General features: G+C 43.4%; 1 protein-coding gene across 1 annotated transcript; it reads right to left on the bottom strand.

Annotated features, from left to right (window-relative positions):
- Positions 1-53,630: 53,630 nt before the first annotated feature.
- LOC126267530 (UDP-glycosyltransferase UGT5-like) lies at positions 53,631-114,068 on the bottom strand. The gene is made up of 6 exons (XM_049972830.1): positions 113,851-114,068; positions 102,506-102,752; positions 80,977-81,557; positions 71,169-71,391; positions 59,874-60,093; positions 53,631-54,814 (listed from the first exon to the last, which is right to left on the bottom strand). The coding sequence occupies exons 1-6, from the start codon at positions 113,854-113,856 to the stop codon at positions 54,505-54,507; spliced, it is 1,587 nt and encodes a 528-aa protein (XP_049828787.1). The 5' UTR covers positions 113,857-114,068; the 3' UTR covers positions 53,631-54,504.
- Positions 114,069-144,179: the final 30,111 nt, after the last annotated feature.

Genomic DNA, 144,179 nt, shown 5'->3' with positions numbered 1-144,179 from the left:
GCACCGCCACTTCCCAGCAAATTAGGGACACTGTTGCTCCTGGGGTATCGGCGAGGACCATTCGCAATCGTCTCCATGAAGCTGGGCTACGGTCCCGCACACCGTTAGGCCGTCTTCCGCTCACGCCCCAACATCGTGAAGCCCGCCTCCAGTGGTGTTGCGACAGGCGTGAATGGAGGGACGAATGGAGACGTGTCGTCTTCAGCGATGAGAGTCACTTCTGCCTTGGTGCCAATGATGGTCGTATGCGTGTTTGGCGCCGTGCAGGTGAGCGCCACAATCAGGACTGCATATGACCGAGGCACATAGGGCCAACACCCTGCATCATGGTGTGGGGAGCGATCTCCTACACTGGCCGTACACCTCTGGTGATCGTCGAGGGGACACTGAATAGTGCACGGTACATCCAAACCGTCATCGAACCCATCGTTCTACCATTCCCAGACTCCCAATCACAAGTATTTATTCAGCATGGACGTCAACGAAGACACCGCCTTTTTCGATACCATGAAAAGTGAAAAGTTCTCAACATGTTAACAGTATTTGTTTTTCCAATCCATTGTATTGCCTCCATACTACACACTGTGTGTTACGTCAACCAATAGTTAAGAACTACTCAAACTCGGTACCAACCAATTAATTTTTTTCCGTATTTTTTCGCCATGTCACGGAATGTTTCTCAACGGTTCCCTCTATTTTCATGCTTCGACACACTTTCACGTTCCTATGGTTGGTTTCAGGATAGCTGTCGAACGTCCAAAGATAATTTGTGGTGAGTACACAGAAATTCCTATCATTCGCTTCCCGGCTGTCATCCGATGCTGATTGAAAATTTAACGTGTAACTGTCGCATTTGCTGATAGCCTGAGGTGTTAGTTTTTATATCTGTGTCCGTTCTCTCAGCTGCTGGTATGTAAATTGTTCTTTGTGGACTTTGCATGAGAAGTTTATTTTCTCTTGTCAATTAGAAAATACGAATTGTGCAGAAGAGGAACTATGGTTTAGTTCTTCTTCCAGTTTTCTTCGTAATACTGTGAATCAAAGTTCCAAATTATTATTTTTAGTATTCCATGTCATTCACTAACTTAGACTCGTTTCAGTCTTCCTTGGTTCGACCTCAATATGATACTCATGTGGTGTTTCATCTCGTTCACTTGGATCACTGAGTGAACTTTTTGTAACAGTGCAGCAATCACATTGGTATGATAGCCATGACCTTACAGGATTCTGCTGAGGTTTTATTTTTGAAACGGTGGTAGGCTGGTATACTTTAACTGTAAATTTAATAGTACTCACATTTGTAGCTGAAAGCAATGTTGCATTTACGGAGACGTACTGAAGAGTAATGCCTTCGATTCTTTTATGAGAATACTCTTTAATTTATGCATAAATCAATGGTTGTCAACATTCCCCATATGGATTACATATTTATTTCTCATCACAGAGCCCTGGCAGCGAACTCATTTCTCCCAACGAGAGACCAGTTTGTCGATACCGTCACTAAACAAGCACCTCTGCTTGCTCACTTTAACACTGTCCAAGTGAAGGCCTCGAAAGGGTTCGTTAGGTTTTTGAAGCAAATTAAAATTGGATGGAGCCATGTCCGGACTGTGTGGAGGCTGGTCGATGACAGTGAAGCCAAAGTGTCGAATTGTTGCAGATGTTGCAGCGCTCGTGTGTGGTATGGCAGTGTCCTGCTCAAGGACAGGGTGTTCCATGTGTGGACGAACGCTCAGAACTCTAAACTTGATTACAGCACGCTGTTCTCAGGCAGCGGCATGCTTTGGTTACACACTGCCACGTTACACGGTATTATTCGGAGACCTCTAGCGGCAAAAAGCTGCAACTTGTGTTAATGAAGCGGAAATATCGAGCGAGTAATATCCATGTGATGTAATATCTAAACTTATACGGAGAACAGAATTAAAAAATCGGTTGCGTTACTTCCCAACATGCCACCGTAAAACTAAACGTTTTCATCAGTAATCCGATCTGTCATAGTCGGTAGAATAACTTTGCTTCTTTGTTCACATAATTAGGTTGAGGACACTAAAGGATACGTAGGAAACAAAACAGTTCATACATCACTGTCTGAATTGCAACGATAACGCCAGCAAAAAAAAAAAAAAATAGGCCGTGAGGTGGTCACATTCACCTCAGCTTAGACCCTGAGAAGTGTTAATGTAGTGATGTTAGTTTTCCATTCTTTTAGTGTTGGCTATACGTGAATTTTAAACATATTTATTACGAAGGAACATCCTGATCTCGATTCCATATGCCACAAGTTTCTGGTCTCCAACCTCTGTTATGTTGCTGTACCGACTTGGTCCAAATTGTGGAGGAAAGTGGTGCATTGTCATGACTTACGTCGTAGTCCCGTGTTAGGAGGCACCGACGTGGATGTGAAAAGTCGACAGCGAGAGTAAATTCTAGACATACCGAAGCGAAGATTGGACCAGAGGGAATGAAAAGTTTGTTCACCGCAGGGCAAAACAGCTGCCCTGTAATACGAAAAATCTTAAACTAACGCAAAATGGTTCTACAGTTAATTGCCAGTTATGAGTGATACCAGAAACGAAATGGTTCTACGATCGAATGCCAGTTATATAAATATATTCTATATCTACATGCCTGGCAGAGAAGTTTCATCAAGTTCATCAAGAGAACTTTACCATCAATCCAATTGTAGTGCATAACAATAAACATAACAATAAATAATCAACTGTTTTCAATACTACCGGCGCCAATAACGAACAGCCGACCAGTACGTAGTGAAGTTCCTGCAAATAGCACAAAACAAACAGGACTGTATAGTATGATCGCAGCAATAGGAAATTTTCTGAAACCTGCTCACCAGGTTGATTCCTTTTTGGAAGACTGGGATCTATTGTAAGTGGTAACCGATCGCACTCCTCTACTCGGCGATTCTTTTGCTCCCCGTACAGTCGCCGTTCCACCTCCCGCTTGCGTTTCCGCTTAGGCTCCGCTTAGGTGTCGCTCACTAGACCACACTCTGCTCTGGAGGCACCCACTCAGCTTGTCCCTCACTATCGACGTCATGGTCGTGTTGCCAGGTGGAGCCAGACAGAGAACCCTCTCTACGACTCCAGTACACCTGTAAAAGGCTCGCAAGTAAGCTTTCTTGTACGGCACACGCGAATCTGTTGCTGAGTAACAACCAAAGCGTTTAGGCACTAACAATATCCATAAGGACCGACACGGACCAATTTCCGCCAAAACTAAAACACCTCCATGGTGAGATCTATAAACTTGTAAGTAGCATTTTAAATGGGGTGAGTAGTTCCGCTATCTTCCAAAACCCACAAAATGGAGTAACAGTTTACTTGAATTTTTGGTCGGCTTTCCCTTGTGCACCAAAATTCTTAATAGAAACCATGTCTGCAATATTCAGTTTGGTAGGGCTCACATCCCAGTTGTAACGCTCCGCATCTCTTTGATTATTAAACTTCGCTCGTCTTAAATTATCTGTAATGGCTTCAACGGTCTGCTGTTGCGAAGACCAAAGAACGGACAGAATAAGCCATCATTAAACACACTGGGATCGCATTAAGGGCATCATAAGTATCAGTATTAAATGCTAGGTTCTACCAAGGAATAGGTCTAGCCCATTTTGTCTGAGTTTGTGTATTATTAGAGGACACGACGATTCATCCTTTCAGAGCAAGAAGGTTTAGGGTAATAAGGAATGGTTGTAATATGAAATATATTCAATTGTGAAAGAAAAATCTGTTAAATTCTATTAATAAGTAGTAATGCTGTGTTACTAGGGCCTCCCATCGGGTAGGCCGTTAGCCTGGAGCAAGTCTTTCGATTTGACTCCACTAGGGTGACTTGAGCGTCGTTAGGGATTAAATGGTGATGATTAGGACAACACAACACCCAGTCCCTGAGCTGAGAAAATCTCCGACCCAGCAGGGAATCGAACCCGGGCCTTTAGGACTGACATTCCGTCGCGCTGACCACTTTTTTTTTTATTGAACACACGGAGTGTACATACGTATATACACACAAGCAACAGTTCTTCAAGGTACCAGTTAAACATATACAATTGAGTTAGGTAAACAAATTATTAGAATAACATTAAATACAACAAAATATAACATATCCTGTTTTCTTTTTCTTACTTTCCTTTTTTTTAATAATTTGTATTGAACAAACTAAAAGTACATATATATTCACTAAGCAAGAGCTCTTCAAGGTACCGTACAATTTAAGCATACACAAATGACTGTTAGTTAAGCAAAAAAATAAATTAATTAATTAAAAAGGAAAACTTTAAATACAACAAAATATAACATATTCTGTCTTCTTCCTTTTTAATTTTTTTTTATTTGTTCGATGCATGGGAACGTGGATAAGGGTGTTGCATCATGTGACAGGTAGGCATGGTACACCCCAACTTTGAGGGGGTCAAGGAAGACGCTGCGGATATAACCGGCAAAAGTTTGTCGGTAAGATGGTTTTCAGTGAGGGTGCTATGCGCGGTCACAACTTTGTACCAGAAGTCAAGGACTGTATGCGGACCACTTTGGAAGAGGTATTCTAAAGCCTGTCCTCGAAACCAGAAGAGGGTATGGTGCTAAGCAAGAGGGTAGTGAAATGTCTCAGACAACAACAGGAAATCCGGGGTTACCGTCGTTGGCGGGGCACGGAGATAAAAGTCCACGATTCGTTGGATGAGGAGCCATACGGTTTATTTCAGGGGGCACCTAAGACGGTGCTCGTCGGTGTCTTCGAGCTGACAGTCAGGGCAGAGTGGGGAGGTGGCCAGTCCTATGCGATAAAGTCGACTGTTAGTCGGGAATTTTCCATAAACTAAAACATACCAGAGTGCAGACACAGACGACGGTAAAAAGGGTGCATGCACATACCCCCAAACCGTGCGCCAGTTAATGTCAGGATGCCGTAGCACCATGGGGTCGCAAGGGTTGGACAGCATAAACAAACGATAATAATCTTTTGTACGGGGAGGACGGGCGACTGGAAGATCGGCCCGAACGTAGCTGAGTTCTATGAAACAATTGGCGACGTGGTACAATAATGGAGAAATAGGTGCCACATTGATCGGTGGATCGAGAGAAGCTGGTCGGAGGATATCTAAGAGACTGCGTGTTAAGGACGGAACCGTCCCCTGCCAGTGCCGCAACAGAGTGTGGACAAAGAGTGCAGAAGATCGTGCCCGCACGTTGACGAGTCCGAGGCCACCTTTTGCAGGAGCAATGTTAAAGTGCTGTAGCGGACTTTGAAAAGTGCCCCTGCTGACACGAAATATCCAAAGGCTGATTGGATGCGGCGGCCATGGAGTAACGGCATTGCGAGGATTTGGGCGACGTGTACCAGTTTAGGGGCGACATACATGTTGACATAGGACACACGTTGGAGTTGGTTCAAGTTACGGTGCACTTGACCGCGCACATGGTGCCGAATCGACTGCAAAAGCCGCCGGTATGCCAGGGCCACTGTGCGGTGTGTGGAGCTCGTAAATTCGATACCCAAGTAACGAAGGGTGGTACTGACTGGGAGTGGGTTCGGCACCATAGCCGGGAGGCCGCGCCCATTGTGCATCATAGTCGATTTACGGACATTAAGAATGCTACCAGAAAGACGTCCATACTGGTGGGTCCATTGGATGGCGTCATTGAGTTCCGTCGAGGAGTAGGTGAGAAAGAGGAGATCGTCCGCATAACTCCTACAGTGAAAGGTGTAGTCACGCAAAGTGAGGCCCTGCGGTCTAGAGGTAAGTCCAGTGATGAGGGGCTCAAGTGCAATGGCATATAGTAAAGTAGATCCACTCGGCTACCGGTGGCGGACTTAAATTCTATTGAAACAAAAGCAGGTGCAGTGTCAGTCACCAGAGACTTAGGTGCCCCAAATATGGAAAAGATGTTAGTGAGAAGGCTAATCGTAGGTCCTTCTGATACTCCTCCAGTAGGGACTATCCACAAGGAACGCAAGGTGGCATCAATGACGACAAGTACAAATTTATAACCATTCTGCATACAAAGCAGTGCCTCTACTTAATCGATGAACACATTGACCACTGGTTTCTAAGCCCATTGGAATGAAGGAAATCCTTCGTGTGTTGGAATCTGGTTGACACACTTACAAACTTCACACTGATTCACAAATCTCCTCACGTCTTCGATTAGGGATGGTCAAGTGAGATGTGCCTTAACTTTCTGAGTGGTCTTATATATTCTCACGTGCCATCTCAGCACCGAATTGTGGAAATATTTGAAAATTTTTCGATCACCAACTTCCATGGAAGGCAGTTTTCCAAACACTAATCCACACAGGTGAGATGGCAAAGCAAGCCCTTTAGTAAACAGTAACCAGGCACTTCCTCCACAGCACTAAGTCGCAGTCTCACCCAATGGTTTCTATGGTCCTGTTCTCCTAATCCCTATATTTAGGTCGTTGAAACTCAGTTCGGCTCAGTATAACATTAGATGTTTTACTTGGGGGACCAGCGACAGTACATGGTTCACATGTTTGAGATGCTCCAAAAATGTGTAACTATATATCACAATTTCGTCCATATCATTATAACCAAATTTAAATTCCATATCCCCCAAAACAGAATCCTAGAAAGAAAAGGCACCGGGAGATGAAACAAAGGAACCCGATAAGACTCATGCAAGTTACTATCACCACAAAAGACGATACGAGCTTGCTCGTGAATTCTGCCACAGCACTAATATCCAGGGAGTTGAAGACTAGTTATAAGATTTCTGAATCAGGTTGCCTTAGGAAATACAAAGGCTTTATGACATCCTTCCCAGTCGAATCAGTGCATGGAGCACAGAGGGGGCGCAACGTAATTGTGATGAATGTCTTAAATGTGCTAAGTTTTATACAAATGTGATACTTCAGAGCGCTTCTCTTTGCGTCAGGCATATGTGTGTGTGTGTGTTTGTGTGTGTGTGTGTGTGTGTGTGTGTGTGTGTGTGTGTGTTTGTGTGTGGCGGCGTTGCTGGGTTAAAATTGGCGTAACTGCTTACTGCTTCTTTAGTCGTACAGTCAGCCACAAAAGTTCCACCTACCTCAGTACGGCGTCTGGTCACCAACCCGCTTCTCTGCAACATAGCTGCTGTTCTGACGATGTTAAAAGCAGCGTTGAACGAAAACATCGTCAGTACTTACGTTAGCACTGTCCGCATTGACTCTGTAGCTAAATGTCGTGTAAATATGTTATGACAATTTTCTGGTGGAGGGCGATTGTTTCATCTCTGTCAAATTCGGCATATAGTTCTTTGATTGCTTTAGATGCCAAATCAAACAGGTTCTATCAGCACGCATTTAAAACTAACAGCTAATATCACTGTTCTAATCTCACAGCTCATACCACCTAGTATACACGCAAGACAACCAGAAATGTACCAAAGTTCCACCCGTATTGTTACGCGATTTTATAGATTATACTCAGCTACAACATGCTCCTTACACTCAGTCCTTTTCAGTGGATTTCTTCAAAAGAAGTTGCTCGCCAACTATTCAGTAAACGATTACGAAATATACCACGCTGAATTCAACACTAATTCCTTCACAAAGCTCTAATTTTCACAATCTGTCCGTAAATGCATCTGCTTTCACGGCGATATAAACCGAACGCGAAGCAGCAGTACTTTTTTCGGACACATTCAGCATGATCTGAGCGTCCGGCAGCGAGACTACGGCTGCCTCAGTGCCGTTGCTCACAGCGCATGTACTACTTGACTTATTGGTTGATCAAATGAACAGCCAGTCAGATCGATCTTTCAAGATTATATTCGCACCTAAACTGTTTTAGTGTTATCAACATTCACAGATGCCTTTACGTCATTTTATGCTGCAAACAATAATAAAATTTTCCACCACACCAAACGAAACGAAAGCTAATCTTGTGATAACTTTAGAAAAACATTACTCTACAAATAACTACTCTAGCTGCCTGCTTACAAAAACAAGCACACTTGGACATACGTCATCAGCAAGAAAGGGGAATTACAGCTTTCGCTACACACTTTCCCATGACCAAGTTACATAATGTTTGATATTGAATCTCTACGTATGTCCCGCATACACACTCATTTATTTACACAACAAAACAAATAGTTATTAAATGAATATTTATTCTTACTGAATTCTCTGTTACGAAAACGGAAAAAGTGAAAGTTATTTAAGTATAAAAATTCAGACATACTTACCTAACATTTTGTAAATTTTAGTAATGATTCGAACTGATAGCAAAGAACAAACTGTTATCCATACGAACTGAATTATCTTACTAGTGTCGGTTTTTGGTATTTTCGATAATTTTCTCTAACTTTGAATGTATCGCATCCAGAAAACTGAGATTCTGAAACCAGCTAATCCTAAATATACAGTTTGTTTTTCTAAATTGAATAAGATTTAGTGTAGTTTATTTAGATTTTTAAGGCTTTGAATATTCTGTCACTGGAACAGACACAAGTAGCTAGTGACAGGTTCGAGGGAATCACGCAGAGATACAAGCGACTGTCACCTCAGCGACTCCAAAGCTACGATCCCGTGCAGCAAGGTAGCTTACTGCAATAAAATGCTGTTGGAGTTTAACTCGCGACGTTACATAGTGTGTGTGTGTGTGTGTGTGTGTGTGTGTGTGTGTGTGTGTGTGTGTGTGTCGGACAGAGAGAGAGAGAGAGAGAGTTTTGAAATGTTATTCTTTCTTTTATTCTAAAAACAAACAACACATCACAATTTTTTATGTTTTGGCCAAAACGGTTTCAATAATTTTAAAACGAGTCGTTCTTCCGTAAGATGTATATGCATTTTAAAAATGCTTGGTTGAATAGAGGGTTGTTGGTAGCACTAACAGCAGAGCCCCCTCCTCCCCCCCCCCCCACCCCCTGGATCCCCAATGTAAGGTGAAGCTCTTGTTGGATGAAAATTGGAATTTCGAATTCTGACTGAAGATGTCTCCTCATTTCGTTTTAGTACGCCTGAGTTTGAAACGAAATGTCAAAATCATCAGCTTATTCTGGAATAGATACTTAGATAAAATTCCTTTACAGACGCGGCTTTTTAGTTACTACACGTAAGTGTAATTTATTAGATTCCTTGATGTTAACGTGAAAGCTGTTAATGAATCTCACGACCAGAAGTCATCAATAAAATTGTGGGCAGACACATAAAATGTAATACAGTTGTGTGTATTGTACTGCTTCATTGTATATCTCCACTGAAGTAAGTATATCAGATGACGACACTGGAAGCCTCTAAATCGATTACGCTATCATAAAATTAAGAGTATATAATTCCGGTATGATGCGATTAGTCTTACTTTTTTCTTGAAGTATCTGAAGCATATCTGATAAGGCTTTAGTAGAATTAGTTGCTGAAGACAAGTAGAGAATTATTATCGAGAGCACAACTTAAAGAGTGGCTTAGAAATAAAGTGATACGGCTGAGGACCCAGAACGAGTTTTGCAAAGGTGTTGGCCATCAGGCGGACGACAGGGTTTCCGATACGGGCCCGTACAGAGAGCGCAGAACGACTGGAGCGTGTGGTGCTGTGGCACATCACCGGGAACACTTGTTGCTGCGGCCGCATCTACACGCCACCTGTGGGGCATTAGTCTGGTGCTCTCCTGCTGTGATGCTGTGCTATTCTGTTCTCAGGCAGGGGCAACCGTGCCAGCAGGTAATGGGCGCCTCGACGGACTATCACGGTGTTCCACTGGTCGCAGTATTTTGTTGTCGTTTTCTGCAGGAAGGTTGGCTACCTCTTTGGTTCTTTGTATGGCTGGGCAGACATGATATTTGGTCCCTCTGGCGGAATGTAGAGTATCTGTTAGCTCCCTGAACGGACGAGGTGTGACCTGTGAACGGGGTGCGGGCTTGTTGACTGTGCATCGCGCGAGGCGAGGCCGGCAGCAGTGTAGGGAGCCGCCTGGACGTTTTAAAATGGGTGGCACATTCGTGTTGAGCGTGCAGAGGCGGCTGCTGGAAATTGTGTGTTTTTTCTTTTTTATATACACGCAAGTAACGGTGGTCGGCTTGTGGCTAAACGATTTGTCTATCAGGTGCTGAAAGCGTCTGCTTTGGTTTTTGTGCACTTGTTTAACCGCAGACGCCAAGCAGTTTTCTTGACTGGAACCTTGTAACTTGTTATTTGTACTGCCCATTCCCAGTGACCGGTGGTGGTGGGGGGGGTATTGATTTGGTTTATTACATGTTGATGTGCCCTGTCTTCAAGAACGAACTGTTTCAGGTGACCGGTTGGGTAGTTGCTAATTTCGATACACATGACTAGAGACGGTGTTACATGCAGTTGCATATTTGGCTCCTATTCACCGGTTATTGCATATTTTAACTAATAGCTAGTGACGATGTATATTTTAGTTCTATGTTTACAATATTTTAAAAATTCTGACGGGCGATTCTCTAGCACGGTCTAGTTTCGATGTATCGCAGATGGACAGCGACCTAGAACTGCGTGCAATCGCTAACCGAGAGCCCACTGCCTAGAGAAATAGTTACACAAGAGGAACAGGAACAGGCAGGCAGAGTCAATGCTCCTGCGCCCGCGCCCTAGGTTAATCCCCTCCGCTGCCATACCGTACGCGTCGGCAACAACTTTAACCACGCAAGCTTTCAGTCTCACGTCCATTGTTTCAGTTTGGATAGCTGTTTACTTGCATGAAGTTGAACATGTGCCTTTACCTCGTGAAACAGTGGTAACTCGTCCGGGTACGTTGGTCGATGCTGTGTTTCTTACAATGAACATTTGGAGGGCATTAGAGGGGTGGTAAACGACATCGATAGTGCAGAGGCTTTGCAGTTTGCCAGTGCACGGAAGCTTTTAATAGTTCCGGTATTAAAAAAGGACATAGCTATGATTAGCACTCATTTTCCCCATTTACCTAATGTTTTAAAAAGCTTGAAATTCAAGCTTTGGCGTTGATTGAATCTGTTCACTTAATGAATAAAATTATTCTGATGACCACCTCATTGCTGGAGGTATTCCTAAGATAATTTTTAAAAAATTGTAAACATTTAAGCAATAACCCAGGCTTTGAACACTTGTGCAAAACTGAAGGTTTTATTAATGGGATGGGTGAAAATTTACAAGAAACAATAAGTGCCAATATAGCACCCAAATTTAAATATTGCCCAGTTATCTCAGTTGATATAGAACAGTCCTTTTCTGCTTACAAAAATGTTTTGAATGATACAAGACAATCTTACTACCAAACATGTGGAAGAATACGTGGTCGTTTGTGTTGACAATAGTAGAAAAATACAAAGTTAATTGTAAATATTGCTTTTGTCCAATAGTATTAATTAAGAGTTAATGCTGTTTAAAAATATTCATGATTGTATGTTGTTTTTTAAATGTAAAATTTTTGTGATTTTGTGGGTGTCCTTCTGCGTTCGACATATCTCGAAGCTGGTCCTGTAGAGAGCGATTGCTTCGCTGCGACTCACTCACATCGCATCCACTTGTTACCGACAACAATAGCCAAGAAGGAACAATTCTTGAAACATCGTATGCGTCCCTGTTTTGCAAACGTTTTGGCAGCCCTTGGGTGGCCTGAGCAAGGCATGTAATCGAGAGTTTCTGTCTTTCTGCATCTTCTACACGTCCGAACAACATCTGTTTATTTCACTCTTAGGCGCCCTGATAGTTCCGTTGTTGAGAGCCCCTCCTGTTACAAAGTAAGAACGCGGACGCGATCGAACCACGGTATTAACCGTCTAGGCATGGTTGAACTACAGACAACATGAGCAGTGTATCTGCTTCCTGGTGGAATGACTGGAATTTATCGGCTGTCGTACGCGCTGCGTCTAATAGGCGCTGCTCATGAATGCTTGTTTACATGTTTGGGCGGGTTTAGTGACATCTCTGAACAGTCAGCGGTACTGTGTCTGACACAATATCCACAGTGAAAGTGTTCTGGGAATCGGGAAGATGAACGTTTTTGATGTGTGTATAATGCACGCAGTAACTACCATGTTTTTTTAATATTTGATCTTGGATTTTCAGACACTATTCATGCATTTTAAGCATTTTTCATGCATATTTGCATGCATATTTTAAGTTTTTTTAATGATGGATATAATCTTGTCTCTACACATTGCACTGTCAAGTCAAAAAGCTGAATAGCCACCATTTGCAGCACAGACTGCTGCGACACCCGCAGCGAGAGGGTCAGTGAGGTTTCGGAAAGTAGCGACAGGGCTGTGGGGCGATGCCGGTTTCAGTGCCGTAGACAGCTGCTCTAGCATTCTCGATTGAGGATGCATGGTGCGTACTGCCTGATCGTGGTTGTCCCACAGGATCCCATCTGCGTTTTAACCCGGAGAGTTTTGTGGTCACAGGGGTAAGGTAAAAGCATCCTGATGCTCTTCGAGCCTAGCATTTACTCTGAAAACTGTGTGAGGCGTTTCATTGTCTTGCTCGTAGATGCCATCGTGCTGTGGAAAAGTAAACTGCATGTGGGAGTGGACACGGTCCCTTAGGATAGATACGCGCTTGTAACTGACCCATCGTGCCTTCCACAACGTGTAGATTACCCAGAGAATCCCTCCGGCCTGAATCCTTCCGACGATTCTTGCAATGTGTTTGCTTTCGGACGTTTCACGTCGATCACGCCAACGGTCATCCTTCGTCTGAAACGTCAAGCTGGCGTACTGGCGTGCTAATTCCAGCCTTCATCACTGGTAAGCAGCAGTCAGCGTGAGTGCATGAACCAGGCGTATGCTGTAGAGGCCCATAGGCGTCCAGATCCGCTGAACGGTCGTTTCAGAGACACTACTGGTATCACCTTGATTATTCTGGGCAGTGAGTTGCTTAACAGTTCCACGTCTCTTCCCGTACACACACACACACACACACACACACACACACACACCTGGGCACGCGCCGTTCGCCCTCTCATCTATCGTTCATGATGCACTACAGTTGCCTCGGCGCCAGTTTTCGAAAGCGCAGTTTTAAAGTCAACGGAATACTTTGATCACGGCGCCACGTAAACAGCTTACAAACTTAGCTGTTTCAGAAATGCTCTCTCCCTGGCCCGAAAGCCAATGGTCATGTCCTTCCGCTTCCGCATTGCGTCAACGATTGCACTGTTTTCCACATTCCCCAACACCTTCTACGAGGGCTTTTCAGAAAGTAGGGAACGTTTCCGTCTGACGCCCTAGGCGCCAGCTGATCGCGTATATTTTGGTATGTGCGTGCTCGGCAGCTCAGTCATCCCAAGGAATCGGACGGCGAAATACTTGAGGGTCACCCTAGACCGCAGGCTCACCTGGAAGCATCACATCCGTGATGTGAAAGGGAGAGCAATAGGGCGCCTTCGCACCCTGTACCCGCTGCTAAACACGCAGTCGTCATTGCCACAGCAACACGGCTTCACGCTATACCTGACATTCGTCCGCTCACTGTTAGAGTATGCGGCCGTGGTCTGGAGGAAAGCCACAGGTGCTCACATTGAGACGCTGCAGCGGATGGAGAACCGCGCCCTGAAGACAGCTGTGCTTCTCGACGCACCAACTCCACGAGGACACCGGTATCCTGCCTCTCACCAAGAAGTTCTACGAGAAAGCGGTCCACTCCCGCATCCGGCTCATCCATGTACTGGCCCGAACAACATCACAGGCCAGCCACGCATTGGCCTGACATGCTGAGGGATTAAGTTTTACTAATCCCCCATCAGAGTGCGTCTATCCTTTTTCAGGCTCCACCAGCAGGGACAAATCAACAAGAATTGTAAGATCTATTTTCTCCCCCGTAGGAACCGCAGGAATGACTAACTTTTTTCTCTAGACTGCATCATGTAGAGCCAAGGACAGGCTCGCCATTTCAGCGTCAGCGTCGGCAGCTCAGTCGGCATCCATCCGTGACAGCAGGAACGTCTCTACGCGTCTGTTTTTTTCGGTATTCTAATTTGAAATGTGCGCTGCAATCGAAAATCCCGCCAGTTGTTAGGTGCGGTCTGTGATACGGTTTTCGTTGGCAAAGAACCTAAAACCTATAGAAATTTATCGTGAGCTGTGCGAAGTGTACGGAAATAACGTAATGAGTGAATGTTCCGTGCGTTCGGTTTAAAAATGGCCGAACCAACGTTCATGATGAAGAAGAGTGGACGCCCAAGCACTGTGAGTGACGATCGTGTCGCTAAAGTTGACGGAACGATGCCTGAAAACCGTCGCTTCGCAATAACGGAGCTTCAGCTATCTGTTCCACGAGTTTCACGGACTTTGTTGTTTGAAATTGAGGATCAAAAGCTAGGCTATCTAAACATTCATGGTGGTGTCTGTTTGTTCTATATCGTGTCTCCCTACCACTTTCGCGCAACGACGCTCTGAGCGTGTTTTTTAGGGAATTGACTAGTTTGAACCAGGGACATGTTGCTGGTGAGGAGACGCCAGACCACACATGACTTGAAGATTTCAGAAGAGTTCAGTGAGACTAGCGATGATATAACCAAATACTAAATGATCTCAGCGTCAGCTCCACTGCACTCCCTGTAAAAGAATCTTAATACTAACTAAATTTAGTGGAAGGGGTTCAAGGCTTTCCTATTTTTAGTTAGCTAGTAAAATAACGTCGAAAAAGCAGTTAAGTTTACCATTGGAAATTTTATTCTACTCACAAAACACCATTTATAAATTGCACTATTGATAAAAGGAAATGTTTTAATACAGGACGGTAAAAACCAACTGCGTTCAACAAAAATGTGAACGAATATTCCCTCAATGGGTTTCCAAGTTCTACAATGGATCGAAGGATGACCTATGCCATATCACGTCTATAATCTAGGTTTAAATTAAGTTTCACAAAAGAGAAAAATATCAAAATGGTCTACAGTGACCCACAATTATCTTTAATTACTTATCTAACTTGTCGTAAATTAGAGTGGCTGATGTGGCTTCTCAATAACTATATAACAGAAAAATCATCGCGTTTCAGATTTTTACTTCAAGTGGCTTGAGCTTTAATTGACGATTGACAGTAGTATTACGCAAAAAGGAGGTGTAACAGATGAGACTTCTGCAGTTCTGAGTGAAGCTTTATGCGCTGTTATGCGGCATCGCGTGCGTTCATTACCTTGTCGGTGTTCGTCAGGGTGGCGGCGGCCGGCGCAGCAGCCATCCAGCTCGCCGACTCGGAACTAACTCTCCCCTAACTTCTCCGTACTACAATTTACCGAAGTTGGTTTTAAAAAAAAACTATTTGGCTGTGTTTTTATCTGACCAATCAGGGTCTCAATTTTAACCTTAAGCTCCGCCTACAAAACTTCTGTTTATCCAATGAGAAACGTTATACTTTTCGTGGTTGGGCAATGTTTTTAAAGTTTGCAACATAACAGAGACACGAAAAAGTCTCACGCTAAAACCTGCAGCTAGTGTGGTCCTTTTAGCGTTATCGTAAGATCTATACTGTCCTTCTGGAGGGCTCTATCTTTTAACATGGCCTGGGGGATGGTCCTAATGTAACAGAGACGCGAAAAAGTCCCACGCTAAAACTTGCGTATGGTAGTGGCCCTTTTTGTGTTATCGTAAGATCTATACTGTTTTTCTAGAGGGCTCTAGCTTTTAACATTGGCTGGGCGGTGGTACTTGACGTAACAGAGACGCGAAAAAGTCTCACGCTAAAACCTACGGGTGGTGTGGCCCGAGTCGTTAGCTGGCTACGTGGGTGTCCAGTCCGTCTCTTATCGCAGGGCCTTCTAGCTTAACACGGTTCTGCTCTCGGCTTCTGTTCTCGATCCTCCCCTCGGTACTGCGTCTGTCTTACGGTTGGGAGGTATGACATGCATTTAGCCATTCTTGTGTTAGTCTGTGATATTCCATTTGCTCACTCGTTCCTCGTATTAATTTGGTTAATTTAATGTCACGATTTATTCGGAGCTATGTGACATACTACTGGATTTGCTTTTCATCTCAGGGTTTTCATGGAAGGTGTTGGATTTGCCTGGCACTTAACAGCTACCACAAATTTTATGCGCGATCGGTTCCCAAAGTGGTTACAGAGCACCATAAAGAACAGCGAATAGGGGCAACACAGATATTTCTGGAGACCTACCACAAACATGGTGATTCGTTACTGGATCGAGGTGTAACCGGTGATGAGACTTGGGTGAAACACGTCAGTTGCGAGACAATATTACAGTCCGTGCAGTGGGGACACACAAGGACCCACCAGAAACCAAGAAAATGTTTGCAAACCTTGTCAGTAAGGAATTTGGTGGCGACAGTGTTTTGCAAGAGACAAGGTGTGTTTCTTATTGATTTTCTCGTACGTGGAGCAACAATAAATTCTACCCGGTACTGTCAAACTTTGCACAGCCTTAGAAGAGCAGTTCAAAACAAACACCGAGGAAAGATGACGTCCAAAATATTGTTTTTCCACCACAATGCCCGACCTCACACGGCAAACCGCACTAAAGAACTCCTTAATCCATTCCAATGAGTAATTTTCCCTCACCTGCCCTACAGCCCCAATCTTGCACAAAGGCACTTCCACTTGTTTCCCAAGATGAAGAACTGGCTTTCAACGTGGCACTTCTATGACGACGCGAAACGGGCGGGCTTGACTCACTGGCAGAAGTCTCAAATGGCAGAATTTTGCGACGAAGGTCTTTCAAAGCTTGTCCACTGTTATGATAAGAGCCTCAATGTGTTTGGTGACTATGTGGAAATGTAGTATGTCAGTAGTTCTTTCAGGTATATATAAGAAAATGTACTTCTTGTACATAGTTTGTTTTTACTGCCAAAACGTTCCCTACGTTCTGAATAGCCCTCGTATATACCCATCACAGCTAGTGTTCTCTACTAATGTCAGACATAGGCGGTAGTCTCATTAACGTGAGTGGGCAGTGCATACGCACACATGGTGTTTAGATAAAAATGATAATATAGACAAACTGGTCGCTGGCTGGGAGACATGTGTTGGTTGCCAGGATGGATGTATTACAGACGCCAGGTTGTGGGAAACATTGTCGGGGATCCTAACCCAGACCCTACCAATCTCGTTATAAAAGGACGGCTTTTCAGCATATGATTTTCAATGTTGTGAATTCCACAAAGTTTCGTTTTAGTATAATTAAGCTGTGCTTTAAAAAGTGCTCTGGTAAGAGTGATGCTTTAGTGCTAATTCTCCATATAACGACCTAAAATGATTTATTACGTTAAATTTTCTAAAATATGTTTCACTAAAAATGCCAGTTCGTTACTGCTAACTCAACTCATTCAGTGGATAAAATCCTACTGCCCAATATGACCACAACGGTTCTGTAAGTTTCCAGACTCTGATGTTCGTAAGTTACAAGGTGAATGTGAGAAACTAATATCCAATCAGTATGTTGTTTTAGCAGAAAAAAATTTCAGCTTTGCAAGTGCAACTGTTCCTTGTATATTAAGCGATTACGATCCTTTGCATTCGAATGCTGCACTTAGACACACACAAATAAAGCGTACTAATTACTGCGCTGGCAAACACTCCGTTACAGTCTAGCACGCTGGTTTATTGATTCTACGCACTGTTGTTCCACTAAGTTCTTCACATATAATGGTTCTTCTCATCTGTTATTACCATTCTAGCCCAACATGCTTTGGATGTCTAAACCACCTGTTCCTCTGAAACATGGCATTGAGTTGGAGAAATCTTACCTTTGCAGACATTTTCTTGGTTTCTGGTGGGTCCTTGCGTGCCCCCACTGCACGGACTGTAATTTTGTCTCTGAGGGGCAACAGTATTTCTGGAACCACAACATGACACCACTACCACCAAGCTGTCTGGGAGTGAAGGTGGCTATACTGTCCGTGACAGGTATGTCATTTATTTTTACCCTCTGTTTTCCGCCCCACCCACTATTAGTGCACTGTTCTCTTTTGTAAAACCCTTACATAATGTTCCGTAGTCCTTAGTCAGCTGATTGATGCATGGACTTCGTTCCAGTTCGATAGAGGTGTAGCACACTTCACCCAACATCTGCAAATGATATTCTAAACATGGTCCATGGCAACTACCTAGCAGCAGGAAGATTGTTTCAAAAATATTGCACACCCCTAGGATTTCTGATCGTTGCTGAAGTGCGCTATACATTTCCTACTTCTAGTCGTACCTGAGGCTTTTCTCCACTTAATTCCAGTTGTCGTAGACAGATGGTTTACGTGTTTTTGAACGTATGCAATCGCTTCATCGTTTTCCTTGAAATTTTCTGATCACCTTCGTCCTCTCTATTTCCCTTGATCCTCCTTTGATCCTGAGAAGTTTCTTCCTTGCTGTATTGAACTATGTATGAGGCGGACTGGTTTTTCTGTCATCCTCTTCTGTTTTCCTGTTGCACGTAATTCCAAGTGGAACCTCTTCAGGTCTGTCAGTACCATTTATTCTCCGACAACTGCTTTTCGTGCACGCCATAGTCTAAATAGAATCTTTACTACCATTTCCTGTGATTGTGTCCAAAAGAATTCACAAACTGAATCCTTAGGAGAGATAAAAGGAGATTAAACTGTGAAGAGCACTTATTACTCTAGTGTTATCATATCTCTACATCTACGAGATCGTGCTTGAAAGTAATACCTCCGAGTTTTTTATGGGAAAATTTTTAAAGTTTTTCGGATGAATCTAAGTTTATTAGCACTCTATGTCTCTTTCTCCATTTATTTCTCTACCTTCAACAGCCGGAGGCTGTGGTAGTGTGTGTGTGTGTGTGTGTGTGTGTGTGTGTGTGTGTGTGTGTGTGTGTGTGTGTGTTGGCTATTTTCGACTAAGGCCTTGTTGGCCGAAACTTCACTTCCTGACAGACTTTGCTATGTGTCTATCTCCGTTTCAGCATCTCATCTATATGGCGGGTAGCAACGATTCTTTTTTTACGAATGTTGCAGTCCATACTGGATTTTTCATTGTTTGGGTTTGTTTATTTCTCAACATAGTCACTTTGGTGACCAACAAATGTGTCCGAGCAAGGGATCAGTTTGCTGACACCTCCACTGTAGAATGTTTGACTTTGCTTGCTCCGCATCTTCACTATCACAGTGAAGTCCTCGAAGATGGTGTTTAGGTTCTGGAATCAGATGAAAATCTGATGGGGCGAGGTCGGGACTGTAAGGAGGATGGTCGATGATAGTGAACGCAAGACTTCGGATTGATGTTGCAGTGTTCGTTGGCCGTTGCCATGCTGAAAAAGGGGGTGCTCAGTGTGTGGAAGAACTTTTAGAATTCCCGAATTCAGTTTTTTGAAGGTTTCTCACACACCGCCATAGTGATGTCACACACACCAAGTTACGCGCTACAATTCGGATCCGTCTAGCGGAAGAGGGTTTCTGCTCTTAATCACCCAAGTGTGGTCGACCAAGTAATATGCATGACATGTAATCTCGCAGCTGCTAGTGTAAACAGAATAAAAAGTTCCGAGGCACTGCTTTTCAGTGCGCCCTCGTACATCTGCATGATTACTCTGCAATGCACATTCAAGTGCCTGGCAGAGGCTTCTTCGGACGACTTTCAGTCCATTTCTCTACCATTTCACTCCCTAAAGGCACGAAGGAAAAATAAACAATCTTTCTCTTCGAGCTCTGATTTCTTTTATTACGATGACCATTTCTCCCTTTGTAGGTTGGCGAAAATAAAGTATTGTGAAATTCAGGAGAGGAACTTGGTGATTCCAATTTTTTGCAAAAATCTCGCCACAACGAAATACGCCTTTGTTGTAGTGACTGGCACCCCAGCTCGCTTTTCATATCTGTGAAACTCTCTACCTATTTTGTGATAGTGCAAAACGAGCAGTCCTCCTTTGAATTTTTCGATGTCCTCCATCACTTCTATCTGGTGAGGATCCTTTACCGCGCAGCAGTTGTGTAGCAGAGAACACACAAGTGTAGTGTAGGCGGTCTCTTCAGTAGTTAATTAAGATTAAAGGAACGTTAAGTACGGGAGATATTACACATTATCAAGCGATAAAGGATGATAAATTACAAAGTTAAAAAATAAATTGAAAAGTTCACTCACGAGAACTTAGACGTTATAAAACTTAGAACTTGAAAAAGAAACTGTTTTAGAACTTCTCAATTTAGGCGAGTGAATTCTACAAAAGTTTTTTTTTTTTACATTCTAATGTTTCATCTGTTATGGGTTGATAATGCATAACACATACCTCTCGTTTTTTATGTTCCCTTAATCTTAATTACAGATCTCACGATACCAGTAGTCGAAATTACGTTGTACAAAAAAACAAAATGTATTAAACGCTCTACACGGTTTAATTCACAAAATATTCACAACGTCGCGATCTTGCGACATACGAAAGTTAATAACCTGTAGAGCACACAGCTGTCTCAATAAGAGATGCAATACGAAGTCAAGTTCTACGTCAGAGGCTTACAGCATGGCAGGAAAGTGTGCAACGCCAAAAATAATGTGGATATGTTTGTCACATCACGAATGGACGGCGTATAAGGAGTGGTGAATAAAGAAATGTATCAAACGATATAAACTGCTCTATTCACAAAAAGAAAATTTTCTTTGCCTCATACCCTGGCAAAGTACGTGAAACAAGGCCTTGTGCCAATTTCAGCTCTGTTCGGGACAGCTGTTTCAAGATACACGTTTACTCCGCCGTGCGAAAACTGACCTTACATTTATTTCTTTGATCTCCAGAAAACTTCGCGGTGTGCCGTAATGGGAGTACTGCATTGTTTTGACTACATTTTACGACGTAAGGAGCACTCTTATGGTAAGGGTGAAATTTAATGTTTGATGTCAAGAGGACGATGAGCTAATTACAATGGGAGCACAAGCGCATATAGACAGACATGTGTTGGGAAGGGGGTCGTTTGCTTTTCAGAGGAACCATCCAGACATTTTCTTAAGCGGTTTCGATAAATCACGGGAAACCTAAACCAGGTTGGTCAAGCAGTCATTTGGACTACAGTCCTCTCAAATGATACGCTCAGCCGTTTCACTCAGAACAGACAGCGCAGTTCCGGTTTCCAGTCAGATCGTGACGTATATTAACACTGTCAGCTCGTCCTTTTTCATTCCATTCTCTTCCTTTTCCGCTTGTTCCTACTGATGGACAACACTGTAAATGTATTATTCGTAGCCGTATTCGAATTCCTTGAAAACGATATTCCTCTGAAGCAGCGCCGGCCATGGCTTGCTAAAATTCACAGAGGGCTGAGTGCGGGGGCCGTTCGCTGCTGGAAGTACTCCGAACAGCGCGGCATTCCGGTGAGTACCAAGCTGTGCTCTTTTCCGGCCGACAACTCTCTTCATTTTGGCATAATCGTGCTGTCAGCACCGTTTACCATTTGCTACTTGTTCTTGGTATGTAGAACGTTCACTGTTTTCAGAAGACGAGGCAATATAGCAATTTATTGTGAGAAGACATTAAAAATGAATGAGAGTGACAGAAGAGGGGGGATGAGGATTCTCAGTATGTGTTAAGCAATCGCATAAGCGACGGATACTGCAAATCTGCTACCAAACGGTATTAGAATAGTGTGCAGAAATAATATAAATATATAGTTGACAAAGAAAGAGCAAACATTTACAAGAGTCGGCAGGTCGGACTTGTTTCTGAGTACATCAAGAAAAACTTTGTGCTAAATATGCATATGCAGAACACAGAGAGACTGGTGGTACGAGTAGTAAAATTTGTCAAGTCGCCCGGATTAATCCACTGTCAGTTGCAAGGGTTTCCGGTAGAACTGAACGATGATTATGGAGACTTCATATATTGCTGCAAGTACGCTGTTTGAGCCAAGAGGCATACCTGGAACGATTTTCTCGGTTTAAAACTCGGAGTTCTTCAATTTATGACGGAAGAGGAATGTAGAAACGAAAATTAGATCTGGGATAAATTGCTGAACTCGCATTTTAAATGCACTTAGTTGCACACTGTCCACACTAAGACACGGCAGGGTGGGAAGCAGCGTCTTTATGACATGATGGGGACGCATTTAAAAAGAAGATCGCCTTCTAGAAGGGACACAGTGTGACATACATAGTTCATTTCCCTTAGCTCATTACCGTTCAACAAAGTGCGAAGTTTGAAGAATTCGTTGTTGCATTCAAATAATTACAAGGATAGTTTTCTAAAAATTTTGGAGAGACTGTCCATCTCGCACCAGTTATCGAGATGATTTGGAGACAGTTTGCCTTTTCTGTTGAAAGCGGTCCTGTGCATGTGCAGATGTATCTAACTGACCAGCAAGGTGATTCTCGTTTCAGTGACAAATCCTTTTACTTTAAAACTGCCCTGCAAGTCTCCACCGTTTTTCTCAGGTAGAGTTTCCACCTCTCCACAATGAGTTCGTAAAAGTGCTACAACATTTCGATCGACATATGTGTGTAAAAGATCTTTTTTCGGTTTTCAGACTAAATGAGTCGATTACAAGGGGAATTCGGTGCGAAGTTCTGTCATAGTGGCTGCATCTCTCAATAGGTCAACAGTTTTAACCAGATAAGAATTACTTTGCCGGCCGGAGTGGCCGAGCGGCTCTAGGCGCTACAGTCTGGAACCGCACGACCCCTACGGTCGCAGGTTCGAATACTGCCTCGAGCATGGATGTGTGTGCTGTCCTTAGGTTAGTTAGGCTTAAGTAGTTCTAGGGGACTGATGACAACAGCAGTTAAGTCCCACAGTGCTCAGAGCCATCTGAACCATTAAGAATTGCTTTGTGTCGTCAATGCACCAAAAATAATTACGTAAGTCCGAAAATCTGTTTTTGATCTATGTTATTCAGAAACGTAGTGAAGTGCGACGGCATTGCCCTTTAAATGCGACAAATTCGCAGTTTCCCCCTCCCCTCCTCTCCAAGCGCTCAAACAGCTTGTCGTGGTGGTGGAAGAAAGACGCAGTGAGGCTAAGCGCTATGGAAGTAGTACCACGACATTGCCTGCGAGCTGAAATCTTGCCTGCTCCTGCTCTGAATACTCCTCTCACAGTATGGCTGTGCAGTGGCCGTCAGTGTGGCGGCCGCAATCTGAGGCCAGGCAGGCGCTGAAGTGTCCCTGCGAAGTTGTAGAGAGGCCACATTGACATAAAGAATGCCTCTTGCCTAACTCTAGATCGACACTAGTTACATATGTCCAAGCCGCGATGCTGCTGATGTGGCAGTGACACTGCCGACGCAGCGTCATGTGGTGGCCACACTGTCGCACTGGTGACCTCGATTACATCACGTCCGAGTGCTGACATTGTGCCGCTTCGGGTCTACATGGTCATAATAGATGTCCTGTCACACGCGGGGGGGGGGGGGGGGGGGGGGGGCTTGGGCGACCATAAATACCGCCTGTCCTGGCAAGGCAGTACCTGTCATCGTCCGAAGTCAGCTCCAAGAAGTACTCGACGACGGTCGTCAACCTCACATGGGCCATACGGCCTTCTGGTACTACACTCCGCCTCCGCTAGCTCTGGAACTTCAAGCTGCCGCTAGGCCTGATGCTGCCAGGAGTCGAACTGGTGTCTTCCAGATACAGGCTAGATGCTGACTGACTTCGACCATATACAGGGCGCCTGCTTATGGATGCACAGTTCACACACGGACATGCCTATGTCCGAACCCCTGCGAGTACACTGTCTGCTACCGTAGCTGTTCATCGCCGGCCGTGGTGACCGAGCGGTTCTCGGCGCTACAGTCTGGAACCGCGTGACCACTACGGTCGCAGGTTCGAATCCTGCCTCGGGCATGGATGATGTCCTTAGGTTAGTTAGATTTAAGTAGTTCTACGTTCTAGGGGACTGCTGACTTCAGAAGTTAAGTCCCATAGTGCTTAGAGCCATTTGAACCACTTTTGAGCTGTGTTCATCCATGTGCCACTCATGCTGTATCGTAAGTTGACGTCAATTGCTCAACTCCACACTCTGATACTACCAGCATGCCCTCCATAGAATGTTAACGGGTCACGTACCTGCAACGAACAGCTTGACCGACTTACTACGGAACCTGCTGTCGCTGTCATTCTGCCGCCTTCCGAGACCTGCCGTACCTCTACAGTCGCAGAGGTACCGACATCGTGACTTCATATGAAGCTGGTATTTGTACAGATACCATTGGTGATCTAGCAGCTCTCTAAGAATGAAATTATAGTGAAATCCAGACCTTTACCTGCTTACAGGCGTTGATAAACATCAACGCAGAAAGTTGAAATGTCTGTGCTCCGGCCGGGACTCGAACACGTGACCTCCTGCTCACGTGGCAGACGCTCTGTCGGACTGAGCCATCGATGGCACAGAGGATACTGCAACTGCAGGAACTTATCTCTGGCACGCTCCACGTGAGACCCACACTTCCAGCTTACTGTCTACACGCTATATTTGTAGTGCCCCAGCCCACTATACTCATTTGTCGCGGCAGGCAGTCTACCGATTCCCGTAAGAGTTTGAGCAATGTGAGTGCATCCGCACTGAAGATCATTGGTCGGTAAGCGTTATCTATCGGGCATGTCCGAAAGAACAGATACCATCTTTATATAGAGAAGTCCCTGCAGTTGCAGTATCCCCTGTGTCCTCGATGGCTCAGTCCGACGGAGTGTCTGCCATGCAAGCAGGGGATCCCGGGTTCGATTACCGGTCCGTGCTCACATTTTTCAGCTGTCCCCGTTGATATTTATTAACGCCTGTAAGCAGCTTAAGGCCTGGATTTCATTATAATTCCATTCGTGACCTCATCGCTGCGGGGCTGCCGAGAGAGGCGGCGCAGTGGTTAGCAACTGAAATCGCATTCTGGAGAAGGATGGTTCAAACCCACGTCGGCCAATATTGTTTTAGGTTTTCCCTGATTTTCCTGTGATAGGTCGCAGCTGACTTCCTTCCCCAACCTTCGCTAAGCCGTAGGGATCGATGACCTCGCTGTTTGGTCCCCTCCCCAGAATCATCCAACCAACCAGCAGGTAGAGTGTGGTGATTCTGTGAACCGGCTGCATCCTTAGGCCGCGTGCAGAGCTGAGCACACGTGACTGTCCAGGGCCAGCCTCTACATCGGGCGCTGGAGCACCGAGATGTGGCTCCCACTTCTGTGCTGCTTGTAATGAATAAGTGGGCTGTGGCCTGTGGCCTCGCTGCTTCTGTGGCTTTACCTTGGCCGTCCACCTGGCTCTTTATACTGGCTGTCGCGCCAAACATGCTGCACCGTCATCGTGACGTGCAACGAGGTCATCAGTACCCAAGAAATCGTAACGTCTCCAACAGCATTATTAATCACGACCCTTGCTGCTGTCAATACACAATTTCTTCAATCATATCGTTTTTCCCGTCTGATTTGCAACAATGTTTTGCAGCATCACGTTTCCTAGTTTTACAGTAAGCCCTTACCAACTGTTGGGGCAATCAGACTAATTTCTCTATTTTAGATTCGTATTGTCACTGAAATTCTTTTAGTGAAATTCAAGCGAATGCCCGAGAATATTACATAACTTTCGAAATGCCGAACTGTCTAACACAGCAATGTCGTAAAAACATGCCATATTGAGAGAAAATGGACACAGCTTGCACAAATGAAAGAAAGGTTGTAAGATATAAGAGCGTGACATGCACCTTGTTTTATAATTAAGCCTTTGTACAAGAATTGATAATGGGGTAATGCTCCTGTTTCCAATCGATTTCCTCGAGTTATTCAGTAGATATGTTAATCATTGCCTCTGTAATATGTTGTTTGTATCAGGCACACTTAAACAGTAGTCTTTCTATATTATCTGGTACTAAGCTGATGATAAAAGAACTATCCTGATGCACAGTTCACAGCTCTCACTGACCCAGATTATCTCCGGTAGACAATGACTTTCTCGGAAAATTTGCATTCATTTCTGCAGTATCTCGTGTAGCGTCTAATATGATTAGATTGAAATTAAAGTGAGGCTCATCGGTTACGAAAATTTACTGCTAATGGGCACACAACGACATAACGACAGTTTTTCTTAGTGGTAATAGTGGATCCTCTAGTGTCATTAGAAACTTTCGTTTCGGTCATCAGTTTACCGACGGGTCTTATGCGATCCGCCACGACTTATTCCTCTAAGTGATTCAAAAGATATAACCAGAGTTTAAATAAAATGGATGTTTATTTAGTCGGTGACTGATTTCGGGCTACGCCCAGTCTCAAGCCAAACAATATTTGCCAAGTACAATGCCGTCAGAACAACAGTAAGCAAAGTGCGTGTGACCCAAACTAGGGTTCCCCTACGCTAACCTTTTCATCTCTGGCTTACGACCGGAACGAGTGGCCTCGATTATTTGTTAGACGTTCCTAAATCTCTCTCTCTCCCTGCAGTTTTGTCGTCTAGCATTCTAAGTTATTCCCTAATACTTTAGCATATACCCTATCATCCTGTTCATTGCTTTAGTCAGTTATTTTTGTTCCTTGCAATTTATGCGGAGTACCTCACAGTATCCTATCGGTATAATTTATTACCAACAGCCATCCGTAACACCACATTTAAACCTTTTAGATTATCTCCTGCATTCGATTTTTCGACATTCTATGATTTACTACGACAGAGTGCTGTGCTCTTAATGTACATTATCGTAGTTTATTCCCCAAATTATGCACACTTTTTTTGTAAGCAGATTTACATAAGCAAGAGAAGACATTTTACCTGTAACATTTTGCTTTCGATCTACTCCTTGCTTGGTCCGTCAGATGTTATTTTGCTCCCAAGGAAGCAGAGGTCCTTCGTTCACTACAATGTTCATAATTTTGATTTAAAGTTAGTCGTTGATCTCATTTTTTTTCTACTTCTGCCACTAACACAGGTCAGTGGGTGATGTAAAATGAATTATGAAGGTACACACCAGTACTCCTCGCCGAAGCAACGTAACCAATTTCAGCGCATAATTGAATTCGAACTATACAGATTGATCAGCCTCCTAGAAAAGTGTGTGTCAAACGAGCTCATCTCTCAGTTTCAATGGTGCTCGGTTTTCATACCGATGCATAAAAAAGCTGACTGCCTGTGGTTTATTAAAGTTAGTCAGTTGTATAGCACTGATGTGCTCTATATCCAGCTCATTACGGGCTGTATAAATTCTCTCATGGGACAAGTGAGAATCAAAGATATAGAACTCATTGAAATGATGATTAAAAGCTCACGCTCACACGAACGGTTGCTCTGATACACTGCGTTAAGTGATGATTGTGTTCTGCTGCACCGTACGGCCATGACCACTCTCGTAGGAATAATAAAACGATAAGGCACTTCACAAACAAGGTGACACGTGAGCAGCGTCGCATAGCAGAAATGAACACCTTAGCTTCGCTGCTAGAAGCACAACGCATGACTCAACTGTGTTAGCTCTGTGGTGGAATTACGTTACTCGACGTCACAGGTAAGACTACGGCTAAGATACACCGCGAGCGTAAGCTTCTGTATTGGAAATATAGTCTGTGCAGTTCCACACGTAGATGATTTTACTTTGATGTTGAAACTTCTTCGATATAGACCACACTACGTACCACTACGAAGAGGATGTGCACTACAGAATTACCACAGATATTATTTGTAATTTCACGGATCAGTGGTAGCTACTGGATTCTTACGACAACGGACGTGACTATCAAATCATCTACACGGTTCGTACGAATCACTACCACCAAACATGATCTTAGCCTCAACGGACAAGAAATCAGATACTCGACATCGCCACTCACAGCAACGGAACAGAAACTTCCAGTGTGCGATTCTAATAGACGAATAGACGAAAACGCCGCTCGCCAAACAATGGCGCAACATAAATGTTCAGTTCTTTTGTAAAAAAAAAAGTACGAGCTATCGTGCTCATAATACTATAAGAATACTAAGAATATTTTTCCAATTCAAAACCACAACCAAATTATGTAGAAGAAGCTAATTGCAAAGTTATTGTTTGCCGTTTTAAATAATATTTATTTTAGGTACAATTTCAGAGATATAATTTACTCTCTTGTTTAATTAACGTTATTAATCAGAGATGACTTGTGTACATAGCAACCACTCTACAATAATATCGTTGCATAATTTTAACACCAATGTATTAATTCATTTAAAAATTCTCAAACTCTCGAAAATGAATAAATTATCTTTTGTTTCAACAGTTAATTATGTTCCCCTTCAAATAAAATTCTGGAGATAATTTGTTTCGTTTAGAACTTAAGAAAGAAAGAAATAATTCCTCTCTTTGGAAGTTAACAAATCTGAACTGATATTCCTATTTCTTTGGGAATTAGTATCTCTGATTTTTATGACGTTGCAGACTTTTCTTTATCTAATTTTTAACTTCTTTTTACTACTTTGCAATATTTACAAATAAAATTGAACTTTACTTTTAAAATTCCCTTGGAAACTAAATATAGGGCACATGAGAGACTTCGGACACTATTTATATTTATTAAATGGAAACTTTTCTGTTTTTGAAGCTTCTGTTTTTATTGTCTTGTTTTCTTTCGTGTACAGATACAAGTCATCTGTGATTTCACGATTTCACAAGACCCTCTAAGAGGAAAAGTAGGAAACAAAAATCCTTGGTGTCACCGCCACTTTGGAAATGCTTCGACTTTAAAATAGACATAAAATTAATCCCACCTCAGGAGTTAGCATTCTGCGGTCCGACTACTATCGAAATAATTTTAAGCAGCGCTCGCACGGTAGGAGAGACAATTAGCGTGTCCTCAATAACAGTGGTTCTGGCTTTGTCGTTTAGGATTTTATAGGAAAAGCTACTAACTTGGAGACCGCGCGTGCAAATCTGCTACTAACTTAAATTGGTGCTCAGTGTATCACAAAGAACCGTAGGACGTCCGTTCTCCTAATTTCAAAGGCAACACAGTGCGTGTATCTATACAGAGATTTCCTGATATTAACTGAAATACATCGACGCTCACAATGAAGTCACAAAATAAGCCTGAACCCAATGTCGCAAAGTCTCACCTCAAAATCCACTAATACAAAAACACAGAGGCACTATTTCCTCAGCACGCGCTTTCTCCACTTTCAAATTCAAATAATGACGTCACGTATTTCGCACAACAAAATGGAAAATCTCCAATTTAACCGAGAAACAGATCGCCTAAAAACGACTGGCTTTCAAGCTACACTTCGTTCAGTAACTGTTTTGGTATAAAATCACCAACCACGAGAACCAACCCAAAACTACAATATACCACAGCCACTGCTACTACCTCACACAAAATTCTAAGGTCCCCACAAATCAATCACTTGACGCTTTTCGTCTCACAAGGTGAGATCAAAATCATCACAGATTGACGTAAATATATTTCAAACAAGCTGAATGACAGTACCGTTTGACTCAAAACACTCCAGAGCCTTACCCGATTCGGGCTGACGTTACTCCGGTCACAAACCAACAACGACTAAATGAATTTTTCAAGGGACAAACCAAGAACCATTTACGATGAACAACCATAGCCCGCTAATTCTCACTTTTTACAATAATTGGTTTTTCTTTGTTCCTGTCGTTGGACTCGTGCAGTAGCCAGCTGCAGCGACTATGTCTTCGTGCGTAGTAAACTCCTCGACTTTCACCGGATTCTGCAGCTCATATTTTCAGACGACAAACTCTATAAAATTTTACAAAAATTCATATAAGAACACATCCAAATCAACTAATTAAACCCTCATTTCCTTTCATAACAGCAAATAATGATAATAAAATGAGGTGACACTTGCTAGTAATACCGATTTAACGCAAAACAAGTTCTGGCGCACTACAATTGTGCATGCGTCAAAGTCGACCTAAAGGAGGCTCAATATCGGACCAAGAATTCCTTTCAAGTTCCACACTATCTGTACCACAGATAACATTAGTACCTTTTGGCGGAACAGTGTGAAAATGCAGAAAATGACATACATTAGTCGTCAACTACAAAACATCTTAATTCAATGTACTTGACTTTTGGAATTGTTTCCCGAAAGGCATCGTGTGCAAAATATTGCATGCCAGGAGAAAATACATTTTAATTAGAGCCAGTTTTCAACCATTTCTTTAGGAGTGCAACGGATATCTATGTCAGCATTGGGCTAATGTGAAATCTGTAAAGAGTTCTTTGCACTATCAAGTAAAAGTAAAACATTTATACACCATCAAACGATTGTATATGCAACTAATGCTTGTCTTGTGTTCTTCAATAATACATGTACGAGGACTGCTGGAGAACGGAAGTAAATCTTTTGATGACGAACCTACCAAGTTAGTTTTCGTTAAGAAATACATCCCTCACTTCAACATTTCAGGTGCAGATCAGACTACAATAATTTTTCTAATATTGACCATTCTTCTCTGTCACCTGTACCATTTCGAAAATCTTACACGGTTTTTAATACCGCATTTTTCCGTACGAATTACGAAACAGAATTTCCCCATCCACACTTCCCCAGTATTGCCGTGAGGGGTTTCCGTGGAGTTCGCAGGTGGCGCGTTCGGTCGCAAAGTGGTCGGTATGTTTTTCCGTCTGCTCCATCCGGAATCCAATAAAGCTACGAGTGAAGGGGAGCCACCATGTTTTTCGTGTGGGCGGCTAGAGTCTGGAAATTGTTACGACGTCCCCTTCCACCGTGTGGAGATGAGGAGTAGGAACAGGGGGGAAGTAAATGACGAAAGACGTCCACCCGCTGCACACGGGCTAATAGACATACGCTATAATCCGAGAAGAAACAGTGTTACAGCAAGCAAAAATCGAAACGATTACTTCACATGGTTCTGAAGCACTCTGAGAACGTGTTTGTTTTTCGTTTGGCAGTAAGACAATAATTTCATAAATTTAGTGGAAAATCAATAAATGTATCAATGAGATATGGTAACGGTTACATTGATTTTCACAAGATAGCAGTCGAATTTTTACATAATTATAATTGCCTTTGTGGGACTAATATTACACATCATCTACGCTTTACAGTAACTGAGCATAGAGAGCACAAAGATTCAGTTCATTTTCATAATATGTAGTATCAGCAGTATTATTCGTTTTGTGGCCTTATGTTAGAAGGGTAGTTTTATGCAGGTCTTCACGCTATTCTCTCCTGTGCAAGCCTCTACATCTCCGAGTAACTACCGTAATCTACATCCTTTTGAAACTTCTTTCTGGATTTATGTCAGGGTTTCCCTTTATGGTTTTTATCCCCCTTTCCCCCCCTCCCACACACACACACACACACACACACACACACTTCAGTCCAAGACTAAACTCATAATTCCTGTTTGTCTCAGGATATGTTCTCTCAACCATTCCTTTCTTTTAGTCAGGCAGTGCCATAATTTCTTCCCCGAATACCAATCATTACCTCATTAGTTACGCGATCTGCCCATCTAATCTACAGGTTGCGTTCTCTTTATGCCGGAACTGTTTATGGTCCACGTTTCATTTCCATAGTAAGCTACACTCTAATCTAGTGCCTTCAGAGGACACATTCTAAAACTTAAATTTTTATTCCATCTTAGCAAATGTCTCTTCTCCAAAAACGCGTGTTTCTTTTCATTGCCCGCCTATATATATATATATATTTTTCATCCTCTCTATTTCGTCCATTATCAGATATTTTACTGTCCACGTAGCAAATGTCATCTACTTTTAGTCTCTCATTTCTCAATCTAACTCCAACATCATCACCTAATTTAATTCTCTACGTTCCTTTAGCTTTCCTTTTCTTTTGCTCGTACTCATTTTATAACCTTTTTTTCAAGACACTATCCACTCAGCTGAAGTGCTCTTTCAAGTATTCTGCCATCTCTAAGGGTATAACAATGTCATCGACAAACCTGAAAATTTTAATTTCTTTGCTCTGATTGAAAGATCCCTTTACAATATTTTTCTGAGTTTTATTCACAAGATGTTGAGTGCAGATAAAATTGGAGATAACCTCTTCTTCACTCCTGCTTCCTTTTCATAGCCTTCTATGTTTACAACAGCAGTTTGGTTTGTCTATGGGCTGTAGTTAACCTTATCTTTTTTTTTATTCGTGATGCCTTCCTAACTTCAAAGAATGTGTTCCAGCCAACGTGGTAGAATGCTTTAAAACTACAAATGATATAAACGTACGTAAACCATCATCTAAGTTAAGTCCTTGTACCATAGACGCCTAGCATATTACTGCATTTCTCCGGAATCCAAAGTGCTCTAGTCCGAAGACTGCGTCAGTTTTCGTATTATTTTGTAAATAATTCATATCAGTATTTTGCAACCTTGACTTATCAAAGTACCATATTTGGAACTGTAATTATTACATTCGTTGGTATTTCGCGTTTATCGTGTATCTTGCAGACCTCAGTAACTGCAAGAATGTTGTTATATTCTAGGAGACTTGTTTGGAGTCAGGTAAGTACTGCAGTTATTAGGTCAGGCTGTTCAGTGCATTACACACACTCTCACAGACTACTACCAAAGTGAATTTTCTTGGTGCCAGACCAGTGACAACTTTGCTCGGAGAGTTTTTAGTTTTTTAAGATATTTATGCCAAATTTATTCACGCTTTGTCTTTTTATTTGACTTGTACTATCAGCGGAGAAGCCGACAGTGGTTCAGAGCCCTCTCCTGCCCTTCATGTGGTAAACTACCCTCAAATGTGGCAGAATCAGCTATGATTGACGGCATGAGGTTGCAGAAGGCAATGGAAACCACTGCGTTAAAGACGCTTAACGTGTGTCAATAGGACATGTGGCCTGTAGTTGAAAAAGTATAATGATCTCTCCATTACCTGAAGATTCCGGAACAGTCCCTCATTCGCATCTCCGGGAGGAGACCGCCAAGCTGCAGGTGACCATGAAAAAAAATTGAGTAACCAACGAAAGTATAACGTTCTACGAGCCGGGGAGTGGCATGTCAGAAGTTTGAAAACGTATAAAGCTAGAAAATCTAAACTGGAAACCTCTGAGTTTAGATATAGTGGAGGTCAGTGAAGTGAATTGGAAAGAAGAAAAGGATTTCTGTTCAGATTAGTACAGAGTAATATCAACAGCAGCAGAAAATGGTATAATAGGATCTGGATTCCTTATTAATCGGAAGGTAGAAGTTAGGACAGAGTTAGCTACTGTACACAGTTCAGTGATAGGTTTGTTCTCATCAGAATCGACAGGAAAACAACACTGACAACAATAGATTTGGTGTACATGCCGATATCGCAAGTCGACTGAATGGATAATTCAGTACGTAAAGAGAGATGAAGATGGCGGAATGGAACGTGGTTATAGGGGAAGCAGTAGAAAGAAGGGTTATGGAAGGATTTGAGGTTGGTACAAGGAATGAGAGGAGAAATACCAATTGAGATCTGCAATAAATTTTCTGCTAGTAATCGCGAATAATCTGTTCAAGTATCGCAAGGGGAGGAAGTATACTTGGAAAATGCTGTGAGATGCAAAAGAAATGGACATCTCTGGAAAAGGCAATCGCGGAAGTCAGGTAGAAAAACTTATGAGTAAAGAAAGTAATAGTGAAGAAACTGTGGGTAATAAACGAAATACTTAAGTTGATCGATGAAACAAAAAGGAAAAATTGATAAATGCAGCAATACCAGATACATGTGAATGTAATAAGCAGAAAGTGCAGAGAAGCTAAGGCGAAATGCATGCATGAAAAATGTGAAGAAATCTAAAAAGATATGATTGTCGGAAGGAATGACTCAGCCTACAGGAAAGTCAAAACAGTATTCGGTGAATTTAAAATCAAGGGGGGTAACATTAAGGATGCAAGCGGAAATCCACTATTAAATGCAGAGGAGAGAGCGAATGGATTTAAAGAGTACTTTCAAGGCCTATAGGTGACGGACCTGCCTGAAGGCGTAATAGAAAGGGAAGTATGAGTTAATAAGGAACAGCTAGTGGACCAATTATCAGCATCAAATTTTGAAACGGCTTTGTTGGACGTAAGGTCAAATGAGGCAGATGAAGCGGGCAAAATGCCATAAGAATTTCTAAATCCACTGTGGGCAGTGGCAACGAAACGGCTATTCACGTTGGTGTGTAAAAAGCATGAGTTTGGCGATATACCATAAGAGTTTCAAAATACCATGACAATTTCGAAGATTATAAGGTAAGTACGAGAATCAGCTTAACAGCTCGTGTATGCAAGTTCCTAACAAGAATAATATACAGAAAAATGGAAAAGAGGATTGAGAATCGGTTAAATGACAACCACTTTGGCTTCACGAAAGACCAGAACCACAATCCTGATGTATAGTGGAGCAAGATGTTCGAAATTCTGACAAAGACAGGGGTAAGCTATAGCGAAAGACGGTTAATGTGCAATGTGTTCAAAACCCAAGAGAGAAATATAAGAGTGGAAGACCACAAACGAAGTCATCGGATTAAAATATTGTTAAGGCTTTCGTGGCCACTTGTTGACAAACTGCCTATTAGCTTCTGTCTGAGGTTCTTCGGCCGACGTTTATCTAATGATTTTTTTTTGACGTTTCGCCAGAACGAGTGGCTGGCATTGTCAAAGCTTCACCCTCCATTGCCGGTGGTGAACTGCCAATAGGCAGTTTGTCATCGGATTAATTCTGGTGTAAGACAGGGATGTAGTCTTTTGCCACCACTGTTGAATACATACGTCGAAGAAACAGTGACGGAAATAAAAGCCAGGTGCAAGAGTGGAATAATAATTCGAGGTGAAATACCAATGATAAGATGACACGGTTATTCTCAGTGGAAGTGAAGAAGAATTATAGGATTCTTTGAATGGAATTAACAATCTAATGGGAACAGAATACGGGTTGAGAGTAAATCGAAGAAAGACGAAAGTAATGAAAAGTAGTTGAAATGAGAACAGCGAGAAATATATCAGAACTGGTGATCACAAAATAGATGAATTTAAGGGATTCCGCTGCCAGGAAGCAAAATAATCCATGACGGAAGGAAAAAGGACATAGAAACCAGACTGACACTGGAAGAAATGGGCGTTCTGGATCAAGATAGATCTATTTGCATCGAAACAAGGGCCATAATTTGAGGAAGAAACGTGGACTATGGGAAAACCGGGAAAAAAGAGAATCGGGGAATTTGAGTTGTAGTGTCACAGAATAATGTCCAAAATTAGATGGACTGATAACGGGAGGAATGAGAATGTTCTCAGGAGAATCGGCGAGGAAAGGATTGTATGGAAAGCACTGGGGAGAAGAAGGGACTGGATGGTAGGACATCAGTTAATATATCACGGCATAAACACTGTAACAGTGATGAATGAAAAACTGTTGTGAAAGTCAATTATAAACAGTGCAGCGCAGGAAATAACGCAAAATGCCAAAAACTGCAGATGTGAAACGAAACCTGTCGACACCAGAAACTGCTAGCAAGTGCAGAATATGTAAAGAAACACTAATGCCACAGAGGATGGTTCATAAATAAAAGCGAAACGACATGAGGTTTGTGAATTCAGCAATACTTCGCTCACATTTCTTTCCATTATTCGCAGGCCCGAAACTGTCTGCTTACAAGGAAACTCTCACTCGAACACGCGTCGGTCGATTCTCTGACTATCGATTTCATTTACTGTAGAATAAAACACAGCTAACAAAGATATGTGTAATGTTCATGTATTGCAGTTATATACAAAGAGAAGGAAAAAGTGAAAGGAAAGGAAAACAAAAGGAAAAACAATGCCTCTCAGAATTAGCAATTAATGAGGATTAATCTGTAAATGACAGAATATTTTAAATTCGTCGTTGGTTTGACTGATTAAAAAAGGTTTGTGGTGAAAGTGTTTAACCCACAGATTTTTTACACTTTTGGTGAACTGACTTTAAGGTCTGTCATCTGTGTTATGTTAACCTGTCAAGTCTTCAGTTTCCGAGATATCATACGCTTGCTGTACTAGTTGGGGTGCAGCATGGCTCATACCAATGGATTCGCCAGTTGTGGAGTGTCTGAACTCATTAAAGCGGGGGCGGTGATAAAAAAGGTAGTTGAAGATCACATTTTACAGATCTTACACGTTTACGGTCTATAATTTTTGCGTTATGGATAACATCTGTTGGACTTATTTTTCATATTTTCATGCACTAAAATGCTGTGGCATTGTATTTAGAGACATCTAGTCGTTAAAAAAGAAGTGTTTGTTCCACAGATCCTATATTATGTGGTGTTCACTGCAGAATCCCTTGTCTGCAGGCAGGTTATCAAACAGTTGGGCATTCAGACAACAGCTTCAATGTACATTTACTCCCTTATGATTTTTGCTGTCAGCGATCTGTCGCAATTTGGGAACGACGACATTATTCGTAAGTATAATAGTAGGAGAAATGACTCATGATATCCACGAGTCATCGTACATAAACAATGATGTGTGTGTGGGGGGGGGGGGGGGGGGGGAGAGGGGGGTGCCCGCAGAGAGAGGCTTACTGTATATAAGTGTATCAGAAAACATCTTTTTCTTACACCTATAAATTACTTTTACATATGATAATGTCATTCTTCTCCTTATTATTATTATTATTATTATTATTATTGGCGTCACCAGCTATAGTAGAAGGTCTTTGGAGGAGTCATTAATTGGTTTTCTGAAAATGGGCTTGCTCTAAGCTTTGAGAAAACACAGTAAATCCAATTTTCTACAGCAAAAAGTACAGTTCCATTAATAAATATAACACATCAACAGAAGTCAGTAGATGGGATAGAGTATACCAAGTTTTTTTGTGTACATACAGATGAGAATCTTAATTGGAAAATTCACATTTTGGGTCTTCTAAATTAAGTAGGTTCAGCAACTATTGCAATCAGAATAATTGCCAATTTTGAGGATATAGAAATTAGTACACTAACATACTTTGCGTACTTTCACTCTCTGATGTCGTACGGAATGGTATTTTAGAATAACTCAACATTTAGACAGAATGTATTCACTGCTTGAAAAAAAAGTGGTTAGAATAATATGTGGGGTTCATAGTCACACGTCTCGTAGGCATCTACATTTGCTCATTAATGAAACTGTTCTCAACAATATTGGCCAGTTTAAAAACAACAGTGACATTTATGATTTCAATATCATAAAAGAGAAAGACTTACACTATCCTTTACTAATCCTATCTTTGTCACAGAAAAAGGTAATATATGCTGCCATAAAAATGTTTTGGCAAATTATCAAATGAAATAAAATGTCTGACAGACAGCAATAATAGCTTCAATAATAAATGGCAATCATATCTCTTTGACAACTCCTTCTATATCATATATGAATTCTTAAATAGGAATAAATAAATTAAAGAAGTACTGACGTTATTAACTTTATTAGTTCACAGTTAGTTTTATTTGCTCACATTGTCAGTAAAGCCATTCAGATAACTTTAATACTATTTGTCTTATTAAAATTGTTATTTATTAGGTAACTATGACGTGAGAAACGTACTGTATGTGTGAAACCCTGGTACGATGAAAGCAAGTGTGTGGTGGCCTTAATCAGATAAGGATAAGTAAATAAATAAATAAAATGAAAATAGATTGATCAGTGTAGCCTAAGACATTCATTCAGTAAATCCAGTTCCTGGCGTCATTCTTTTCACTGAATTATGGCTTCATTGCCAAAGCTTTGTTCCACTTTTCGAGGTCGTGTTGGGGGACGTAACTAAGCCCAAAGTGCACATACGGCTACGCCAGGATTCTGTAGGTCTGTAGGTCTGTTATGATGTGGGAAGAGTTATTTTAGAGTTACAATACTACGTCTGAGTGATAAACTTGATTATGTGCTGACCATATACCTAGAGAAACTCATATGCAGGTAATATTGAGGCTTTGTATTTATTTGTTATGAAATAACGAGTTAGGAAATACAAATTGCTTGTTGTCTTCTTATACAGAAACTGAGAAATATCATTTGCTTTCACAGTAAACAATAAAAGCCCGAACGTACAACAACAAAAATCTATCAGAATAACGACATATGTCGTCAATGCTACAGATCGCTCATTGAATATATATTCCTTTTTCTTTAATTAAGGCAGCACGTAATGGAAGTATATCCATTCTCAAAACATTTTACGGCATTTCCTTAAGCAAAGCATTATAGGCTCACAGGAAACATATTAGTCACGTATAGACGAATGTTTAAACCTACAAAGCTGGCGCAACGATCGAGTCAAACGCTCAACCGCGCGCATATTGCCTTTATGTTTCAAGCGGAAATTGTACGGACACATGGCAAATGGAAGGACGTGCCAGAGTATCAAAAAGCGACAATCGTGTTTGACCGTGTCCATGACCTGGCGGAGTCTGAAGTCGCTGGATTTTTTGCTGTTTTACGGTGGACTCTTCAACGTGTATATAAACAGTGGTACCACTCACGTGGCCACGAAACACGTCAGAGTGGTCGTCGGAAAAATATTCTGGCTTAGAGGGACCGGAGGCACGTTTCACGAGTTGTGAATCAAAATAGTTTGCAGACACGACAGGAACTGCTGCAGGCAGTGAATGAAGGGCAATCGCATACGGCTAGCGAGAGAAAATGGGGACAAGAGCTGATGCAATGAACATTTGGAATCGGTCACCTCGGAAGAGGCCATTGCACACACAGGCACATAAAAACGGCAACAGCGAAGTTCATGACTGTTTTTGCTGAACAATTCTATACAATATTAGATCTGGATAGTTCTGTAAAGTCACCTAACTTGAACCCCCATGGAAAATCTATGCCGAATCAAATCGGCTCCAAGACTTATATTTATTGGTTGTACCTGAGATTGTCAGAAGAAGGAGAATATGACCATACATATATTCTCAACCCTCCGGTTGCGCGCCTAATGTCACCAGCGATGGAGTGTATTGCAACGGTTTCGCAATAACACAAGGTTACAGCATTGATAACGCATGAAAACCGCTTGAGTTATACTTTTCATGAAAAAGCATCTGCTGGAGAATTAATTTTTTTTTTTAAATTGCCAACATAACGTACAGTTGGAAACATTACAATGTGATGACTAGTTTCAAGCGGCTAAGCAACCATCTACACATGGTGGGAAAAAATTAACGCTATTTCCATTCTTTGCTTGTTCTCAGAACTGAAGATGATTAGTCGAATAAAATGGTCAACACATTTTAATGTATTGTACTGTACGCAGTCTGGACAGCTACATAAAGATTATAAATAAAACCTCAATATTAAAACAGCTATATCGATAGGGATGGTAAAATAGCAAACACATTGACACAACGATATAATCTCTTCATTTAATTTGTTTCACTGCGTTTTGGAGCCCAGCGTTGACAGAATAGTTTATTCCACATTTCTATCATTTCGTGAACTCATAACATTTTGTCGCCCAATGTGGGACGATGTCGTTTTTGTTGTGGTCTTCCGTCCCGAGACTGGTTTGACGCAGCTCTCCATGTTACTCTACCCTGTGCCAGCTTCTTCATCTCCCAGTACTTGAAGCAACCTACATCCTTCTGAATCTGCTTAGTGTATTCATCTCTTGGACTCCTTCTACGATTTTTACCCTCCAATGCTAAATTTGTGATCCCTTGATGCCTCAAAACATGTCCTACCTACCGATCCCTTCTTCTTGTCAAGTTGTGCCACAACCTCCTCTTCGCCACAATTATATCAATACCTCCTCATTAGTTTTGTGATCTACCTATTAAATCTTCAGCATTCTTCTGTAGCATCACATTTCGAAAGCTTCTATTCTCTTCTTGTCCAAACTATTTATTGCCCATGTTTAACTTCCATACACGGCTACACTACATACAAATACTTTCAGAAACGACTTCCTGACACTTAAATCTATACTCGATGTTAACAAATTTCTCTTCTTCAGAAACACTTTCCTTGCCATTGCCAGTCTACATTTAATATCTTCTCTTCTTCGACCATCATCAGTTATTTTGCTCCCCCAATAGCAAAACTGCTTTACTGCTTTAAGTGTCTCATTTCTTAGTCTAATTCCCTCAGCGTGATCCGAGTTAATTCGACTACATTACATTATCCTCGTTTTGGTTTTGTTGATGTTCATCTTATATCCTCATTTAAACGCACTGTCCATTCAGTTCAACTGCTCTTCCACGTCCTTTACTGTCTTTGACAGAACTGCAATGTCATCGGCGAACGTCAAAGTTTTTATTTCTTCTACATGGATTTTAATACCTACTCCGAACTTTTCTTTTGTTTCCTTTACTCCTTGCTTAATATACAGATTGAATAACATCGCGGAGAGGCTACATCCCTTTCTCACTCCCTTCCCAACCACTGCTTCCCTTTCATACCTCTCGACTCCTATAACTCCCATCTCGTTTCTGTACAAATTGTAAATATCCTTTCGCTCCCTGAATTTTCCCCCTGCCACTTTTAGAATTTAAAAGAGAGTATTCCAGTCAACATTGCAAAAGCTTTCTCTAAGTCTACAAATGCTAGAAACGTAGGTTTGCCTTTCCTTAATCTGTCTCCTAAGTTAAGTCGTCAGGTCAGTATTGCCTCACGCATTCCATCATTGGAATTATTATATTCTTCTTGAAGTGTGAGGGTATTTCGCCTGTCTCACATATCTTGCTCACCAGATGGTAGAGTTTTGTCAGGACTGGCTCTCCCAAGGCCGTCAGTAGTTCTAATGGAATGTTGTCCACTACCGGGGCTTGTTTCGGCTCAGGTCTTTCAGTGCTCAGTTAAACTCTTCACGCTGTATCTTATCTCGCATTTCATCTTCATCTGCATTCTCTTACATTTCCATAATATTGTCCTCAAGTACATCACCCTTGTGTAGACCCTCTTATTGTGTTTCACAAGAACGATATTTTCTAAATCCGTGTCCACTGTGTGTCAATAAACCGTTCTCTTCGAGGTAATTCATAGTGTTCGAACACAAAATGTGTTCTAAAATGCTGATGCATATGGACATTATTGATATGTATCTATAATTTAGCGGATTACTCGTACTGCCTTTCTTGAATACTGCTGTGCGTGCTTGTGTCTGGATATACGGTCATCCTAGTTAATGGTTGCTCGAAACACTGACTGGTCCGAGCACGAGACTCACGATCCGACCCACACGTCACTGTTAAGCACTAATGAAGGACTGGGTCCCTTACTTCAATTGGATTGCACATGATTCATTAAGGTCAATCCAACACATTTATTTGAAATAACATAAATGAAATTACATTTGAATGTATCTGACATTAAACAGGAATAAAAATACAATTTCAGTATCAGCTGATTTAATGCGTGAAGAGCGAGTTAAGCCAATAACCAGGTAAGCTAAACAAGTCACCGTATTGTAAAAGAAAAAAACAAACAAAACTGAATCAATACAAGCCACTGACAAATATCCAAAAAACCTTACAATACAACTCTAAAGAATAAACTGAATCAATACACGCCACTGACAAATATCCAAATAACCTTACAACACTACTCTAAAGAATAAACTGAAGTGGGGAGCAGTCACTCACTCGACAGAACACTTCAAAATGGGTTCAATAACACAGCTGCATGCCCCAGAAAACAACAAGACATTAAATACACTTCGTTTGACGATTAACACATACTCATGAACATTACGCCACTGCTGTTTGAACTGCAGTGTCCCAAAGAAACAGACGCTTATTCTGAAAGAACAATTTTTTATATGTTTAAATTACAGCAGTAAGGAATTCCAAATCTTTCCCCCAGCCCCAGCACACGTGTGCTTGCAGCCGAGCCACAGCTCCGCCAGTCTCAGCGGCCGCCCCACACCGACTGCGTCTCGCCGTCCCGCGCGGCCCAGCCGGAAACGCACAGACGCTGATGCCCGGGGACGCGCCAAAGGTAACAAGCCGAGAGCTGATGATGACCAGCGATATGGCTCACTGACTCAAAGCAGGTTAGTATGACCTATGGGGTACATTGACGTGGCCTTGTGTGGGAGACGTATTGTAGTTATCGAAGCCACCATTACAGGTGTGGACTCCATAAACATTATGATAAATAGACCGCATGCACTCTATGATTCATGATGTCTTCCCCAGTGGTCCCTATAAGAAGGGCAGATACATGCTACAAAGGTTCGAGGACCACACTGATGTCTTGGCAAACAAATTCGCCTAATGTAGGACCAATGTAAGAGATTTTGGACACTATCGGGTGACAGTCCCCAGAGATCAGGGATTACAATATGTCAGGATGACAGAGAGATAAGGTTTGGGAGAGAGGGATGACTGATGTCGAAGCATGCAGAGAGACATAGACATGTATGTCATTGTCTTTCTTACATCTACATCTACATCCATACTCCGCAAGCTACCTGATGGTGCGTGGCGGAGGGTACATTGAATATCTTTATCGGTTCTCCCTTCTATTACAGTCTCGTATTGTTCGTGGAAAGAAGGGTTGTCGGTATGCCTCTGTACAGGCTGTACGCACTCTGATTTTATCCTCATGGTGTCTTCGCGAGATATACCTAGGAGAGAGCAATATACTGCTTGATTCCTCGGTGAAGGTATGTTCCCGAAACTTCAACAAAAGCCCGTACCGAGCTACTGAGTGTCTCTCTTGCAGAGTCTTCCACTCTGTAATGCTTCCGTGACTATTAAATGATCCCGTAACGAAGCGCGCTGCTCTCCGTTGGATCTTCTCTATCTCTTCTATCAACCCTATCTGGTACGGATCCCACACTGCTGAGCAGTATTCAAGCAGATAGCTTACAAGCGTACTGTAACCTACTTCCTTTCTTTTCGAATTGCATTTCCTTAGGACTCTCTCAGTGAATCTCAGTCTGCCATCTGCTTTACCGGCGATCAACGTTATATGGCCAATCCATTTTAAATCACTCGTAATGCCTACTCCCAGATAATTTATGGAATTAACTGCTACCAGTTGCTGACCTGCTATATTGTAGCTAAATGATAAGGGATCTATCTTTCATTGCATTCGCAGCACATTACACTCGTCTACATTGAGATTCAATTGCCATTCCCAGCACCATGCATCAATTCACTGTAGATCCCCCTGCATTTCAGTACAATTTTCCAATGTTACAACCTCTCGATGTACTACAGCGTCTTCCGCAAAAAGCCTCGTGAACGTCCGATGCTATCGACAAGGTCATTTAATGTATATTGAGAATAGCAACGGTCCTACGACACTCCCCTGCGGCACACCTGAAATCACCCTTACTTCGGAAGACTTCTCTCCAATGAGAACGACACGCTGCCTTCAGTTATCTAGGAACTCTTCAATCCAACCACACAATTGGTCTGATAGTCCATGTGGTGTTACCCTGTTCATTGAACGACTGTGGGGAAGGTTCACATCGGAGGTGCACAGCCGGCCTTGCGCTGAACTCGTCGATGACGGCGCGCAGCGTGCGTGGGTCAGGGTCGACGAGAGTGGCGGTATCTGTAGCTTCAGCGTCTCGTTGTCCAGCCTCGCGGACGTGGCGGTCCTACTCGCGCTACGGCTAAGTGACCACCGCGTGCGTTAATTGCGCCCGTCGCTGAGAGCGTGGCTGCCTGCTCCCTCAAGCGCGACTTGCGGACGCCATGCAGAGGGGGAGGGAAGCAGCCGACCGCCGTCGTCGCACTCAGCTGCAGCAGCTCCCGCAGTCCCCCAGCCCAGTGCTCACAGACAGCTCTGCCGTGGTGCTTGCAGCCACCTTCAGCGGGCCGGTCGGCCGCCGATTAGCATCACCAAAATGTTCATAATATTCTACTACCACAAGGGTATTCTGCAAATCACATTTAACTGCTTGGCAGAGGGTTCATCGAACCATCTTCACAATTCTCTACCATTCCAATCTCGTTTAGCGCGTGGGAGGAATGAACACCTATGTCTTTCCGTACGAGCTCTGATTTCCTTTATTTTATCTTGGTGATCGTTCCTCCCCATGTAGAACACTGTCAACAAAATATTTTTGCATTCGGAAGAGAAAGTTGGTGACTTAAATTTCGGAAATACACTCCTGGAAATGGAAAAAAGAACACATTGACACCGGTGTGTCAGACCCACCATACTTGCTCCGGACACTGCGAGAGGGCTGTACAAGCAATGATCACACGCACGGCAATGCGGACACACCAGAAACCGCGGTGTTGGCCGTCGAATGGCGCTAGCTGCGCTGCATTTGTGCACCGCCGCCGTCAGTGTCAGCCAGTTTGCCGTGGCATACGGAGCTCCATCGCAGTCTTTAACACTGGTAGCATGCCGCGACAGCGTGGAACGTGAACCGTATGTGCAGTTGAAGGACTTTGAGCGAGGGTGTATAGTGGGCATGCGGGAGGCCGTGTGGACGTACTGAAGAACTGCTCAACACGTGGGGCGTGAGGTCTCCACAGTACATTGATGTTGTCGCCAGTGGTCGGCGGAAGGTGCACGTGTCCGTCGACCTGGGACCGGACCGCAGCGACGCACGGATGCACGCCAAGACCGTAGGATCCTACACAGTGCCGTAGGGGACCGCAACGCCACTTCCCAGCAAATTAGGGACACTGTTGCTCCTGGGGTATCGGCGAGGACCATTCGCAACCGTCTCCATGAAGCTGGGCTACGGTCCCGCACACCGTTAGGCCGTCTTCCGCTCACGCCCCAACATTGTGCAGCCCGCCTCCAGTGGTGTCGCGACAGGCGTGAATGGAGGGACGAATGGAGACGTGTCGTCTTCAGCGATGAGAGTCGCTTCTGCCTTGGTGCCAATGATGGTCGTATGCGTGTTTGGCGCCGTGCAGGTGAGCGCCACAATCAGGACTGCATACGACTAAGGCACACAGGGCCAACACCTGGCATCATGGTGTGGGGAGCGATCTCCTACACTGGCCGTACACCTCTGGTGATCGTCGAGGGGACACTGAATAGTGCACGGTACATCCAAACCGTCATCGAATCCATCGTTCTACCATTCCTAGACCGGCAAGGGAACTTGCTGTTCCAACAGGACAATGCACGTCCGCATGTATCCCGTGCCACGCAACGTGCTCTAGAAGGTGTAAGTCAACTACCCTGGCCAGCAAGATCTCCGGATCTGTCCCTCATTGAGCATGTTTGGGACTGGATGAAGCGTCGTCTCACGCGTTCTGCACGTCCAGCACGAACGCTGGTCCAACTGAGGCGCCAGGTGGAAATGGCATGGCAAGCCGTTCCACACGACTACATCCAGCACCTCTACGATCGTCTCTTGGGAGAATAGCAGCCTGCATTGCTGCGAAAGGTGGATATACACTGTACTAGTGCCGACATTGTGCATGCTCTGTTGCCTGTGTCTATGTGCCTGTGATTCTGTCAGTGTGATCATGTGATGTATCTGACCCCAGGAATGTGTCAATAAAGTTTCCCCTTCCTGGGACAATGAATTCACGGTGTTCTTATTTCAATTTCCAGGAGTGTAGATCTTGCCGCGACGAAAAACGTCTTTGCATTAATGAATTCCATCCCAACTCTCGTATCACATCTGGCACACTCTCTCCCCTATTACGTGATAATCCAAATGAGCTGGCCTTTGTTGCACCCTTTCGATGTCCTCCGTCAATCCCACCTGGTAAGGATCCCACACCGCGCAGCAATATTCTAACAGAGGACGAACGAGTCTAGTGCAAGCTGTCTCTTTAGTGGACTTGTTGCATCTTCTGAGTGTCCTGCCAATGAAACGTAACCTTTGGCTTGCCTTCCCCACAATATTATCTATGTGGTCTTTCCAACTGAAGTTGTTCGTAATTTTTACACCCAGGTACTTAGTTGAATTCCAACGGATATCTTTTGGAACTCATGTGGATCACCTCACACTTTTCGTTCTTTAGCGTCAACTGCCACTTGCCACACCATACAGCAATCTTTTCTAAATCGCTTTGCAACTGACACTCGTCTTCCGATGACCTTACTAGACGGAAAATTACAGCATCATCTGCGAACAACCTAAGAGAACTGCTCAGATTGTCAAACAGGTCATTTATATGGATCAGGAAGAGCAGAGGTCCCAGGACGCTTCCCTGGGGAACACCTGATATCACTTCAGTTTTACTCGATGATTTGCCTACCATCACTACGAACTGCGACCTTCCTAAAAGGAAATCACGAATCCAGTCGCACAGCTGAGACGATACCCCATAGGCGTGCAGCTTGATTAGAAGTCGTGTGTGAGGAACGGTGTCAAAAGCTTTCCAGAAAGCTAGAAATACGTAATGAACTTGATTTCCCCTGTGGACAGCGGCCATTACTTCGTGCAAATAAAGAGCAATACACAAGAACGATGTTTTCTGAAACCATGCTGATTACATATCAATAAATCGTTCCCTTCGAGATGATTTATAATGTTTGAATACAGTATACGCTCCAAACCCTTCTGCAAACAGACGTCATTTATATAGGTCTGTAGTTTGATGGATTACTCCTACTGCCCTTCTTCAACACTGGTGCGACCTGCGCACTTTTCCAATCTGTAGGTACAGATCTATCGGTGAGCGAGCGGTTGTATATGACTACTAAGTAGGGAGGTATTGTATCTACATCTACATCCATACTCCGCAAGCCACCTAACGGTGTGTGGCGGAGGGTACATTGAGTACCTCTACCGGTTTTCCCTTCTATTACAGCCCCGTATTCTTCTTGGAAAGAATGGTTGCCGGTATGCCTCTGTACGGGCAGTAATCTCTCTGATTTTATCCTCATGGTGTCTTCGCGAGATATACGTAGGAGGGAGCAATATACTGCTTGACTCTTCGGTGAAGGTATGTTCTCGAAACTTCAACAAAAGCCCGTACCGAGCTACTGAGCGTCTCTCCTGCAGAGTCTTCCACTGGAGTTTATCTATCATCTCCGTAACACTTTCGCGATTACTAAATGATCCTGTAACGAAGCGCGCTGCTCTCCGTTGGATCTCTTCTATCAACCCTATCTGGTACGGATCCCACACTGCTGAGCAGTATTCAAGCAGTGGGCGAACAAGCGTACTGTAACCTACTTCTTTGTTTTCGGATTGCATTTCCTTATGATTCTTCCTATGAATCTCAATCTGTCATCTGCTTTACCGACGATCAGCCTTATATGATAATTCCATTTTAAATCACTCCTAATACGTACTCCCATTTCATTTATGGAATTAACTGCTTCCAGTTACTGACCAGCTATATTGTAGATAAACGATACGGAATATTTATTTCGATGTATTCGCAGCACATTACACTTGTCTACATTGAGATTCAATTGCCATTCCCAGCACCACGCGTCAATTCACTGTAGATCCTCCTGCATTTCAGTACAATTTTACATTGTTACCACCTCTCGATATACCACAGCATCATCCGCAAAAAGCCTCAGTGAACTTCCGATGTCATCCACAAGATCATTTATGTGTATTGTGAATAGCAACGGTCCTATGACACTCCCCTGTGGCACACCTGAAATCACTCTTACTTCGGAAGACTTCTCTCCATTGAAAATGATATGCTGCGTTCTGTTATCTAGGAACTCTTCAATCCAATAACACTATTGGTCTGATAGTCCATATACTCTTACTTTGTTCTTTAAACGACTGTGGGGAACTGTATCAGCGTATTCTGAAAGGAACCTATTCGATATAAAATCTGAACCTGAAGATTTGCCCGTATCAAGCGATTTGAGTTGCTTCGCAACCCCTGAGGCATCTACTTCTAAGAAACTCATGCTAGCAGCTGTTCGTGTTTCAAATTCTGGAATATTCCATTCGTATTCCCTGGTTAAGGAATTTCGGAAAAGTGCGTTCAATAACTCCGCTTTAGCGGCGCAGTCGTCGGTAACAGTACCATCGGCACTGCGCAGCGAAGGTATTGACTGTGTCTTGACGCTTCTTTACTTTACATACGGCCAGAAATTCTTCGGATTTTCTACCAAATTTCGAGACAATGTTTCGATGTGGAACCTATTAAAGGCATCTCGCATTGAGGTCAGTGCCAAATTTCGCGCGTCTGTAAATTTTAATCAATCTTCGGGATTTCGCGTTCTTCTGAAATTCAAATAAAATAAAGGATCCTTCTTTCTATGTATTCGCAATACATTACATTTGTCTACTTTAAGGGTCAGTTGCCACTCCCTGCACCAAGTGCCTATCCGCTGCAGATCTTCCTGCATTTCGTTACAATTTTCTAATGCTGCAACTTCTCTGTAATCTACAGCATCATCCGCGAAATGCCGCATGGAACTTCCGACACTATCTACTAGGTCATTTATGTATATCGTGAAAAGTAATGGTCCCATAGCACTCCCCTGTGACACGCCAGAGGTTACTTTAACGTCTGTGGGCGTCTCTACACTGAGAACAACATGCTGTGTTCTGTTTGCTAAAAACTGTTCAAGACAGCCACACAGCTGCTCTGATATTCCGTAGGTTCTTACGTTTTTTATGTGCGAATCGGTCCCTTAACTACTGCCTTCCAGCCATAGCTGCGTGAAATTTACAAGAATTCCCCAAATCTACGGCTGTACTTATTCGTGGCGTAGCACCGCACCCTCAAACGACCAGCCTTTAACGTGCAGCAATTGTGTAACGTTTAAGTAGACACCTGGGGCCATATATCTCCAGAAACCAACCAAGGATTTCCGCAGGGTTCGCAGGAGAACTTGTGTAAAGTATGGAAGGTAGGAGACGAGACACTGGCAGAAGTAAAGCTGTGAGTACCGGGCGTGAGTCGTGCTTCGGTAGCTCAGATGGATGAGCACTTGACCGCGAAAGGCAAAGGTCCCCAGTTCGAGTCTCGGTCGGACACACAGTTTTAATTTGCCAGGAAGTTCCATTCAAGGATTTGTCAAAAGGCTGCTGTACTGCGTTCCAAAGTTGGATCAACACACCACTGAGTTAGGTGGCCACAAGATGTTGGATCGGCAGTGTACGCCAGTCTGTGACTCGCCCAGTGGGTACGGGAGCAGAAGAAACAAGCTGCGGAAGCAGACTGGGGTAAGAGTGACGATACAGTTGAAGTCTCCATGCGGACGTGTGTGAGCAGCCGGCCGGAGTGGGTACGGCCCAGACTGGCAGGGCAGGCGTCGCGGCGCTAATGGGTGGCGCGAGGCGGCGCCTCTGGCGTCGGCGGTGGCGTCGCTCCCCGGATTTCCCTAATGGGCGCCGGCGCGAGAGCGACCCTTTCTCAGGGCAGGGCAATCTCCGGCGGAGCTGCTCTTCGCCGCCATTCAGACACCTAGCGTTCCTCTGCTGGCGTCTGTGGCTGTGAGCTCTCTATACGGCCGGAGGCTGCACGTTAACATCCAGGAAGGCCCCATCACGAGCCAGGATCTCCTCTCTAGAGATGAGAATTATACGCGCTAGAGGTACTCCCTCGACGACTCGAGCCCTCAGCGACCTAGCGGGCTACATTAATAGGGCCAGTTTTCGCTGTCAAGAGTGGTGCGTCATAACAACACTGGTCTAATTAGTAAACACTGACACATTTAACAAGATATAGTGTTGTGTACATAGTTCCTCGTAGTCAGTGCGTACACAACTTTCCCACCAGAGCGACCCCCGCTAAGCACAACAGCGCAGGCGCAGCGCTCGTCCGTCTCCGCACTATGAGATGGCGCTGCCATAGAGACGGACCAAATTCTGCTTCCGCCGATCCGCATATTGTTATGTAACGCAGCCAATGAGATTGCTGCTAATGTAGAACCATTTCTCCTCGCCCATCACACTCACGCAGTGGTACCTGAACGCTTGAGGTATTATAACGAGCTACAGACCTCCGATTAGTCAGTCTGCATTAGTCTGCATTAGTCTGCATTAGTCTGTACCAGTCTATAGTCAAGTTTCAGTCTGCCCCTAATAAGATTATCATACTCCTGTACATAGCCATGAAGATAAATGTATACACACTTTTGTCAAGTATCAGAGATATATGAGAATAAGATTAACGTACCAAGACCAAAGGAACTTCAGACTGTCAATTGTAAATAGCAACCAGAAACAAGTTAATTTATTTTTATGCTTGTTATTATTTTAATAAATGTGTGTGAAAATTAATCAAGTTCTGTTCAAAGTTGGTCACTGACAATCTGCTATTCTAAGAGTGCAAATAGCAATCTATCGTCTGACCTAACGGCAGAAGATAAACAGGCCACAATAAGACCACGAGACATATTACTGACAGCCACATACTTCACTAGAGCGACAAGTCAAATAATCTGATGGTGTGTGTACCGAAGATCTTACAGTACGCACATCACATATAGATATCAGGGAAGAAAAATTGTCCATACAACCAGCTGTAAGTTCATAAACACACCATACAAAGTCTTTTCCGTTACCTGTGACTTCATTACCATAAGCAATTAAATTCGGAGCCGCTGCATAGTACGCCGAAAATCCATTTTATGGATTTTACTGATAACAACGATGATTGAGACATTCTTACAATCCGTTTCTGTGATCACAGAGTTCAGCTGTGCTAAAACTACTGTTCCACTCATCAAATAATAAGCCAAAACATTTATTCGAGGTCCATGGTTTATTAGCAAACACAATTCACAGACCTTACTGTTCAGTATAAGAACCCCCGCTCATATATTTTTACTGCTACCTATATAATTGTGGTACGCCTTGAGAACAATAAAGTGCAGGGAACCTTAACGACCTAAATCAACGTCAGGTCGGTACTGTGTATGGCTTCCCTCAAAAATCCGTATACGGACATGCCTCTCTCCACCAGATTAGGGGACGTGAGGTTACAAAACTGAAGAATAAATATGCACTTCATAGTAGAATTAAGCTTCCCCGTGCCATGAACCATTTTTATTCATGATACTTTTAATATGAAACACATTTTCACTTGTATGTCCAGTCTGAGAGCAAATATTTGAGTCAGATGTTGCTTCCACGACTCGTTCTGCGTCGTAGCAAAAAGAAATAAGCGCAATTTTTATGAACTTTAGAACGACTGTCAAATGATATTTAAAGTGTCTCATCTTAAAGGAACAATGTATTGATTCCAAAACTGGTCTCAGATTTTGCGAGACCGCCATATTTACAAAGTTAAGAGGAATCCCACATTATGCAAAAACAGAGATCATGTCTGATGGGGTAGCCACAATCAGTGGATTTTGTGGTGTCACCGCCAGACACCACACTTGCTAGGTAGTAGCCTTAAAATCGGCCTCGGTCCGTTAGTATACGTCGGACCCGCGTGTCGCCACTATCAGTGATTGCATACCGAGCGCCGCTACATGGCACGTCTAGAGAGACTTCCTAGCACTCGCCCCAGTTGTACAGCCGACTTTGCTAGCGATGGTTCACTGACTTCTTCGCTCTCATTTGCCGAGACGATAGTTAGCATAGCCTTCAGCTACGTTATTTGCTACGACCTAGCAAGGCGCCAGTATCAGTTATTATTGATATTGAATCATGTACCGTCAATACCGACGTTCGTCATTAATGGATTAAAGTTAAATATTCCACCAGCTACGTCCGTTGTTTCTCAATTCTAATTTCCTTGCCCTGTTCCAGACCCCACGTCAGCCTGCGTGAGCTAAATCGCGCGCCTTTCGGCCTCCTCTTGTAACACGGTGATGGCTCTCCTGCCAACCACAACAGTTTTACAATATTACTCATAATCCATCTTGATTACAAAATGTTTATTCATATGACCAGTTTCGGTTCCTCTAGAACCATCTTCAGATGTGATATTTCGGTTACATGAGTAACCTGTCCACACACAGCAACCTTCACATGCTGCGTTTTTACGTGAAGGTTGCTGTGTCTGGACCGGTTACTCGTGCAGCTGGATGTATGCACGCAATCCTGTGAAGCCGGAAGTGTCATCTTGGAAGACGGGAGAATGCACAGCAAACGCACAATAAAGGTATAAAATAAACGGCAGCATTGGGCATCGAATATGGTAAAATAATCCTACTGGTTCATGGTGAAATGTGACCTGAATTAGTCGGCCGACATCACGGTACAAAAAGAACCACTGAAACACGACAGAACCACTCCTGGGCTAAACTACAGCCTCCAGACACTGGGGGTTAAACACATTAATTGTGATGTCGGAGCACACCACATCTCGATGAATTTAAAATACGACAAACTGGAATTTTACGGAACCACACTACGCGTTTTCACTCAGCTTTTGTCCAGCTTTTATGTTTTTTATCCAAATGAAAATGTGCGGTTTTAAATCTCACTCAGAGCATTTACGTTTAGTGCGCTGCCCGAGTCTAAATGTCCGTTGCAAGCAGATGCTCTCGGAATATTCTCTCGGAGACTGGCTCACCTGTGGTGGTTAAGATTTTAAAAAGAAAATAATGGAGCTACTTATATAATTGAAAAGAATGGAGATTAAGAACATGGCAAAATTTCACCAAAAATCAAAGGAGCATTGGCAAACGATAACTAATTACACATCGCAAGTACTTACACAAATTGTGCAACTGATTTTGCCTCAGTCAGTAGGTTTATATCATTTTTAGCAAATTCGAAGAAGTCACTGCATGAATAAGGAAAATTCATGGCAACTTGCAGTTCAGATTTGATTAGGTTTGTGGTACTCCTACTCCTTACATCTGTCCACTTATTATTCATAAGAGAAAATACTCCCTCGTTGTCAGCATTAGTTTCTGATGTAGTCATAACATAATTCACCAGCTTACCCAAGTTTTCAAAACTCACAATTTTTTATTTCAAAGTAGTTAAAACTGTTATTCATTTCTGACTAAGAGACTCTAAATAGACTGCACATTTAATTGCACCATTACAACTACACAGTTTCTCATATAATTCACCTTCAATCACACAATCCAGATTGACACATTTCACAACTTTGTACATGCCATTAAATGTTATTTCCCTTTTTAGACACTTTGAGATTAAGCGCTTTAAAGTATCATCAAATCTGTTAACTAAGTAAGAATTTATAGAATCACTGAATTCAAATTTCAAATTTCAGTCAAGAACAGTGGCTAACAAATTATGAGTACCACTACCAAACAATCTGCCTTACAACTTCAAGAGATTCCACAATACTAAGGTTGGAATTCGCCAATTGCTTTGCTCTTTGAATGAAAACATTTCAAATATTCACAAAGAAACTAATATTAGCCTGAATAGTTGTGTCTATTTCTGTATTTTCATTGCAAAAATACTTTATGAAAACTTTAGGACTCAGGCTTTCAAAATGGTTTTTCACAGGTTGACAGTTTTTTAGAAGCCTTTCTAAAATAGATAAGAGAAATAATGATCTAATATTTAAAAATTAAAATAGTACTTTTTTTATATTTATCCAGACATGTTTCGACACCTATGTGTCATCTCCTGTGGATTAAATTTTTATTTCGTAAAATTACAAAATATTACAATGTTAAATGAACTGCATTATTATACACTGTTTTTTTGTGCTCTTTCTCGTCTTTTTTCCGGGGTGTCATCTGCAATATTTTCCGTTTTGCTTCGTGTCTATCAACTGCTGTTCAATGTACTGTTTCCACACAGTTCTTCAAAAACTTTCCGCTCACTACTTCACCTCCCATGCACTTTCACAAAACGCGACGAAACGTGATCTGAGCAGATACGTTTGACTCCATACTCATTACATGAGTTACAGAAAGGAAAAGTCATGGACATAATGAAAGAAATTGGAATTTACATCCATCTGAAAGATCGGAAGGAGGCTTAAAAGAGGAAAACGACATGCGAAATAGGAAGTTCCTAGACAACTTTGTACCAGCTCTACGACCAAGCATTACAGAAACATAGAATGTAAAATTATCGCTACACTCATTAATAAGTATGGCTGTAATGCGAAACATCACCCGACCATAAAGCAGTTTTTATTCGACTCTCATAGTTTTTAGTACTGATGCATTAAACTACTGTGACAGATTTCATACATAAGATCTTTGTACCAACTACTCAATAAATGACGTGCTCCAGAAACAAAACAACAAATATTTATAAGTTATTTTAAATAAATTACGTACAGACATATTTACACCAATGACGAACGGTAAGTAAATATTATTGACAAGAAAAGCAGATGCAGGTTAATTAACAAATTTCTGTAAAGTAATTCTAATTTTCCTAGTGTTAATACGTTACAACATGGGCCTTATATACAAGAACTTTGAAACAACTGCTCGAAAGTAACGTGCTCCTAAAATAGCGTAAATCATCTCGGATCTATTTTAAGGGCATAACGTGGAGTCATAGGAGCAACGACATTCATAGCAAAATTTACCATTAAAAATCATCCATAAAGTAAGTTATAATGCGCCTAGTATATCTAAAGATAGTACTTGTTTCCACATCAACATCAGAAACGTCAGTAATGCATCCAATGTATAACGCTTCGGTTTTAGACACTTAAAAAGGCACTAAGGACGAAATTGTACAATCGTACATGAAATAAAGAGAATGGCAGCTGAAGGTATGATTAAGTCTTTACAAAAATCTGTATGTATGATAACAATGAAATATGTTTTATTGTTGTAATAATCTCGTGTGTCTGTTTTAATTGTGAAACCATCGGTGGATGAATAAACAATTTATAGGTGGATATGGTTTTGCTGTCCAACGTTATGCAGCTGTTGTTAAAAGTCCATGGTAGTTCAAACCCATTTTATTCGGTTGACTAGGCAATATACAAATCAGATATGCAAAGCACACAAATAAAAAGAGAGCTGTCAGTCCCTCTTGGTGGACTTTCTGCTAGACCTCCTAGCCTTGGGTACACTGGCAGTCCGCTTCAGGAGCCGCGGTCCCACCGTGAACGCTGCCCCTGTGATGAAGAGCACCAGCAGTACTGCGGCGAGCAGCGCCGCGACGACATCTAGCAGGAAGTACTGGTACCAGGCGAGGTCCAGCGCGGAGGACCTAAGGTGTGGCGCCCCCTGGTGCCTGATCACGTACTCTGTCCAGTAGACCGCCTCGTCCACAGGCTTCCTGGGGCGATCGTTGAAGATGCGCGACAGCCGCTGGGCGTTCTCTCGGTACCTGCACACCGAGGGTCTACAGTTACACAAAGAGGGATGTCCTAATGAACAGCAGTTGCCAGTACTGGTTTATATCGTTTGTCCGCATGATCTCGAACGAAAGTAGTTCTGGAGCAGTTGAAGTCATTCGACTTTGGGCCACGAGTGTTTTGTGCCTGGATGCTACCACCATTGGGGACCTAAGAATACACTTTGTGTGTGTACCATGGCCATTACGAAGTGATTATCACGCCACGATGAATCAGCAAGCACATATGTAAGGAAAGCGGAACCTCTTTCCTCAGACCATCCAATTTCCCCAAGTCTGTCTATCTCTTGGACTTTAGTAGCCATAGCTCTCTTCCCTCATCTCCCTTTCCCCCACCCGCCTAGGAAACTCGGTCAGGACGTCAAGAATGAAATACAGACGAATGACCATGGAGAGGGTGAACTTTCTGTTTCACAAGGTGTTCTATTAGATGTGGTAAAATACATCCCTTCGGCTTAAGGCAGGTAAACCTAATATATTTTATATGGCTCATATTCTCAAAAAATGTTTGGACTGCATTTTTTTATGTTATCTAACTTTCGACTAGTAAGATTTTATCCCTTAGTCTGTCCTGTCTTGGACAGAGCCAGGTGGCGCAGCGGTTACCACCCTAGATTCGTGTTCCTGAGGACTACGGTTCAAACCCAAGTCCAGGCATCCTTAATAAGATTTTCTTGATTTCCCTACATCGCTTCAGGAAAATTCCTGGATGGTTCCTTTGAAAGGCCACGGCCGACTTTTTTTCCCATCCTTCCCTACTCCGACGGGGTTGATTATTGTGTGTTTGGTCCCCTGCCTCAAATCAGCCAACCAACCAAGCAACCTCTCTTGCGGTATTCTTTTCTTCTCTGTATAGACACTACAGCCTATATCCCAATAACCTCTTTTGCAGATCCAATTCCTTATTTATTACCATTCAGCAGGGAGTTACCACAAGTCTCTCCCCTCTGGTAACAGACCCGTATTGGCATTTTTCAGCTATCTGTCTAAATACTTCTTCATTTAATACTTGAATATTTTTTCCAGAACATCACATTTGACATGCTTTCATTTGTAGTACCCAGAGTTGAAAAGCATCTCAGTCATTGTACAAAGCCTTGGGCCTGCAACCTTGCACGGCAAACAGCTGGAATATAAGAACATCCATTCGAGTTATGGATTTGGACATTTGCAGTGCCTGGCAAAAAAGTTAAACGCCCAGAATGGGAGGAGAAAACGAAACCAAATATCGCTGGTTGGGAGGAAATATGGAGTATCTTCAGTGATTATAAAATCGTGGTAACTGACAAAAGACTGGACAGTATTATCTCCTTTGTCGGTATGATACTGCACCCGTTCTGGCCAGGAACCATGCAATGATTCGTTTGGGAAGGGTATCACAGGGCCATTATACCTTCTCTTGAGACCATTTGGCCCACAACTATTGTAACTTGTCTACGTTGTCCTATGCACTAGGCACTGGGATGGAGTTTACGTCAAAGTTGGTCGCTGATATGTTCAATCAGGGAAGAGATGTGTGGTCTTTCTGAGTATGGAGTATCTCGACTACTGGCACACAGTTCAGGGCGTCACGTGGCGTGTGTGGACGAGCATTATTCTGCTGCAAAGTGACACCACCGTACAGTGAAATGAGAGGAAACAGCTGAGCACACAGGATGTTGGCAACGTAGCACTGTGCCCTCCGAGTTCTCTCAGTCTCTACCAGGCGTGAGCTGGGGTCATACCCAATGGTTTCCCACACCATGACGCCGGGAGCAACACAGCTGTGCCTCGCCAAAATCATTGGAAGAGTGAGACTTCCCTTCACATTGCCACCATAGTCAGAAACAATTGACTAAAATGGTTCAAATGGCTCTGAGCATTATGGGACTTAACATCTGAAGTCATCAGTTCCCTAGAACTTAGAACTACTTAAACTTAACTAACCTAAGGATATCACATACATCCATGACCGCGGCAGGATTCGAACATGCGACAGTAGCGGTCGCGCGGTTGCAGACTGAAGTGCCCAGAACCGCTCGGCCACAGAGGCCGGCCAACAATTGACATCTACGGTAGTTCAGACCCTCCATTCATAAATGAACACAATGCGACACCATTCACTGGCAGTCCATGCTTGCTGGTTATGGCACTAGAACCCACCCACAGCTGTTCGTGTTGTGTGCACAATACGACGGTCCTCCCTTGTGGTCTCCTGACGTCGCCGACCAGTAACTTGACAACAAGTATGCCAGCCCTCATGTTCCCAATGCAGTCCAACCATCAGATCATTACCACATATGGATGCCCCCACCCTAAAATAAAGTAAAAATCTGGGTAATGCAATCTCTGACCTCTATGACTCTCTGACTCTTTATGCCAGATAAATGGCGGCATACAGCGAGAGCCCTTTCAAAATCTGTTACTCAGTTCCAACATGCTGGATGGCAATAGACTGCAACTTATTATGATTCAGTAATACTATAAAACCGTGAAAGTTGCACAGAAATTAGTTTTTTATTTAACAGATGACCAGTTTCGGACTTCTTTCCATTATGAAGTCATCCTCCAGAACAGAGTGTACTACGTTACAGGTAACATATACAATACATGAGGCCAATCAAAGTGCAGATACGTTCGACAAGATGATGACACACCACTTAAGTCCTACCGTAAGGTGTCTGTCGTGGCCGTATTGGTAGCACGAGTGGTTAAGTTCTAGATACTACTAGCATACAACAGTCTCGAGCTGCGTATAGGAAATAAATTTGCGTGAGTACTGAACATCGTTAGGTAAACTCAAGTTGGGTTCACTGAAGGGAGTGCGCCATTGTGGGTCTTACGTAAGCGTTATTTCGCAATTTTGCAAAATAAAACAAACAACCTCTTCATGGCGCTATCCCTTCAGAGCCCTCAAGGAATTATGTCGTATGTAATCACCTTGTCAAATGCATTTGTACTTTGATTGGACTTATGTATTGCATATGTAAATTGTAATGTAGTACACTCTGTTCTACAGGGTAGAATGATAATGGATTAAAGTCTGAAGCTGATCGTCATTTAAAAAAATGCTTGTGTGCAACTTTGACGGTTTTAGACTTCCATTGACTCTCTGTTAGGTCCAGGTAACGGTCTCATACCTCATAGTGATGGCTCTCCATATAACGACGTTCATGCCCCCTTTATACGTTACCAGCCGTCGTAACACCACTAGTGCACTCTGATTTCTATCCTACAGGCCACAGAAAATTGCAGCTCTAATTATTTACATAGTCTCCGATGGTATGTACTTGTACAAAGTTACGTCGCCATTCAACCTTGTCTTCTGGGAGATCCAATTTAGTTTCGTCAGTGAAGCTATGTTATTAGTGGGGGCGTGAAATAGTCCCACTGAGCAGAGACTATAGATAGCTCTCTCATTCCTTCCCATGTCATAAGGTGGCTTGCGGGGTTGTAAACAATAGAAACACTAATCTCTAGGCACACAGCTACACTATAGGCCATTAAAATTGCTACACCACCAACATGACGTACTACAGACGCGAAATTTAACCGACAGGAAGAAGATGCTGTGATATGCAATGATTAGCTTTTCAGAGTAGTCACACAGGGTTGGCGCAGGTCGCGACACCTACAACGTGCTGACATGAGGAAAGTTTCCAAACCATTTCTCATACACAAACAGCAGTTTACCGGCGTTGCCTGGTGAAACGTTGGTGTGATGCCTCGTGTAAGGGCGAGAAATGCGTACCATCACGTTTCCGACTTTGATAAAGGTCGGATTGTAGCCTATCGCGATTCCGGTTTATCGTATCGCAGCATTGCTGCTCGCGTTGGTCGAGATTCAACGACTGTTAGCAGAATATGAAATCGGTGGGTTCAGGAGCGTAATACGGAACGCCGAGCTGGATCCCAACGGCCTCGTATCACTAGCAGCCGACATGACAGGCATCTTATCGGCATGGCTGTAACGGATCGTGCAGCCACGTCTCGATCCCTGAGTCAACAGATGGGGACGTTTGCAAGACAACAACCATTTGCACGAACAGTTCGACGACATTTGCAGCAGCATGGACTATCAGCTGGGAGACCATGTCTACGATTAAGCTTGTCGCATCACAGACAGGAGCGCCTGCGATGGTGTACTCAACGACGATCCTGGGTGCACGAGTGGCAAAACGTCATTTTTTTGGATGAATCCAGGTTCTTTTTACAGCATAATGATGGTCGCATCCGTGTTTGGCGACATCGCGGTGAACGCACATTGCAAGCGAGTATTCGTCATCGCCATACTGGCGTATCACCCTGCGTGATGGTATGGGGTGCCATTGGTTACACGTGTCGGTCACCTCTTGTTCGCATTGACGGCACTTTTAACAATGTACGTTACATTTCAGATGTGTTATGACCCGTGGCTCTGCTCTTCATTCGATCCCTGCGAAAAACTACATTTCAGCAGGATAATGCACGATCGCATGTTGCAGGTCCTGTACAGGCCTTTCTGGGTGCAGAAAATGTTCGACTGCTGCCCTGGCCAGCACATTCTCCAGATCTCTCACCAATTGGAAACGTCTGGTCAATGGTGGCCGAGCAACTGGCTCGTCACAATACGCCAGTCACTACTCTTGATGAACTGTGGTATGGTGTTGAAACTGCATGGGCAGCTGTACTTGTACATGCCATCCAAGCTCTGACTCAATGCCCAGGCGTATGAAGGCCGTTATCACGGCCAGGGGTGGTTGTTCTGAGTACTGATTTCTCAGGATCTATCAACCCAAATTGCTTGAAACTGTAATCACATGTCAGTACTAGGATAATACTTTTGTCCAATGAATACCCGTTTATCATCTGCATTTCTTCTTGGTGTAGCGATGTTAATGACCAGTAGCGTATTTTTAGTAGGTAGTTGCAGGGAGAAAACCTCCAGTGTGGCGCAAACGTCAAAAAATGAAAGATATGGTTCAATGTATTCAAAACACAGTAGTCACATTTATGTGCCAAATCAGTGGCCGCCTTACTGCGAGGCTCAGCTTGCTGAAAGAGCGTCGGTTACCTGGGGACGGCGAGCACCTCGTGTAGGGCCCACTGCAGTGACGCCTCGCTGATGTTGCTGATGGCGAGCGTGACTGCGTAGCCCTGCCTCTGCGCCTGCGCCATGTTGAGCGACTGGTCGCCGAACACGGGGATTCCCACCAGCGGGACTCCCCTGGCCGTGGCCTCCTGCGTGCTGAGCAGCCCGCCGTGCGTTATGAACGCCCGCACGTTCTTGTGGGCTGCAACACAGGAGAAGCAAGAACTGAAGCCATCACGCCCAGCAGCACACAGCTGGTACACTGCAGTCGTGGTACCCTGTTGCCAGAAGTCCATCACACCGTCTCTACAACATCTCTGGACAACCAGAGCTGTTCATCCAAAAGACGAGAGCCATACAGTCACTTTCACAAGAAAGTGTACGCCGTTATCTGTATTAAAAAAGACATTATTATTAAAATATGTCTACATGAAAATATTTGTTATTACTAATTGCGCAATTACCTAATAGTTAATCCAATTGTCGACATTATCAATTATAGCCTGGCACCTTCTGAGCATGAAGATTTCCTGCATATTCTCTCAGTATCGATCGTCGTATCGTCCTGCTGCTTCAAAGGGTATACTGAATTTTCTGAGCTTCATCTTAATATACGACCAAAGATTCCGGTCGTATATGCTCCTGGAGACACTTCAGGCTGATTCATCGTCGACACCCCGTTGTCTTTGTTTCCACGTAGTATAGACATGGCTGCGATGTTTCATATCATTAGACGCGCGGGATTAGCCGAGCGGTCTCGGGCGCTGCAGTCATGGACTGTGCGGCTGATCCAGGCGGAGGTTCGAGTCCTCCCTCGGGCATGGGTGTGGGTGTTTGTCCCTAGGATAATTTAGGTTAAGTAATGTGTAAGCTTAGGTCTGATGACCTTAGCAGTTCGATTCCATAAGATTTCACACACATTTGAACATTTTGTTTCATATCATTATCCTCTTGAAGCATCAACTGTGCCTCGTTTGAACCAAATAGCTTCTTATCGGACCTCAGGAGTCCTTTTGGATGAATATTTCACTTTCTTTGTGTTTAAATTGGCTGTAAATAAGTGCAAATAGCTAAAACTGAAACCGACAAAACTAAACATTCAACTCCCACCCTGTTTATCTATACACTGTGCAAAATCGCATTCAGTACAGATTCGAGACAACTACAATTTCTCGCTGCGGACATTACATTGAAAATTATTGGGTACACTTTCTTGTGAGACTGACTGTATAATGTTGGAAATTCTTTCTCCATTATAGCGTTGGGCTTTCTGAGAAAACATTCTAATGTTACAGTATAGTGCAGACAGAACTTGTTTCCACTCTTCTCGAAAAATATTTAAGACTTGTGGATGAGCGTTTAGACGATTTGACGTGACACATTTCACAAACATACCAAATATATTCGATGGTAATCGAACATATTCTGAGCAAAGCAAAGAAGGAATGCACGCACAATGATTCTCGATTTCTAAATACTGCTGTGATATAGAAAAAGCCTAGTTTCAAAATATTACCAGTTTTGGAACAATTGTGCTGAAGTTTTTCATAAACACGTACATTACTTTTGTCACTGTCAAAAACTCTAATAATTTACAGTTTACACATCACTCCAATCAAACAGTAATCATCTTACACGTAAGTACCTATTGTAGCACACTGCAATAACTTCAGAACATTTCATTAAATGATTGGAACAGATCTTGTTTATCAATATGTAATTGCTGATTTATGGGTACTTAATATCATACACGGTCACAATCTTGGTGTGTATTATTCCATTAGTGCACTGTAGCTTTAGTACACATGAGGTACTCTCTAGCCTATAAAAAAATCCGCAGTTTCCTAGGTTATCTGAATGGAAGTCAAGGGAAAAGCACCAGATGTTCAGATAACCTACACTCAGTTTCATTGTTGCCGAAACATATACTGCATAAACAAGGTGGGCGGCAAATCCATCACATACACACATCCAAGAGTGATATCAACACTTCATAAAATCATCTTTCAGTGCCCTACCTCTGTATGAAAAACTCTATTAAGCATCACACATACTCATTCATTTGAGGAACAGCTGCTACACAGCATCAAAAACACGAAATAAACTATGTCACCTGTCAGTAGATGTGTTTTTCAGCATCTTGTGTGTCACATGTCTATGATTGTGAAACACAACTAGCTCTCTATGCACATAAAGTAATAAGTGCTATCGACAGGGGATGTCAAATTCATTCTATATTTTTAGATTTCCAGAAGGCTTTCGACACCGTTCCTCACAGGCGTCTTCTAACCAAACTGCATGCCCATGGTATATCGCCTCAGTTGTGCGACTGGATTCGTGATTTCCTGTCAGAAAAGTCATAGTTCGTAATAACAGACAGACAGTCATCGAGTAAAACTGAAGTAATATGCGGTGTTCCTCAAGTAAGTGTTATAAGCCCTCTATTGTTCCTAATCCATATTAACGATATAGGAGACAATCTGAGTACCCGTCTTAGATTACTTTCAGATGATGGTGTCATTTACCGTCTTGGAAACTCATCAGATGACCAAAACGAATTGCAAAATGATTTAGATAATCTATCTGTGTGGTGCGAAAAGTGACAATTGACCATGAATAAAGCAAAGTGTGGAGCTGTTCACATGAGTACTGAAGGAAATCCACTAAATTTAGATTACGCGAGAAGTCACACATATCTGAAAGCTGTAAATTCAACTAAATACTAAGGAGTTACCATTACAAGTAACCTAAACTGGAACGATCACATAGATAATGTTGTGGTAGAGCAAACCAAAGACTGCGATTCATTGGTAGAACACTTAGAATATGCAACAGATCTACTAAAGATACCGCTTACACCACACTTGACTGCTCTATTCTGGAGTATTGCTATGCGGTGTGGGATCCGCATCAGGTGAGACTGCCGGATGACATCGAAAAAGTTCAAAGAAGGGCGGCTCGTTTTGTACTACAGCGAAATAGGGGAGTTAATGCCACAGACATGATACGTGAACGGGAGTGGCAATAATTAAGACAATGGTGTTCTTCGTTGTGACGGGATCTTCTCATGAAATTTCAGTCACCAGTTATCTCCTATGATTGCGAAAACATTCTGTTGGCACCTACCTACATAGGGAGAAATGATCATCACGATAAAATAAGAGAAATCAGGGCTCGCACAGAAAAAATTAAGTGCTCGTTTTTCCCGCCACTGAATTGTGAATATCAGAGTAATAACGTAGCTGTAGATGTAAATTAAGCCTCTTATAGTCTTTCTAGGCTGTGTGTCAGGGTCTTCCTCAATGATGTACAAAGGAACACCCTCTGCCATAAACAACCTTTCCAGTGTACTATGTTTTCATGTCTTATACCAATATTGGTGAATATATTTTGTAGAAGCAGGCGATGGACGCTGTATACGGAGAGCTGTAGAGTCATGGCACAGGTCCAATGCACCAGTACAGGGTAGGTGAGCCCCACGTAGCGACAGTCTGAGGTTTTTTTTTTTTTTTTGCCGTTGTACTTATTCTAATCTGACTTAATAGCGGAGATGAGAGGCAGTGGAACCACCTTGGTTACGTAGGTTTGTGTTGGCGATTGGCGACAAAGATTTGATTTTGTCAGGAACGGTCTGCCTATGTAGAAAGTAAAACACATTGTGATGCGAGGTGTCCGACCAGCTACACCGAATATCCTATAGATTCAGCCCCTCTCCGGGCGTTAACTCTTATTACTCCTGGGAATTCATGATTCACTGGATAGTTTGCCTTCCTCATTAACGGCTGGCTACTTGGCTCAACAGGAAATAGGTATTAATCAGTGACTTTTTCCTGTCATAAACTGTAATTCTTAACAGCAGCTGTTTGAGACACAGACCAGCTTGCTCCGTTCGACACTATTCCGATGGAAACATTAAGTGACACTTCATTAACAATTGTAGTTGTTTCCACTTGAGTACTCCCTGTTCTGTAGCACACCGCGCCTAGTACACGTCCATCACGGCGCTCTGGGGCCACAGCACTAAGTTACGACACCTGAAGATGGGCTTATAAGAGCCCGAAACCAGTCGTGTAATAATGAAAGAACTTTACAACTGATGAGGTATTTTCAACCTCTGCTAATCTGATAGTCATAGAGGGAGGAATCAATTAGGTTTGGACCTTCTTTTTTCCTTCTGTTTCAAACTGTGCTTTATCTATGAATTTATCAAGGCCTCCTACTCTTTTACCTGCTACTCTTGAGTCATCTATGTTCAACGTGATATATTTCAAAGCTTACTCGTATTGATGAGTTACTGATTTTCATTTCAATTTCTTCACAACAATCAAAGCTCATGTCTACATTTGGTACTACACCTCTTCTTATATAATTCGCCTGGATCGCCTTGTCTGATTCAATGTAGACGTGCATCTGTATCCCTAACAGTTCTTCTCCAGTTTGATTATTCCCATTGCATTCCGTTTAATATCCTGAGATGGACACATATTATACAAAACTGTGTTCTCAGTCACCTTAGATATTACATACAGCCGTTCATTAGTACTTAACTGTGCTCATAAACTTCTTAAACTTCTGTTTGAAAAAATTATTTTCTTAAAGCAATTACCAGGTATGTGAGTGTCTTGTAAAAACCTTATTTCAAGGTCCTCATGATCATACTTTGAGATTTGTTTGCATTTATTCCTTTGTTTATCCATTTTCTTGCCCTTTAATTGATAACTCGATAACTTAGCGTACAACATCCAAGAGTTATTTAGCAGTAAATAATCTGTTCCTGGTTGTATATATGGTTATTTTTCTGTGCCAGGTGTTGCTTTAGTTGGTAACTTTAGCATTTTATACAAATTAATCTTCTTATACTTAGCAAGTGGAATACTTATTACACACCCTAACACATCATTTGTTAAAATACGTCAAGATCTATAATTTCAACAGTACGTACCCATATTCTTCTATTAAAAGTACTGGAAAACCTACTTACACGTTACGGATCACGATGTATTTTAAAGACTGGTCTGTTAGGATATATAATTAGTGTTTCACTAACAAAGAATAAGGAGTTTAATATGTATAAAATGTTATCGTTACCACGAAACAATGCGCATACATACGAGAGAATGCCCATTTATTGGTAAATAGCTCTTAGACGTTGCACGCTAAGTTATCGCTTGATAAGTTAGTGTGTGAAAAAAATGGATAAACAAAGGAGTACATGTAAACAAACGTCTAGGTTAACCTCAATGTGTGATCAAGAGCACTGTGAAATGAGGTTTTTCCAAGATATTCACATAAGTATTAAGTGTATTAAGAAAATAATTATGTTAAACAGAAGTTTACGGACATAGTTAACAGATAATGAACAGTTACATGTATTGACTCAGGTGGAAGATGTCACAGTTTTTTGTAACACATATCCATCTCACGATACTAAACGAAATGGTATGGGAATAAGCAAATTATCACCGGTGTGTGGCGAACCTACAATTGCCGAATGCTCTGAGAAGGCGACAAGATTGAGGACATTCTCATCACGACTAAGATATTTGCAGGAATACATTATCATCATGAAGGAGAATTCGGGGTAACTAGTACTACCTCGAAGTTGGTAACATATGTGCATCTCAGGACCTGTGAAACAGGTAGGATTGAGGTCAGTACTCCATTGTAAAGATATGTTGTAGGAATGTACAATGTAATGTATTAATTAATGGTACTGCAGATAATGTACAGATGTCATAGGAAACCAGATCCCTAACGCATCGTTTAAAAAGGCCAGGAGGGCAACAGAGGAGGACATACGTCAAAAGAATTGTACGAAATACAGATCACATGTAAACGGGATGTAACAAAAAACGTACGTCACAAATTGCAGGACTTTTGTCACATGTAGTCGAAGAAATTATGTAAAGTCAATATGGGTCTAAAAACGGTTTCTTTCCATGCTATAACTCATTTTCTCCAACTCATTAGTCATGGGAAACACAATAACAGAACGTCATAATAATGAGAACATGCACTCTTAGTGACGTCTGGTTAAATGCCCCTGTTGGCACATGACGTGCGTTATTGGTTGTTTACAGGTAATACAAACTGTGGCTTCGAGCAGTTGCAAGTACATGAGTTGACCATCATTATGTCATTTCCTGCCTCGCTGCTTACCACCCCAACCTTAGGCCATTTGACGGTGGTGATGCCTGGCTGCTGTGCACACCACCGGCTTCGTTGGCCATCCTGTGTCTTTTCCGTCTCCTGGGCTTTCCCATACACTGATAAGATGAATGTCCACACGAAACACACAGAAAACATTTAGATCTATAGTCTATTTGCATTATGTCCATACCTGTAACATTGTTCACACGCTGTTATTTTGGTACGCATCGTCACGATGGTAACAGAAATCTTGGAACTTCCTCGCTCCTGTTGCCAGGTGGGTGTCTACACCCGTCTTATAATGGTAGTCTTTCATTGTAACAGTCCTTGGCTACGTGGCCCAGTTTACCGCAGTTGTAGCATTTTGTATCCCTTGTTTATTATTATTATTATTATTATTATTACTATTACACTGCCAATGATGTTCCCCTAGAAATGTCTTTTTTTCCTGCCATGGATATTATAACTATCACCTCTTCTTGTATTATTTCAGCTGAATCGCTAACGCTAATGTCATCGCCTCTACTGTGCTCATTGTTCTGTAATCTTAAAATTTTGTATTTATGGTGATCCAGAGCCTCCAGATGCTAAATAAACTTAAACAAGGTCCGTTTTAGGCTGTATCTCTCATTTGCCATTCTCTGAATGAAACGAGCATAACGCAATGCGTGAACTAACTCCACTGCACCTTCTAGCTGCTTTCGTTCTGTTAAGTTATGGCAACTCTGAACGATCTGGGTACCTCTTGTGTCTTGTTTATACAGAACGCTATTGATTTCCCTGATTTCTGTCCTGCTTGAAATATTCTACACACACAAAATTCAATCGTTCTCTTGAGAGAATAATTCTCCTATAAAATGATTCATATCTCTGGCCAGTAACGCGTCGTATCCTTTACCGGCATCCCCTGTTGTTTTGGGTTCCGCATACTGGAATAAGAATGCATCATCCTCACTTTTTACTACTTCAAATGCGGCCGTCATGTTCTCAATAAACTCTTGCATACCCCTTCATTCACCACTCGAGGACATCATTTTGTGCTATCACAAGAGACCTTTTATTTAATTTCTCAAAATGTTTTGACTGTTCTCATCTTTTGACGCTGATCTGCTCCACTCTGCTGGTCTTCAGTGTCTTAGGCGCCACTAATCGTACCACTCTCATTCTGCTGCTCTTTTCAGGTCACTCCCAGGAATGAGATGTAGTGGGGCCTTTCTCCTAGACCTTTGATCCCAGGGTGGGTGAGTCGGACGAAACCCACGCACTGGACTACAGTTTGAGCAAAGGCGTGTTACTTCTGGGATACACCTTATGCGAAAGTGTGTCGGTAGAAGTCTCCTGCCTGACATAGCACAAAGAGTGTACCATTACACCTTCGGCTACGGGTCGCGGTCGAACGGTTAATGATGAAGCTTAACATAACGAGTGTGTGGCTGGTGGCAAACAGCCTGTAATAAACTAAGAGCAGCCTAGGGAACGTCGAACCTGGTAAAATTTTCCAGATAACCACAGCTGGGAAGAGGATCTTCGCATCCCCACCCCCCACCCCCCTACCTCGCGGTGCGTGCAGTGTTACATGAATGCGGGCGGAAGAAGCCGAAGCATTCGCTCACAGGTTTGCTCTTAAGAGGTGAAGAGTCTGAGTGGTTTTGATGTGGAAGAAGGTAGGATATGGCAACATGGTCCAAAGAACACGTCAGTGCTTTAATTGTAGAATGCGAGATAAACACGTGATTTTGATTTCAGAAGCAAACATTACCACAGCTGGTACAAACGAAATATCCCGCATGTTAAAAGAGTGTAACCTGCATATAACAGTGGCGAAAATTAGCAACAAAATTATAACTGCAGGCACGGCACGGTCGGAAAAGAATATCAGAGAAACCTCTATGAGAGGTCATGAAGGCAGTGACGAAGTTAACGTGCCAGAAAGTATAGTTTATAGACAGACACCGATTCAGTAATGACATGAAATGCGAGGGTTATTAGGAAAGAAAGGAACGACCAGTCGCGAAATGGACACCACAGAGAAAATCCGATGACGTTTTGCACAGGTGTGTTGGGCACGGTCTCTAGTACGCCCGTCGATTGCGTTACGTCTTTTTTTTAGTTCTGAGCACACAGGGAAGCACATGAAGATACCTGATACAATAGTGCTTCCCGCCATGTACGAGGGCCGGGTGAGAAATTTCGCCTGAAGCTATGCAGCCAACATTATGTAACTGTCGTGCGCTTTCTTCTTCAAGACAATACTCAGCCGCATTCAGCAGGTGGAATGAAGCTGCTCCTGCATCATTTTCAGTTGGAAATGTTTGATTACCCACAATACAGCCTTAAATTCTCTCCCTCTGAGTTTCATCTCTGCTCGCATGAACCGCTGACTATGAAGACAACGTTTTGGCACAGACAACGAGCTGTAGGCCAGCGTAGAGCAGTGGCTCCTAACAGGTGGTCTGCAGACCTCCAGGGGTCCGCCAGCTATGCCAGAGTGGACCGCAAGATGCTGTTAGAATAAAAAATATATTAAATATATTTCGTATGATAAAATTTATTTTTTATTTTGGCTGCTCAATATTTTTTTCAATAATGAATATGTTAATGTTTTTTTCCAGGTACGAAAAAATAGAAAACTTACATAAAGACTCTTCATTTGGCTTTTTAGGTGCTTGAAACTGTGATACGACAAGGTACCAATTATGCTCGATGAGGGGGTACTCGAGAAAATTTTGTTGGGAAACCCTGGCGTAGAGAATTGGCGGAAAGCACTGGCGGCGGTATTCTGTAATGAGGGTACTGAAAAGTTGGTACAACGCTACAACAAACGTCTAAGGCGGATCGGCGACTATGAAGATAAGTGGCTGGAAGTAGTAGCTAACTGTTGCAAATAAAACAGTTTTGATTTTTACTGTGGTTTCCATTTCGTGACCTATTGTTCCTTACTTTCCGAATAGCCCTCGTATCATAGTATCGAGTAACTTCTCGGAAGACATTTTTTTTTCACGTTACAGAATCTTACTCCGTATACTTCTGTAGCTAATAGTCATGTGGAAATCTACAATAATCTTCGTCCACCTCAGTTTATCTCGAAACAAGTATTCGTCGTTTAAAATATGTTACTTTCGACACATATCAATCTTCCACTAGGCTCCATTTCTTCTCCCATTATGGCTTCCTTCCCCTTATTGAACTGTCCACGCCGGCCGTGGTGGTCTCGCGGTTCTAGGCGCGCAGTCCGGAACCGTGCGACTGCTACGGTCGCAAGTTCGAATCCTGCCTCGGGCATGGATGTGTGTGATGGCCTTAGGTTAGTTAGGTTTAAGTAGTTCTAAGTTCTAGGGGACTAATGACCACAGCAGTTGAGTCCCATAGTGCTCAGAGCCATTTGAACCATTTGAATTTGAACTGTCCACTGTGGCCGCAGAGAAGGGAAGAGAATTTAGTGTTCTATTTCTTTATTCATGAATCTTATGACCAGTTTGTTGCGGTTCCCGACGAACTGACCCCCTCTGCCAAGCTCTACATTCCTGGAGTACCACTTTCACCCTACGTCTTCAACATTTTATTGTATAGACGAGTATTCCGATCTCTGACTTCCCCCCGCTGATTTTACCCCTTCCTCTTTCCTCAAGTACGATGGATGTTTTTCCTTTATGACTTACCTCATGTCCTGTCATAATACTGTTCCTCCTTCTTGTCAATGTTTTCCACATGTTTGTAAACGTGTAAATAAGAAATAAACATATAAAAGGTGACACGGCTAATTCTGCTTATTGTGATTACGTACGCTTTCCCGGCGTAATAAGTGTTGAAAATCTCTTCGGGTTTGCTGCCGGATCCTAAAAGCAACTTGAGTCGATATTTCGGCGATCCAACTGGTTGCCATCTTCAGGAAAATACTGCTTGTGTTCATGAGTCCCGCTGAGAACTGACGCCAGGCTGCAAATCGACGTACTATATAGGCCACCGTTCAGTACACGGCGCATGCGACGCCCATCACGGTTGTTGCCACCCACGACAGGGAGGTGGCGCCGCCCTTAGTGGATGTTGTGTACATAGTTCCGCGTAGTCAGCGCGTACACAACTTTCCCACCAGAGCGCGCCCCGCTAAGCACAACAGCGCTTCTGTTTCCGCCGATCCGCGTATTAATAAGTACCGCAGCCAATGAGATTGCTGCTAACGTAGAAACTTTTCTCCTCGAGGATCACACTCGCGCAGTGATACCTGAACGCTCGAGGCATTATAACGAGTGTGCAGACCTCCGATTAGTCAGTCTGCGTTAGTCTATAGTCAAATTTCAGTCTTCGCCTAGTAAGATTATTATATTCCTGTACATGGCCATGAAGAGAAATGTATAGACACTTTGTCAAGTACCAGAGATATGTGAGAATAAGATTAACGTACCAAGACCAAAGGAACTTAAGACCGTCAATTGTAAATAGCATCCAGAATCAAGTTAAGTAATTTCTATGCTTTTTATTATTTTAATAAATGTGTGTGAAAATTAATCAAGTTCAGTTTAAAGTTGGTCACCGTCAATCTGCTACTCTAAGCGTGCAAGTGGCATTTCTATCGTCTGACCTAACGGCAGGAGATAAGCACGCCACGATAAGACCACGAGACATATAGCTGACACTCGCCTACTTCGTTAGAGCGACAAGTCAAATAATTTGATGGTGTGTGTACCGAAGTTCGTACAGTAACCACACCACAATGGAACACTGCTGGCAACGATACATCGCACTAAGGGCACCACCGAAGAACGTTCAATTTTGATGCGAGATAATACAAGATTCCATGTCTTGCTAAGAGGAAACCCATTGTCTCTGTTGATTAAATTATCCGCCAACCTAATTTCAATCGGCTCTTTATAGACGCTGTTCCAAAAACCGGAAATGTTGGCAACTACCACAGTTTCATCAAATTTCATACTGTGTCTCTCATTTCAGCGGTGTTCTACTACTGCCGATTTTTCCGGCTGTTGTAACGTCGTATGACGGCGATGTTCCAACACCTGTCATGCACTGTGCGAATCGAACGGCCGATATAAGCTTTCCCACATTGACACGGAATTTCAATGCTGCTTATTTCTTGCGTCGTGGCATGGTTTACGAGGTGTTGCGACTCACCCAGTATGTCGGACTGCGGCAGCCACTTTCCGGTCTTCACGTTGTGCGGCTGGCCGGGCATCGAGTCCGTCTCCCACTTCCACAGGACTCGCTGCTTCAGCTGCGAAAACACCCTCAGGAAAACGGACCGCTTCTCCTCTGGCCAGTGAGCACTTTGCAAGTTAGAGCCCATACTGAAGTATATCGCTCCGTCCGTGGCCTCGTCCAGAAACTTTTGAATATCCTGGAAAAGAAGTAAATTATTTCAACACAATATCTATATACTTTCACAACTAATGGATAGGCACATGTTTATCTGTTGGACACTGTAATAGTAACTGTAATTTTACATGTGGTGCCGGGTTTAATGTGGTATACGTTGCAGAAAATGCGTACACTTTGCAACAGAATCAGAGGATCTCTTTTTCCCAAATCCTCAATTGCATTCCATTTGAAATTTGGCTCAAAGGTGCCTACCACCTTCCATTGTGATGCTGCAAAGGCGCGTCGCTCTGTGACATCACCCCCTTGTCCGTTGACGCTTCGATAGCGAGGCGTCGACAGGTGTGAAACAAAGGCCATAGCTCGGAAGTTCAAGTTAACTGTAAGGTGGATCAGTGATGTCACAATGGGCACCAAATTGTGCCCCAATTTTGCCAGTGCCACCATCGTGTCACGCCATGGGAAGGTCTTCACAGCTGCTCTTATCCACGTTTTACCCCTTCTTGGGAGGCCTGTGCGATGAGGTCAGAACCACGACACCCAGCGTTAAAATCATACGATTTTCTCATGGGTGGCACAGGAAAACCTTTCAGATACACACACAATCAGAGCTGACTCGTTAACGCATCAGTGGGTCCAATAAAGGGCGTCAATGAAACCACCAAATTTCCCTGGGGAGTGGATTCCCACACATATCGGTGTTGAAAACGACAGATCGCAGTGTGTTGACGTACAGGAAGATGTTGTTGACAACCTTTAACACTGCTGACTCCTCGGACGTCGTAGCACTTGTCTAAGGACGCTGTGGGGCCACATACACACTGACCATGTTCGCACCCCTTTGGAGTACAACACGACCACAACCTTTGTATCGCTTTCAAAACTAGTCACCGAAATTTGAATTTGATGCTAAGCGGCTATGGCTGACACTGCCCTTCCCACCCTCCTGTTTTTCTCCCTGCTGCGGCGTGATCGTGTGAAGTGCAACATTAACATGTGGGTGAATAAAGCAGCAAAGTTCCCACTAAGAATCCGAGCCCCCCCCCCCCTTCCCGTCCAAGTTCGACAATATCCTCGCTGCACCCACGCAACTTTGTTGAGAAAGTTACGAATGAACGTCTTAGATACTTCGACATCAGTTTAGCCTGGCAAGTGCTCTAGCTAGCAAAAACACACAAAAACTTAACAGCGAAACGATAATTTATTGTACGAAAGTGGGGAGCCTGTTCTTTCGCTGCAGATTCGGCACGAAGTCCGGTCCAGTTTAGTAAGCTAGTTAGTTACGCGTTCCATTGATTAATCTCACGGTAATCGTTATGTTGTGGAAGGTTTCAAGTGCATAACAAATGCACACATGAATCAAGGCTTTCTTTGCCGTTTTATTCACACACGTCTCAATGTTGCACTTCTACACGATCACGCCACAGCAGGGCGGGAAAGAGGAGGGTTCTAAAACCATCAGTACATTTTGACGTTTCTAAACACGTTCAAATTTTGTTTGGTTTCGAAAGTGAGACAAAAGTTGCATTCGCGTTGCGCTCCAAAGGGATACGACCCCGTTAAATCCTGATGCAGCCCTCAATGTCTTTACAGAAGGGTTTGAAAGTCAGAGGCGATCAGCAGTGTCAAAGGTTCATGGTGTGGGTTCCTGTAGTCATGTCCGAGTTCATGAACCACGGGCAACGTATGAGTGGCAAAGTAAGTGGTCCCGACAGTCGGGATACCAGTTACTTTGGAATAAGGCAGGGCATCTCGGACATACTCTGAGTCGTGGTCACCTTTGTGCTCATACGGCAAAGACTACCAAATCCACCGGATAGTCCCTCAACCGTTAGGGGTAAAACTCAATGGGACCCGGGGCAAGCAAGGCTAGCAACCTGCTTCCCCGGTACTTTAAATATGATGCTGGCAACAATCAGAGCAAAATGCCTCGGACCTTTGGAGATTACGGAGTCCCATCTCTAACTGACAAACCAAGGACTCCTAAGAACAAATGGTAATAAGATGGGGAGCTATTAATATCAATGGGGGCTACCCTGGGAAGAAGGTAGATCTGGCAGAGGCTGCAAGTAAGATGGGGCTGCACGTTTTAGCTGTTAGTGATATTCGGATAGGGTGTGAGAAAGAAGAGGAAGTGAGAGAATACAAGGTCTACCTGTCAGGAGTCAAAGCAGGAATAGCACAATGGGATATAGGGATTTGCATCAGGAAAGACATGGAACCCAGCGTAGTTCCAGTAAGGCATATAAACGAACGACGGATGTGGATAGATTTGACAGTGTCTAGCAAGAAAATTAGGATTGTGTCAGTATATTCGCATTGTGAAGGGACAGATCAAGATAAGATGTATTGTTTTTATGAGGCACTCACTGATGTAGTTGTTAGAGTAAAGGACAAGGACAGTGTTCTGCTCATGGGTGATTTTAATGCCAGGATTGGAAATCGAACAGAAGAGTATGAAAAGGTTATGGGTAAATTTGCAGAGGATATGGAGGCCAACAAAAACGGGAAACAATTCTTGGATTTCTGTGCCAGTGTGGGCTTAGTAATCACAAACTCCTTTTTGAAACATAAGAACATTCACCGGTATACTTGGGACAGATCAGGAATTCAGGAAGACTGTGAGGGACACACTTGTATTCAGGGGATTCTTTGATGACACTGATCATTATTTAATCTGCTGTGAAATTGGGATTGTGAGGCCAGTCAGGTCCATATGTAGGAGGATAAGAGTGGAGAAACTTCAGGATAAGGAAATCAGGCTCAAGTACATAACAGCGATCTCAGAAAGATACCAGTTAGTTGAATGTAGTCAATTACAGTCATTGGAAAAGGAACGGACAAGGTACAGGGATACTGTACTAGAAGTGGCTAAAGAATGTCTTGGAACAGTAGTGTGTAAAAGTAGGATGAAGCAAACAGCTTGGTGGTATGACACAGTCAAGGCAGCCTGTAAAAGGAAAAACAAGGCGTATCAAAAATGGCCACATACTAGAACTCAAGTAGACAGAGATAGTTATGTCGAAGAAAGAAACGAAGCCAAACAGATAATTGCAGCATCGAAGAAGAAATCTTGGGAAGACTTTGGAAACAGGTTGGAGACTATGGGTCAAGCTGCTGGAAAACCATTTTGGAGTGTAATTAGCAATCTTCGAAAGGGAGGTAAGAAGGAAATGACAAGTATTTTGGACAGGTCAGGAAAACTGCTGGTGAATCCTGTGGATGCCTTGGGCAGATGGAGGGAATATTTTGAAGAGTTGCTCAATGTAGGTGAAAATACGATCAGCAGTGTTTAAGATTTCGAGGTGGAATGGGATAGGAATGATGATGAAAATAGAATCACATTTGAGGAAGTGGAGAAAATGGCCAATAGATTGCAGTGCAATAAAGCAGCTGTGGTGGATGAAATTAAGTCGGAACTCATCAAATACAGTGGTACGTCAGGCCTTAAATGGCTACAAAGCATAATTGAAATGGCCTGGGAGTCGGGACAGTTTCCATCAGACTGGACAAAAGCAGTAATCACACCAATTTTTAAACATGGAAACGGAAAAGATTGTAACAACTACAGAGGTATCTCTTTAATCAGCGTTGTGGGTAAAATCTTCTCAGGTATTGTTGAAAGGGAAGTGCGAGTATTAGGACCAATTGGATGAAAATCAGTGTGGGTTTAGGCCTCTTAGAGGTTGTCAGGACCAGATCTTTAGCTTACGGCAAATAATGGAGAAGTGTTATGAGTGGAACGGGGAACTGTATCTATGCTTTATAGATATAGAAAAGGCATATGACCGGGTTCCTAGGAGGAGTTTATTGTCTGTTCTACCAGATTATGGAATAGGAGGCAAACTTTTGCAAGCAATTAAAGGTCTTTACATGGACAGTCAGGCAGCAGTTAGAGTTGACGGTAAATTGAGTTCATGGTTCAGAGTAGTTTCTGGGGTAAGATAGGCACTGTTGTTCATATTATTTATGGCTCATATGTTGAAAACAATAGACTGGCTGGGTGAGATCAAGATATGTGAACACAAAATAAGCAGTCTTGCATATGCGGATTACTTAGTTGTGATGGCAGATTCGATTGAAAGTTTGCGAAGTAATACACTCCTGGAAATGGAAAAAAGAACACATTGACACCGGTGTGTCAGACCCACCATACTTGCTCCGGACACTGCGAGAGGGCTGTACAAGCAATGATCACACGCACGGCACAGCGGACACACCAGGAACCGCGGTGTTGGCCGTCGAATGGCGCTAGCTGCGCAGCATTTGTGCACCGCCGCCGTCAGTGTCAGCCAGTTTGCCGTGGCATACGGAGCTCCATCGCAGTGTTTAACACTGGTAGCATGCCGCAACAGCGTGGACGTGAACCGTATGTGCAGTTGACGGACTTTGAGCGAGGGCGTATAGTGGGCATGCGGGAGGCCGGGTGGACGTACCGCCGAATTGCTCATCACGTGGGGCGTGAGGTCTCCACAGTACATCGATGTTGTCGCCAGTGGTCGGCGGAAGGTGCACGTGCCCGTCGACCTGGGACCGGACCGCAGCGACGCACGGATGCACGGCAAGACCGTACGATCCTACGCTTTGCCGTAGGGGACCGCACCGCCACTTCCCAGCAAATTAGGGACACTGTTGCTCCTGAGGTATCGGCGAGGACAATTCGCAACCGTCTCCATGAAGATGGGGTACGGTCCCGCACACCGTTAGGCCGTCTTCCGCGCACGCCCCAACATCGTGCAGCCCGCCTCCAGTGGTGTCGCGACAGGAGTGAATGGAGGGACGAATGGAGACGTGTCGTCTTCAGCGATGAGAGTCGCTTCTGCCTTGGTGCCAATGATGGTCGTATGCGTGTTTGGCGCCGTGCAGGTGAGCGCCACAATCAGGACTGCATACGACCGAGGTACACAGGGTCAACACCCGGCATCATGGTGTGGGGAGCGATCTCCTACACTGGCCGTACACCTCTGGTGATCGTCGAGGGGACACTGAATAGTGCACGGTACATCCAAACCGTCATCGAACCCATCGTTCGACCATTCCTAGACCGGCAACGGAACTTGCTGTTCCAACAGGACAATGCACCTCCACATGTATCCCGTGCCACCCAACGTGCTCTAGAAGGTGTAAGTCAACTACCCTGGCCAGCAAGATCTCCGGATCTGTCCCCCATTGAGCATGTTTGGGACTGGATGAAGCGTCGTCTCACGCGGTCTGCACGTCCAGCACGAACGCTGGTCCAACTGAGGCGCCAGGTGGAAATGGCATGGCACGCCGTTCCACAGGACTACATCCAGCATCTCTACGATCGTCTCCATGGGAGAATAGCAGCCTGCATTGCTGCGAAAGTTGGATATACACTGTACTAGTGCCGACATTGTGCATGCTCTGTTGCCTGTGTCTATGTGCCTGTGGTTCTGTCAGTGTGATCATGTGATGTATCTGACCCCAGGAATGTGTCAATAAAGTTTCCCCTTCCTGGGACAATGAATTCATGGTGTTCTTATTTCAATTTCCAGGAGTGTATTTCAGAGCTAGATCAGAAATTTAGGACTATGGTATGAAGATTAGCATCTCGAAAACGAAAGTAATGTCAGTGGGAAAGAAATATAAACGGACTGAGTGCCAAATAGGGTAACAAAGTTAGAACAGGTGGACAGTTTCAAGTACTTAGGATACATATTCTCACAGGATGGCAACATAGTGAAAGAACTGGAAGCGAGGTGTAGCAAAGCTAATGCAGCGAGCGCTCAGCTGCGATCTACTCTCTTCTGCAAAAAGGAAGTCAGTATCAAGACTAAGTTATCTGTGCACCGTTCAATCTTTCGACCAACTTTGTTGTATGGGAGCGAAAGCTTGGTGGATTCAAGTTACCTTATCCACAAGGTTGAGGCTACGGATATGAAAGTAGCTAGGATGATTGCAGGTACTAGTAGATGGGAACAATGGCAGGAGGGTGTCTACAATGAGGAAATCAAAGAAAAACTGGGAATGAACTCTATAGATGTAGCAGTCAGGATGAACAGGCTTAGATGGTGGGATCATGTTACACGCATGGGAGAAGCAAGGTTACCCAAGAGACTCAGGGGTTCAGCAGTAGAGGGTAGGAGGAGTCGGGGCAGGCCAAGGAGAAGGTACCTGGATTCGGTTAAGAATGATGTTGAAGTTAAAGGTTTAACATCAGAGGAGGCACCAACGTTAGCATTGAATAGGGGCTCATGGAGGAATTTTATAAGGATGCTATGCTCCAGACAGAACGCTGAAAGGCATAATCAGTCTTAAATGATGATGATGATCATGATGATGATGACGATGAATGAAAGTGAGACAAAAGTTGCATTCGCGTTGCGCTCCAAAGGGATACGACCCCGTTCAATCCTGATGCAGCCCACAGTGTCTTTAGAGAAGGGTTTGAAAGTCAGAGGCGATCAGCAGTGTTAAAGGCTGTCATCAACCTGTTCCTCATCGCACTTCGACCTGTCGTTTTCAACGGCAGAATGTGTGGGAATCGACTCTCCAGCAAAGGGGTGTTTCAATGAAACCATCTCCCCCCTCTACTCAGGTGTTTTTTAATCGATTCTGAAAGAATGTGTGTCTGAAATGTTCTCCGCGGCCATCCATAAGGAAACCGCGTTATTTCAACTCTGGGTGTCGCGGTTCTGACCTCCATCGCAGAGACGTCGAAAGAAGGGGTGAGATGTCTGCAAGAGGCGCTGTGACGACCTTCCCATCGTGTGACACGCCCACGGTTGTATTGGGCAGAATTGTGGGGAAATTTGTTGCCATCATGACATCACTAAGCCACCTTAACGTACATGATCTCTTCCGAGGTGTGGCCTTCTCCTCCTCTTTTTTTTTCTCTTTCTCCCAATGTTATGCGTCGCAGTGGGAGACAATTGCCACGTTTCGTAAAAGTGGTGTTTTAATTTCGTTGGGCAGTGTACGAAAAGCTGCTGCCACGACCGGTATCCCCTTATCCACGTGCGGTATCCATACCGTCGCCGTCGAGTAAACACGCTCAAGTATGAGGACTGGCCGAAAAGTAACGGCCTCCGAATCCTTCATCAACTTCTGAGCTTTCGTGTTTTTTCGCATATGACACAGCCGAACGGTGACGTCGTAGGGCGCCAAGCTTTTGCATCATTACACAGAAAAGTTGTAGGCACCTTTTCGACAAATTTCAAACTTACACATCGTAATGGGAAGCAAGTACGAAATTTCGAAAAAGTTATCATTTAATTTTGTTGCGTAGCGTATGATATCATCATGTTTTGGAACAGAACTGATATGTCGAGTGTGTCTTGCTAAAAAGCGGAGTGCTCGGAAGCCACCATAATCAGGAATCAAGTGACGCTTCATCATGCAGACGCGTATATATATATATATATATATATATATATATATATATATATATATATATATATATATATAGATTGGTTGTCAGTGGTGTCCGTGGGTATCATGAAGACGAATCAGCCGCTTAAAAAGCTCGTTCTGCCATAGACGGAAAAGCAGCTGTATCACCTAGGAAATTCATCTACATGTACATGTACACCTACATCTACATCTACATGGGTAATCTGCAAATCACACTTAACTGACTCGCAGAGAGTTCTTCGAAACACCTTCACAATAATTTTCTATTATTCCAGTCTCGTACAGCGCGCGGAAAAGCGTAAACCTGTATCTTTCCGTGAGGACTCTGATTTCCGTTAGTTTATTATGATGATCGTTTCTCCCTACGTAGATTGGCACCAACAAAATATTTTCATATTCGGAGGAGAAAGTTTGTGATACAGATTTCGAGAGAAGATCCCGTGCAACGATAAACGCCTTTGTTTTAATTGTGCCCACCCCAAATTTCGTATCAATTCAGTGACAATCTCTCCCCTATTTCGCGATAATACAAAAGAGCCGCCCCTCTTTTTCGATGTATCCCGTCTTTTTTTATGTACCCAGTCAGTCCTACCTTATAATGATACCACACCGCGCAGCAGTATTCTAAAACAGAGCGGACAACCGCAGTGTAAGCAGTCTCTTTAGCAGATCTGTTATATTTTCTAAGTATCCTACCAATAAAACGGGGATTTTACTTACCATTTCCCATAATATTTTCTATGTATTCCTTCCAATTTAAGTTGTTAGTAATTGTAATTCCTAGGTCTGGTTGAATTTACGGCCTTTAGAGTTGACTAATTTATCGTGTAATCGAAGTTTAACAGATTGTTTTTAACACTCGTGTGGATGACCTCACACTATTCGTTATTTAGGGTCAATTGCCAATTTTTGCACCATACATATATCTTTTCTAAATAGCTTTGAAATTTGTTTTGATCTTCTGATGAATTTACCAGTCGATAAACGACAGCATCATCTGCAGGCAACCTGAGATGGCTGTTCAAATTGTTTGCCAAAGCGTTGATATACAGAATTTAAGTTTTATGTGTTGACTTTGCTAGCGGAATGTATTTATTGTATTTACTGTCTGAATTTTTTCTTATACTGTCATTTACTTTCTGTGAGGTTCGTTACCTGATTCAAAACGCGCTATATCACATTCGCGGCAGTATTTGATATTGAATACTTAAAGATGCCTAACGCAATTGACTCATTTGGTGACAACGTTATTTTATGAACCAACATATTCCGTATTTTCTTTTAACATACAGACGAAAACCGAGCGAGGTGGCGCAGTGGTTAGCACACTGGATTTACATTCGGGAGGACGACGGTTCAATCCCGTCTCCGGCCATCCTGATTTAGGTTTTCCGTGATTTCCCTAAATCGCCTCAGGCAAATGCCGGGATGGTTCCTTTGAAAGGGCCCATCCTTCCCTCACCCGAGCTTGCGCTCCGTCTCTAATGACCTCGTTGTCGACGGGACGTTAAACACTAATTTCCTCCTCCTCCATACAGACGAAAACGAAGTAGGAACACAAACCGTCGTCGAAAACGAGCATAGGAGGCTGTTAAAAAGATACCGTGGCTCAAAGGGTGGATTTTCGTCATATTATAGTATACTTTCGCTAGTTCAGAAATGGTTCATATGGCCCTAAGCACTAAGTCTGTGTGTGATGTCCTTAGCTTACTTAGGTTTAAGTAGTTGTAAGTCTAGTTGAGTGAATACCTCATCATAAGTCAACTAGACATACAACTACTTAAACCTAAGTAACCTAAGGACATCACACTCAGCCACGCCCAAGGCAGGATTCGAACCTGCGACTGCAGCAGCAGCGCGGTTCCGGACTGAAGCGCCTTGTAGAACCGCTCGGCCTTAGCGACCGGCCTTTTGCAAGTATTTTACTGTTTAAGGATTCGTTTTTTCCTTCTGCGCCAGTCTTAATTAAGCATACACGTTTTTTATAATGAAAAAGATTTCCCATGAGTGATGCCAGACTATCTACACAGAGCTGTTCCACGTATGAAGCAAGTAAATGCGCATGGAGTTAGACGTATTTCAATAAGAAGCATTTAAGCTAGAAGAACAGCTGGAGGAAACTTATTTTAAAGAGGTACTGTAAGAGAAAGCAAATGAACAAAGAAAGTGTATAATAACTACATATCCAGATTCGTTAAGATTTAGTATTCGAGTTCATGTTGCCATAACTTACCTCAGGCAGCTTCTTCGGTTGCCTGACATGCAGCCCTCCAACTTCTACCATGTTGGGTACAAGCGGTCGAGGACATCCGTGGGTGAAGTGGTAATTAACCAGGAAGAGCGACGTCTGTCTTTCGATTTCAGACAATGAAGGTAGCGACGGATCTTTCAGATACGTCTGTAAAATTGAATCCAGCATTGGCAGATACACAAACTGACGGATGATTTTTCCTCCTATACTTACAAGTGTATTCTGAAGTCGCTCGATAAAACTCATGTGGGTGCCTAACGCTAGGAATGGATTCGGGACATAAGAGTACGGGGTCGGATTCCCGACCATGTCGGCCATCCAGTCCGTTCCCGCGAAACTGGACAACACAATTACAGGCGCTTTTAGTCCATGAGCGTATCCGTGTAAACATTCTGTGAAGAGGTTCTCCAGAACAATGACGTCAAATTTCTTGCCCGACTTATGCAACTTCTGTACATTTTCGTCCCTCAGAAATCCGTGACACATTTTTTCAGCAACCACAAGGAACTCCTTCGCCAAATCCAAAAGAGTTGTCGAGGCCGCTTCGAATGCGTTGAGATTACCTGAAAAGAAAGAAAGGACACAGTGAGATGTGCTGCGTTGCCTGTGCAACCAAGTGAGATGTCTAGTTTCAAAACTTACCAAATGCTCGGTTGTTAAAACTCGAAATTTTTACGATTACTGTACTCCGCTAAGACTCCTTGCAAGGTAACTGATATTGTGTCACAAAAGTGCCCTTAGTCTGTTTATATAAGTGTTAGTACAGCGGTTTCTTCCATAAGCGGCTCAGCTCAGTAAATGTTTCTATAAAGCCGAATATATAGATTTCATTTTCAGTTGTATGGCAGATATACGGCAAAAATTGATAGTGATCCACCTTGAATGAAAGCTGTCAAAATGATACTCCATTAGGACCATGCCTGTGCCATATGTTGATTAAACTTTCATCCTTATGCTAGGTTACGAAGGACGTTCAATAAGGTAACGCACCACATTTGTTTTTTAAAGGCTCTTTCATCCTGGATACCCATTTTATTATAAACCCTTATTTTCCAACACAATAGCCGTTCAATGCGACGACCTTATTCCTGTTACTGGGAGGGCCTGCATTTCCACATGATACCACTGTACTGGTCCACGTCGGAGCCAACACGATGCTGCATCAATAACGTCCCCATGATCCACGTACTACTCCCTGCGTAGTGCATCCTTCATTGGGCCACACAGATCGAAGTCGGAAGATGAGAGATCCAGACTGCATGGCTGCTGAGGAAGAACAGTCGAATGAGTTCCTCTCGGGTGCACATACTTCTGTGAGGTCTTGAGTTTTCATAAAGGAGATGTTCGTTTCTGCCGGCCGCGGTGGTCTCGCGGTTCTAGGCGCGCAGTCCGGAACCGTGCGACTGCTACGGTCGCAGGTTCGAATCCTGCCTCGGGCATGGATGTGTGTGATGTCCTTAGGTTAGTTAGGTTTAAGTAGTTCTAAGTTCTAGGGGACTAATGACCACAGCAGTTGAGTCCCATAGTGCTCAGAGCCATTTGAACCATTTGTTCGTTTCTACTTTTGTGCAAGCGACCACGGAAAAATTATTTCTCCAAATTCCTGATGGAAGCACGGTACACTTCAGAGACGATCGCCTTGGCCGGCCGTTGTGACCGAGAGGTTCTAGGCGCTTCAGTCGGGAATCGCGCTGCTGCTACGGTCGCAGGTTCGAATCCTGCCCCGGGTGTGGATGTGTGTGATGTCCTTAGGTTAATTAGGTTTAAGTAGTTCTAAGTCTAGGGGATGATGACTTCAGATGTTAAGTCCCATAGTGCTTAGAGCCATTTGAACCATTTTCGTTTTTCAGGCAATGAGGAAACAAAATAACTCTTTCAGAGTCCCAGAATACCGTCCAGTTTCTTTGCCAGCTGAGGGTGCACCTCGATCTATTCCTTCGGAGGAGAGGTGGTATGGCGCTAACTCACGGAATAAGGTTTTGTTTGCCTCGTAATGGGTCAGCAGTTGGGCACAAATGGTCCTTCGTTGCTATTTATGATCTTTTATTAGGCGGTGGCGAAGCCAACACGCACACACGTTTATGCACCCCAACCGGTGGACGAGTGTTCACTACTACTTATAGAGACGTCCATTTGAGCAGCGACGTGGTTGTTGTCATCCATCGATTACCCCAAATGGGAGTGCAGCATGTTCCAACATTGCAGGATTAACAGGTGTCTGCGGAGATCGGACAGGTTTGCGCGACCTGTTGTGATACTGGCACACGCCTGGCCCAACGACTCACCGCGCTTTTGTTCACTGCCGGGTATCCCTACATATTATGAAAGCGCCTGTGAACACCTGCGATGCTCTGGTTTTCCGCAAAAGAAACCCACTGAGAGCTTCCTGTTTGGATTCACCTCTGTTATAGACACCATTTTGAAGGCTACGTATAAGTGCCACCACCAATCGGAACTTCATAAAACTATACCGGCTGAAGCGGAAACATCGCACGATGTGCCGAAACAAATTGCTCAGTTTTCACCCCAAGCTGGCCAAGATTAAATGTGTGGTGTTACTTTTCGAACGACTTTCGTATGTTCAGTACAGAGTACACCCATTCCTACAGATGAAAGATGGTATGGGCACTTGATGGCTGTTAAGTGTTTGTGACGTCACTGGTGCTTCTCAGGTGAAAATTATAACACATTATGCTCAGGGACTTGTTTTCGATACTTGCCTGCGCAACATTCCATGAACGGTAGGCTTGATTCACATACTTACTTAAAGGTGTAGTCCTCTTTGAAAATTTGAAATTGTCTTTTTTATGCTTGATACGTCCTCCGGGATGTCTACTTAGGCAGTGTTCACCCCTAATTCGCCAGAAACTCTGTTCTCTAGTTACAAGCCGATTTGGGAAAAAGTGTCTCCGAAAACCATTCACAGCGTTAAAAACATACTTCACATGGAATTTCAACGATTGACTGACAGGCATTATTAAAATTATGAACGTATTTAAATATGAGATGAGGCCAGTCTTGTACAAATCCTGCACGAAAGCGAACGTAAAGCGTATCGAGTAAGCGGATCAGCGGATGACAAAGTGTGTCACTAAAGGCTTGCAGTACCTCCGCGACCACGAAGATCTGAAAGGACTGCTGTACTGTCTAGGAGTCGCTTAATAGTGGTATGTTTGTTATGAAACCGTATTTTTCAAATTGCCAGGAAAACGTAACTTGCGGACGATAGATGAGATTTTGATTGGATTTCGCTGCTGTCATTCTGAACTGAATTCTCTGCTAGTGTATGTAGCCGTTTTGCGGTATCTTCTAAAGTCTATTTTCGGTTCACGCTTTTGTCTCAGTTTCGTGGGCAAAGAAAGTGACATTTGTTTCAACGTGCTCCAATTTTCATAGCACTTTATATTTTTTCTGTTATCATCTGTATGCTGATAGAAAGTATATTGAAAATAACTTACACAAAATTATTTTGTTACGGTCCAAATAGGAGGGCTTAGGGAACTCCTGCCGATAAATAACGTTCCAGATGCAAGGGGGCCTTCTTCGTGGTGCAGCAGTTACATGGAGTGTCCGATGCGTATACAAAGATGAATTTTTAAAGAAAAAGTGTAAGGAATAAAACTGTATCATCAGATTTAGTATTAGTCTTGAGTCGAATAGAAATGACGAAATAACATATTTTTCATGCGTTCTAAGAGGTCTACCCCCAACAAGGTCGCCGACTGCCTTGTCACGGGACGCAACAGCAGCGCTCCTGGCGCGTGAAGTCGAAACAATAGCAGCGTCCGTGGCTCAAATGTTTGTGGGATGACGTACCGATGTGAATGGCACCTCGATGTTCAAATCGGTGCATTTTGCGGGTAGTCGACACATTTCGTGCAAATGTCGCCCATTATCACCGTTTGTGATCGAGCAGCGAAAAGAGCAGTTAAAGGCAGTAAGCAGTTAAGTAACCTGTACCCCCTAGACGCACAGCTGTTTGCCCCCAGACACCAAACTCACATGAGCACATGGGGCGTAACTTCACACTCGTACTGGGAACTTGCCGTTCAAATCCAGTAGCGGCGAAACGGCATTGCGCTTGCGAGGAGCAAGCAGTACTTTCACTTACCCGCGTCATAATTTGGAAACCTGAGGTGAAGCGAGCATCGGTGGAAATGTTCGAAAATGAGTGCGAGACGAGGTACAGTGAGAGTGTGTCACTGTGTGCCCCACGTTTTCTTCCGTGGGACGGACTGAAACGAAATTGTGGGCCGGATGCCCGAGGGCGGTGTAGAGCTTGGGTCAGCTGGGACACAGTGGCTGCTCATCCATGGTTCCCACTTCCGTCCTTGGCGTTGAGATCGGCGTGATCGTGTCTGTGGGCAGCCTGTTGCAAGGTCACAGGTGGCAGCCATTCTCGAGACGTATACCTCTTGCACTCCTGGAATCAAGGTGTGAGAGGTTATTGGACATGACTAGAGAATTGATTCGGTAACTGCTGAAAGGATGTTGAATGTTCGGCAGTGTGTTGCACAAATGTTATACCCTGTTGTCACACATCTCGTGGCCAGAATATCAAGGGACGACCCATCACCCCACACCACACTGTAAACGCGTTGAGGAATGTGTGGATCCTTGATTGGCTTATCCAGTCACCTCATTGAGATGCCACGGGGTCACATATACTTCCCTACAAGATTCCAGTTAGCAAAATCCTTGTACTTGCTCTGCAAGTGTTTCAAGCACGGTCAAACAATACACGAGTGCTTTTATGCAGCTGGAAGTTTACATCTACATCCAGATCTACATATATGCGGGCCATCGAACGGTGTCTGGCAGATGGTACCCTGAACCACTAGTAATCATTTCCTTTCCTGTTGTATTCACAAACAGAGTTAGTGAAAAACGACTAGTACAGGCCTCTGTTACGAACCATAATTTCGACATAAAATTTTTATGTCGACAGACTCTGGGCGCGGAAGCCTACGCAATTTGTAAGTAGGCTGTTTAGGTTTTTATATTGGTAACGCCACCGCCACGTAACGCTCTGTACGAAAATCACTGGCTGTGCTGTGTGCAGACTATGGCTGGTTTTCATTGTTGTTTGCTATTGTATTGTTGGGCAGGAAGTTGGCTGTTAACAGCCCGTAGCATTGCGCAGTTGGAGGTGAGCCGCCAGCAGTGGTGGTTATGGGGTGGGAGATGGCGGAGTTTTGAGAGCGGATGATCTGGACGTGTGTCCGTCAGAGACGCTAAATTTGTAACACTGGATGTCATGAACTGCTATGTATATTACGACTTTTGAACACTATTAAGGTAAATACATTGTTAGTTCTGTATTAAAATCTTTCATTTGCTAACTATGCCTATCAGTAGTTAGTGGCTTCAGTAGTTAGATTATTTTATTTAGCTGGCAGTAGTGGCGCTCGCAGTATTGCAGTAGTTCGATTAACGAAGATTTTTGTGAGGTAAGTGATTTGTGAAAGGTGTAGGTTAATGTTAGTCAGGGCCATTCTTTTGGAGTGATTTTGATAGTCAGAGTGAGTTGCGCTAAAAATATTGTGTGTCAGTTTAGTGTTGATCAGAATAGGTAAAGAGCGAAATGCCTGAGTACGTTCAGTTGTGCTCAGCTGTTTGAAAATCCAATAACGTAAGGGCTTTATCAGCACAGTAATTCATTAATATTTCTAAGGGGACGTTTCAAATTATATGAGTCCTAATTTCTCTGAATTTATTTTGTAGTCCTTATGCGAAATCTACGTTGGCAGCAGTAGACTCGTTCTTACAATCAGCCTCGAGTGTCGGTTCCCTAAATTTCCTCAGTAGTGCTTCACGAAAGGAATGTCGCCGTGTCTCCAGGGATTTCCATTCGAGCTTACGGTGGATTTCCATAGTATTTGAGTGTTGATCGGACCTACCGGTAACAAATCCAGTAGCACGCCTCTGAATTTCTGTGGTGTCTTCCTTTTATCCTACCTGGTGAAGAGGCCAGACACTCGAGGAGACTCAAGAACGGGTCGCACTAGTGCTCTACATGCTTGCCTCCTTTGCTGATCAGCTTCTCTTTCCCAGAATTCTCCTAATAAAACTAAGTCGAGCATTTGACTTCCCCACTTCCATCCTTCCGTGTTCTTTCCATTTCATACTGCTTTACAATGTCATGCCTAGATATTTAATCGATGTGATTGGGTCAAGTATAACGCTACTAATGTATCGGAACGTTACAGCAGTGTTCCCCCTACTCATCGCCATTAATGTATATTTTTCTACATTTAAGGCTACCTGCCATTCGTCACACGAGGTAGAAATTTTGCCTAAGACGCCTTTCGTCCGTCTGCTGTCACTTACCTGAGCGGAGAGGACCGATGCGGGAGACCCTCACCGCCGTACTAGGCAAGGTCCTAGTGGAGGTGGTTTGCCGTTGCCTTCCTCCGAGCGTAATGGGGATGAATGGTGATGATGAAGACGACACAACAACACCCAGTCATCTCGAGGCAGGTGAAAATCGCTGACCCCGCCGGGAATCGAACCCGGGACCCCGTGCTCGGGAATCGAGAACGCTACCGCGAGACCACGAACAGTCCATCATATAGTTAATGTATATTTTATTATATTCAAAGAATAACTGCAGTTCTATAAAAGGCCGGCCTGAGTGGCCGTGCGGTTCTAGGCCGTTCAGTCTGGAACCGCGTGACCGCTACGGTCGCAGGTTCGATTCCTGCCTCGGGCATGGATGTGTGTGATGTCTTTAGGTTAGTTAGGTTTAAGTAGTTCTAAGTTCTAGGGGACTGATTACCAAATATTTTAAGTTCCATAGTGCTCAGAGCCATTTGAACCACTTTTGAAGGTCTATAAAAATTCTCTGGGCACTCCTGACAATACCACAATTTCCGATAAACACCCACCGTCGAGGTCTACGTGCTGAGTTCTATTACTTAAGAAGTCTTCGAGATACTCACGTATCTGGGAGCCTAAACCATACGTGCTGACCCTCGTCAAACGCTTTCCGGAGACTGCTTATCTTCATCCGTTCATAACGTAGTACTAAAAATGAAAGAGCACATAATAAAACTCAAGATGATAGAAAGAACTCAGTTGTGTTAGGGTGAAATTAAAAACTTCCGGACCTCCGCCCGCCTTCCCGTATCACGAACCAATCACAGCAAGGTATTAAAAACTAAACTTCAATCAAAAGATTCAAGTTGGTCAAAACAGAGGAACTGTGTTAGAGGGATGTTAAAAACCCTGTCCTGCCGTCTCTTCTGCTCTCCTCCCCAGCCATTCAAACTGAAGTATTATAAAGATGCCTAAAAATTATGGCAAGTTACATTTTTTTCGGAAAAATAATTGTGTACCCACTGTACTCTGCAACGAATATTACAGTGCTTCATTGTATTCTCAACACGTAACTGATTCAGTATACCCTTAGTAGCACATTCAAATCTAACGGATAATTCGGCAAATGCACCACCACCACTTGTGGCGTCGCAACTAGTGCGAGCGCACAGTTTTCTATCAAATATTTACTGTGAAATGTAGACAGACTGTAAAGTAGCCATCAGATTAGCATATGTGCTGTAGCGGGCAGATTACCGGTGTCCGTTCGTCTGACGTCACGACCATATGGCATGTCTGTACCGTGAGAATGTAAGACCTGTGCGCTAACTAGCCGCGTGTATAACGTGGAACTTTCATCTTTAATAACTTCTAACTGAGGAACCTGAGGAAATTAAAAGTTAATATACTAGTTTCTGTTATGAATAAAAATAAGTCATCCAAATTTGAGCTTTGAAACCTGCATATTTTGGAAATTAGAAAAATCTTACAGAAAACGCAAATTTCTACAATTTTCGAGTCTAAATAAATACCATTATGTATAGATCACCTTCAGTGACCATCCAACTATGAAACAAAATCACCTTCCGTGCTTTTGTATTTATTTTGAGAATTTTACTTTTAGAAATTCACCTATAACTTTGTTAAAACCATAAATGTTTTGAATTTTTGTGAACAGTTATTTTATATGAGTAGGTGAGAGTGAATGAGTGTGCCTGAGTGAATGAAAGAGGGACATTCGCCATTCTTTGCAAGTGTATAAAATCTAGGTTGGAACTCGCAAGTGTTCAGACGATGTAACCGTGGGAACAGAGTCGCCAGTGGTTCCCCATCTTAGTGAATGTCGGATGTCCAAGAGTGTATGGTATTGTACAAGCAGCCAGAACGTTCGCGAGTATTTAAATAATTTCTGGAAATAAAGTAAAGTCTAGTTTTCCTTTCGGTTTGTTAAATTATACAGTAAATTTTGTGTAACAAGAAATCATGACGTAAATGATTCAGAAGTCATGACTGGTGCGTGCTGGATTTTGGCGCGAGGCGCACCCAAAGAGTTAATTCTGATTGGCTGTGTGATGTGTGAGCCAATGAGATGCGAGGACGGTTAGCAGACTAGGAGAGTGAGTCGCGAGTGGATGAGGGGTCGCGAAGGAACTGTGATCGAGAAGAGACATGCTTGATGTGTCCTCGCGAATAATGTGTAAAATGAAGTCATAAAACGGCTTCATCGGTTCGGTACTGTGCGATTTGAGACTGGAAGAGTCCAGTAACGCGTAGTGTGAGTTTGAGCGAGTTGTGACTTTTCGTTCCGCGAAAGACGCGAGTAACTTTAATAATTAAAAGCGTGGCGGTACTTCGTAAACTTTTACTAAGTGCTTATGGCGAGCATTAACGTTAAAAAACGAACTATTATTGAACATCGACTGCAAACGTGTATGTTAGAAAATCGTCTGTGTTGCAGTTAAGTAAATTCCGTAACTTTGAAAGTTAATTCTGGCGGGGTTTGAGTGTGGATAGAATTGTGAACTGAACTTTCTTCAAACGTAGATTAGCGGGCTGATGATCAGGCTTAAAGACAATAAAGAGCTTAAATAGAATTACCAACTTCGCGTTCTCGTTTGAGTAAACAATTACTACCATTCCAATAACACAATTTATTTAGGAAGATTGCTCATAGATTGTATTTCAGCAAACATGTATCGCGGCCTCCGGTGAGCGGCTATTAAATTGCAGTTTCTTCAACACTGCTTTTCTGCAATTTTTCCAGTAGCTGCTATCAGGAGAGGCGAGTGCAGCAACTACCTAAGAAACGAGGTAGGTGGATTTTCTTTCAGGGAAAGGAAACTGCGCGATAAGAGCCTGACCCGTCGCAAGTGGTGCATCGGCCGGGAAATAAAAATAGTAAATTCCAGTGAATTTCAAAAAAAAGCAGTAGTGACAATTACCGGACAATACAGAAGTGCTCGCTATGTGTAGGAACTGTGTAGCGTACAAATTGATATCGCCACGTGAGTAGGAAGGACAGTGAAAGTGTCCGTGAACTGTAATGTGTTGTACGGAACGGAAGAATTTTTCGGTGACTACGCGCCGATTGGAATAGCAGTCTACGACGGCGTCTGGCAGACGACGAGCTACGGAGACTACGCAGAGGCGACGACAGCAGTGGCAGTTGGCAGCGCTGATTCGAGCGGGGGCCCGGAAACTGGTACAGCATTGCAGTGTATGGTGAACGGACCCGCAGTTTCATCTAGCAGCAACGCAGCACGCCGAAGCACAAAGTTAAGTACAGTGCTTTTGAAAACTTTGTGTGTTTGTGGAGTCAAACTGAGAAAAATGGCTGAGTTTCAACCAAGTGACAAAAAGGCGGAACTAAGTTGTGATAGTGGGATGGAGACAGGGGAAAATGACCCCATGAATTTTAGTTTAGACGTGTCTCAACCCAATTTCAGTAGTAGTTTGACTGATTCATCCTATGTTAATTATAGTTTGGAGTCAGATCCAAATATGTCAGTGCCCAGTGAGTTACAGTTACCCATGCCGGTAGTTAATGTTAATAGGGACATTGTATCAGCAAATGAGGGGGCGAAGGATAATGTCGCCAGTATGCTGATGAATCTATTAACTAAGATGAACGTGTTGGATTCCAATATGTCAAGTAAGATGGATTCCAGTATATCAAAATTGGAAACTAATATGTCACAAATGGAAACTAATATGTCAAGTAAAATGGATTCAAAAATGTCTAAATTAGGATCTGATTTAAGTAATGAGATGACTAAAATGGGCGCTGATTTAGATTCCAAAATATCCGATCTCAGAGACTGTTGGAAGCAAGATTTAGCAGTGCTCAGTAGTAAAGTAAATGTTGAAATACAGCAGGTTAAACTAGAATGTACAGAAAATATTGTTCAAGTGCAAAGTGAATTGACGACACGAATCGAACAGGTTACTGAGGATCAACAGCAATTTAAATCCCATGTTGATGCAGAATTAGATAAAGTATGTGAGCACATAAAAGTGGTAGAGAATTCCAATGAAATTAATCATGCCGCCTTAGAATGTAAAGTAAATGATACCAAAATTCGGTGTGAGAAACTTGGAGAGCAAGTTGTAAATAAGGTCAATAATTTAGAGACTCACATAAGCCATTTCAGTGAAAGTGTGAATGAGCAACTTTGTGGGCATGAATGCAGACTAACCAAAGTAGAACAGTGTGTTTCTAACCATAGTGGTAGTATAATTTCCAGTGGAATAATTGAATCTACCGAGGTTGCGTATGTTACCCACAGACAGTTTTTAAAATTTGACCCAAGTAAGAACATGCACCCCAGAGAATTTTGGAACGATTTTGAAGACGTTTTGCCGAAAGTATGGAGCGATAAAAAAAAGATAGGCTTTATCACTTCAAATTTGATGGGAGAGGCCAGAGTATGGGGGAATTTAGCCTCTGAAAAATATGCGAAATTGTCAGAATTTAAATTAGCGTTCTTTGAGGAATACTGGGGAAAGAGAAAGCAGATGGATGTTCTTAATCGGTTCTGGTCGGGAGAGAAGTATGACCCCAAGAGAGAGGGCATCAAACGATTTGTTCAAAGGTGGGTAACAACTCTGTCCTACCTTAGTAATAAGTTAGAAACAGAACAGATCATATTAGGGGTAGAAAATAAGCTACCGTGGAACTGGAAAACTAAGATCATATCTGCGCCCCGAGATAACATTGACAAGTTCGTACAGTATTTAGAAAGGGTTGAATCCATCCAAAAAGAAGAAGAAAACATGAGGAGGGAGCATCGCCCGCCTGCTAGGCAGAATGACAATCGCGCGGATGTAAACATTAATAGGATGGGTGTTCAGAGAGGCGGCGGATACCGTGGCAGTTCACGTGGTAGAGGAAGAACATATGTTAACAGGTTCAATGAACGCGAGCAGTATGACAGCGGCCGACAGATGTCAGGAGGTGAGGCGGTCAGCTGGAGGCATAGTGATGACGCACCGCGCTCGGAAAACCATTAATTGTCTACGAGTGTGCTGGCGATCGTAGGCAACAGCGTTTAAAGTTAAATCCGCTGGCAAAACCATTCATAAGAAAGCAGCCTGAACGACCACCTAACATAAATGTTGTTGCTACAAAATTTAGGGAGGATAACGTAAAACAGACAGAGATAGTAGCTTTAAGTCAAGTGGAGGTTAATGAACCAATTAACTGTAAGAATAATCATAAGAAGCCACTTATTGAAGAACTAAGTACTAGTTATAAGGGTAATAATCAGAAAGACATTATGCACAGTAAAACTAATGAAGAGCTGTCGGATAGGGGTGAGAACAGTAATAATGGCAGGGTTGTGACTGTGCTTGATAAGATAATTGATGTTGTAGATAGTTACGAAGAAGAGGATAGATTAGAGGAGGAGGTAGAGGTTAATGACGACGCCTTGGATAGGGTCGTAGAAAAGGAGGTTAATGAGAAAGAGGGGGAAACATTGGAAAAATGTTTTGACTTAGCAATAGTGGATAGGCTAATAGGAGCTGCCACTAGAATTGAGGGTGATAATAAGCATGAAATAAACCCTGTAAGTGTGAATGTGATTGCCACCCAAAAGACAGGCTTCGAAAGGAGAGAAATTGTGCAAGATTTATTGGAGGAAGCAGAACCCAAAATAAATAAAGAGTACTTAGGGCAACCGATAGTAGAGCTAAGAGTATTAAATGAACCAGTTAAATGTTTGATAGATACTGGATCGGAAGTCTGTGCAGTATCCCAGAACTTGGTAAATGAACTCCCTAACAGTAAACAGATTGTTAAGATGCCAGTAAGTGGCTTGAACATTGTAGTAGCAACCGGTAAGACTAAGAAGACAGTAAAACAGGAAGTGTTTCTACCCATAGCATTTAAGGAAGTAGAAATAAGACAGAACTTCTTAGTTATAAATGGACTGAGTGTAGACATATTGGTGGGGGCTGACTTTTTGAATAAATATGAAGGATGGGTGAATTTTTCTACCAATGATGTTATGGTAAAAATTAAGGGTAAACTAATTACTATACCTTTCATCGGTAAGCAGCTATGTGAGGATCCTGAGCAGAATGATTTTCCTATATGTATTTGTAAAACAGAGAAATTCTTGGAGGGCTATAATGAGTACGGTGGCAAAAAAGTAGAGGATCCGTCTGAGCTTGTGAGTGTCAGAAATAGGATCGAGGAGAAATTACTAGAATTAATTGATATTGATGAAGCCACAGGATATGCACCAGTAGAGCTAATGTGTGACATTAGGCCGAATAATATTTTATTCGACCTGGTCGAGTTTCCAAATCTCACAGACATAGCCATCGAAGAGAAGGAGAGACTGGCACGTATTAATATAAGAAAGAAGGCCCTGGAAAGAAAGAGAAGGCATAACGCAAGAGCTGATCCCACTAGTTTTCAGGTAGGGGATCTAGTGCTAGTGAAAACTAGGGAAAGATCTAAGAAACTTACGTCAGAAACAAAGAAGTTTACCGATGAGTACGTGGGCCCATTTAGAATCGTAGAGAAGCCTCACCCAAATGCTTATAGACTGGAGTTTGTGAAATCACATAAGGTGTTAGGGCTTAGGAACATTGTGGATTTGAAAAGATATGTTCAAAAGAGAGACGTGGCCAGGAGTGAGTAGATACCTCAGAGAGCTTTGCACTCTTTGCAGAGCTAAGTGCGTGACGAGCACTAGGTCTCGAGTCGTTTGACAATATTTCTTCCACTTTCTTTTCCGTATTGTCAACCTACCTCTTCTTTCATTCAGAACTAAAATTCTATCGTCTTTCCTTCTTCTCTATCGTAGTTTTTAAGTGATAAAGTGTTTAAGTAATGAGTAGGAAAGAACCTCAGTGCAGTATAGGTTAAGCGTAAGGAATGAGTGTAAGAGAAAATCAAAAAGGATTAAGATACCTCAGATAAGTAATAAGTCTCAGTAAAGTAAATGTTTGGCCTAAGGTGTGAGTAATGCCCTTAGAAAGGTAAAATAACTAAGAAATGTAAGAGCCTCAGAAAATATGGTGACGAACATTGAAGCTGTTTGTTAAGTAACAGAACGATATGTTAAGACGTAGCATTAAGCTAATGTTTAGGAAAGGAAATGGAGCAGTACAGCAAAACTGTCTGTTCAATGAAGTCAGAGCCTCAGGAGGTGATTTAGTGGTAAAATGAGTAAAGGTACAGTGCAACAAGGTTGACTGTCAAAGGGGTAAAGGAAGTTAAGTTAAAGGGACAGTGCAGCAGGACTGACTGTCAAATGAAGAGAAATATGTGAGAAAAGGAGAAAGAATGAGCATAGTGTTTGGCTAGCTCGATATTAGGAAAAAGTGAGGCTACGAAGGTGAGTAAATAAAAAGCTTAATGTTGGTAACCAGAGGTGGCGTTTGTTGGTAAACAGAGGAGATGTTTGTAAACAAAAGGAAGTGAGGCTACGAATGTAAACAGAGCTGAGGCGACGTTGGTAACTCAGGAGGTGGATGTATGTTAGAAAGTATGGGTAACGAGGTTTCGCAGATTAGTAGGAAACGCTTTAACAAATACTAACCTGAGTGTGTGAAGTATGAGTATGAGAGTTGTAAATTAAACCCGAATGTGACTAGAGAAAACCTGATGTTGACAAGAAATTGAAGTAACTCCAGATATGTGAGATGAGGAAAGTACCCATGACATCGATTCCATTTTTGACCAGAGACACACAAAGCTCCCCAAGTTTGTCGTAGAGATTAGTATAAGAATTGTAGTGTTGATAAATGAATAAGTAAATATGTATTTTTCAGTGTTTAATTTATGATACAGGACTACAGGAGATTGCCTGGAGACAGAATTGTAATATTGATAATTTTGTGTATATTTTATATTGTTGTGTATTGTACAGGAACTGGAGAGTCACCAGTGCTGGAGGAGATTTATTATGTATTTGTGAACTATTTGTAGGAATTGTTTTTCTTAGTATTTCTTATGTAACCATAACTTGGTTGATTATGAGATGAAGAAGTAATTAAAGAGTAAATGTGCCACTTCGGTACTGCATTAGGAAAGTCAATTCACTTTTCACTTAAAAAAAAAAAAAAAAAAAAAAAATTTTGAAAATTGTACATACTGTAAAGTAAATTTTATCAAAAATATGAGACTTTAGAGTCAAGCAGATAGCGCCATTTATCGCTGCTGTAGGTTAAGACGTAGCAGTTAGAAAGGGAACTGAGGCCAGCTGATGTTTCAGGTGCGCCGAAGTAAACAGAGGTGGTAGCACGAGACTTGAAATGGACCTCCCAAGCAGGACCCGGTCGAACTACGAGTGCTATCAAAATCTTAAGTGTAAGTGGTAAAAAAGTGACGCTCACCATAGCGATAGTAGTGTTAGTGTGCGTGTGACGTACATCAAGATAGTATTTAGGTTTGTTTTCTTTTTCAGGAATTTGTAAATAGAATTTTGTAATCTGAAAAATTTTTTTTTGAATGATGATAAAAGTGCATGTTTAGATATAAGATGTTTTGTAGGTCGTCAGCCCTAGGTATAAGTGGATGATTGATGTACAGGAACTATAAATGTTAAATAGCTGTTTGAGTAAATCTTTAATAGAAATTTTTTTTAGAAAACTAAAAGTTTGTCATGAATGAAAAAATTTAGTTTCCTCAGGAGGTGTGTGGCGTCGCAACTAGTGCGAGCGCACAGTTTTCTATCAAATATTTACTGTGAAATGTAGACAGACTGTAAAGTAGCCATCAGATTAGCATATGTGCTGTAGCGGGCAGATTACCGGTGTCCGTTCGTCTGACGTCACGACCATATGGCATGTCTGTACCGTGAGAATGTAAGACCTGTGCGCTAACTAGCCGCGTGTATAACGTGGAACTTTCATCTTTAATAACTTCTAACTGAGGAACCTGAGGAAATTAAAAGTTAATATACTAGTTTCTGTTATGAATAAAAATAAGTCATCCAAATTTGAGCTTTGAAACCTGCATATTTTGGAAATTAGAAAAATCTTACAGAAAACGCAAATTTCTACAATTTTCGAGTCTAAATAAATACCATTATGTATAGATCACCTTCAGTGACCATCCAACTATGAAACAAAATCACCTTCCGTGCTTTTGTATTTATTTTGAGAATTTTACTTTTAGAAATTCACCTATAACTTTGTTAAAACCATAAATGTTTTGAATTTTTGTGAACAGTTATTTTATATGAGTAGGTGAGAGTGAATGAGTGTGCCTGAGTGAATGAAAGAGGGACATTCGCCATTCTTTGCAAGTGTATAAAATCTAGGTTGGAACTCGCAAGTGTTCAGACGATGTAACCGTGGGAACAGAGTCGCCAGTGGTTCCCCATCTTAGTGAATGTCGGATGTCCAAGAGTGTATGGTATTGTACAAGCAGCCAGAACGTTCGCGAGTATTTAAATAATTTCTGGAAATAAAGTAAAGTCTAGTTTTCCTTTCGGTTTGTTAAATTATACAGTAAATTTTGTGTAACAAGAAATCATGACGTAAATGATTCAGAAGTCATGACTGGTGCGTGCTGGATTTTGGCGCGAGGCGCACCCAAAGAGTTAATTCTGATTGGCTGTGTGATGTGTGAGCCAATGAGATGCGAGGACGGTTAGCAGACTAGGAGAGTGAGTCGCGAGTGGATGAGGGGTCGCGAAGGAACTGTGATCGAGAAGAGACATGCTTGATGTGTCCTCGCGAATAATGTGTAAAATGAAGTCATAAAACGGCTTCATCGGTTCGGTACTGTGCGATTTGAGACTGGAAGAGTCCAGTAACGCGTAGTGTGAGTTTGAGCGAGTTGTGACTTTTCGTTCCGCGAAAGACGCGAGTAACTTTAATAATTAAAAGCGTGGCGGTACTTCGTAAACTTTTACTAAGTGCTTATGGCGAGCATTAACGTTAAAAAACGAACTATTATTGAACATCGACTGCAAACGTGTATGTTAGAAAATCGTCTGTGTTGCAGTTAAGTAAATTCCGTAACTTTGAAAGTTAATTCTGGCGGGGTTTGAGTGTGGATAGAATTGTGAACTGAACTTTCTTCAAACGTAGATTAGCGGGCTGATGATCAGGCTTAAAGACAATAAAGAGCTTAAATAGAATTACCAACTTCGCGTTCTCGTTTGAGTAAACAATTACTACCATTCCAATAACACAATTTATTTAGGAAGATTGCTCATAGATTGTATTTCAGCAAACATGTATCGCGGCCTCCGGTGAGCGGCTATTAAATTGCAGTTTCTTCAACACTGCTTTTCTGCAATTTTTCCAGTAGCTGCTATCAGGAGAGGCGAGTGCAGCAACTACCTAAGAAACGAGGTAGGTGGATTTTCTTTCAGGGAAAGGAAACTGCGCGATAAGAGCCTGACCCGTCGCACACTGTATTTAAATTCAGTAGAGATCATAGCATAACACACAAGCCTGCATCCACACTGATGGTTCAAATGGTTCAAATGGCTCTGAGCAGTATGGGACTTAACTTCTGAGGTCATCAGTCCCCTAGAACTTAGAACTACTTAAACCTAACTAACCTAAGGACATCACACACATCCATGCCCGAGGCAGGATTCGAGCCTGCGGCCGTAGCGGTCGTGCGGTTCCAGACTGTAGCGCCTAGAACCACTCGGCCACTCAGGCCGGCCATCCACACTGATACTGGGAAAATGTACATGTGTGGCGACGACTGTATTATAGTTACGCATAAAAATAGTGTCAAGTTACAGAATTTCTATACACATAAATACATTTAGCCTTTGCATTAAAATGTGAAGGTCAAACATATACATATTTTACATAAGCATTGTCTACTTGTACATATCTCTGGCGTAATACCAAAATGACCGCAGTGTCAAAGACATGCATTGCCTACGTAAAATAGGGTATTGAATTGTGTATCCGCACACGTATCTCTATGTTTCATGTTAAAGACGAGAGACAGAGAGAGACGCTTGTTGAAGTCATGTTGCGTAGGCGGAAAGTAAACAAACTAGAGAGAAAGTATACCAAATACACACTTTCTAAGATCGTCAACCAAAGATGCCCGTACATACTGATCATTGAATGTTTAATAATTACCACAGTTCATTATTTAAACACACTCTATGAAGAATTTGTCCTTGTCTGAGGTTACTATGACTTTGCCTTAGGGAAGAGTGACACTACTGATTGGCTGCCTGACTTTAATAGTACAGCGTAATTGGCTACAGAGATTCAATCGGAGGTAGCAGATGAGAGTGGAGGCGGTCTGATGAGCTCACTGATAAGAGGTATAACGTCATGATTTGTGATTTAAACGGAGGGTAGGCCTTGCAACGTCACGAGTAGGGCACTGACCTGTGTCACAATGTCACTGGATTTTGTTGCAGTGGCAGACCGTTACATGGCCTGATGAATCCGGATACCTTGTTCATCAAGCCTACGGGGGGGATACAAATCCATAGTCTTCCAAGAGAACAGGTCCTTGACACCTGTGCTGTGGGATGGAGCCAAGCTGACGCTGGCTCCGTTATGCAAATAAATACCCCACTCATACGGTTATAGTTGGTGGGGACTTCAACCTACCCTCGGTATGTTTCCAAAAATACTTGTTCAAAACCGGTGGTAGGCAGAAAACGTCTTCCGAGATTGTCCTAAATGCTTTCTCCGAAAATTATTTCGAGCAGTTAGTCCACGAACACACGCGAATTGTAAATGGTTGCGAAAACACACTTGACCTCTTGGCCACAAACAATCCAGAGCTGATAGAGAGCATCATGACTGATACAGGGATTAGTGATCACAAGGTCATTGTAGCTAGGCTCAATACCATTTCTTCCAAATCCATCAGAAACAAACGCAAAATAATTTTATTTAAAAAAGCGGATAAAGTGTCACTAGAAGCCTTCCTAAAAGACAATTTCCATTCCTTCCGAACTGACTATGCGAATGTAGACGAGATGTGGCTCAAATTCAAAGATATAGTAGCAACAGCAATTGAGATATTCATACGTCATAAATTGGTAAGAGATGGAACGGATCCCCCGTGGTACACAAAAAAGGTCCGAACGCTGTTGCAGAGGCAACGGAAAAAGCATGCGAAGTTCAGAAGAACGCGATATCCTGAAGATGGGCTAAAATTTACAGACGCGCGAAATTTGGCACGTACTTCGATGCGAGATGCCTTTAATAGGTTCCACAACGAAACATTGTCTCGAAATTTGGTAGAAAATCCGAAGAAATTCTGGTCGTATGTAAAGTACACAAGCGGCAAGACGCAGTCAATACCTTCGCTGCGCAGTGCCGATGGTACTGTTATCGACGACTGTGCCGCTAAAGCGGAGTTATTGAACGCAGTTTTCCGAAATTCCTTCACCAGGGAAGACGAATGGAATATTCCAGAATTTGAAACACGAACATCTGCTAGCATGAGTTTCTTAGAAGTAGATACCTTAGGGGTTGCGAAGCAACTCAGAACGCTTGATACGGGCAAGTCTTCAGGTCCAGATTGTATACCGATTAGGTTCCTTTCAGATTAAGCTGATACTATAGCTCCCTACTTAGCACTCATATACAACCGCTCGCTCACCGATAGATCTGTACCTACAGATTGGAAAATTGCGCAGGTCGCACCAGTGTTCAAGAAGGGTAGTAGGAGTAATCCATTTAACTACAGACCTATATCATTGACGTCGGTTTGCAGTAGGGTTTTGGAGCATATACTGTATTCAAACATTATGAATCACCTCGAAGGGAACGATCTATTGACACGTAATCAACATGGCTTCAGAAAACATCGCTCTTGTGCAACGCAGCCAGCTCTTTATTCGCACGAAGTAATGGCCGCTATCGACAGGGGATCTCAAGTTGATTCCGTATTTCTAGATTTCCGGAAAGCTTTTGACACCGTTCCTCACAAGCGACTTCTAATCAAGCTGCGGAGCTATGGGGTATCGTCTCAGTTGTGCGACTGGATTCGTGATTTCCTGTCAGGAAGGTCGCAGTTCGTAGTAATAGACGGCAAATCATCGAGTAAAACTGAAGTGATATCAGGTGTTCCCCAGGGAAGCGTCCTGGGACCTCTACTGTTCCTGATCTATATAAATGACCTGGGTGACAATCTGAGCAGTTCTCTTAGGTTGTTCGCAGATGATGCTGTAATTTACCGTCTAGTAAGGTCATCCGAAGACCAGTATAAGCTGCAAAGCGATTTAGAAAAGATTGCTGTATGGTGTGTCAGGTGGCAGTTGATGCTAAATAACGAAAAGTGTGAGATGATCCACATGAGTTCCAAAAGAAATCCGTTGGAATTCGATTACTCGATAAATAGTACAATTCTCAAGGCTGTCAATTCAACTAAGTACCTGGGTGTTAAAATTACGAACAACTTCAGTTGGAAGGACCACATAGATAATATTGTCGGGAAGGCGAGCCAAAGGTTGCGTTTCATTGGCAGGACACTTAGAAGATGCAACAAGTCCACTAAAGAGACAGCTTACACTACACTCGTTCGTCCTCTGTTAGAATATTGCTGCGCGGTGTGGGATCCTTACCAGGTGGGATTGACGGAGGACATCGAGAGGGTGCAAAGAAGGGCAGCTCGTTTTGTATTATCGCGTTATAGGGGAGAGAGTGTGGCAGATATGATACACGAGTTGGGATGGAAGTCATTACAGCATAGACGTTTTTCGTCGCGGCGAGAGCTTTTTACGAAATTTCAGTCACCAACTTTCTCTTCCGAATGCGAAAATATTTTGTTGAGCCCAACCTACATAGGTAGGAATGATCATCAAAATAAAATAAGAGAAATCAGAGCTCGAACAGAAAGGTTTAGGTGTTCGTTTTTCCCGCTCGCTGTTCAGGAGTGGAATAGTAGAGAGATAGTATGATTGTGGTTCGATGAACCCTCTGCCAAGCAGTTGAATGTGAATTGCAGAGTAGTCATGTAGATGTAGATGTAGATGTAGATGCTCCGGGTAAGATTCATGTGGGCATCCGGGAGTCCAGTGGAGCTCGTGCAAGGCACCATGATGGTCAAGGAATATCGTACTCTGGTTGCAGGCCATGTACACCATGACGATCATGTTTTCTGAAGACAGTGGCATTTTTCAGCAAGATAAAGCGCCATGTCAGAAGCCCAGGACTGTGATGGAGTGGTTGTAGGAACACAGTGGCGAGTTTCAATGAATGTGTTGGCTTCCCAACTCATCCGGTGTGAACACATTTTGGATGCGATTCAACGTGGCGTCAGAGCTCACGGCCCCTCTCACAGTAATTTACTGGAATTACGCGACTAGTGCGCGCAGATGTGGCGCCGGCTACCTCCAGCGACCTACCAAGGCCTCACTGCTTCCATGCCACAAACCGTCCCTGAAGTTACCCGTGCCACAAGTGGACATACCGGCTATTAGGCAGGTGGTCATAATGTTCTGACTGACCAGTGTAAACAAAGGATGTCAGGGTCGCTATAGATATACTGCTGTCATGTATAGCTGATCAGCACAGTTGAGACATAGGCAGTGCTAGGTGACTGATCACTGTCAGTCTGCAGTTAGCGATGATGTCACGAGGACTAGTATCACTGTCAATTTGTCAGAAACACATTAGTAGCCTCTATGAATCGTTAACATAGCGAGTGGTTCTTACAATGTTTAGAGAGCACTGAGTTCGTCCGAAGGTTTTTTGTGTTGGAGCACAAGTTTCATTTCTTTCTGGTTCCCCAATTATCCGCCTCCGTAAATGAGTGTTCAGCGCTGCAGAATGACATTCAAGGGGCCTAGGTTCGATTTCTAGCTGGGTCGCAGATTTTCTCCACTTGCGGACTGGTTATTGTGTTGTGTTCGTCATACCTTCACCCTCATCAGCACGCGGATCACCCAAGTGGTGCCAACTAAAAAAATTCGCATCCGGCGACCAGTCTACCCGACTTGAGGGCTTAACAACTCGCGCATTTCATTTCACCACAATTTAAGCCATTTGTAGTAACAGTTACATTAAGACGCAAACTAGCGACTCGCGATCATCCAAGCCAATATTACTTTGACGGCTAAAGTTGTTTACCTCTGAGGCTTGGGTATTGAAGTTCCAAACCAAAAACACGAGCTTGTGAAAAAAATAAAACATTGTGAGAGATGTAGATAGCGTGCCAGGCAAGAAATTATTTTCTCTGGTAACAGGTGCCTCCTCGAGGCTGGAATACAAAGAAGACCGCGCTCACCGTCTACGTTGACAGGGTTCGGTATGAGGATCTCGGTCCAGTTGCCCGCGGTGCCGCCCTGGCTGGAGGGGAACGTCGTGACGGCGGTGACGCGGTGGCCGCGCTGCTCCAGCGCCCTCAGGTAGGTCTCCGCCAGCAGCCACTGGCTGCGGCCCGGCGACAGGAACAGCCCCAGCACCTGAGCAGCCTCCAGGGCCGGCAGCAGCGGCGCTGACGTCACCAACAGCACCAGGAGGACAGCGCTCACCTGTAACAGCGGTAGGTAGGACTGCACATGTAATAAACGCAACTACCGAACCAGGTGACCCGCGTGAAGCGAGACTCGGAAAATACGTACTACAACAGTTTTATGTGCTAAGCCAAAGATCCAACTGTGTAATGTATCATTGTCTATTTAACACCCTTGAAGCATTGTCACCACTCAGTTTAAAAACATATCACCTCCCTTCTTCTGTCCACCTACTTGTCAGGGCGCAGCCTTTTGTTAGTGTCAGTATGTATGTTGTTTGTTTGTCTTTAATGGAAATCTACATTTTCATATCGATATTAGTGAAATTTTGCTTACTTTACGTTCAAGACCGGAGAAGATCACCGTCAACAAAATATTTTGTAAATTCACTTGAGATACTTATGTATATATAAAGGGGAACGATATTACTAAAAATCTTTAACCGTTCTTGGCGGATTTCCTATACCATCCCTTAGTGAACATTTGGGCGAACGCAAGCCATATACAGGGTGTTACAAAAAGGTACGGCCAAACTTCCAGGAAACATTCCTCACACACAAATAAAGAAAATATGTTATGTGGACATGTGTCCGGAAACGCTTATTTCCATGTTAGAGCTCATTTTAGTTTCATCAGTATATACTGTACTTCCTCGATTCACCGCCAGTTGGCCCATTGAAGAAAGGTAATATTGACTTCGGTGCTTGTCTTGACATCTGTGAACGTTTGGGCAGGCATTGTTGGTTATGTCTTGATTGGGCCCCATGTTCTTCCACCTACGCTCAATAGAGCACGTTGTCATGATTTCATACAGGATACTCTACCTGTGCTGCTAGAACATGTGCCTTTACAAGTACGACACAACATTTGGTTCATGCACCACGGAGCTCCTGCACATTTCAGTCGAAGTGTTCGTACACTTCTCAACAACAGATTCGGTGACCAATGGATTGGTAGAGGCGGACCAATTCCATGGCCTCCACGCTCTCCTGACGTCAACCCTCTTGCCCGGTACCAAGTGTAGAGACTCTTCGTGCTCGCATTGTGGACAGCTGTGATACAATACGCCATTCTTCAGGGTTGCAGCAACACATCAGCGATTCCTTGCGATGGAGGTTGGATGTATGTATCATCGCTAACGGAGGACAGTTTAAACATTTCCTGTAACAAAGTGTTTGAAGTCACGCTGGTACGTTCTGTTGCTGTGTGTTTCTATTCCATGATTAATGTGATCTGAAGAGAAGTAATAAAATGAGCTGTAACATGGAAAGTAAGCGTTTCCAGACACATGTCAACCTAATATATTTTCTTTCTTCGTACGTGAGGAATGTTTCCTGAAAGTTTGGCCGTACCTTTTTGTAACACCATGTATATTTTTAATATACACAGTATAGAAATATATATCTATATGAAATAAATAAAGGAGAAATGTTGTCATAAAACGTTTCAAAAAAATGGTGACTGGTTTAATTCAAAAGTTCTTGGCTGATTTACTTCAAATCTCTACACTGAGATGAAAGAGCGAAGATAATTAATGACAGATTAAACGCGCAGCAACCGACATATATTGTGATAAAAACACTGTAAATCCTGTCATGAGATTAAATTTCAGCGGCAATAAAAATGTTGGTGACAATATCGTCAGACTTCACGAGATCGAAGGACGCGCGAAGGCTCGAGAACTTGACAGAAACACGATTGAAAACTGTTATTTATTGATTAGGTGCTGTTGTTAGACATATAACCGACAAGATATTTTAGTTCATGTCTCATAGCTTTTTTTATTTTTAAAATCCACAAGGCCATGGAAGTATTAAGACGGGTTGTGGACACAGTATGATATTTTAAGTAATCGGAGGTTCTTTTACCCCTGATAGCTGTAAATATGTATCTAAATTGTACAAAATATTAATAGAGATATGAAATACTGATTCATTAAACGTATGCACATATTTTTAGAGTCTAAAGATTTCTTTCAGAAAATTAAGTGTTTTGGAATGATAAAAGTATCTATATTACAGTTAGATTTTAGATACATTATGCATTACAGACAATTATTTTAAATCGCATATTTAAAAATGAATAAAAGCATAATCTATGATGTAATTACTATTACCAAGCTTTCGGTTTGGAAATGGTGCACCTTTGCAAATTTCAGTCAGGTGTCTCACGACACTCTCTCACTTTAACAACATTATCAGTCAAATTAACATTCACATTTCAGGTAATGATCTCGATGTTCCAAAGTAGTACATTCGCTCTGTGTAGTTTATGACTTTTTTAAATGGGGAAATTTGGGGTTCCCCAGTACTACTTTGACTTTTTTACTTGGGGAAATTGTGGGCAAAATGTTCTTGTAACTATATGTGCGAACCTATAGAGAACTTATAGCCGAGGTCCTGTAGTGGAGGCAACAGTGTGCTACCGGCATAAAGTCAAGTGCCGGCGCGACGGGCGAGAACGTGAGAGCAGAGACGGCGGTGAGACGACGTCAGCCAATAGCACGCTGACGGACCCCTCTCTAGGACAACGAGGCAGTGGCGCCATCTAGACGAGGAGGGCACGAGCGCCGTACAGCCTCGCCGCGGCCCAGTTGAAGACTAGTAGCTGTACGAGCTCTACGGCAACGACTTATGACCCATATTGCTTCGCTTCAATTACGAATTGTATAATGTGAGGAGCTTGCTTCTATTTGTCTGTCGCTCACTACTTGCGACACTTCAGTATTTCACAGAAGTTCAGCATTGTCAATTATCGTACTATAATAAAATCTCGTTAATACAATATGCATGAATTGTTGTCTAGCGATCTGAGAAAGCAGGTTCCCTATGCACCATATATTAGACAAGTGGGCAGGACGCAACACTCGCGGATCCTGTACGACCGTATTACGTTCCTCCAACTCCTCCTTTTCCTCGAACGGATACGGATCCTTTACACCTCCCAGAAACTCGATCCTCCTCACAAGCTTGTCTCTCACATCCTCTCCCGCCACCGTCCGCTGCTGCGCCTGTAATTCCACTTCCCACCTGCTCTCCTTCTTTCCACTCTCCATACTCTCTCCCGAGGTGGCTTCTGCCAGCTCCCCCTACCTGATGATGCCCTCCTCCCCTCCATCTACCCTTCCTATCAACTTTGATCCCCCTCCCACTTCCTGTGTTTTTTTCCTCAGGGCACACTCTCTCTCTTCTCTCTCCCTTTCCCTCCCTCCTCCCTTTTTCCCCACTCCTCCCCCAGGCTTTCACTACCCCCCCCCGTACCTTCCTTCCTTCCCACATCTCCCCTCTCAGTGGAATCTCTGCTCTCCCCTCTCCCTCCCCCCCACCTTCGTCCCCTCTTGGCAGGTCCCCGGACTCGCACACCGTAAGTGGACATTCGCGTGACAGAGATCATCGCCATCTTTTTAGTGTGTGTGCCGTCGTGTTTGTGCCTCAGTGTTTTTCGCGCCTACTCTCCATCGTTCACGTGTCGTCTCCATCATCAGTGACCATGTACAGTGCCAACAGTTTCTTTAGTTGTCTTTGCATGTGAAAGGCTTTGTGTTATTTGTTCCTGGGTCTAGTGTTTTTTGCCCCACGCTTTGTTCTGTATATTCTGTGTCTCCATTGTTTTTCTTTTGTTAAACTACTGACTGAAGAGCAGCGTACTATGCTGCGGCCAGACCACCTGATGTAAGATGTTAAATAACAATACAGAAAAAAAGACGCAACACTCAGGTCTTTACGTCTCCGTCTGTCCTTCTTCTCTCGATCTCATATGTAACTGCAGAGTCTTGAGTAACCCACGCAGTCAAATCACTGTCCCATGCTAATCACTCTAGCAGCAAATTCGCTTTCACCAAGGTATCTGGGGCAACCCAATGAAACTGACACAATGCTGACGGAACGGTATGAGAGGAGGATAAAAATCGATTACACCAATCTCCCACATGACCTTACTGGATGAAATATATAGTGGAAGACGCAATGCTGTCAGCCTATTTCTTTAAGTTTAGGCAGCAGATGCGCCCTAGCGGCATTTTACTCTGTTTTGCAGGCTGCGTATTGGAAATCACCTACCTCAACACAGCGCCTGCTCGATGTCCCTCCACTCGACAATGTACTTACAACACGACGTAAATGCAGCGTTGATAGAAAAACCATCTAATATCTACAATTACTGAGGCCGCTCAACTCTAGTAATGAAATAAATTTATGTATTAAAACTGTCATTAAAATTTTTTATTTGGCAGTAAGAAAGTGGATTAGCTTCTGGAATATGATGACCGAAATTTCCGCCCGAAAAGGTTTATTTTAGGCCATCTACCCAACGAAACGGTACTGTTCAGTCCAGATTTAAACTTTTGGCTATTATCTTCACGTTCACATCTTTTACACTCATTTCACACGGACACGACCCAGAAATCTGTCCAGATCTGACCCGAGTTAAACAACGTTTCCACAGTTATTAATTCCACCACTAATATGAGTTATTACATTCGGCCCTTTTGGTGGATTTCGAAAAAGAAATTGCTCGCCAAAAATGCTCAGTGGTTTAATACCGGAACATGCCACGCGGATACTACGAAGGCCAAATTTTCACACTCGAATATCATTCCAACAATACAGTTCTAAAACTTCCAAACTTCACAAAACTGTCCGTAATTACGTCAGCGTTAGTCACAACAGGTATCAAACGCGAGGAACTCGGCATTCCTTCATTTCACATATTATTTTGACTCGCAGTAGTAAGATGACCGTCCGCGTTCAAAGCTAGCGAGAGACTCCCTCCACTCGCGGTATAACTATGAGGTGACGAGTGGGAACCGTCTCAATTCTGACTGGCTGACCATACTCGCCGCCAATCAGAATGCTCGCTCATGGTCATTCTCGCGCTGAAACTGGCCTTTGTTATAATAGTGTGCATCCCAAATCCTGTAATAGTGCCCGTGACACTCTGTCCCCGGTTTCGCGATAATACAGACCGTGCTGCTCTTCTTTGAACTTTCTCAAAGTACTCCATTAATCCTACCTGATAAAGACCCCACACCGTGCAGCAGTACTCCCAAAGAAGACGGACAATCGTAGCACAGACACTCTCTTTAGTAGATCTGTTACATTTTCTAAGCGTTCTGCTAATAAAACGCAGTCTTCGGTTTGCTTTTCGTACAATATTTTCTACGTGTTATTTCAAATTTTAATTCTTCGGAATTTTGATTTCTAGGTATTTAGTTGAATTTAAGGGTATTAGATTAGACTGATTCATCGTGTAACCGAAGTTTAAGGCCTTCCTTTTTGCACTCATGTGCATGACATCACACTTTTTATTATGTAGGGTCGGTTGCCAATTTTCGTAGCATTGAAATATCTTTTCTAAATCATTCTGAAATTTTTTTCAACTTCTGATGAGTTTACAAGACGATAAACGACAGCATCATCTGCAAACAACGCAAGACGACTGCCCAAATTGACGCCTAAATGGTTTATACAGATGAGCAACAGCAGAGGGCCTATAACACTACCTTAGTAAAAGCCAGAAATCACTTCTGTCTTACTCGATGATCTTCCGTCAGTTATTACGAACTGTTACCTCTCTGACAGGAAATCACGAATCCAGTCACAGATATCCCATAAGCACGCAATTTCACCACAAACCGCCTGTGAGGTGTCAAAAGCCTTCTGCAGATCTAGGAATACCGAATCACTTTGAAATCCCTTGTCAATAACACTCGACACTTGGTGTGTGTAAAGAGCTCGTTGTGTTTCACAAGAACGATGTTTTCTAAACCCGTGTTACTGAGTGTCAATAAACCGTTCTTTTCGAGGTGATTCATAATGTTCGCACACTATATATGTTCCAGAATCCTGCTTCATTTCGACGTTAATGATATGGACATGCAATTTAGTGGTTTATTACTACTACATTTCTTGGATATTGGTGTGATATGTGCAACTTTCCAATCTTTGGGTACGGATCTTTCGTCGAGGCTGTATCAATACTCCATTTCATTTCGAGAAACGACCTGCAGGATATTTGTTCTATCATAACAAGACCTCTGAAAATAGTTGTGATAAAACTGATGACGCCTGCTCGACCTGAAAGGCATTTTTCATCTCTGAAGATTCGTAAGACTTCTCTTTGAAATACCATGTCAGAAGAATGACTTAACGGCTCTCCACTGAGAACAATATGATGACCAACGTTGAGGGTGTCAACTCCAAAGCTACAGATAAATTCTGCTGCAGAAAACAGTGATTACGGGCTTTATTATTTCGTCAGTGAGTGAGTTACACTTTTTGTTTTAATATATTTTTGTGAATTTGTTTGCTATATCTTTTCGTAATATTGCAGCACAATGATAAAATTTTGCTCGAGTTGCCGCTCAGTCATTGTGAGAATATATTACGAATCGCGGCTGAAGTCTTGCTTCCACACATTTTGTAACGAGGAGAGGAGAGGTCCCCAGAGGTGAGGAAACCATCTACAGTTACAGTCGTTCAAACAAAACAAGAATGAGAGGAGGGAAAAATGAGAACAAATAAAAGGATTAATGAAACAATTAAAACAAAACAGCAAAATATTAAAAACAAGAAACTACATTAAACCTAAGTAATTAAATAAAAAAATGATGAAACTTATTTCGACAACGATTTTAAATTAAAAATGAAAAATGAGGTTCAAACCCACAACCTGTATTATGTCAGCAATTTAACCACTACACCACATCAGCACTCCGATTTATGGATTTAATAGATGTACTAATTGTGCGTGATGACTCAAATATCTCAGTTGTTCTTCCAGATGAAGAAATATGCACTGCAGGCAACTTTGCATTTAAATGTCAAAATTGAAATAAGAGAGTCTATTGCAGATTGTATAACAATTACATCTTTTCGATGTCTTAGGGCTTAAACAACAGCACAGACAAAGTGACACATCTTGGACCAGAACTGGCTGATATTCTTGGAATCAGAGTGTACAAGAAAAGAAAAGATCAAAAATCTTTGTGATCTATTTTGGAACAAAGGTCTCCTGGTTTCATGACATAGATACAGCTCTTTATGAAGGAACAAGAACATTTATAAGAATTAGTTACCTGAATCATACAGCTAAGCTGAAACCCATGAAGCAATGTGCCACAAGGATAAAACAGTTGCTGGTTACCTCTTCATCTGTATCTTTCATTATAAATATTATTTTAATTAGTCCTGTGGTATAATACATCTGTCATTCCACTTGATTTAATTTGTCTACGTGATGTGGCTCGTTTATGAGACAGCCGCGAGGCGCTTGGCTCCCCACTGTCACGACAGAGGTTGCAGCCAATAACGAGCGTTTTCGCCAGAATGGCCTTCCACGAGGCCAGGAGACAGAGAGGCTCGTATACTCAATGTGTGACCATCACATGGTAGTATAGTAACAGTTGACAGCTACCCCGCGTTCATTTAGTTAAGCTCCTCCTGGACATCTGCCTTGATATCTCAGCTGCTTAAGATGATGTACAAGTCTCTAATCAATACGTTTCGAGCCTTCAGAATATTAGAGATCCTCATCATATGAGTGTACACGCTGCTGCACAACTATTGAGGGTACTGTAGGTTGAGTAATGAGATGATGGACACACCATGTGTCCACATTTTTTTATCTCTGACGTGTTTGCTATGGGGCGTTCCAGCATACGGTCCACTGGTCCCGCACACTAGGAAATGGCTTGGTTGTGTGCTGCTGTCTGTACTGAACCGAATATCATGGCTGCAGCTCTACAAGCCAGTAATGTTGTTAACCATTTTGTTACATGACGCTTTCAATGACTGCCTGGTTCAAGTTATTACCAGTACTTATATAAAGTTTAATTTTTATTTTGCTTTATTGTACATCAGGCCAGCCACAGACTGCTGACAAAGTTACATGAAAGTAATTCAAATCATAGGTTGTTAACAGTTTAAATATTGTAAATGCTCTTTTATTTTGTTTCAACACTGGTTTTATTCTGCTAACTGTAACGAATAGTTACTTTGTATTCTCATTATGTTGCTTCAGAATGGCTACGCAGCTAAAGTTCGCAGCACACGAAATAAAAAAGTAGAACCGTCAAACAACCGATGCACTACATTAATATTATTCAGGATCAGTACCTAAGGCTAGTAAATGAGAAATTACAGTACATAAAATGGAATCCAAACCTCATCGCCATGATCCTGTTATCAGTGGTTGTGCGTGTACAGTGTGTATTTTGCGTGGAATGTGTGGTGCTGAGACATGAACGAACGGTTTTAGCTTTTAAAATTATGAAATATTTTTTTGGAGAGTGTGTAAACAAAGCAGTATCTTGTACGCTAACGACTAGCGTGATTACCTTGCACTGTTTTCAACAGACTGGGCTTGCACTGGGAGTGATGGAGCCTGGCCATTTTGATTCATATATTTCGTGATTTTCCTAAATTACTTTAGGAAAGTCTCGGAATCGTTACTAACACAGGCCTACAACCGACTGCCCATCCTCGCCAAACTACGCTTGTAAGTACACTGAAGTGACAGAAGACATGGGATAGCGATATGTACACACACAGATGATGGTAGTATCACGTACTCAAGATATGAAAGGGCAGTACATTGACGAAGCTGTCGTTTGTACTCCGGTGTTTCATGTGAAAAGGTTTCAGACGAGATTATGACCGCATGACGGCAATTAACAGCCTCCAAACGCGGAATGGCGGTTCCATTTCGGAAATCGTAAGGGAATTCAATATTCCGAGATCCACACTGACAAGAGTGTGCCGAAAACACCAGATTTCGAGCATTACCTCTCACCATAAACAATGCAGTGTCCGACGACCTTCACGTAATGACGAAGAGCAACGGTGTCTGCGAAATGTTGTAAGTGGTAACAGACAGGCAACCGCACGAACCAATGTGGGACGGACGACGAACATATCCGTCAGCAAACTGTGGCGCAACTTGGGGTTACTGGCAGCAGACAACCGACGCGAATGCCTTTGCTAACAGCACTACCGCGCCTGCAGCGCTTCTCCTGGGCTCTCTGACCATATCGGTTGGACCGTAGACAATTGGAAAACCATAACGTGGTCAGATAAGTGCCGGTTTCAGTTGGTAAGAGCTGATGGTAGGGTTCGAGTGTGGCGAGGATCCCACGAAGCCATGATCCCAAGTTATCAAGAAGGTATTTTGCAAGTTGGCTCCATAATGGTGTGGCCGTTGTTTACATTGAATGGCCAGGGTCCTCTGGTCCAACTGAACCGATCAGTGAGTAGAATTGGTTACGTCTGGATACTTGGAAACCATCTGAAATTATTCATGAATTTCTTGTTCGCAAACAACCACGGAATTGTCGCCTTGCTACAGTTGTTCCCCATAGGTTTGAAGAACATTCTGGACAATTTGAGCGAATGATTTGGCCATCCAGTAAACTGACATGAACACCATCGAACGTTTGTGGGGCATAATCGAGAGGTACGTTCGTGTACAAAATACTGCTGCGGCAACACTTTCGCAAGTATAGACGACTGCAGAAGCAGTATGCCTCAATGTTTCGACAGTCGACTTCCAGCGACTTGTTGAGTCGATGTCACGTCGAGAGGCTGCATCAGGCAGGGAGAAGCGAGGTCCAGCACGATATCAGGAGATATTCCACGACTTTTGTCACCTTGGTGTTCGTAAATTTTGTGTATCTTTTCTCTTCTTAAATTTAAATACTACAACACTCTCTTATCTCTTTAAGAGTGAACCACCAATGAATAAAACTATTTCTATTACTGCTATTACTGCTATCGATACCACTGCTACTACAACAACACCGGCCACTGTGACTAAGCGGTTCTAGGCGCTTCAGTCTGGAACCGCGCGGCTGCTACGGTCCCAAGTTCGAATCCTCTCTCGGGAATGGATGTTCGTGATGTCCTTAGGTTACTTAGGTTTTAGTAGTTCTAAGTTCTAGGTGACTGATGACCTCAGATGTGAAGTCCCTTAGTGCTCAGAGCCATTTGAATTTTCGAACTACAGCTACAGTCACAGCATGCAGGAGAGTAACATCAAAGGGAGCAGTAAAATGTTAATAATAATGCACTTAGCCGACACTGAATAATTCGTCGAGCTTACTACAACGAAACTTCCCACAAAACTGTTTACTCACTTTTTGAAGAACCCTTTAATGTACTTACGTTAAATTATTTTAAAAACTTAGGAATTGCTGGATTTATGTTCAAGACCAACCGCATTATTGCTCATATGCACAAAGCTCTGACATTAGTATATAACTACCCAAATTGTAAGTATATAGATTCGATGTAGGTTGCATTAGTGATTCGAAGATGTAGAGACTTACGCACTACACAGTAACATGGAGAGCTGTATCAAACCAGTCTTCGGACAGAGGTCCACAACAGCAACATGTGGAAGGAACTAATACTGGCAGAAGTAAAGGTGTGAGTACCGGGCGTGAGTCGTGCTTCGGTAGCTCAGTTGGTAGAGCACTTGCCCGCGAAAGGCCAAAGGTTCCGAGTTCGAGTCTCGGTCGGGCACACAGTTTTAATCTGCCAGGAAGTTTCAACTAATACGTTGTCAGACACGTGACGGAAATTACTCTCTCGAAACTTCAGTAGTAAAAGCCTCTGTGACGCAAGGACACGTTAAGTACGCCCGTGTCTGTCACTGTAGTATTTCTGTAACGCTGTCACGTCGATTAAACGATGCTGTGACGAAACGGGCCGCTCTTGGTTGAACAATCAACATTTTGTATAACCTTAAACCTGCCAAGATAAGATTATCTGTTACGGACTCGTAGTGTACCACAGACGTGAGCACACTTGGCTCTGTACGTGGACGACTACATCTCGAGTCACGAGCTCCAAGGAATTTCATGTCACAGACAATCGCTAGAAATATTACTGATAATCTTTCTGTAACTTTAGAATTATTTCTCCGTCGTTTTTCTTTACGTTTCCTTCCCACTTTTAACCAACATTACTCCAGATTTAACACGCAACGTTTCTTATGAGCTCATTTCTACAATGTAGACTCGTTCAGCAACAACACTACGCACACTGGAATATACACGCTGCTGGTACAAGAGAAGCCAGTTTCACCACACTAATTTTCTCACGCATTTCTGCCAACTTACTCCCATTGTGCGCCGTCACTGCCGTGTACGCCTTCAGCCTAGGAGCGCGAACCACACTGGCGCGTTGCGTTGGTACTGCTGAATGAAGGCGCCCCGGCCTCGCTCTCCACGCCTCTCTCGCCGGCCGTGTGAACTGACCTTGGCAGATAAAGGAGCCGTCTCAGGCGTTTGGCACAGCGGCGTCACACTCACGAGAGGCCAACAGGAAAACTGTTTATCACGAGCTGGCTCAACGATAAGATCTGCGGCTGGCTTGTGTAACGGGTCAGCTCCCCTACTTCTTTCTGTCGTCTCCTGCTCGAATTTGAAACTCGATTGTTGATTATTTATACGTCAATTACCTCCCGTAAAGGCGTTTAAAAGTTGTATACTAGTTCTGATACGTCGTTCTATGGGAAAACGTAACCAAAATGTAAGGTAAGCAGAGCTCTAAGGCTGCAGGGAGTGAAAGCGTAGACCCAAATGTGGTTAAAGCTTCAAACATAATTTAATTCTATTAAACATTAAAAAACACTTTTTCACTGATTTTATATATAAAACACAATAACATTTTTAAACTCCAGGCCTGAACGGCCGCTGAACATTCACAGCTGTAATGTCAGGACGACAACCTTAAGATTCAACAAAAGGAGATAATCACGGTCTGAAGGGCCCAACACCTTTGAATAATTATTGACCAATACAATAAGTTACTGAAAGGAATGACTTTAATCATTCGGCCGGAAGGGCCAATCAAATATAACCACAAATGCTGTTTTGATAATGCTACAAGAATATAAAACCAACAGTTATTTACTTCGTCCAAAGGAGCAGTAAAGACCAAAAGACCAATTCATGTACCAAAGGTTTTTTAATGAAACAAGCTAACAAGATAAAATTAATAACCAAAAAAGGGTAGTGACGTCGACACTCGGCCTGCAGGGCCTGAATATCAGTAGTAATAAATATTTGAGAATGGCTGAATTTAGTGAGTTAGCACTTAAAACCAGCGCGTGCGCCTCACCTCTAGAAAAAATTTACAATCAGCTGTGATAGGAGTGCCTGCTTTAGCAATATGGCAAAGACTAGCGGAACAACTAGAAACCTAACCAACGTGGCGAATCGCCCACATAGGGCATAACAGCAACTCTCTATGACACATAAAATAAAAACGGCTAAACATTGAAACACGTGGTTCGAAATATAACGCCTATCTAGGCAGGAACTGTTAATAACGCCCACTGGCCTTCGTGAATCTTCGACTTAGTAAATGTGACGGCCAGAACTGAATAATAATACCACTCAACAAATGTTAAGATACAAGATCTTTATTGCACTTGGGTCAGAATAAAATTTCAACCACAGATAATATTTTAGGTTCAGTTATTAAGGGACAGAGAGTTAACACACTTTTCTCGTGATAGTTACACTTGACAGTATAACAGCAGATCATTGAATCGGGATTTGGGGCAAGCCTGAGCCTACTAAAATTGCGAAACACCATGGCACACGACCTTAGAGCAAAACACACCCGACGACACGGGCAGAAATTGAGTGAGACACATCAAGTCAAGAAATTATCCCCGTTAGTCCAGAAGGCAGACAAGCATTCGGCGACAGGTTGCAGCCAGCACCAACTCGAGTTACGTCAGTCGCCCCAGTTCCGCCATGGCAACGCGGACATGCCGCGTCAGCAGTTGCCACGCCGATCTTCCTTATCACACAGCCCGTCCAGGACGACTGCCGCCGTCCCGAGTACACACGTTCGTAGCAATCACGAGCGTTCACAGGAAGTTATACCACCTTTCCCGCAACATTGCGCTGCCACACAACCGGAAACTAAACTCCCCGTCTCATTCCGGCAGCAGCACTCGACACTCTCGTCGTGAGCAGGTCTTTCCGCAAAACGCAACGCCCTCTGAAATTTAAAAGCAAACGGGCCAATCGCGGCAGACCAAAGCCAAGGCTCCGGAAGACGACACACCACACCTAGGCAAAGATGAAGATGATACGGTTCAAGTTTATCAGCTGCCTTTCGCAACTTCTATACAGGTGTGAAAACGAAAATTTCGTCCATGTGCCAACCTCTTCCTCTCAGCGTTGTACTTGCAACCTACTTCCTCAATTATTTGCTAGATCTGTTCGAATCTCTGTCTTCCTCTACAATTTTTGTCGTCTACATCTCCCTCTTGTACTATGTGAGTCATTTCCTCATCTCTTAACAGACGTCCTATCATCCTTTCCCTTCTCCTTATCAGTGATTTCTACATATTCGTTTCCTCTCCGATTCTCCGCAGAACCCTCTCATTCCTTACATTACCAGTCTACCTAATATACAACATTCGTCTGTAGCACTACACCTCAAATGCTTCGATTCTCTTTTGTTCCAGTTTTCCCATAGTCCATGTTTGACTACTGTACAATGCTGTACTCCAAACGTACATTCTCAGAAATTTCTTCCTGAAATTACGATCCATGTTTCATACTAGTAGACTTCCCATGGCCAGTAATACCCACTTTGCCATTGCTAGTCTGCTTCTGATGTCCTTACTACGGCCGTCGTTGGTTATTTTACTGCCTAGGCAGCAGAATTCTGTAACTTCATGTACTTAGTGACCATCAATCGTGATAAGTTTCTCACTGTTCTCATTCCTTCTACTTCTCATTACTTTCGTCTTCCTTCAACCCATGTGCTGTACGCATTAGATTGTTCATTCCATTCAGGCTATCATGTAAGCCTTCTTCACTTTCACTCAGGATAGTAATTTCATCAGCGAATCGTATCATTGATATCCTTCCACCTTAAATTTTACTTAGACTCCTAAAGCTTCCTTTTATTTCCATCATTGCTTCTCCATGTACTTAAACGAAATACCTGCAATTTTCAAGATAATATTAAAGAGTTGCCTGAACAACACCTCCAGTACCGTAACACTTAAGCTTATTAAGCAGTATCTTATGCGAGACGCAGACAAATATCTCGCTGAGGTCACAGAGCGCCAGCGTGACACTTTCTCAGTCCTCAGACCCCTGCCTTATCTTTATAGTCCAGTGCTGCTGTAACCGTTACTTTACTTTGCGAAAATCATGCTATGTGCCATGGAAGACTTTATTGTCTTCAAAGTAACTTAGTATCCGGTCTTTCAGCGCAGGTTCAATACCATTAGGTAAAACTGGGATTTTGGAAAATGTTCTAAAACAGGACTTTTGTAGGCTGTCACTATTCGTGCAAGTGTCAGGAGGTGTGGGATAACACCAAGGATAAGCATTTGTTGATTACGATTGAACAGTAGAGGCGAAAGAGTATATCAGTATCTTACACATTTTTTAATCCGAGCACTTCGTTCTTGGTCTTCCACTCTTATTATTCCCTCTTGGCTCTTGTACATATTGTATATTACCCATCCCTTCCTACAGCTTACCCCTGTTTTTCTAAGAATTCCGTACATCTTGTGATTTCAGGTGGACATATCCTATGGAAGTGTCTTGACGTTTTCTTTACTCTTGCTTCTTGTATGACCCGCAATATCAGAATTGCCCGTATGGTGCCTTTATCTTCCCTAAAGCCAAACTGATTGCCATCTAGCACATCCTCAATTTTCTTTTCCATTCTTCTGTGTATTGTTCTTGTCACCAACTTCGATGCTTGTCATCTTAAGCTAATAGTGCGATAATTCTCTTTTATTTCCATTATTGCTTCTTCAATGTACATATTGAACAGTAGAGGCGAAAGAGAACATCCCTATCTTACACAGGTTTTAATCCGAGCACTTCGTTCTTGGTCTTACACTCTTATTATTCCCTCTTGGCTCTAGTACATATTGACATATTGTATACTATCCGTCTCTCCTTACAGAGCACCCCTATTTTTTCTCAGAATTTCATACATCTTGCACCATTTTACACTGTCGAACATGTTTTCAGGAGGACAAATCCTACGAACGTTTCCTGATTGTTTCCTTTAATCTTGCTTCTATTACGAACTGCAACATCAGAATTGCCCCTCTGGTGACTTTATCTTTCCTAAAGCCAAACAGATTGTCATCTAGCGCATCCTCAATTTTCTTTTGCATTATTCCTTATATTGTTCCTGTCACCAACTTCGATGCTCGATATCTTAAGCTGATTGTGCGATAATTCTCTCACTTGTGAACTCTCTCAGTCTTCAGAATTGTGTGGATGATATTTTTCCGATAGTCAGACTCATACATTTTATACACCATCGTGAATAGTCGTTTTGTTGCCTCTTCCCCCAACGATTTTAGAAATTCTGATGGAATGTTGTCTATCCTTTCTGCCTTATTTTATCTTATGTGAATGCAAAATCGAATGCAGTTTACAAAGATGCGATGATCCCACCTATCAGAATGACATTGCTGTGTTTCATGAGTACAGCAGTTTGCCTGGGAAAGGTGTCATAAAGACACCCTCTCCTGAGGAAAGCTGGTACACAGCTGTTGTTGTCGGCACTAGGACAGATATGACAGCCGAACACATCCCACACATGTCCCAGCGGGGACGGATCTGAGGATGCTGCTGGCCACGGGAATACCTCAGCAAAACATAGACAGTTCACAGAGACACGTGCGACGGCTGGATGAGCGTTGTCCTGCTGAAAAATGTCTCCACCTTACTGTTGCATGAGAGGTAACACATGACGACACAGGATATCCGTGACCTTGCGCTGTACGATGTTCCTTTATCACTCCCAGCCTTGACCTGGAGCCACACCCGATGGCTCCCCACACCACTCCACCATGAGTAACACCGCTTTGCCTCTCAAAAATATTGGAAGAATGGTATCTCTCCCCAGGTCACCGAGATGGTCATCCAGAGTAGTGCAGAACCCGCGATTCATCGCTTAACACAATGCGACGGCATTGATCGGCATTCTACAGTTTCTATCATGACACACTCCATACGCAGCCGTTTGTGTTGTGACGTTAACGGCAACCTACACACGGAGTCGCAATTCCATAGTCAGGCTACCGTTAGCCTCCAACCAACGATCCAGGATGACACAGAATTCAGTGAGACTGTTCCTTGTGAAACATGGATGTCCAAGCACAGTTCCATTTTTCTTGCATGTCTTGTTGGGTATATGTGACCATTTCTGCTTCTCTTGTGAAGCCTAAACTCGTTTACACGCTGCACTGATGGTTTTGCTTGTGCGTTTATTATACCGTTGGGAAGAGATTGTGCATGGTGCGAAAAAATTATTTATTTATTTATTTATTATGCAACGACGAACTTTCTGTCCTTATCCACTACTTATCGAAGAATAATTCGTGCAACACGAAGGTTTGGCGGTAGGTAGTTCAGATCTGCTGGTAAGGGAAGCAGAGACATTCTGGTTATTTCTTGTAACGGAATAGCAACTTACTAGGCTTCTCCAGTGAGACTTACCAAGGGACTTATTTTCGAGTCCAAGCGTTATTGTTTCATTCGTTCTGAAGTACTGTTAATGATATATCCCTCCATCCCCTTAAGTAAGTACTGGTCCTCTCTGTGACCGCTGTTGACTTCAGCACATATGTTGTTGTGATCTACAGTCCACACACTCGTTTGATGCAGCTCTCCACGCTGCTCTATCCTGTGCAAGCCTCTTGATATCCGAATAACTACTGCAACCGACATATTTAGGAAACTGCTTATTTTATTCACCTCTCGATTTCCCACCACAGTTTTTACTTCTTCCCAACTCTCGCTTCCTCCAGTAGTAAACTGGTGATCCTTGATGTCTCAAAATGTGACTTATCTAGCGACGTCTCCTTTTAGTCAAGTTATGCCGAAAATTTCTCTTCTCCCCATTTCCATTCAATACCCCCTCATTAGTTATACGATCTACCCACCTAATCTTCAGCATTCTTCTGTAGCTCCACATTTCAAAAGCTTCTATTATCTTCTTGACCGAACTGTTTACCGACCAAATCTCACTTCCAGAACAGGCTAACGTCAGACAAATCCCTTCAGAAAAGTCTTCCTAATACTTAAATCTATATTAAACTCTAACAAATTTCCCTCCTTCACAAACGCTTTTCTTCCCATTTCCAGTCTACATTTTATATCTTCTCTCATTCGGCCGAAGTAGCAAAACTCACCTACTAATTTCAGTGTCTCGTTTCCTAATCTAATCCGTCTGCATCGCCTGACTGAATATACATTCCATTAACCTTGTTTTATTTTTGTTGGTGTTCATCTTATATCCTCCTTACAAGGCAATGTCCAGTCCAATCAGCTGCTCTTCGAAGACCTTTGGGATGTCTGACAAAATTGCAGTGTGATCAGCAAACATCAGACTTTTTATTCGTTTTCCATGGAGTTTAATTCCTTCTCGAAAATTTTCTTTGGTTTCCTTTACTGCTTGCTCAGTGTGAAAACTAAATAGCATCAGGTCAGCAAACATATATGCAGTAGGGGTACTAAGGAGAGGACCGTAATGAGCTTCATAAACAACTATTGGCTGTTTGTAGCCTACCAGCTCCGTAACAACTGGTGAGGCCTGTCTAGGCGCAGTTATAGACCTCAATTCTCGGAATTGTAGTTTCAGTGTAGGTGAACCTATGATTGCAGATCATAGCACATTAATAATGGAACTCAGTACAAAGAGCAAGGGTAAACTGCAACCAAGTACGTAGTACCCAAGTTACACATTCTGCAGAAAGATCTTTATAAGAAAAAGACTAAATGAGATGAAAGGTACAGCGTTTGGCGTAAACTAGCAGCACAAAATTACAGAAATAATTGCCAGTGATTCACCTGAATCTCTGTTCCCAAGCTTAAAATTCGACGACATGTTCCGAATACTCATCAAGAAGAATCCTGTAGGCAAGTCACAATAAAGGGGAGAACCTATTAAAAGAAAGATGTGGTATACAAGAGAGCTAGATAAATTAAAATGCATTGTCATAATGTTCAGGCACCAGATAAAGCCAGCTCTAGATCATCCAACTAAAGACCTGCTTCATTGTAAGGACTTAAGAAACGAGAGAATGTACAGATGCAAAGAAAAAGGTTCATTTAAAAGGCTCGTAATTCATGTGAAGCAGCTTGGAATCCGGTAAATGGTCACAGGAAGAAGCCTACCTCTCCCTTAAATTCATGTAGTCCTGATTTCAACGAGTGCTTTGTTAGGATACTGAAAAATACTGAAAGAGATATTCCAGTCTCAGGTTCAGATTCTGCAGTTTATACAAAAATATAAGCTGTTACACCATTAACAACTACAATGACCTGTACCCTACAGTAATCTTAAAAACAGTGAATCTGATTGTTCAGAGACTGCAGATAGATAGGGAGTGTTCTGCACAATCCTGAAGAAAACTATTCCAGATTGCGCTCAACCCACAGCCATAGTAATCAGCAAATGGTTGTCCTTGGAGTCTTCCCACATTTCCTAAAACTTGCACGAATAGTGCCAGTTTACAAAGTGTCCCGTTTTAGAACATTTTCAAAAATCCCAGTTTTAGCTAACTGTATAGAATCTGCCCTGAAACACTGGATACTAAGTTACTTTGAAGACAGTAAACTCTTCCATGGCACATAGCATGATTTTTGCAATGTAAAGTCGACAGTATAAAGATAAGACAGGCGTCTCAGGACAGAGAAAGTGTCGCGCTGGCGCTCTGTGACCTCAGCTAGATATGTGACTGCGTCTCGCATATGATTCTGCTTAATACGCTTAAGTGTTACGGTACTGGAGGTGGTGTTCTGGCAACTCTTTAATCTTGTCTTGAAAAGCGCAGGTAGGTAGTTTAAGTGCATGGAGCAATCTCCCAAGAACGAAACTTCGAGGATGACGTGCCTAAGGGATCCATCATAAGAGCTCTCCTGTCCTTTTTTATGTCTTTGGTATAGACTGTACTAACCAGGTATTACAGTTTGCCGATGACACCACCCTTTTCGCCAAAGGAAAAATTGCTGCTCAGGCTCTGCATGTTACATATTTGTTCTTTGAAAATCTCAAAGAAGAAAAAATAGATCGTCTGATATACAACATCAGCAACGTTGGATACCAAGATAATAAGGAGGCACTCAAAGTACTGGACTTCATGTTTAACAGCAAATTCAGTGTATGAGCACTCATATACATGTGCTCCAACCTCTCCCGTGAAATATAAGTCATGAGGAAACTAAAAGCTGTGTCAACTCATCAGTGTAGTGTACGTGATAGTGCTGCAAGAGAAAAAAAAGAGATTGTGTCGGGATCATCACTTCAAGCAAAACATTGGAGCAATGCAGGTCTATATTCTCGCGGTCAGGAGTATTGATAATTTTCAGCCAGTATGTGTTTTAATTTATCATTAGTACCATAGAAACAAGCATGAGTCAAGAAGTACATAATTATGATACGTGCAACCTGAGGAGCATCGGAATACCAAGCTGCCAAGATGTTGACAGTCTGGAACGCAAGATAATTTTACAGTGGTTACTCTAAAATGATCAACGTATTGTCTCGTGAAGTGCAATGTCTGCCTCAGGATTATTCGAAAGGAAAATTGCAGCGGTCCTGAGACAGCATCCGTTATACTCTATTGGAGAATTTTTCAAGAGTGACCAAAGTGACTAGACGAAATAATAATTAATGATGTTTCTATTTGTACTATATGTCCTTACTGTGAAAAATTTTCTTTATATGTTGCATGAAAAATTATAATCAACTAACATGTATTGGTACATGTCTGTTGTTTTTTTTCTTTGTGAGGACAGACAATTGTTGTTTGCTAAGGAACTGCTCACTTGGATTCGATATGTGTTTGGGAGAGTTTTTCATCCCGAATCCTGGCATTGGTTCACGTAATTCTCGAGAGTGGTACTAGTATTTGAGTTCTCCCTTTTTTCGTACCAATATGGATCCTGTACCATCAGTACTGGTGTCGCTTCACTAGAGAACCATTGATTTAAAACCAGTTCTCTCTTCTGTTTGCAAGTATGACAATACCGGCATTAACTAATTCCTTGGTACAAGCCGGTCGGTAATTTAGAGCAATGCGGCTGGTGCAGAACCTAGATAATGTCTGCAAAAGCGTAATCAGAGGTAGAGCCCTTAGCGACTACTGCTCGAAATCTCGAAGCGAGTTGCGTATTTAGAAAAAGAATTTTAAATTTTATTTGTTTATTACCGAGTAGGGGCTTTTGCATAGTTCTACCAGCACGTGTGATCAAACTGACGATACAGCCCTGCAGATTGTGTATTAATGAGTAGGACAAATGACTCCATGCTGAATGGTCCTTTATCCATATATTGACTTTCGAAGATTGCGACCTTATCTAAAGGAATTACTCAGTGTACAATCTCTAAGCAGAATCCCATACGAACTAACCAATTGTGACGTTACCTAAATGATTTCTGAGTGGTTTCTCTAACCAATATCCAATACGAGAAAATCAATTGTGAGTTTACCTGATTTCGCTCAATCGTTAGATAATTAGGCTCCTCCCAGATCTGTTTAAAGGGAATAGCTCGATAATGCTGTAGAGTCGCACACATCTGCTTCCATGCCCAGCAGATAACTCGCTGCCATTTTATTTAGTTCCAATAAGAAGGCGGTAGTTACCTTGCGAGCAAACTTCACGGTTATTCCTTTAGGAAGGATATATTTTGTCGTAAAGCTGGGAAATCTGTCGAAGCCAAAATTTGTTTACCAGTCGAACTGGTGCCATACGTATTTTGTTATTTTTATAGGTTCTTATTAAGTGGGCATCTGTGCCTCTATAGAAGCCTTGCTAGGGTCCGTGCTCATCTTACGTGGTGTATAAGGATACTCGGCAATCGGTTCAGGAGTCTTATTCTTGTAAAATGACGAAGCCTATTTCAAAGTCACATAATGGCTTGTTGATTCCGAGAGGGAGTGAAGCCCTTTGGATAAACTGTTCACTGAATATGTGGGTGCCCTGCCTCGAACAACAGCTGGTACCGTTATATATTAGTTGTCGAGGGTCCCGAGGCTACTGCCAGTAGAGGGATTACTGCCTCGCTAAATATTTGTCCCTTAAATATTTTCCTGGTTCAGAGCGCTAAATGCGCTTGTCGGTGACAATGCCCCGCGTTTATGTCACGAGAATTTAAGTAGTTTTGTTTTGGTAAAGCCATTATGCATGTTGCGACGATGCCCTATTAGCCTCGATCTTCCTTTTTGGACAGGGGTAATGGTAATCTTAAGGCTGTCTTTGTTATTTGTCATGCAAAGGTTCAGACCAAATGGGACATTTCCATCCCTTGGATGGATGCTGCCTTAAATTCGGCATCGTATGAGGCTTCTGGTGCTTTGATGTTTTCTTATTCCCTTAATCCGTCCCTGGCTAATTTGTCGAGTATACCATCAGTTGCCTGAGCGGATTAGCCCTGTCTGATTAAAGAAAACAGGGATGGAGTTAGGAACATCGACTTGACCCATCACTGCCAAGTGAAACGGTATAATCAGGGAATGACACCATTTGGTGGCCTAATTGAGGATAAGGCTTTTGTTGAGAATTTGTTGTTTGGCTGGTAATCAGGGTAATATTATTACCAGGAAGCTTGTTCCCAGGTTTATGGGAGCCTGTGCAGTTGTTAGGATCTGAAGTCCTATTAATCTGTTAGTATGCAAGCTGGTGACTGGGAAAAGTTTGAAAGTACATGTCAGCCAAACAAACGCTAGCTAATCAATTCGTTTCTCTCCTTCTGAACTCATTTAAAAATCAGAAAATAGGAAATGGGGTGCGGTTTCTGGCTTGAGTGTGGGAGGTTGAACCGTGGGAGCTCATCTCGTCTTCCAGTATCGATATCTGCTGGCTGGAGTCTCGCCAGGGGGCGTGGATTACTTCCTTGTGCGAGTATCGCTGTCTCGATGACTAGAGTCCCGCGTAGGGAGAAAGGCCTCCGGATATCGCGGCGCAGGCGGTTGACGGTGGCAGCAGCAGCACTTGCAGTGATGGACGACTTCTTTTCCGCGCCGTCCTTCAGTCTTCTTCGCCAGGACTGAGCTGAAGGCAAAGGTCTGGTCCGCTTGTGTCGTGCGGAACTAGTTGTTCAGCTATATGCAGCGATTTCTCGCTCCGCAAGCTGCGTGAGCAGATGTTCGCGTTTATGTTTATTGAATTGTCATGCACGCCTTATTATTTGCCTCTGTGATTCTAGGACTAGTGTAGTGCCCTGTGATTTTAAAGGAACTGGTGTTGACCTGGTGGCCAACGTTCTGTTCCAAATAATTTGATAATTTGTCATGGTTAATGTTGTTATGGCTATGCCATGTGCCCAGTTGTCACGCATAGATATATCAGAGACCTATGCCTGATCTAGCAAAAAAAGAGAAAAAGGGGTGTTTGTCTTATAACTCTTATGGAAGAGAACAGCTGCTTCTCAGTTTTAATATTTCCTCTTGTCATATTTTAGAAGCTTATGAGTTCTCTGGTACGCTGTTATCCAGCCCGTGAAGCAAGTTGTGAGCTCCAGCCACTGGTAAGACCCTAGCGATTTTGTTATCTATATTCCTTCTTGGAAGAAATTACTGCTCCGTTTCAACAGTTCTCTGACAGCCAATCTTATTTCCTAGGATGTATCGACTTGTTGGAAACACTGTAAATGCAGTCACGGTTAAACCATAACTTTACCTGTAGTATAATCGACCAAGACACTTAATGTTTCTTGTTACTTAACAGCACTTACTAAGTTGCTGTCACAGTGTTCAGTGTTGAAGGCTTCTCGTCGCGTGGGCCTGGCTTGCTTGCCGCCGCTTGCACGGCTCTCTAACATTTGCTAGGTTTACTGTTTGTTGGGAGTCGTGCACCCTGGTTGTCTCTGCTCGAGTTGAGTATCTGCTGTTATCTTATTTGCACCTCAAACAAAGTTTTTTTGTTCACCAGGAGACCTTTTATTAACTGGCTTCGCACAAGAAATTTTCTGTATAATGTTTAATACATATTGTATCATTGTTCTAAGTTTAATTGGAAATTTTAGGTGTAAACCTTTTGGGTAATCCGTGAAGGATAAGTGTTATCATTGTTAATATTCATCTTTTGGGGAGCTGGCTAATATCTCTTATTTGAATCCTCCAGAAGAAATTTATGTTCAACTTTTTTAATTATTTTAATTAGCTGGTTTATTTAAAATTGTTTAATTTAAAAATTTTAAAAGGAGCTACTATTGTTAAGGTTTTATTTCCTGAATGTGTTTGAGAGCAAGATTATTGCAATTCAACGACTGTCTCACTCACTATTTTGAACGCCCTCATATCTGAAATGGGAAATTAACTTCAGTTCTACTACCTGTTCCTCAAAGGGGACCTGTTGTTACCCCAAAATATAGAAATAAATGTTGTTTTCGAATGATAAATGACGTTAGTTAAGGTGGGCTAGTCCTTTCGTGCCATTTGCCTCATCCTGGTAATTCTCGATTTCACTAATGATTTTTAATTGAAGGTTAGTATTTTTTCCAACATTACCTTCAATTTAATCATGCCAATCACGTTGACGGATAGCAAGTCTCCTATAAATGTACTTTACTTTGATATTGTTATCTCTAAAATCCGAAGACAATCGCTCTCGACGGTGGTGTTAATAACTAAACAGCTCTGCACTGTTTCTTTAATCACAAATTTGTTCGTTTTACTCACTTACACTAAATTTGTGAATCGAAGTCTGAAAATGTTCAGTGACAAGACATGTCTGGCGCAACATACAGATTAGCAAACGGGTACTTCGATATAATAAGCATGTCACCAAAGTCAGAGACTATTTCACATCGTTTAGCTCCGCAGTACAGCAGTTCACGGTCGGGCATTAAGGAGCTGCAGTGCGACGAAGTGAGTGACAAAACACCAATTACGCGTGGAATTAAAAAGCAGTACATTCATAAGGTCATATCCGGGTACTATAACTATTATGACCCAGATTTTCTAATGGGATCGATTGTTGGGTTAGTGTACTGTCATGTTGACGACGGTTCCATTTTAGTGACATATCACTTGTTTAGTGAGATATCACTTGCCAAGAGTCCGCTGGAAGACCCTCAGTGCGCCGCTTGGAGTGACCGCGCGGTTTAAGGTGCCATGTCACGGGTTGACAGGTCCCTCCCGCCGGAGGTTCGAGTCGTCCCTCGGCCATGGTTGTGTTGTTCACAGCGTAAGATAGTTTAAGTAGTGTGTATGCCTAGGGACCTATGACCTTAGCAGATTGATCCCTTATTGATTCACAGACAATTAACATTTACACTCCCGGAAATGGAAAAAGGAACACATTGACACCGGTGTGTCAGACCCACCAAACTTGCTCCGGACACTGCGAGAGGGCTGTACAAGCAATGATCACACGGCACAGCAGACACACCAGGAACCGCGGTGTTGGCCGTCGAATGGCGCTAGCTGCGCAGCATTTGTGCACCGCCGCCGTCAGTGTCAGCCAGTTTGCCGTGGCATACGGAGCTCCATCGCCGTCTTTAACACTGGTAGCATGCCGCGACAGCGTGGACGTGAACCGTATGTGCAGTTGACGGACTTTTAGCGAGGGCGTTTAGTGGGCATGCGGGAGGTCGGGTGGACGTACCGCCGAATTGCTCAACACGTGGGGCGTGAGGTCTCCACAGTACATCGATGTTGTCGCCAGTGGTCGGCGGAAGGCGCACGTGCCCGTCGACCTGGGACCGGACCGCAGCGACGCACGGATGCACGCCAAGACCGTATGATCCTACGCAGTGCCCTAGGGGACCGCACCGCCACTTCCCAGCAAATTAGGGACACTGTTGCTCCTGGGGTATCGGCGAGGACCATTCGCTACCGTCTCCATGAAGCTGGGCTACGGTCCCGCACACCGTTAGGCCGTCTTCCGCTCACGCCCCAACATCGTGCAGCCCGCCTCCAGTGGTGTCGCGACAGGAGTGAATGGAGGGACGAATGGAGACGTGGCGTCTTCAGCGATGAGAGTCGCTTCTGCCTTGGTGCCAATGATGGTCGTATGCGTGTTTGGCGCCGTGCAGGTGAGCGCCACAATCAGGACTGCATACGACCGCGGCACACAGGGCCAACACCCGGCATCATGGTGTGGGGAGCGATCTCCTACACTGGCCGTACACCTCTGGTGATCGTCGAGGGGACACTGAATAGTGCACGGTACATCCAAACCGTCATCGAACCCATCGTTCTACCATTCCTAGACCGGCAAGGGAACTTGCTGTTCCAACAGGACAATGCACGTCCGCATGTATCCCGTGCCAGCCAACGTGCTCTAGAAGGTGTAAGTCAACTACCCAGGCCAGCAAGATCTGCGGATCTGTCCCCCATTGAGCATGTTTGGGACTGGATGAAGCGTCGTCTCACGCGGTCTGCACGTCCAGCACGAACGCTGGTCCAACTGAGGCGCCAGGTGGAAATGGCATGGCAAGCCGTTCCACAGGACTACATCCAGTATCTCTACGATCGTCTCCATGGGAGAATAGCAGCCTGCATTGCTGCGAAAGGTGGATATACACTGTACTAGTGCCGACATTGTGCATGCTCTGTTGCCTGTGTCTATGTGCCTGTGGTTCTGTCAGTGTGATCATGTGATGTATCTGACGCCAGGAATGTGTCAATAAAGTTTCCCCTTCCTGGGAAAATGAATTCACGGTGTTCTTATTTCCAGGAGTGTATTAACCAAGTGCGCTTTGAAGATTTCGCCAAGCCCAAAATGAACATACTTCATATAAGCTGCGACAAATATGACGAAAACCGCAGCAGATGGAGGAAACGCATCAAGAATGGCAGCAAGTGCCACGACGGCGGCTGGTTCGAGTAACTCAGCTGCGAAACGAGCGAGTAGAGGAGCGATGCCGAGGAACCCCTCTTTCGGCGTGACAGGCACATGCTTCACCAGTGAGCGCGCCCTGTGTGCACTCTCAATAGACTCTTGAGGCATTAAAGAAAGTGTCTACGTGATGTGGCTTCGATCTTCCGTTCCGATGTATAGGTCATGGGTGATGTGGATAGAAATATAGAAGTTGAGGTAGCTCCTAACACGCAAAGTTCTTATCTGCAAAGCATCCACCTGCCTTACAAGGGTATATCTTATGTATGCCTCAAAATGCGAGATCTGTTCAAAAACGTTCCGGTACATTCTAAACCCGCGTCCGTGGTGTGTTAGAGTGAAATTCGGTTGCCATCCCCACACGACCGTGTTTAATGCGTAACTGTCGGAAGTTTCATTGTTGCGTGTTTGTTAGTTATTGTTCAGTACTATACTGAGTAGAAGGTTGTGTCGCATAGTTTGCGAGTTTCGAGATGGCTGAGTTACAGGAACAACGCGTCTGCATTACATTTTGCGTGAGACTCAAGAAAACCTTTACAGAAACACACCAAATGAAGCAGGAAGGTTACGGTGATGAGCGCTTAAGCCGTAATCGGTGTTACGAATGGTTATGAAGATTTAAAAATGGTCGTACGGAAGTTAATGATGGCCCCCGTTGAGAACGCCGTCGAGGTCTATCGAAGTCGCTCATGTCACGAACATTAACGAAATTGTGCGTCCAATCGAAGACCTACTGTCCGAGAAAATGCAGAAGAATGTACCGTTTCACTAGGATGGTGTCATGAAATCCGGACACAGCATCTTGGAATGCATCGTGTTGCAGCTAAGGTCGTCCCACCGCTCACAAGTCAAGACTAGAAAGATCTTCACCTCACAAGAGCTTTTGTATCGCGCAAGTAAGGAGGAGATGTTCCTTAAGAGAATCATAATTGGTGATGAGACGTGGGTCTACGGTTGTGGTCCGGAGAAGTTGAATGGACGAATATTTGCAATGATGGACGAGATAAAAGAGAATTCGCAGACGGCGCTTCACGCGATCCAGAAAGAAGCGTATCAAGGTTCCTGAAGTTGGAACGGCGTTGGGGGCGTTGTATCAGTTGTGGGGTAGAGTATTACGAAGGAGACGACGCACAGTAAGAAAAAGGTAAGAGAAAAAAAATTGCGTGCTACGTTCCTGCATATTCTCAACAGACCTCGTGCAAGGATGAATTACTTTTTATGAAACGTTTTCATTTACCTTTCACATGGCTCAAATGCGCTCCACCAGACGAATAACTGACTTTCAAACGGTAGTCAGACTCGTCCTATATTTTCGCGAATGTGTTTGGAGTAACCGCAATTACGGACTGTTGTTTTACGGTGGCACAGCTAACGCACGTAGTCCCAGAAAAACAAATGAGACCAGGCGACTTCGGAAGTGATTGGCAGCAATACGTGATACGTACGACCGCTTAAGACAGATCCGTTGTTTAATCAGCTCATTGTTAAGAAATGAAGTTGTTTACATACAGGCGCCAGTGCTGTGGTGCTCAATCCTGTTGAAAAAGTGAATCTTTCGGTAAGTTCTGGTGGCAACTCACTGGATCACATCAGTTTGTGCGATTTCTGTAAGAGACTTTTCCTCAGAAATGATCGGTTGTGACTGTCTACCCGCGAAACGGCACAAAATCCATCAACGTTTGGAGTGTCTTTGTCGAGTTCAAAAGTGGTGTGTACCTGTTACATTCTCAAATTCTTAATTTGTAGCAGTTCTCTTTCCTCATTAAAGGCAATATAATATCATCACTGAATATTAACCATGAATGGAAGTTGTCTTCCATCTCCAAGCTAAGACTGAATTCACAAAACAGTTCGTTGCGTGCCAACATCACGGAATGCTTATATCAGATGAGTCCTGTATGTTTCGGAACACAAATTTCGGCACAATAATTTACATGGGCACATGAAGGTAGCTAATTCTCGGTTGGCACACCTACTCTACTTCTTTGGACTGCGTGGAAAACTATGTAGAAACACCCCATGTCTTGAACAGGCATAAGCGGCGACCCATGGATTCCTGCACACCTGACATAAACTAGCAGTACTATTGCTGATGCCATCGTCTAATTCGGTGAGTTTCAGAAGTTGGAGTTTCATACCCGTGAGGATAATCAGGCGCACGGTTCTGACTGAATTGCACTTGTTGAACTGGAGATGGGAGACCGTCTTTCGTTACGCCTTCAGTTACTATCTGGACTCGACACAAGTTGGATAATGAAGCAGCGAGCGAGCGAGGTACCTGGAACAGAGGCCCGTATGAAGAGGCAACTTACAAATAGCGCGAAGCTAACGGTTTAGTTTCGGTGAATAACTTAAAATGTATCCAAATTTAAAATTCATGACATATATGTTGTCCTGTGAAGGCGAACCTTCATCAGTACTTGTTTTAATCATCAGATGTACCACTTACGAAATATTCTTAAATATCAATAAAAATAAATAAATTGCCTTAGCAAAGTCAAACTTTCAGGTTTGAAGAACAGGATGAAACAGCGCCTTTTCAGTACGACATTGTCCTACATAGTGACACTTTAACGGAAGAATGTTTAGTATAATTTCGTGAGTAGAAGTCCGTATTTTATTGACTGAGCTGGTGGTGTGGCCGTCCGGTTCTAGGCGCGTCAGTCTGGAACGCGTGACCGCTACGGTCGCAGGTTCGAATCCTCCCTCGGGCATGGATGTGTGTGATGTCCTTAAGTTAGTTTGGTTTAAGTAGTTCTAAGTTCTAGGGGACAGATGTTGAGTCCCATAGTGCTCAGAGCCATTTGAACCATTTTTATTCACTGCAATATTTATCTGTTCTACTGTATAATTTCAGTCGTAATCAAGCCCACTCTTCACGACAACAGCGTATCTCATTTTGAACAACAGATTTGTTGAATTAGTACATGGAATCTATTTTGACGGTGTTCCGTGTTCTGTTGTGTCTCGTTGAAGAAAAGTCTGATCGCCTGTAATACAATTACTTTCAGACATATCCAGAGTCATCAAAGTATACCTTGACACAGTTCTCCATCGAAAAATGCTGTCGCGTATTTTCTTCAGTGTCATAAACCCATTTTTTTCTGAGCGTTTTGCGAAGGTGAGGACTGGTTTTATTAGCAACGGGCCATCATTAGTTGTATATTCCGTTTCCATGTTTGACTTGAATAGCAGCATAACAAAAAACGATGATGAGTTCTACACTCGTACTTCTAAAGCCCAAACAGAAATCCTTCCTGCTATTAGGCCTGTAGAACCGCGAATAGACAGAGGTGCTGTGTGCCTGGGAATGAGCCATGTGTTGGAGATTACATTTGGACATTAAAATAGCGCGCGATCCGAGGCATCGGCGACGTTGGCCATCAATTGGACAGCCGTGTGCTGGCTATCTGTTTGTCATTGGATATGCATTGGTTCCGCGGGGTAAACATTTGCTTTCCATTTATCACCGCACGGGAAGCAATTTACTGCGCCGTCCGCCCGGGGGGCGTGCCTCGCCAGCCCGCCGGTAAGCGGCCCGTCAACTGCCAACTGCCGACTGCCAACTGCCAACTGCCACTGCTCACTCAGGGGCCACATCACGGCTGGTGGAGCCGCCCACGCGATACAGGAACTCATTGACCTCGGAAGGCCGTTTACGGCGTCTGTCCGGTTACCGCGAAGGTGCGTCCGAATGGTGCTAGACCACACTGGGCGTAAAAAGCAGTGACGTATTTCTGTTTGTTAGTAGAGACCAAACACAGCATGAGCATACGCTTCAAAATCTGTATAAAAGATCACCCAGTTTCGAACCCATGACACTTTGTGGCGTGAAATGTGCACTTTACTAACACAGGTAAGCACTTAGGTCATTTAAACATGTTTATAAAATGCTTCTGTTTAAGAATGTGAAGCGTGTGAATTTTTGTGATGTGTTATCGTTTATTAAGTCTTAGTAAGAATGACTGCATTTGGCAGTAAAAAAGAAGCTTTCCGTCCGTGAAACGAGGCATAAGCTAATTCGTATTCGATAGGACGGCGGTCCTAAGGCACGTCCTGTCATCGACATTTAGTGTTTTATTCATGTCCGTAAGCCACATCAGGCGAACCCTGAGATGTTTGTTTTGTAAGTGCACTATCGATTTCCTTCCCCAGCCCTTCCGTTACCAACTTTTGTTTCGTCTCACACGACTCCATCGTCTGCAGGATGTTGATGACTATTTCCTGTGCTGTATTTTATGTGAGTCCTATCTAGATATAAATAATGTCTTTAGGGTAGAAGATGAGCCTAGACTCTTGAAAACATTAACAAAAGGCACTCCTTATCCCCATTGTGATCCAATGTCTTGCTTGTGGTCTCCAATTACTACACGATTGAAACCTTAAAATACTCTCCTGGAAATGGAAAAAGGAACACATTGACACCGGTGTGTCAGACCCACCATACTTGCTCCGGATACTGCGAGAGGGCTGTACAAGCAATGATCACACGCATGGCACAGCGGACACACCAGGAACCGCGGTGTTGGCCGTCGAATGGCGCTAGCTGCGCAGCATTTGTGCACCGCCGCCGTCAGTGTCAGCCAGTTTGCCGTGGCATACGGAGCTCCATCGCCGTCTTTAACACTGGTAGCATGCCGCGACAGCGTGGACGTGAACCGTATGTGCAGTTGACGGACTTTTAGCGAGGGCGTTTAGTGGGCATGCGGGAGGTCGGGTGGACGTACCGCCGAATTGCTCAACACGTGGGGCGTGAGGTCTCCACAGTACATCGATGTTGTCGCCAGTGGTCGGCGGAAGGCGCACGTGCCCGTCGACCTGGGACCGGACCGCAGCGACGCACGGATGCACGCCAAGACCGTATGATCCTACGCAGTGCCCTAGGGGACCGCACCGCCACTTCCCAGCAAATTAGGGACACTGTTGCTCCTGGGGTATCGGCGAGGACCATTCGCAACCGTCTCCATGAAGCTGGGCTACGGTCCCGCACACCGTTAGGCCGTCTTCCGCTCACGCCCCAACATCGTGCAGCCCGCCTCCAGTGGTGTCGCGACAGGAGTGAATGGAGGGACGAATGGAGACGTGGCGTCTTCAGCGATGAGAGTCGCTTCTGCCTTGGTGCCAATGATGGTCGTATGCGTGTTTGGCGCCGTGCAGGTGAGCGCCACAATCAGGACTGCATACGACCGAGGCACACAGGGCCAACACCCGGCATCATGGTGTGAGGAGCGATCTCCTACACTGGCCGTACACCTCTGGTGATCGTCGAGGGGACACTGAATAGTGCACGGTACATCCAAACCGTCATCGAACCCATCGTTCTACCATTCCTAGACCGGCATGGGAACTTGCTGTTCCAAAAGGACAATGCACGTCCGCATGTATCCCGTGCCACCCAACGTGCTCTAGAAGGTGTACGTCAACTACCCTGGCCAGCAAGATCTCTGGATCTGTCCCCCATTGAGCATGTTTGGGACTGGATGAAGCGTCGTCTCACGGGGTCTACACGTCCAGCACGAACGCTGGTCCAACTGAGGCGCCAGGTGGAAATGGCATGGCAAGCCGTTCCACAGGACTACATCCAGTATCTCTACGATCGTCTCCATGGGAGAATAGCAGCCTGCATTGCTTCGAAAGGTGGATATACACTGTACTAGTGCCGACATTGTGCATGCTCTGTTGCCTGTGTCTATGTGCCTGTGGTTCTGTCAGTGTGATCATGTGATGTATCTGACCCCAGGAATGTGTCAATAAAGTTTCCCCTTCCTGGGACAATGAATTCGCGGTGTTCTTATTTCAATTTCCAGGAGTGTACATTGGCTGACAAAAACGTTAGGCACCTGTTAGGGTAGGAACAGATAGAGAAAGAACTCCTGAAGGCAATGTCTTAGACCTCATAGCAAAAGCAGACATAAACTACTAAAATCAGCTAAAGAAGAGGAGGGTATCAGCGATATTAAGGCTATGATAACATCTATGAGTACGCATCTTACAAGGAATGTTTAGAAACGTAGGACAAAATTCTTGCACATCAAGAACGACAGGATACAAATTACAGACTAACTGAGCAATTAACATCACATTTCAGTGCTGGGGTCGCAAATGAGGAGCAGAGATGGAAATAATTCAAATGCATCGTTCAATGTGCCTTAGGTCATTACGTTTGGAGTAAGGTCTTAAGGGATGGGAAAGACACGACATGGTTCAATAGAAGCTTGAGAAAACTTGAGAAAACAGCTTCATCACAGACTCAAGAAAAGTCAAAACCTAGTTGACAAACTAAAGCTCAACAAAGCCAAATGAGAGTACAGAGAGCAATGGAAGATGCGTTCCAACACTTTGAAAGAAAAATTTTGTCACCCGATCAGACTAAAACCTTGGGAGATTTTCGTCTTATGTAAAATCGGCAAGCGGTTCGATATCATTTTTTAAGACATTCAGTTGTTTGGTTGGTTGGTCAGTTCAAGGGGGAGGGATGGTCCTAACTAAAATTCAGAATATACTATTCCAACTACGGGGTCGTACGCATTTCTAGAAACGATCGCAAAACGCAGCGTCAGGTTCCACCGAGACTCGAACACGGATCGCCGTTTTCCAAGTCTAGAGTCTAAGCATTACATTTTTGTTACGGGAGGGGGGAAGGGACGAAATGGCTTGGTCTTCGCTCCCTTGTGAGAGAATCATACAAACGAGACTTACTGCACAGAACCGGGAGAAATGCAAAACGACATGAACCACAGAGAGACACTAGAAACAGGTAGAAGGGATTAAAACAAGAGAACAGATGACTGTGGCTGGCTGATCATTTGAATAAAGAAAGGATAAGCCAGCCACTCTGTGACACATTAAAACCCCCAGCCTTAAAGCACTAGGGTAAAGCACACAGAATGACAAAGAACATGTGCTAAATCTTAGGTAGAACGATAAAATCCTCTCGCATATAAAACGTAAAACTAAATCAGCCGAAGGCGCATTGGCAGCTAAAATTAACGGTAACTAGTCCGGTAGCTGAAGATTACGTCGTAGGGCAGCCAAAGTGGGACAGCGCTACAGAATGTGGGCCACTGTCAAGCGGCTGGCACACCGACACCGTGGTGGGTCTTCACGGTGCAGGAGATACCCGAGGCTCACCCAAGCGTGGCCGATGCCTAGCTGGCAGAGAACCAGAGTCCCTGTGAGGGAGCCAATGGAGGACTGCCACACATCCGTAGATTCCTTTGTGGCACGCAGTTTATTGTGCATACCGAGGTTATGCCTTTCCGTATCACAAAATCGAAAAGCTTGTGCAACTCAGTTTCAGAGATGCCGATATCCAGAAGCGGTTTATGAGTTGCCTGCTTGGCCAGCCTGTCAGCAACCTCACTGCCTGGGATTCTCACGTGTCCTGGGTCCTGGCAAACACCACTGAACGACCAGACCTTTCCAGGGAATAGACGGTCTAAACTGTCGCTACCAAAGCATGGCGAGGGAGGCACTGATAGACAACTTGTAGGCTGCTGAAGGACTCACTACAGGTAAGAAACTACTCCCCAGGTCATGAACGGATATGCTCAAGAGCAGGAGATATGGCCACCCGCTCTGCACGAAAAAAAACACTGCAGCCATCCGGCAAGAAGTGCTGCTCAACATGTCTTCTGTGAACATAGGCTCAGCCAACGCGACCATCAGCCGTCTAGCCGTCGATGTAAACCACTTTAGAGCCCTGGGACGGGTCAAGATTCGAGAAGAAGTGACAGCAGAGAGCCTCTGGAGAAACTTAGGACCATGTGGAAGGTCGAGACGAAGTTGCGACCCCTGGAGGAGTGGTGGTAAAGGAAAGGACCCTTGTTCAGACAGAAGGGATCGAACGCAAACTACAATCATAATCCCTGACCTGTTCCCCCGAAGCGGAAGATGAACTGCCGTGGTTGGAAAAAGGAGGTGGTAATTTGGGTGATTAGGAGAGTGATGAATGTGTGCAACATAATTGTCGAGCAGTTGTCGGATCCTGATCTGCAATGGAGGACCTCCAACCAGTACGCCGATCCTGAAAGCTCCCATCACACCCCACAGTGTTTCACTGAGGGAGTTACTGAACCATAAACCAGACTCTCATAGTCATGGAGGGATTGAACAATGGCTAAGGAGCCATAGCAGTGTAGAGCGATCTATATCCCAGTTGCTGTCACTCAGGTAGCGGACAGCATTGAGGTGCTGCAAGCACATCCACTTAAGCTGACGGAAATGTAGATGTGAAGTCAGTCGGACGTCGAAAACCTGTCCTAAAAATCGATGTCTTCGATACAGTGAGTGGATCATCGTAAAGGTAAAGTTCTGGTTCCATATGAACGGTACGACGCTGTAGAAGGGCATGATGTACGACTTCGCGGCTGAAAACTGGAAGCCGTAGGCCAGAGGCCGTGACTGCCCTTTGTGGATGGCTCCCTGTAGGTAGCGCTCAGCAACGCCAATACTGGAGGAGCAGTAGGAAAGGCAAAAGTCGTCTGCATAAAGAAACGACGAGATGACGGCGTCACAGCTGCTGCTAGACCGTTAATGGTCACTAAAAATAGAGAGACACTCAATATGGAGCCCTGCAGGATCCCATTTTCCTGGATATGGGGAATTCTACAGGAGGCACCAACTTGAACACGTATAGTACGGAGAGACAGGAAGTTTTAATATAAAAATAGGGAGTGAACCCCGAAGACCCCACTTATGTATTGTGGCTAGGATATGGCGTCGTCGTGTCGTAGGCTTTTCTTAAATAAAAAAAGACGGCTACCAGGTGTTGGCGTCTGGAAAAGGCTGTTAGTATGGCGGACTCGGGATTACCAGCGGTAGAGTGACCCAAGCAGACGCAGCCCTGGCACCGACCTAGGTGGCCCCAGTACTCCAGAAGCCAACGCAGCCGCCGAATCACCATACATTCTAACAGCTTACAAAAAACGTTGGTTAGGGTGATGGCCGACATCTATCTACATGAAGCTGGTTTTTATCAGGTTTCTGCACTGGAACAAAAGTGCTCTCCTTCCACTGATCTGGAAATACGCCATAACTCGAGAACGGTTGAGTATGACGAGGAGATTTAGCTCGTAGTCCAACGAGAAATATAGAATTATCTGAGCATGAATGCGGTCTGGTCCAGGGGCTGTGCCAGGACAATGTGAAAGGGCGAGGAGGGGGCTCCACTTAGTAAATGGAGCATTATAGGATTCACTGTGGCATGCAGTGAATGAGAGAAGGCTCTCTTCCATCCATCATTTCATGATAAGAAAGGTGGGGCAGGGGGTAAGAGACCTGGGCACAGTGCTCAGCAAAGTGCTCAGCAATTTTCGTTTGCGTCAAGAGATAACACTGCATTGGTATTAATGCCAGGGGCACCATTTTGGGACTGGTACCCAAGGATGCATATGATCTTCTTGTGAGGGTGACGAATGGTACCTAATGGCTGAGACGTGCCTCTCACACCACTCCTATTTACGTCTCTTTAAGACCTGGTGAACACAGTCACGCAGCGTTTTAAACCCAGTATATGCTACCATGATGGTTGCGATTATGTCGCTTTAGAGCCTGCCTACGCTCTTTAATGGCCTCAAAGATTTTCAGCGACCACCAAGGCACTCTCTTTCGCCTGTCCACTCTGAGGAAAAAGGGATTACGTCTAATGTCGCAGAAACGATCGTTGTAGTTACTAGCTCGACCACGACATCAATGTTATCATGTGTCGGAGATTCAACGCTGACGGCAGAGGCCAAAGCTTGTCCGCCTTGTTTATTGCCCATCTGAATAGGCGGCCTGGATAAAGACGGCGTGCGAGGGACAGGAAGGTGGGAAAGTGATCACTACCATACAAGTCATTGTGAGCTAATCGGTGGTCATATGGGAGAAGTCCAGGGTTGCAAAGTGATGAAGCAATGACTGAGTGAGAACGATGAGCCACAATAAAATGTATGGGGGTCCCAGTATTTAAGAGTCAGACGTCTAGATGAGACAGTAAATTCTCGACATCTCTGCCTCCAAATGGTTCAAAGGGGTCTGAGCACTATGGGACTTAACATCTATGGTCATCAGTCCCCTAGAACTCAGAACTACTTAAACGTAAATAACCTAAGGACATCATACAACACCCAGTCATCACGAGGAAGAGAAAATCTCTGACCCCGCTGGCAATCGAACCCGGGAACCCGGGCGCGGGAAGTGAGAACGCTACCGTACGACCACGAGCCAGTAATCATAGTGCAACCTCAGAAGGGATATGGGCATTAAAATCTCCCAAGGGTAGGAAAGGTTTGGGGAGTAGATTTATCAGTGTAGCCAATATTTACAGGGGTACTGCACCATCTGTAGGAAGATATGCATTGCAGATGATTATTTCTTGTATTGTCCTTGTTGTGACAGCACAGGTTTGCTGCATAGCATCTTCACCTGACACACTATTGGAGCCACTACGGTTTCTGTAATATCCTCTATGGCCATGGACGGTAAGGGTTTGCTTTGCTGGGAACCAGGTTTTCTGGGATGCATTGCAGGAAGCAGTTGTAAAGTTTAACGGATGTCGTTGCTCAGCCAGGATGTGGAAAACACCACTGCAATTCCACTGGAGAATGATGTTGGCTGGAGGCTGGTTAGGCATGAAGCGATCAAGAAGGCACTTTACACCATCGACTGTCTACTTGTGCCATCTATATCCATCGCGTCTGAGGGTCAGCGTGATGTAGGTCCTCAGGGGACATCAGCGTCTCTACTTCATCCTCATACATGGAGTTTGTAGGTAGCGGCGGTGTGAGTGCAAACACAATTACTTTGTTCTTGGGGGTTTTCTCAGTTTTCCCTCGGTGCTCCTTTGGCTTCTCTGGCTGGGAGAGCTTCACTGATTCAGTCTCAGCGACTTAGAAGGAGCTTGAAGCCCTATCACCTGTGGGTCATGGTCTGTGGGTGCTTCAGCCACTAATAGTTGTCCTCTTTCCCTCTGGTAAGAACCTTGGATGGGAGTGACCACAACAACCCCTTCCTAGATAGACCAGCCGAAGAAAGCTGAAACCTCTCCAGCTAAGGTGGAACTGATGTCCTCGATGGTTGTGTGTGTGTGTGTGTGGGGGGGGGGGGGGGGGCATTGGTTCGCAAGTAGCTGGTGTGGGAGCAATAGGGATAGGAGTGCCACCCACCATCGAGGGGCAGACATAGATTCGTAGGTCTGCAGGCCAACTATAAATGGCAGAACTGTTGGTGCACGAAGTGGATTTGTATCTGCGGCATAAGATGCTGTCATGTTCACAGGATGTGACGTTTCAAATTTTCTCTTAGCCTCAGTGTAGGTCAGTCGGTTCAGGGTTTTGTATTCCATGATTTTCCTTTCTTTCTTTAGAATCATGCAGGCCTGCAGGCTGTGGTTGGTACAGATGGGAGGCAGGTCATATGTATTATTGGGATGTGAAGGAGGTCCACAATCGTGACATTTGTCGTTGGAAATACAGCGGGAAGACATATGACCAAACTTTCAGCACTTAAAGCACCGCATTGGGAGTGGAAGATATGACTTTACATCACATTTGTATACCATCACCTTCACCTTCTGAGGTAATGCACACTTCAAAGAAAGTTTTGAATTACCTCGGTTCCGAGAGTTCCGAAACTTGTACAAAATACTGGAATATAGATCAACATAAACATCACCTCTGCCCTTTTTATTGCTCATGAAAACGACACATTGCATGGTACAACACCATACAGCGAGACCTTCAGAGGTTGTTGTCCACATTGCTGACACAGCAGACACCGCTTCTTCTAATACCCAGTTGCACGTTCTCTTGCATTGATGCATGTCTGTATTCCTCGTGGCATACTATCCACAAGTTGATCAAGGCATTGTTGGTCCAGAGAGTCCCACTCATCAACAGCGATTAAGCGTAGATCGATCAGAGTGGTTGGTGGGTCTCGTCGTCCATAAACAGCCCGTCCGTGACGGTTGTCTCGTTGAAAGCCAATGTGACACTCATGGGTGAAGAGAAAGTGATCTTAATCCTGAGCGGTCCAATCGGCCTGTTGTTGGGCCCATCTGCAACCCGCTGCATGGTGTCGTGGTTGCAAAGAAGGATCTCGCTATGGACGCCGGGAGTGAAGTTGAGCATCATGCAGCCTATTGCACACTGTTTGAGTCGTAACACGACGTCCTGGCCGGTCGCGGTGGTCTCGCGGTTCTAGGTGCGCAGTTCGGAACCGTGCGACTGCTACGGTCGCAGGTTCGAATCCTGCCTCGGGCATGGATGTGTGTGATGACCTTAGGTTAGTTAGGTTTAAGTAGTTCTAAGTTCTAGGGGACTAATGACCACAGCAGTTGAGTCCCATAGTGCTCAGAGCCATTTGAACGACGTTCTGTGGCTGCACGAAAAGCATTATTGGACACTGCGGCGTTACTGTCAGGTTTCCTCCGTGCCATAATCCACAGGCATCAGTCATCCACTGCAGTAGTATCCCTTGGGCGGTTTGAGCGAGGCAGATCATCGACAGTTCCTGCCTATCTGTATTCCATCCATGTCCGAACAACATCGCTACTTCCTGGTGGAATGACTGGAACTGATCAGCTGTCGAACCCCCTCCATCTAATAGACGCTGCTCATGCATAGTGTTTACATCTTTGGGCGCGTTATCCAAACATCTCAGAACAGTCTAAGGGACTGTGTCTGTGATACAGTATCCACAGTCAACGTCCGTCTTCATGAGTTCCAGGAACTGGGGTGATGCAAAACTTTTTTGATATGTGTGTATCACCTTCAGAGGCCAAGATGAAGGTACCAGTGACCACCTGATAATCCTTCGGACTCCTATGGACACTCTGGACGAATGAACACCTAGTCGCTCTAAGTTGGCTCGCAGCTCTTCATCTGACTGCAAAAGAAGGTCCCTGTGAAGTATAATACCATGGACCATTAGTAAGCTCTTGTGGGGAGTGATGGAAACAGGAACATCCCCCAGCTTGTCATTAGCACTCCACTGGGCAGAGGACGCTGTTTTATCAGGACTCATCCAGATCGCATTTTGGACAATCCCCACACCTCCCCAAAATTGTTCTCTCAATGCTCCGCAACAAACTGAGGCTGTGGCGAATAACGGTCACTTCCACCTTCAGCCTGGCATTACTCTCATGGTGTGACCAGGGAAGGGAACGATTTGTGGTCATACTTCTTTACATTAAATTGAGACCTCGAATGCTGGTGTTGGATCACCACCAAGAGATGACGTCGTCCGCTTCAGGTCGTGTCATCTGCCCTGATGCCATCCACTGCAGGAGTCCTCCTCCCAGGCGCCACCCTGTCTCAGCAAAGGCCACCTGGCAGGAGGGCCATTGTCTGGAGTTCCAATGCCCCAGGGTGACGGGCACTACTCCTTGGCATTCGTGGGGAGGTAATGGCGCAGACATCAGCAGTGCGATCCCTGTGTAGTCTGGGTGCTACAACCAACAAGGTACATGGCGGCCCCACCGCAACGGACTGGCTACCGTGCTGGATGTGAGGTCCAAACAAGTCCATTATCATCTTCGGCGCTGAAAGCGACACCGCACAGTGGATGGAAGAAACGCACCCGCGAAGATGTCTTCGCCGAACAGCAGTAGAACGAGCGGAACTGCAAAGTCAATATGATAAATAATGCTGACGGAGTCAGCGTACGATGGACACGATGCACCACGTCAGGCGCCCTTCCCCAGTTAGCTGGCTCTTCGGAAATATTTCGAAGAATGGAGATCAAACCCTACAAGGGACCATCACAGAAAGGCCAAAAGGTTAGAGATTCCTTTTGATCACCTCTTACGACAGCCAAGAGTACATCGGCCCTATTCTAACCCCAGAACCCGCAGGGAGGGAGGAAGGGGGGGGGGGGGGGTAACATTCAGTGACTATAATGGCATCTTAATGAAAAATGACATAAGGCCTTTAAATCATAGCACTGTGAAGATATTGCTGATTACGATGGGTAAGGTTATTTCTTTTCCTTTTCCTTCCTTTTACACTGTATGTATATCTTTGATGGCTTAGAATAGCTTTTGTTTTATCTACAATATGAAATTGTAACTGTTTTTAGCTGCGTTTATATTGATCCACAAAGCTTTCTTTTATTGAATGTGCAGATTTGCAATGCATGTTTCACCGTCTTTGTAATGCTTTTGTGAAATACGATAACTAAATGTAATGTGCAAAACTGTTATAAGAACTGTGATGAGAGAGCGGTATCGATAGCTGTAATACTACAGTGACAGTTAATACGTGTGCAAGGCTCTAGCAAACGCGAATTAATAATGTGCAGTTGCGCGAGACAGAAATACAAGAAAATTTATGGTGGCTTTTTCATGTTTCGATCACGATTTGCGCTAAGTTTCGACGTGTGCGTTTTGAAAGGAATGTTAGACTATCTGAATGAAGAGCAGTGGCAATACACACGCTAATCGGCGGTGATTGTCGTTGTCAGAGCCGCAGTGTTTTCCGTGTAACTGAGTTGCATAAATTATGTACTTCGAATTTATTATCTTGTAAACAATTTAACGAGCCGGTGAGCGCGAGCTAAAACTAACTGTTGCGGTGGACACTTTTAAACCGTTTGTTGCATGTGGTCTTTTTAATGGAAATGCCGATTCCTGGTCGTAACACTTATGCAAAAGTGGAGGAACTGTAACTTCGCGATCGGAGTGTAAAAATGAATTGTATAATGTTTTAAAACTGTGTACGAGACGTTGATAACGGAGTGGTGTGTATAAGAGGCGTTATTGTTGTGCTCATACGGATATGTATCCACAGCATAAAGCAACGATAACGTCTGACCGGACTGTGTCGAGGGGAATATAATCGCCTGGTGAATGAGGAAGAGAATGTATCCCCTGCAATTTCACAACAGATGGAGCTGCAGTAATTACGGCGCCAGCACTAACGAGCCACCGTCGACGTCACAGCGCACAACAACGCAAAAATAAGCTGCAATGTGCAGCGCTCTCTCCTTATAAAGACTAAGAGCATTTGAAACACTTTGAGATGTAATTTCATTCTGTTTCCCAACCAACATTTCTTAATACTGTCCTTCCTTAAAATACATATAATTTCTGCAAAACGTATTTCTGCGTTGACATTGTTCATTTCACTATTTGTAACAGTCACTGCTATTTTATACCATCATCTTTCTCTTTCTTTTTTAACGGAGCTGTTATACCGTGTTGTAACACTAGCGACCCTTATCAAATTGGCAATCGTCGATAATGTTAACTCTCGGTGAAGGTTTTAGCCTGTTCGTGACTTTAAGTAATGATAAGGAATCAGACTATAATTTCGTAATCGAGATGTAAGTGAAACAGGAACAATATCAAAGCAAACAGCTTTTGAAGTTGTATTGTAGTGATACGAAATGAACCGTAAATTTGTATACATGCAGTCGCCAGCCTAATTAGGCAATGTGGTATCAAGTTTAACGGCAAAGCGGTATTGAACTTCACCTAAGAAAACTAGCCTCACTTGATACCCTAAATAATCTCTTCTAACACAGATTCAGTGTTATACAGTAACAAACCCTAGCAAACAGCACAACAACTAACCCTTATACAGAACATAGAATGGCCAAAAATGCAGTAGTAC

The sequence above is a fragment of the Schistocerca gregaria genome, chromosome 4 (genome assembly GCF_023897955.1).
Source record: "Schistocerca gregaria isolate iqSchGreg1 chromosome 4, iqSchGreg1.2, whole genome shotgun sequence".
In the NCBI taxonomy this organism is placed as follows: Eukaryota; Metazoa; Arthropoda; class Insecta; order Orthoptera; family Acrididae; genus Schistocerca; species Schistocerca gregaria.
Note: the sequence above shows the minus strand (reverse complement) of the source record. Positions and strands in the feature narration are given on the sequence as shown.

What these genes read in the sequence shown, in the direction of transcription:
- LOC126267530 (XM_049972830.1), bottom strand. An exon ending in GAACCCTGTCAACGTAGACG is followed by an intron (nt 81,558 to 102,505) that starts GTGAGCGCGGTC and finishes CTTTCTTTTCAG; the next exon opens with GTAATCTCAACGCATTCGAA. An exon ending in GCCGCAGTCCGACATACTGG is followed by an intron (nt 60,094 to 71,168) that starts GTGAGTCGCAAC and finishes CCTGTGTTGCAG; the next exon opens with CCCACAAGAACGTGCGGGCG.